Source organism: Xiphophorus maculatus, chromosome 20, assembly GCF_002775205.1.
Source record: "Xiphophorus maculatus strain JP 163 A chromosome 20, X_maculatus-5.0-male, whole genome shotgun sequence".
Taxonomy (NCBI): Eukaryota; Metazoa; Chordata; class Actinopteri; order Cyprinodontiformes; family Poeciliidae; genus Xiphophorus; species Xiphophorus maculatus.
In genome coordinates this window covers 29,913,592-30,046,583 of record NC_036462.1, presented here as the reverse complement: position 1 = coordinate 30,046,583, position 132,992 = coordinate 29,913,592, and the positions used below count along the sequence as shown (strand labels likewise).

The 132,992-nt window shown below is 40.5% G+C and overlaps 6 protein-coding genes across 16 annotated transcripts; 3 read left to right on the top strand and 3 right to left on the bottom strand.

The window, feature by feature from the left end:
- Positions 1 to 9,998: 9,998 nt before the first annotated feature.
- On the top strand, positions 9,999 to 17,858 carry LOC102234037 (tripartite motif-containing protein 35-like). Of its 2 annotated transcripts, none has more exons than XM_023324649.1 (2): positions 9,999 to 11,443; positions 17,659 to 17,858. In XM_023324649.1, the coding sequence occupies exons 1-2, from the start codon at positions 10,457 to 10,459 to the stop codon at positions 17,797 to 17,799; spliced, it is 1,128 nt and encodes a 375-aa protein (XP_023180417.1). In that variant the 5' UTR covers positions 9,999 to 10,456; the 3' UTR covers positions 17,800 to 17,858. The 2 variants fall into 2 exon arrangements, with proteins under 2 accessions (XP_023180417.1, XP_023180416.1); XM_023324648.1 differs by lacking the exon at positions 17,659 to 17,858 and having other exon boundaries at positions 9,999 to 10,340; positions 10,440 to 12,551.
- Positions 17,859 to 45,635: 27,777 nt separating this feature from the next.
- LOC102233781 (vasopressin V2 receptor-like) lies at positions 45,636 to 49,560 on the bottom strand. Of its 2 annotated transcripts, XM_023325381.1 has the most exons (3): positions 48,954 to 49,560; positions 48,615 to 48,858; positions 45,636 to 46,670 (listed from the first exon to the last, which is right to left on the bottom strand). In XM_023325381.1, exons 1-3 carry the CDS (start codon positions 49,489 to 49,491, stop codon positions 46,322 to 46,324), a joined length of 1,131 nt encoding a protein of 376 aa, XP_023181149.1. In that variant the 5' UTR covers positions 49,492 to 49,560; the 3' UTR covers positions 45,636 to 46,321. The 2 variants fall into 2 exon arrangements, with proteins under 2 accessions (XP_023181149.1, XP_005808542.2); XM_005808485.3 differs by having other exon boundaries at positions 46,388 to 46,670; positions 48,615 to 49,560.
- Positions 49,561 to 49,961: 401 nt separating this feature from the next.
- trnt1 (tRNA nucleotidyl transferase 1) lies at positions 49,962 to 62,031 on the bottom strand. 2 transcript variants are annotated; one of them, XM_005808484.3, is made up of 8 exons: positions 61,945 to 62,031; positions 61,600 to 61,723; positions 59,452 to 59,645; positions 53,301 to 53,439; positions 53,088 to 53,214; positions 52,802 to 52,995; positions 51,893 to 52,146; positions 49,962 to 51,092 (listed from the first exon to the last, which is right to left on the bottom strand). In XM_005808484.3, exons 2-8 carry the CDS (start codon positions 61,721 to 61,723, stop codon positions 50,847 to 50,849), a joined length of 1,278 nt encoding a protein of 425 aa, XP_005808541.2. In that variant the 5' UTR covers positions 61,945 to 62,031; the 3' UTR covers positions 49,962 to 50,846. The 2 variants fall into 2 exon arrangements, with proteins under 2 accessions (XP_005808541.2, XP_023209198.1); XM_023353430.1 differs by lacking the exon at positions 61,945 to 62,031 and adding an exon at positions 61,804 to 61,938.
- A 103-nt stretch (positions 62,032 to 62,134) lies between these two features.
- Positions 62,135 to 66,154, top strand: LOC102233266 (PRA1 family protein 3-like). Its single transcript, XM_005808483.3, has 3 exons — positions 62,135 to 62,296; positions 64,042 to 64,256; positions 64,833 to 66,154. Exons 1-3 carry the CDS (start codon positions 62,148 to 62,150, stop codon positions 64,949 to 64,951), a joined length of 483 nt encoding a protein of 160 aa, XP_005808540.1. The 5' UTR covers positions 62,135 to 62,147; the 3' UTR covers positions 64,952 to 66,154.
- A 1,509-nt stretch (positions 66,155 to 67,663) lies between these two features.
- LOC102228842 (PRA1 family protein 3-like) lies at positions 67,664 to 72,469 on the top strand. Its single transcript, XM_005808467.3, has 3 exons — positions 67,664 to 67,907; positions 69,058 to 69,275; positions 71,551 to 72,469. Exons 1-3 carry the CDS (start codon positions 67,729 to 67,731, stop codon positions 71,724 to 71,726), a joined length of 573 nt encoding a protein of 190 aa, XP_005808524.1. The 5' UTR covers positions 67,664 to 67,728; the 3' UTR covers positions 71,727 to 72,469.
- A 2,690-nt stretch (positions 72,470 to 75,159) lies between these two features.
- LOC102228572 (FERM domain-containing protein 4B-like) lies at positions 75,160 to 129,876 on the bottom strand. Of its 8 annotated transcripts, none has more exons than XM_023324615.1 (24): positions 129,615 to 129,876; positions 106,968 to 107,033; positions 106,737 to 106,831; positions 106,521 to 106,613; positions 105,395 to 105,479; positions 103,579 to 103,635; positions 103,246 to 103,268; positions 95,169 to 95,252; positions 91,546 to 91,611; positions 91,023 to 91,080; positions 90,118 to 90,204; positions 84,611 to 84,687; positions 84,106 to 84,244; positions 82,957 to 83,086; positions 82,740 to 82,873; positions 82,551 to 82,667; positions 81,563 to 81,785; positions 81,418 to 81,474; positions 80,845 to 80,980; positions 80,034 to 80,192; positions 78,353 to 79,122; positions 77,982 to 78,114; positions 77,476 to 77,699; positions 76,106 to 76,206 (listed from the first exon to the last, which is right to left on the bottom strand). In XM_023324615.1, exons 2-24 carry the CDS (start codon positions 107,031 to 107,033, stop codon positions 76,190 to 76,192), a joined length of 3,030 nt encoding a protein of 1,009 aa, XP_023180383.1. In that variant the 5' UTR covers positions 129,615 to 129,876; the 3' UTR covers positions 76,106 to 76,189. The 8 variants fall into 8 exon arrangements, with proteins under 8 accessions (XP_023180381.1, XP_023180380.1, XP_023180383.1 ...); XM_023324608.1 differs by lacking the exon at positions 129,615 to 129,876 and adding an exon at positions 111,467 to 111,793; XM_023324610.1 differs by lacking the exon at positions 129,615 to 129,876 and adding an exon at positions 111,467 to 111,793 and having other exon boundaries at positions 76,117 to 76,206; positions 77,466 to 77,699.
- Positions 129,877 to 132,992: the final 3,116 nt, after the last annotated feature.

The window sequence follows — 132,992 nt, the reverse complement described above, 5'->3', positions numbered from 1 at the left end:
TCAAATTCTCTAAAGTTTTAAATTTAACCTTCATATTTCACATTGGCAATCAGACCTGAACTACTTGCAGTTGAAGATGGCAGTGAAATTCATAGCAGAGTGCTGCAAATACAGTTTGAAGTTGGTTCAAAAGTACTGAATTAAATACTAAAATCATTCTTTGGACACTTTCTAATTATTTTTATTAGTATTTTATTTTTTACTTATATACAGACTTATAATAATATTAATAATTATTTTATTACAAAGATGTGAATCAAATTCACTTTTTTAATTCAAGCAGCACAATTTCACACTAATATATTTGAAAACAAAACAAACTTTCTTTAATGCGAGTATTTTTTCTGATAGGGGGAAATTTACAATTGATTTTAACAAAATAACAGACCGCTTACTGAAAATATAAACGCTGAAAAGAAATCCTGCAATTCTATGTGTTTTCAAGCACGTGGTGCCATTTTACAGCACAATCAAGACACTGTGTTAACTTCAGTTGCTAAAAAAAACGCTACATATATATAAAATATGTCTTAAAAATTTTTACTGTGTAATTTAGCACCTTGAAATTTAACATTATGCAAAAGCAGAAATACTCCCAAAAAGTGAAATAGCCCTTTACCCTCGGACGCCATTGTAGCATTCACCATTCTTTGCATTGATACAACGGGCAACAATCAAGACAAAATCCCTCCTTAAACATGTTTTACTTTATAAAAGAAAAAGCAGAACCACCAACTGCTTCTGTAGTGTTAAAACCAAACACCTCTGTCTCTTTAAGAGCCTCTCTGAGGCGGCGGTCGGTCCACACAGCTGAACGGTTACCATGGAGATGAAAGGATTTCCCAAACATGCATGAAAGAATCAAGGCAACACTCCAAGTTTAGTTTTGATGAGGGAATAACATTAAAACAAGATGTTAAACTCAAAACGTTGATTTTACATAATACTGCCCCTTTAATAGTTTAATATGAATTAATATTCATTGTGAAAACCATGTTGGTGCTACCAAGGAAGCTAACATCCACAGTCTTATTTATCTTCAGGGAACAGCCAATCAATGCCAAGAAAAATTATACGTGAGATAGAAATCTAAATGCCTACCCCAACCAATAGCATGTCAAGTAGCAGTATAATGCGGCATTTCAGCTCCCTCAGCTGCATTTAATATATATGTATATATATATATATAGTATATACACAAATATGAAGAGTTTTCACAAGTAATTTGGAGTCTCAGAAAAACGTACAAATACTAAACAACAAATCGGCAGGCGTTCACTGTCCAAGAAAGTCTGAAATGAAGGTCCCTTAGCGTATACGTATATCATCATGGCACGCTACTTTTTGAAAGGACTTTCAATGTTCTAGTCGATTAAACTGCTATATGTATTTGGGACTTCATTGTTTAAAAATGGCTCTTTAACCAAAAGATTGTTGCGGTAGATGATCGTGGTGCAGGGCACCGGTAGTTTCACAATCCCTTTTGCTCCAAAGATATTTCTGTGCTTTAGCACACTCAAACCTGAAAGCATGTGTAATGTTGAAATACCTTATCCCATGGTTCTACACACACCCTCTTGCACTCTCTCCTCCACGTGGTGACAGGATACTAAGTGGCCATAAGTGCTTTTTTATGGCATCATCTAGTGGGCCTACACCGGTCCTCAGAGATTACATTGTCTCCTTGGAGATTTAAAAGGGACAGGCCCCGTAAATCAAGCTGCTACACATTAGTGATGGCTAATTAGCCCGTAGCTCTGATGGCTGGAGGCTGTCTGCTGCTCATCGTACGCCGTATGTCTCATCAACGGGGCCTAAGGAGAAGCTCCAGCTTTGTGTTTTCATGGATCATTTTACACCTCCCCAGGGTGCATTGGCAATGACACAATTTAAGAACCTTTTTTTTTTTTTTTTGGTGCTAAACAGAAGAAATGGACAGATGTGAATAAGAAGCACAAATGGGACCAGTTAACCTCATGCTGCTTGCCTCGTAAAAACATGTTTGGGGCCTGGAATCGGCGTGCTGTGGGAGGGTTCTGGCGATATATTTCTTTTAATGAAGTCTGGCTATATATCTCTGCTCTCTGTAACAACCTCCTTGGCTGCTCGCCCTGTTGGCAGCCAGCAAAGAACTCTCTATGTAGATGATTAATTTCGAGGGCACTTTCTTGTCAAAAGGAGCTTTACACTTGATAGAAGCAATGTGTTCTGTCAGCCCCTTGAAATTCAAATGATGTCTTCCACTCTGCGTCCCACCGACGGCTTTGAACATCCCCATGAAAGGAGAGCAACCGAGACGGGACCGACGGGAGCCGACGGAGAACAGAGAGGTAAAAATGAAGTCCCTTCCTAATAGATGACAGGACCGAACCCAGAAGACAAAAATAAACTATTAAAAACACGTCAAAGGAGTTGAAATGTATAGAAACGTGGCTATTTTCGTAACGGCACTGCTGCTGCTGCCTCTCACATGTTGGCAGGCGCCTGCCAACTTTACCAGGTGTAAAGATAAAAGTCTGTGGATGTAGAGTCAAACCGAGACGAAACGTTTTTTTTTATTTACCCCCGTAGCTTTTAGAGTATTAGTTTGTGTTCAGCGGTTCGATTGGTATGTCCACACTAATGGCTAAATCAGAGACTATGGCTCTACTGACAAATAGTCAGCAAAAAGGTTTTCTTGTATAACTGCGAATATCATAATGTAATCAGTGAGTCTATGGACTGAACACGCGTTGACTTGAGCTTGGTGAGTACATTGACAGATGAAACAATGACGGTAGAAGCAATCATGCTCTGAAGTGTCTCAGACATTCATTAATTAGACATCTATTCAATGAAGCCACGAAAGCCATCAAGTTACGACAAACTAGATCAAAAACGTTACACAGGCATGCCAAACATATCCTGTATTTTCCAAGGATCAAACCATTTTCAAATAAAATATTTTTCAAATACCACATGGGGATGAAAACAAAGATGTATTGGAACCAAAAGAGGCCTTTTTGACAAAAGTGACGTTGCCCCTGCAATACCGAGGCGTGTGTCGTTAAACGCCTCCTGTCCAGCAATTAACCTGCCTAATTTGACTGGAGTCTTACACTTTGCCAGGAGAGGTCAGTGTTCCTGATGTGTTGAGTGATTTGAGCCATTTCTAGAACATACTGGCTCAGATGGTTCAGTGCTTCAGTTGCCCATCAGGTGGTGTCAGGTTTGCTGGAAAGGTTGCGCTTTTATTTAGAGCTAAGAAAATCTTCATTCCCACCAATTTCATGCTCCCAGATCATAATGAATGCAGCAGGGCTGTTTTGTTTGAAGCAGTTGATTACTGATTGGCTGCAGCTGGTGGGACAATCCTCCAACTCCAAAACACCTGACTCCACTTATGTAATTAGACATGCACACACACACACACACACACGCCCCCCCAACATACACACACACACGCCCACACACACCCCCACACACACGCCCGAGCACCCACACACGCACACACACACACACACACACACACACACACACACACACACACACACAGAAAGAAGACAGCGGATTGCAAAAGGCATGCGATCAATACTGCTTTTCAAATGTTCAATCTCTCCGTTGCGCTTCTTTCCTCAACAGTAATGACCTCTAACTCGGAGCAAGGAGAATAAATGACATTAAATCCTAACTAGTGCACGAGGTCACATTTCAAACACAGAACTATTGTTTATCAGATCACAACATAAACTGCATTGCATTCTATTGGGATTTGATAGACCAACACAAAGGAGAACATAATCATAAATGTTGGGGAGGAAGGGAATGACACACGTTTTACAAAAAAACTGCAAGGTGAGCATTTTTATTCAGTTTTCTTGAGAAAGCCCAAGTTTGACCAGTTGAGAGGAAACTCTTGTTGGACACTTGTATCTTGTTCTTGTGGTCACTGCCCAGAGCTCATGACCATAGATGAGGGTAGGACCACAGACTGACCAGTAAATCGAGAGCTTCGCCTTGAGCCCCAGCTCTCCCTTGATGATGGACTGGTACACTGTCTTCAGGATAGCAGACACCACAGCAGTCCATCTACCAATTTCCCAACCTATTTTTCACTGATTTGTGAAGAGGACTCTGAAATAACACTCGGCTGCGCACCACTCCAGTGGAAGCTGTAGATCGCAGTTTGATGAAGCCAACAGAACCACATCATCTGCAAAAAGCAGAGTCCCAGTCCTGAGGTTGCCAAAATGGATCCCCTCAACTCCTTGGCTGCAGCTAGAAATTCTGTTCATAAGATTATGAGCAGAACCTTGACGGAGTCTGACTCTGAAATTACCATATCAGGAATGATTTAAAGGATTAAAACAAATTCAATTGAACTTCTCATAAAATGTAGCATCACCTTTCTCTGTATTCCCATCTGTAGGTCTTTGGGAGTTGTGTCTACCAACTTTGTACATCTGGAGACTGAAATGTTTCTCCATCACTGAAGCTTAGTCAGATTAAGTGAAGAGTGTCTCTAAACAGAACATTTCAAGTCACCCCACAGATTTTCAATTGCATTTAGGTCTGGACTTTGACTGGGCCATCCAAACACACGAACAAGCTTTAATACAAGGCAGAGTTGTATCTTCAGACTCGTTGTCCTAAAGATGAATCTCCGTCCTCTATTTAGGCAAACTAAAAAATGCAGGTAAGCTAAAATACTACGTTAGGTTTGATCTAAACCAGGGATCCCCAAAGTGGGTCCTCGAGGGCCGGCATCCTGCATGTTTTAGTTCTCTCCCTGGTGGTACCAACAACCTTTTCAGCATGTCAATGCTCTTCTTAGGTCTCTAACAAGCCATCATTTGATCCAGGTGCGTTAAACCAGGGAGAGAACTAAAGCATGCAGGACGCCGGCCCTCGAGGACTCACTTTTGGGGACCCCTGATCCAAACAGAGTACCCTCTGTGTCTTCTACAATGATTGTAACTAATGTCCTAATGTCTCAATCCCCAAGACAATGACCCAGCTACCATTAACATAATCTGACAAGTAGTGGGTATCTACATTTAGCAGGGGCTTTTAATGTTGCGTCTGCTCCTCATATTCTGCCTCGCAGCAGCCCACGTGTTGAATTACCAGCTCACCGAAGAGAATGCAGAGCCGACTAAAAAAGTTATTTCTAATCTTGTTAATGATGAATTGTCACTTTTCAACCCGCTTGTTTCCAGTGAAGTTTTGGTACTCAGCGTATCCGTGCCAAAAGCAAACAAAAAGCAGTTAGCGAACTGGGACACAAAGATGAATATGCACAGTAAATAGAGTTGCTGCACAGATAATAGCTGCGCTCACAAGGATGAGTCGGAATCAGTCCCACCCTCATCTGCTTATAGAGTCATCTAATTTAGACAGGTAGATGGATGGGGAGGCAGGGGGAAGTTGTCACGTTCTCTCTGCTTGGTCCTCCTTGTTTTGACTTTTATTCATAAATGAAGAAATATTGTCAGCCTGTGCTTCAGCGTTGCGGTATACTGTGAGACAAGAGGAGCTTTTCTTTGTAAGCAGAAAAGCAATGAATGTAGTAGAATACCATCTACAAGTGTCTGCTAGTTTTAAAAGCTTTGATGCAGTGAGGCTGCTGGAGTGAGCACAAAGACGCAAAGAGAAAGTCCTATTAGCGCCTCACAATAAGGCAGCAGTAAGTATTGTAAGCAGATTTCTCAAACAGCAACGTTCAATGAGGGTTTTGGAGAGTGCAGGACTAGCCATGAAAATGTGCGAGAATATGTGCTTTGTCCATTTTCAAAGAATAACTATGCAGCACACAACCAGGATGACATACACATGTTTTTATTCCCTAACCTTATAAATTTGATCATGACCTTGTTAGCTCTTAACATATTACAACATGGCCGGCACCCTCTTTTATCTTCACATTGCACAAAGAGAATAAGTCATTAGAAGGTTCTGTGTTTTTGTTATATTAAAAAAAATAGCTAATAGTTTTTAAATTAGCAAATGTCCTATGACAGCATTTGGAAAATAACTGCAGATGTGATGGTCTGAAAGGATTAAAGGAAATGTGTTAAACAAAATAACATGAAGGCATCTAAAGAAGTTGAACAATGGCCAAAAGGTGAAACCAAACAAACTGTGTGACCTGACTCCAATTGCTGCCTTTTTTAATTTCTTTTTTTTTTTTTTGCCAAGTTTCTTTCTGGTTGTTGAATCATGAAAACAAATCTTAACTGAGGCCTGCAGGGTTAAAATTATCTGGGTTCCTTCTTGACCTGAATGAGTTGTGGATTTCCTCTTATTCACATTTTAGTAGGTTAGTTACACCTGAGAAGGAATGTTGTCTGTACTAAAGGATCGTGGCTTAGAATTGGCTATGTAACTCTTTTAAGACTGCTAGATTTCAATGTGTTTGTTTCTCAAGTGTTTTCAAGCTAGGTCATTGCACAATGTGTTGCTTTTTAGATCTTTTGTCATACGTCTTAAAAAGGTCATTTTTAAACAATTACCTGAATGTATGGGTCTGACAAAAAGCCAGACATGTTTGTGCCAAGTAAAACTGAACCAACAAAAAAAAGGCTAACCACAAGCTGAATTGTGTTTTAACAAGATGACCGGGTTGGTTTATGTAGTTTTTTAACATAGAAAATAAATCATTTGAAAACTGCTTTTTGTATTTACTCAGGTTATCTTTAGATGATGTTGAAATCCGACGGCCAGAAACATTTAATTGTGAGTAAAGAATTTAAAGAAATCTGTATTGTATTTATGTTTTCTTAAGGTACTAATCTCCTTTGTGAGGTTTGGAAATGGAAAACATTTTTTTTTTTTAACTGGGGAAGTGGTCACCCAGAATGCAACAGCCCCTTTTTCAATCAAACACTGCACATTTTTACATAATGTGATAATTATTAACAAAGAACTATGCTTCCCCCCCCCCCCCCCCCCCCCCCCCTCTTGGAACCACTGTATATTTTTCCATATTTCTGTGATAAAACATTTTTAAAAAGCCTTTGGATATTTCCTTTCCTCGTCTATAAATGTTGTTCAGGTTTCTAAAAATAAACTCCAGGCACTCAAATGTGCATTGCTGAGCGTACGTTTTCGAGCTTTGATTGCCAATTGCTTCGTGTTTTGCTACTCTAATTTCCCCCCCTCCCAGCAGCGATTACCTCTGGCTCTGTGGGCAGACGTAACACACACGGATGGACTAGCATCTCTGTCCCCAGCGTGCATGCTCCAGTCTCATGACCTTGGGGGGATAAATATAGGAGAAGAGCGCTAAACAACAGCCTAGATCCATTTCCTTGTTTGTTTCCTGAGGGCAAGTATGATAAATAGCTCTTCCCTGTGGTGCCGTGCTCGTATCGTTCTTGTGTGAGGTTGCATATCCAGGGGTTAGGATGTTCTCGGCTAATGAAATTCGAACTGTGATTTTAAATAATGTTTAATGAGAAGAGCATCTTGACTCCAAAAAGGCTTCAGGCACATGAAAGGGGTGTCAAATCTAAAAAAAAAAAAGAAAAGAAAGAAGGGAAAAGAGTTTTGTCGTTCCTCGCTGCATATCAGACTTAAAGGAAAGCATAAATTTATACCCAAGTAGACAGGATGTTAAGTCTGGTGAGCTATTACTCATACATTTCAGGGAGAATTGTAGATAATGTGTAGTTGACTTTTAAATGCTAATTTCGTAACCGTCTAACTACTTTTTATGTCTCCTTTCATATTTTTCCGAATCATGATCAGCTTTATTTTCAAGGTTTTCACATAAACGAAGAATTTGACTTCAGATCTGTTTTGCTCTCATTTGAAATATAAAGATATATTATAAAAGAGAAAAAGAAGGTACATTGGAAATTTTGCCTTGTATGTTGTTCTGTACATTTCAACATTTCCTTTGTTGTTGCTTTTCAACCGATTCATTTTTTAAAATCAGCCCTATATGCATATTTTAGGCTAACTATATTAGCCTTATAGTTGCATAATTTTGTGCCTTATTGCGTACTTTGTCTTGATGATAAAAGTTTTCTGCCTTGTTCATATGTGTACATACAGTAATTTTTGTAAAAGGTAAGAAAGTTGGATTGGTGCGTATCTGCCTTGTGTCCATCTGAGCATTCTGGCTTTAAGTGCACATCAGAAAGACAGTCTGGAGTAGAAACTCTCTCTGTAGCAGCTGTTTCTTTGCAAACAGTGGTCTGTAGCACTTTTATCCTGAAGATAAAAGTCTAATCTGTCCATGTCCAGGATGTGTGGGGTCTGCAGAAATGTTAGCTGCCCTTTTCCTGACCCTGGATCTGTACAAGTCATAGATGGAGGGATGATTAGTCGTAATGATCTTCTCTGCGGGTCTAATAATTTGCTGCAGTTTAGGCCTGCCTCCACAGCAACTGATGTGCTCAGGAGAGGCTGAATAATGTAAAAGTGTAAAACAGAAAAAACGCAAACGATGTTTCTATAGAAAACCTTTGATTCTTCTTTGTTTCCCTGTTTCCTTTTACGAGTCATTCTTTAAATTGTGATTTTTGTTGAAAAGAACCAGATATGCACTGGGATTTTCTTAAAGAAATAAAACATTACATTAGGTAAAGGCCTGCAGTACTTCAAACTAGTAAAGGATCAGTTTATCACAGAGCTGCGGATCAGCAGCGTGGGACATTTTTATGATTCAATTTGCGATTTAAGAAACCTCAAAAGACTTTTTATTCCGTTATCACAAATACAAGAAGGGAAAAGAAATCAGCCATGACCTTGAAGAAGCAGCTGTTGCAGTTTATAAGTGTAGGGAGGATTATGATTTCATGATTCTGGGTTTATTGATTTTTGCTGCTCCTTATCTGTCGTCCTCTCTTAGTAGGCGCTGTTGTCTCTGTGAGGACCGGGCTGCTCAGCTGCTGACTCAGCTCAGTCATTTGATCAAGTGCTCAGCGTTTTATTTGGATTTCTTTTTTAATTTGACCTTTCCAAGTACAGGTAAATCTCACCGAGACACGGAGTCTCGTTTCTCAGAGATGCCTGATTTAAACAAAGACAGAAGTGATGGGAAGTTCAGCTCATCTCAGAGAGGCGGCTGCGGAGCCTCATATTTTTTACCTAACTTTACAAAAAGTTATGTTTTGTATGTTAATAAATTGTTTTTATATCCAGTGTTTTTATGAGAAGCCTTAGAGTTGCCTAATTTTATGTCTTATTCTGTTACTAAAGCAGACATTCTTACTTTTGCGCAATATTTAAAAAAAAAAACTTTTGGAATTTTATTGATCAGAAAAACAAGTAGATAAAACGCTAACCAGGAAACTGCAATTTGTGGACGAGTTTGCAAGTGAATTTTTGAAGGCAAATATTTTGCAGGTGACATTTTAAATGTGGCATTTGATGCATAATTGCACAGGATAAAAAATATGTATATATTCAATGTCTAAAAAAAATTTCTGATTTTAATTTGACTAATTTTTTCATAAGAAAATCACTGACAGTCTCTAATAACTTGGAATCGTTTTGCCCATGAGCTCCGCTGTAAAAAAAAAAAAAAAACAGAACAACAACTGTCAAACGGGTCATAATTAACTGGGTTTTCATCGGGACGATGATCCCAAACGCAGCAGCAAATTTATAACAGAGTAGCTGGAAAAAAAAAGAATCAAGTTGTTTCAATGGTCCTGTCAAAGTCCAGGCTTCTACTTGATGGATTACTGCTGGGGGAAAAAAACTCAATAAACTGAAGAGCAGTTGAAAACAGCAGTGGATGAAGCGATTTGTGAAACTGAAAAACTGCTGTGAGGTTTTTGGCTTTCCTAAGCTGTTGTATTGATACACAGTTATTTTTCACCACAGTTATAGTCTGAATGTGTGGAGGATGGCATGGTGAAAGAGATTTGAATCTTAAATGATTACTAGGTGTGGAAAACAAATGAATTAAATGAATCTCAGTGACACGTGGGCACCAGTATTTAAAATATGAGGTCTAACAGGTTTAAGCCCCGCCCCTTTTCTGACACACCTGGAAAAATCCCGAGGCTGTGAACTCTACGTGCAGAGACTTCATCTGGAATACTTTGGATGCAAGAACTGATTTATTCTCCGGTGGTGGATAAATGCAGGTAAAAATAGAAAGCTTGTTAAATTGTTTATGATAAACGATACCTTTAAGTGTCAGGTTTCAACAGATGAATCAGCAGGACAAACAGGTTTAAGACCCACCCTTTAAATAGCCCAGGTGAAATCAAACAGGAAGCACTTTGTGACCAGAGTGACACACTGTCAGATTCCTCTGAGCGACTCCAAATGCAGGAGAGAGAGAAAACAATGGAAAACTCCAACTTTTCTGCTCCGAGCTGTTCAAACTCCACACACTGACGGTGAGACGGACCCAAACCACAACTCAGTCTCTAGAATGTTAGTGAAGCAGAGAGGAGGAAACCACGACTAACTGGACTCTCTGTCTGCTGTGTTTCTAGCTTCGGTAGATGACTAAATGGCTTACAGGTCAAAGGAGGAGGCTCTGTGCAGTCTGCACTCTGAGAAACTCAAACTCTTCTGTCTGTACCACGAGCAGCCAGTGTGTCACATCTGCAGAGACTCGGCGAGGCACACCAACCACCGGGTCAGGCCCATCGAGGAAGCGGCGCGGAGGAAACGGAGGGAACTGCGGGAAAATCTGGAACCCATAAAGAAGAGGCTGACGCTCGGGAAGAAAGCTAAAGACGAGTTTGATCGGACGGCAGAACATATTAAGTTCCAGGCCAGGCACACGGAGAGGCGGATTAAGGAGCAGTTCAAGAAGCTTCGACGGTTTCTTGCAGAGGAAGAGGAGGACAGGCTGGCAGCACTGAGGGAGGAAGAGGAGCAGAAGAGTGGAATGATGAAAAGGAAGATAGAGACTCTGAGCAGAGAGATAGCTGCACTTTCGGACATGGTCAGACACACAGAAGAGGAGCTGGAAGCAGAAGACATCCTTTTCCTTCGCAACTACAGGGCAGCGGCAGACAGAGTGAAGCGCTGCCCCCTACTGGAGGTTCCACGGCTGCCCTCAGGAGCTCTGATAGACCAGGCCAAACACCGGGGCAACCTGGCCTTCAGCATCTGGAGCAACATGAGGGACATTGTCTCCTACACGCCTCTCGTCCTGGACCCAAACACTGCTGATGTAGACGTCAACCTGTCTAAGGACCTGACCGGCCTGAGATTGGGAGACGAGCAGGATCTTCCTAACAACCCAGAGAGGTTCGACGGCTGGTCATCCGTCCTGAGTTCCAAGGCCTTTGACTCGGGGAGTCACAGCTGGGATGTCGACGTTGGAGACAGCTCGTTCTGGACCCTCGGTGTGTTAGCGGAGTCGGTTCAGAGGAAAGGAGAGACCCGGTCCGGACTTTTCGTGATGGGGTTCTTTGAAGGCGAATACAAAGCACGGTCGCCGCCGGCTCCTCCCACTACGCTCCCAGTACAGAAGACGCTCCGCAGGGTAAGAGTGAATCTGGACTGGGACAAAGGCAGGCTGTCGTTCTCTGATCTGGACACTTCCACACACGTGCACACGCTTACGCACACTTTCACCGAGAGGATGTTTCCGTTCTTTATCTCGACTGAAATGAGAATCCTACCGATGAAGATTTCTGTCATAAAGCAGAAATTAGACACCGTATTACAAAAAAATCCCTAATGAAACAGGCTTGAAGAAAAATGATGCTGCCTGTTACTTAACATATTGTTGCACAACCATTTGAGGCATCTGTCCACAGGTATCTTGGCCCACTCCCACTGCTTCAGTTGCCTCGGATGTTCAGTAGGATTTAGATCAGGACTCATAGAGGGCCAGTTCAGAATAACTCAATGTTTTGAAGTTCTTGAGTGTTTTCAGCTGTGCATTTTGGTCATTATCCTGTTGGCAGACCACATGACCTGAGACTGAGACCAAGCACATTTCTCTCCAGGGTTCTTCCATAGTCTTGAGATTTGCATCGTACCCTGCACAGATTCAATACACTCTGTGCCAGACGCAGCAAAGCAGCTTCAGAACATCATCACAGAAGCTTCCTGGCTTGTCGATACGAATTGGGGCGAATTCCAGTATCGCTTTCTTATAATTAGCTCTGAACAGCGGCGTCCTCCTTGGTCGTCATCCATGAAGTCCACTTTGGATGATAAAATGACAAATTGCTTCTCCTGACACCGATGTACCTTGATCTTCAAGTTTAGCATTAAATTATTTGTTCTGTGCTCTTTGGTTACCATTTGTATTATCCTTCTCTTCTTTGTCATCAATCTTCCTCCTACGGCCAGGCAGGTTGGCGACAGTCCTAAAACGTCTGAATAATACGTGAAACTGTAGCATTAAGCTGCTTGGAAATGGTGTTATAGACTTTTATCTTTAATATGCCTATCTATAATTTTCTTTCTAATCAGTGTGGTAGCCAACATGTCACCACTACTTGTCCTCCTTAAACAAGGCAGACTGACTGACTACAAACTTGAAGATGCTTTCAATTCGAATTAGACGACTCACATTAGTTTAACATGTCCCTATAGTCAAAGGATTTAAAATCTTTTCTCAAGGTACTATACTTTTTCTTTCTGCCTGTTTCATTAGTTTTTTTATTATTAATCTTTTTTTATTATTAATTTGCTGATTATTATTCATTTGAATTCATAATAATTTTGTATTATTAATTTCAAAAGCAACGTCTGATTTTCAGCCGTTAATTTTCTTGAAGTCTTCTATAAATCGTTACTTTTGTGGTTTTCAAATTATTTCAGTGACAATTGAAGATTTGTTTGGTTAACAGGCGTAGCAACAATTTTGTCCATGTGTGCCAAGTTTATCCGAAATCTAGTCGAAGGCCAAAAAACTATTAAAAACTAAAGTTGCAAAAAATTTTATTGTCCTTTTTTTTGTTTTTGCTGGTGAACAAAACGATGAGCTTGCAATATTTTAAATTAAAAAAGTAAACAAGTTTTTTTGAAGCCATTTTTTGGTGTGTAATTAGTAGATCCATAACGTGGAAACGGTTTTAACTCATTAACTGAACGGCAAAATCAGTCAACGGACTTCAGGTAGATACACCTGGAGTCAAACTTATATGGACATAAGACAAACATTTAAAATATAATTACATCTTCCTGGTTTTAATATCAGGCAATTAATACTGCAGATTGCAAATATTCATCTTTGAGCAAATGTTTTGATTCAATTCAGTACAAATGTACTACTTTATCCCAAATGGATGTTATCATAACTCATATCATCCAAATTTGAAAAGGAATTTTAAAAACTGATTCCTAAAAACTAGTTTTCCCCTTGGAATCTATAAAGCAAAGAAAATAAACACTGCAACCTCCTTCTGGGCATATTTATGCCTGTTTGAGTGGGCAGCTGTTAAATGTTCTACCTTTGTGATAAATTTAGAAAAACATGAAAACGATTCAGGAGAGAATTAATATCTTCGAGTATCAATCAGAGGGCGACTTGATTTCTTTTTGTTTGTTCAGTCAAATGTTATTCGAACATCTGAGACCTTTCTGCACAATCTGGAGATCAGAACGATCAGTTCATTGCTACCACACCAAAACAATAAACTAGGTAATACTTCCTGACAGGCTGCAGTCATTTGTCACATTTCTCCAGTTTCACCTGTGAGTGAAGAGGGAAAGCATCACAGCAGCCACATTTCCTCTGAAAGCGCTAAAATTAACTTTCCTGCAATGTGACATGTTCACGTTTGAACTGCAGGCGTCTAAGATGAAAATGGAAAAACTTGCGTTTTAATCAGTCAACAAGCTTTCTGGACGTCACAGGAGATGAAATGTAACTTGTTTTCACAGGACAGAACCAGACTACATACATTTCAATCTGGAGAGACTCACACAGAGAAGAAAATAGCAGTTAAAAAGATTTAATGGTACAATTTCTTTGGCGCTCGGACCCGGCAGAAGACCGTGAGCCGAGGATCGCCGTGAGCAGGCGGTCTGCTCGGCGAGCTCGGGATAGTCTTCCCCCCGGGACCGAAACTGGTGGTGGAGCAGAGCTTGGAGAGGAAGAGCACAAGGGATCCTGGAGGACGACCCTCATGGTGAAGGTGGAGAAGGGGAGGAGGTGGGTCGAAGCACGGCTGACGAGCAGGAAGACCCCAGGGTAGCTCGGACTTTTAAAGGAGTCTTTGGACGACGATTGGCTGGAGTGGCGTGAAGCTCCGGTCCGGATTGGCTGCGGTCGGGCGTAGTGATTAGATGATGTGGTGAAGCTGGTCGAGTCTCCCAGTTTGAATTTTCGCCAAGGCTCCATGTTGGGCTCAACTCATTTGGATTTCAACAACATAGAATGAAATAACTTCTGTCCACCCATCCATTTTACACACTCCTGTTCACAGTCACAGAACTGCTAGCCAGTTAATCATTACATTACATGGCCAATGTAAAGACACGCAGGACAGGCAGCCATACACTCACTAACCCTTATGTCTAAGAACAAATTGAGATTCATTTTGTTGTAAAACTACTAAGAAAATGTTAGCCAATCCCACGGTATGACATCATTTTACCGGTTCTTATTGTGTACCATCAGGCCTTCTAAAACACAGGAACCACTCACTTTTGGCATTCCACATGTCCACCACTCTAGTTTCGGTGGTCCAGGGTCAGTTTGCTATTAGTACCTCAAGGGCTTTTAGAGCTAAACATCATCCTGGTAACCAGTTTTTACCCTCGTAGGTACAGAGGAAACACAAATGTATTCATGGCCCCAGAAAACTACCCTGGTTTTGAAAAACATGCGATAAGTGGCCTCTTCCTGGTAAATATTATCTACTGGAGTCAAACAACCACATGTCCTTATGGGGAAATAGTGTACAAATGACTTGAAATTGTCTCCCGTCAAAGCAGGAATGACATGTCCTTTTGTTTTAATGTGATTTGATGGTGCAAAATATCCTGCGGCAGAAGGTACAAATTCTCACCCAGAAAGATCTTGTATCAAACTATCAGAATTATAAACGGCGAAGGATCAAAACGTCTATTTTGTGGAATGCAGGCATGTGAAACAAGCCAGAGGATTGTTGAGCGTTTTGGTACCATCATGATTGGCTGTTGTTGCGTTGCTTTGGTGTGGAGTGCTTCAGATGGTATCCTTAGCTGCCCATTTTCTTATCAGGCAATTCCTCCCCAATAAATAAATACACTAATGTGTCCTTTTCTGGATGAAGGAGGGAGTAACCTTTTACTCCTTTACTAATCAGTATCCACACATTTTATACTTTGTCATAAATGTTTTGTCAATGTTGAAATGTGGAATACATCATTTGTTGGGAGTTAAAAGCTGTTAGTTTGCACAACACAGTCACCTCAGAGTCTGTTGTTTTACCTCAAACAGACACACCTGCTGAAAAGAGCCCCAAGCAAACTATGAAAAGTCCTGAATATGGTCATATTTTGATCATATCTCACATCAGGACAGCATTTTAAGACCAGCACTGCTTTGTAAATTATGGTCTAAGCATAAAAACGTGCTAACAAAAAAAAGTCTAGAAATTTTTTGTTCTTTTTTCAAACATTTCACTAGTGACAAACAGTATTTCGCAGGCTTCTGAGCATCTCTCTACCTGAACCATAAAGATGCGATTGTGTGTCCTCTAGGTTCGCCTGAGGCCTCTTAATCTTCCTGCATCAGTTTGGAGATATAAATATCTCTGCGGTGTTTCATACCTTTCAACTAAATAAACAACTTCTTCCTCAGAGCAAAATCCCAGCTGAGTAACAGAATACCATGTGACCCGAGTCACAAAGGGGTCATCTAGCTCATTACTTTCCAAACCGCTTGTGGCAACAGTAACTGTGTTAGCGGGATTCATGAGAACAGGCGTAACATGTGCCGTCCCGGCTTCCCCTTCGGCTGCGGTCTTTATCAGATGCTGTCGCCTTTTCGCTGGGCTGCTGGCCTCCGGCTCCGGCGACAACAACAAACCAATTTGATCACTTCCTGCAATCCAATCACTTCAGCAATGTGTCTGTGTCACTGCCAGAGTCAGAGGAGTGAGTTCGCCAATGTTCCTTGAAATACAACGGATTGTCATGGGGGGGAGAGAAACTATAAATGGCAAAGCTGCTTCTTCACGACATGTTCAGATCCAATAATCAGCTCCCTTTCCTTTTGAAACCACATCGGTGATCATTCCAAACACATATTTAGCAAACGGGGAAATATATTGCTGTTTTTATAAACCTCTACAGTGGAAAGAGAGCATATCGATTGCTATGACAGCTGCCCGAGTAGTCCTCTGTCGTAATGACAGCTTGAAGGCATGCCCCGGCCTGCCCCGGCTCAAACACTCAATGCCGTTCTGAGATGAGCGGGTCACTGGGCAGGAAACGCATAAATAATTCACTGTGATCTCCGTGTGGCCCGCCTGCGATGTGGCTTGGATTCCCGAAGGTTTCACCGACAGACAGAAAGCGCTCCGTTCAACTCGTATGACGAGGTCTTCAATTACAGCAGCAAACTGTTGTGGCCCAAAACCCGGCGTGAGCTGAAAGCCAGGTGAAAATCATCGCTTTCCATGCAACACAGAACAGAGACGGAGCGCAGACAGAAAAACAAAAAGATCAAACGACAGATAAACTTTCCTCAAACTGATGCGGTACAAACTTTTTACACGTGAAATCGCAGAGACTTAACTCTCATGCTGATTCTCAGAAGTCAAACTCAGCTCTTCAAATGTCATCACGTCATGATGCCTGTAGATTGGGTTCTTGGTCGCCTCCCAGATCACTCAGCCGGCTCTGGGACGAGTCCTGATGGTTCCGAACTTCTTCCCTTACCTGTCAAGTCTCCCGGTTCGGCTGAGAATCTACCGTAATTTACTCGTTTTCCGCCGTGCTCTTGTATTAGTATTTTCCCCGTTTCCTGCTTTAGATAGTTTTAATAACACACAAGCTGGTGAGGTTTGTAAGATTAGTTATCCTAATCTTATGACATTTTTCATTTATGTTGCACTCTTTTTCTATATAAAAAAGTTTTGTTTTTCTTCCACATCACAGATGTTTTTGTGAGACTTTTAGCTGCTGAAGAAAGATTCACGAGAAAGTTCAGAAATTCTCAATGTGCTAATTAAACTTGCGACCTGAGGGGAAAAAAAGAAAAAGATTTGACGAGTGCAGAGTAAAACATGATATGCAGTGGAGGTGGAATCGTGTTAAATAATAAAAATGAACATTTTAATCTATCAAAAAGAAAAACCATCCGTTGAATATTTGCATAAATTTGTTCTATTTGAATTCTCTCTCGCTTCTTTCTTGCTTTTCGCAAGTTCATGCAAAGGATTAGTTGTTCACAATTTTTTCCTAATTTCCTCCAGTTCATGTAGGACGATGGATATTTTCTGCACTGATGAGCACAGCTAGCACCAAACTGCCAAAAGAAACTCCCTGTGAAGGGATGCCAGACCCAACAGACTCGGTCAGTGTAAACTGATCCGGGTCCGTTTTATCACCTTGATGAAGCGTTTAAACTGAAAACACTTTGAATTGTAAAACACTATCCATAGCGAGTACTCGTATGAGTTTAATTATTGTTATAACAAACTCATTCACTACAGAAGAAAAACATGTACATGTATGATGATGATTATTATTATTTAGATTTTGATAGACAAAACCCAGGGCTGATCAATCAGGCCTGTTTTTACACAGGGCAGGTTCCCGTTCCAGATCCCAATCCAGATTCTGGATTCTGAGCGTCTGTTGCCAAGTGGACCAGACTGGCCAGCTAAATCACACAGCCAATCAAGAAGAAACGTCACATCCTGTCAACTCCTCCCCATCTGGAGCTGAACTGGTTCGATTCCTTGGATAAAGGGGGAAAACACATCTTGGATTTCATGAACTATTTTGAACAACTTGTCTGTATATACAGTAAATATCAATACATTTCTCTAGTTTTGCACCATTCTGTTGTCGGTGTGTTTTTTTACAAATTACCACTCCCTCCAGCAGTCGAACCCAAGAAGTTTTCTGATTTCATTAACTCGCTCATTAGTCACTTTAATATTCATATAAATAATATATGTTACAGCTGGTTTTGCTACAATCTGATGTTTAGAAATCTTAACGCTTGATGCATCTCAAAATAAAATAAAAAAAAATCTTACTGACTCCAGTCAGGAGCAGATCAGGAAACATCTAATTAATTGGGTTTCGACGCTAATTCAAATTAAATGATTTCAAATAAATTGTTATGCATAATTGGACATAGTTGTTCCTAAAGTCAGCTTTTGGCAATTGATTGGACAAATCAATTTAAGTATAATAAATTTAAATTTAATTTATACCCACTTTAAGTATAAGGCCCTTTATTTAAATAGATGTCAATTTGAGATATGGCTTCTGCTGATATGGCAAAAGTAGTTTTTATATTATTTCTTTATAGAGTCAACTGTTTTTGGTCTTTTTGCTCACTGGTCTGTCTTAGTTCCAGGAATGTTATCAGCTATTATCGTTCATTGGCCTTTGGAATGAGAAAACTATCAGTTATCAGTTTCCAAAACAGAAAATGATGGTGCGTCCCTCATTATTTGTTTAGGTACAAAACACTGGAAAATATTGGAAAAAAAATTCAGGAGTAGACCAGGTGAGGATCTCACATTTAAGAACCCTGATTTACTGTGCATGGTGGTGGTAGCGTTAGCCAACCAGGACGCCCACAAGTGTCCCACATTTAAAAAGATGTTGGAAAATGGTCTGCAGATCATAACAGGCGTCAACAAGCTAAAACTGAACAAAGTTGGAACATCAGGGATTCAGCTGTGAATATGGTAATTTCATAATTTAGAGCAATGACACGGCTAGAGTTGGTCTAACAAATATTTGAGCGCATACTGTAGTTTAGAAAAAAAAAATCTGTTATGAAAAAATAAGTCTAATCTGAGCTGCTCCACACGTTGTTACGCAACAGCTCTGAAAGTCCTCCTTCACAGCAGAGAGAGCGGCTGGACGTGTTCACTGGAGGAAAGCGAGCTCAGGCGGCGTTTTCATCTGATCAGCTTTGTTGTGGTAAAAATCTGCTGTAATTGACGGCGGAGACATGTTCTCTCTAGCGGATTGGGTTAAAATGAGATGACTGATAGAGACGAGGGGTTGCTGGGGAAAAAAAGAAAAGCGCGCTCATCGGTCTCTCCACCCCGCCGCTGTGACTGGGGGATGAAGCTGTCATTTTTGTTCATTTTGCCACTTGCTCTTTTTTTTTTCCTCTTTCGCAATTCAATTCACACCGGCCTGCAAGCTTAATACCAACACTGCAGTTCAGCACTGAAGTCTCGCTCATGTCAGCTGATGCATTTCGAAGCTAAAATGACCGAGGAGAGGAAGTTTCTTACAGTTCTGGACGCAGGGCATCTGCAGGTTACATCAAGTCAAATTTAAGACTTTTAAAGACCTTTCTAATGTCAACCTAAATTAAATTTAAGACAAAAAAGGGGATGAGAGGGTGGGATCCTGCTAGCTTGCATGGCCAGGCAACAGAAGTGAACCAGTTGCTATGACTGTCATAATAAATTTTGCTGGATGATAAATTGTCTTCGAAGTTATTGCGATAAACAATAATGTTGTTTTGAGACCATTTTCAATTATTATTATCTTAATGGCATAATAATGCAAGAACACATTCTCAAAGATCAATAAACTTTAGATTCTAATTAACGTTTAACATTGGAACTAAAAAGCATTTTAAATATCCAAAAATAAATCAACTAAATAACAGAATAACAAATACATTTAATTATGAAATCTCTGTAAACAAATCTGGTGTTAAAAATTGGTTTAGTAGAACCAAAGCGCCAGACTGAAGACTTTTGTCATCCAGTTTTTGGTAGAAAGAGAAAATAGAAAAACGATAAATCATGCTCATTTCAATTTATCATGTGATTAATTTATTAATTGATTTATTGCTTATTGCAACAGGTAGCACTTGCAAAAGTATATGTCATCCAAATGATACATTTACACATACACCACAATATATGATTTTTTTTTTTTAAAGCTAGTTGGCAGGAGTATAGTAGTTACAGACTAAATTTAAGACCTAGCGTATTTAAGGCCCTTTTTAATGGATTTAAGACATTTTAAGGCCTTAACTTTAAATACATGAATTTAAGACTTCCTAAGTTTAAATATTCTCATGACCTTGGAAGCTGTAAGAACAATTCCAGCACATACTGAGAACACATGTTTTAACTTGAGTGAAATCACTGCTAATTAAAATAAACTCAAATGTGTACATAAAACCCCACTAATATCCCACAGCAACCTGCACCCCCACCACATGTTTGCTGCAGCCGTCCACGAGCGTCCGCTATCATCTTGACAGAATGTTTGATCACCGTTATCAGCAAATAATAACGTTCATCCAAACTGACTGGTTTCCAGCAATGGACCTCGACTTAAAGCTACAAGTCTGGAAAAGTCATTTTGGAGCGCGGCCGTTTCAGGACCTTCATGGTAATCTGCTTTTTTCATTTTACAGTCAGGGATGCTTCATTTAGTCAAACCGTTTTGCATTAGTCATATTAAAATACTTCACTATGCCACATTACACCTGCCAGTCAACGGGACTATTACAACTCAAAATGACTCAGATGAATTTTGTTTAAGTTCACGCTGGTGGGGCTCGTTGTATATGGCTCAATCTAGAAAACTCAGCAAGGACAGACTCCTCTCTCAGTTCCTGTTGCTGATGTTACATTTTTATCCCCGATGGCAGCTGTCTGACTTTTGAGGCTACGCTTTCTTCAACAAAACGGAATAAAAAGTGCTGTGCGTACATCAACTCAGCAGGAGCAGCACACGGCGGGTGCGGGTTTTCCTGCCTAAGACCTCCAAAGCCAACAGTCACACGGTGTCGGCACAAATCCTTTTTTGCATGTTCTGCCTTCTGGCAGTCACATTTAGATAAGATTTGTTATATAAGCGAAGAGATTCTGTCTTATTTACCTCAGGACTACTTCCTGTCTTTTTGTGGTTATGATTTTAAATACTCAAAAGATCAAATGTGAGTTTCCTTAAGGCATCAATCTCAACACCACTTTTATTCATTAGCTACAAGATCCTATTACTTTAGATCAGTGGTTCTCAAACGTTTTTCAGTGATGTACCCCCTTAAAAATATAATTTTAGTCAAGTACCCCCTGACACGGGCAAAACATTTTTGGAATAAAAAAGAGGTACAGTGCTGTAAATACCCTGTAAATACTGAATATAAAATTCAGTGTATGAACACACATTTATATTTTATCGAACTTTTTACAAAATAATTTTTCCCAAGACTTATTATGAGGAGCCTACTGATTTTTTAAAGATATTTTGAAAAGCTTCACGTACCCCCTGCAGTACCTCCACGTACCCCCAGGGGTACGCGTACCCCCATTTGAGAACCACTGCTTTAGATTATAGAGTATGGCAACATTTTACCAAACACATGCAGAGAACACAGAACTTTACAACAATTGACATGACAATAATTCCTTACCGTCACCAAGTGTCTGCAATGCTGATGAGTGGATGAGCCAGGTTTCCGTTCATGTTGACCTTAAGAAAAAAACAGGAAATAATTATTTTTGGTCTCCCAAAATATGTTCTAATAATTCTAAACTTAAACAGCATGACAGAAACCTATTTTGTCTTTATGAAATAAGACCAAAACATAACAGCACATAATGTCCATTTCTAAGGATGGCGTCCTTAGAAATAGATAGAATCTTGTCAGTATCTTAAAATTACAAAGGTGAAATGCTTTACTGCAGAGGTGCCCAAAGTGGGTCCTCGAGGGCCGGCATCCTGCACGTTTTAGTTCTCTCCCTGGTGGTAGTAACAACCTTTTCAGCATGTCAATGTTCTTCTGAGGCCTTCTAACGAGCCGTCATTGGATCCAGGTGCGTTAAACCAGGGAGAGAACTAAAACATGCAGGATGCCGGCCCTCGAGGACTCACTTTGGGCATCCCTGGTTTAGTGCCTCCAAATCCAAGGCCATGGTCTTGAGCCGGAAAAGGGTAGAGTGCCTTCTCCGGGTCAGGGAAGGTTGTCCTGCCCCAAGTGGAGGACTTCAAGTATCTTGGGATCTTGTTCACGAATGAGGGAAGAAAGAAGCGGGAGATCGACAGGCGGATTGGTGCAGCATCTGCCGTCAAGAGGGCGCTGTACCGGCCTGTCATGGTGAAGAGAGAGCTGAGCCAAAAAGCGAAGCTCTCGATTTACCGGTCGATCTACATTCCCACCCTCATCTATGGTCATGAGCTTTGGGTCATGACTGAAAGAAATAGATCGCGGATACAAGCAGCCGAAATGGGTTTTCTCCGTAGGGTGGCTGGGCTCTCCCTTAGAGATAGGGTGAGAAGCTCAGTCATCCGGGAGGGACTCAGAGTAGAGCCACTGCTCCTTCACGTCGAGAGGAGCCAGTTGAGGTGGCTCGGGCATCTGGTCAGGATGGACGCCTCGCTGGGCACGTCCCACCGGGAGGAGGCCCCGGGGAAGACCCAGGACACGCTGGAGGGACTATGTCTCCCGGCTGGCCTGGGAACACCTTAGGATTCCCCCGGAAGAGTTGGAACAAGTGGCTGGGGAGAGGGAAGTCTGGGCCTCCTTTCCGAAGCTGCTACCCCCGCAACCCGACCCCGGATAAGCGGAAGAAGATGGATGGACGGATGGATGAAATGCTTTATGTTAAAATAAGACAAAAAACTGTTGCATGCTTTTAGTTTTTGCAGGTTAGATTATTGAGCACAATACTGAATTGAAATAATGTTGAGAATTTGAAAATATTTCAGTTTATCTGTAAGGTAAGGTAATTTTATCTATATAGCTCATTTTCAGCAACAAGCCAATTCAAAATGCTCTACATGAATTAAAAGCTTAAAGATGGAGATTTCTGAAACTCAAAACTCTGCCAAAGAAGCCAAGATTCTGGCACCACAAATATATTTGTCCTTGTAATATTATGAATTAATTCGTGTATTTAAAAAGTACAAAATACTGTTAGTTGGCCCTAGTATTCCTTCATATTTGCTTTACTAACCTCTGCCGCCGTCTTTCTTTTTTCTGTCACAAACCTCCCCATCTCTTCCATTTGGAGGTCAACAGGTTTCTGGTATCCTCCACCATCAGCTCTGAGTGTTTGTGGAGGTTGATATGTGTCTTCTTCTACCTGCTTGCGCCACCATGTTGATTAATTTAAACACTGCTGCCACCTAGTGACCGGAGGTTTCCGTGAGGCAAAAAACACATAGCTCTCCTGATTCTCGGTTAAAACAAACTGAATTAGATAGATTTATGCAAAACATATATATGAGGGGAAATAAAAGAAATAACATCGTAAGATAAACTGTGTTGTACAAACAGCTAAACTTGGTCTTTCCGGGGGTTAATTTCTAACACAATGCGAGCCTCCAGGGCGGCTGGTTGAGGTGGTTCCACTGTGAAAGCTGGTTGGACAATGCAAGATCAGAATGTTACCAGCATCTTCAGAACAGTAAATAAGCATTTTTAATCAACATTTCAAAACTTGTTGTTTTATATTTTTGTTTTATTTTAAGTGTCAAATTTCAGACCACATTAAATCCTTCTCTACTAGCGATAACAAAAGCTTTTTATTTTGGTGGCTTTTTACCTCCTGCCAGACTAGAGGCACTCAATAAACGGCATTGACTTTCTCTGCAGTTCTCAGAGCAATATAAACTTGTCTTCATCATTCTTTTTGTTACGGAGCTCACACTGCTGTTCTCTCCTCACTTTATTTCATTTACTTCCCGCGTTTCTCAGAGTTTCTTTGCTGAGGAAGGTTCCTGAAAACATAACGTGCTGATATTGGGAGATTTAACTTGATAAAAATGTACTGTAATACTGTTTGGTTCTGATTTGGTTCAGATGATTTTTTTTTATTATTATTTTATTTTTGAAATTAGAAAGGAATCTAGATGAAGAATGGTGTGTATACTCACCATTGTTTTCATGTGAGTGAGAATTTTATGAGCTTTAACAAAAACATAGCTCATCAATAAAAGCCAGTTGTTGCATGATGTGTCACTTAAGAGGAAGAGAAACATCTTAGAGGGATGTAATCTTGTAAAATCCAAGTTTCTCTTAAGGATAACCCATCACCCGGGTCGTGTGTGGTTGCAGAAGGTTCCAGAGGATGAAAACAAAAGCAGCTCCATCATACTCTGGTCTTTAATATGACACAGATGAACGGCTACAGGGACACAAATGTTTTGTTTCGCAACTTTTGTTTCCTCGTTGTTCGTTGGAAACTTTTATATTGCTGTAAAACGGCAATCCAGAATGAGCTATGCAAATGCAAACTTAGAGAAATCCTACACAAGATCAACTTTTTTTGTAGAGAAGCTGTACAAATTGAGCCTTAAAGGTGCTATTTTTATATTTTTTGAGCAAATTGCAACAGTTCTGTGTGAATTTATTTCATTATGAAATTTTTGGGCCTAAAACTGTTTTGGTGCTGCCCTCTTTGGGTTGAAGGGTGGCTACTACAGTTGAATTTTCCTTGTTGGTAACAATGGTACAACTTGGTTGATTTTTACATCACAGCCCCACTTTGGAGTATGAAACCATCTCACTCAGGACAGTTGCTGCAGAGCGATTGGTGCTTCCACATGTTGAAATAAAAATTTGTGACAAAATTTAAAAAGAAAAGAAAATCGCTAGATTTGTCACAAGTCGGTCTCCTGGAAAAAAAAAACTCGCTAGATGAGTCTGAAAAGTCACTAAATGTAACGTAAAGTCATTCAATTGGCAGCACCACAGTGTTGTCAGTGTCTCTTGGTTCCGCCCACGTCTGTGGAAATTTTCAAAGTTTGTCTGGGTGCTGGGTTATGCTTTCCCAGGGGGTTTGGTTACACTAAGTGTATTATATCAGGGTTTTATGTGACGTGCCGACAGATTCTGAGATGAATTCAGATCTCGACTTTGACTTTGACTTTGGCTTAATCTAAACTATCCCATTGTCTGGTTTCTGTGCAAAATAGCTGGGAGGTAAATCTCTGCCTCAGTCTTTTACAGCCTTTAAAAAGTTTTCATTCCAGGATCGCTCTCTCCATTTGTATTCTTATGCTAACCAGATTCCTTGACCCTGCCACAGAATGATGCTGCCACCGCCATGTTTATTGTCTCCCCTACATGACTTGTTGTATAATAAGGGTTTGCGTGAACACTTGCTTTCTCTTTTATCATACATGGAGAGTTAATCTGTAGTGTACACGGCTAACTTTATACCTGACCTTCCTGGTTTGTTCCTCCGTGTTAATGATGCTACTAATTACCAAATGTTCTCTAAAACCTCTTAGGCCTTCACCAGTTTTCCTCCATAACGTCTTAAAAGCAGCACCGAATAATCCAGAAGAAATAAAAATACAGTAAGTGCACCGCCTGCTGGTCAGAGATTCATCTATAGTTTGTTACTTATGAACTTCCCTTTTTTTTTTGTCTGTCTCCCTAAGTGGACAGCTGCAGTTAGATAAATCTGCTGTACGCCTGAAAGAGACGTCTGGACGTTAACGCCTGCTGACCGATGTTAGCGCCTGCTGACAAAGTGCTAAATCATGTCTTGTTCTGGGAGGCTGGACTCTGACCTTGGGAGGCGTCTCGCATCAGCTGATTGATGGCAGATAGACAACGAGGCACGTCGAAGACAAAGTGATCGATTGGGTTTGGACTCACTCAGCTCTTTCTGATCCCCGGCCTGGACCCGGTTCAACTAATCCGACACAGTATATGTCTTATTACTGTTTTGCTGTGCTGAGTCATGCTGTTAGGTTGTATCCTCACTGCATGATTTGGTATTTAAGTTTTTGTTCACTCAAGGAAAATTCTTGTTTACTTGTCAATTACTGCAGCTAAGCCTTTAAACATATCAGAAGTATTTCTATTTCACAGTGTGATTTAAACTGTGTAAAAATAAATGTTTTGGCCCACAATCTGCCATGAATGAAATATTGACATCAAGTTGAACAAAACGTTGTTCCAACATTTGCTGAAGTTCCAAATTTGACGGTTCAAGAAATCAACATTTTTATTAAATATGAAAATATCTATTTCCACAGAGTGACCACAACCGTCGTCATTTAAAAATACAAAACAATAAAAACAAAAACCAACAACAACAAAGAACTTTCCAACAGCATGCTGCATAAATTTGTGTTTTCTTAAGGAGAGTGCTGACATCTCCTGGACATAGAGAAAACTGCATGACTTTGGTTTAGAAATTTAAAAATCAAAGATCTTTCTATAAGACATGCTATGTTAGTCCTTAATAGGTCCACATATTAATAGGCATTTAAACGGTTTTTTTGAAGTTATAACATTAAAGGAGACATTGGAATTTTTATTATTATTATTATTATTTTTATTATTATTATTGCACAATTCTTGCAATTGTCGTACATTTCCTGAAGAGGGCACTCTTCTTCTTAAAACCCAGCACTTCTCCATAGCGTATCACATATGCTGTGATGCTGGAAAAGACACTTTAGTTGATGACTCTGTGTAGGGAAAACTAGATTTAGTTACATTTTTAAAGGTTTTTATACATGTTTCACAGTAATGAATCTAATACAGAATAGATTTTTAAGCTATTCTTCAGTTAATTTGTTTTTTTACAGCTGTGTCAGATAGAAGTCAGATAGATCTTATAATTTGACTACAATCCAGACTAAGCAGCGTTTCTAGAGCAGATTTGTTACTTCCCTGGTTTTGCAGGATGTGGTTTATGCAGTTTAACAGCTTTGCTCACAATTTAATATAATTGAGAAAACAAATGTTGAAAGAAGTGTGCTGCTGTGGACCCGTCAACACAAGACGCAGCTTTTTCTATCATGTTTTAATTTGCTCTTTGTTCCACTTAATGACGTAATATTTCCAGGTTAATGACGCCACAGTTACTGCAGGAGCTCGTTTTGAATCACTTAGCAACCGTAAGGGGCATCCGGTTTAAGTCTATGACGTATTTTACAGACTAGCATCTTCTTTTGGTTTAGTTGCCCAGCAGTGGATGTAAGTATGATTGTCAAAAACTGACATTTAACCGTATAGTTTAATACACATCTATAGTTTTAGAGAGTCCATGTTCTTTTATCTGCTGCAGACAAATTTCATTCATCTGATTCGGTTTCTGTGCTATGAGTTGGATAATAAATCCAAGCAATCAGAACGTGAAACCAATGCCACAGATGAACGCATATGGAATAACAAAAAATATAAATATTCCCATATTTTTTTAGAGGATGTTTTCTAGAAATGATCTTTGTTGCGGTTATTACAGACATAGAAAAGAACCCAGATCGCTCTCTGAATCCTTCTGTTTGGAAATGAACCCCCCCAAAAAAACAACAATATTGATCAATGGCTCACTTTTTAGTATACAGTGTACTCTTTCAGAGGCTTCAGTGATACAAAAACATTTACCAGACTTGAATTTCTTCCAATCAGCATCAGACAAAGACTGAAATGTGATTTTCCCAGTCAGATGCAAGCAGCTTTATTCACTGTGGTCTAAAAGCTCCAGAACAAAAACTTTTGTCCTGAAGAAGCAGCATGAAAAGAAAAATCACGTCAGTCTGGGTCATACATTTTACCTGCAGTATTTATTTACATGAAGTCCTTCTTTTAGCCACTAAAGGGCTATTCTACGCCTCTACCTCCTGTCTGTGTGGGGGTCCCGAAGGTTTCTGCAGCTATAAAAAGAGCAGGAAACTCAGAGAGGAAGCCTGACAAAGGTTGCATTTAATGAAGCACATAGTTACAACAAAAGAGTTTCCAATCATCTCTTTATGATTCTCAGTTTTCAGACTGTTTACTGTGAATATAACAATTGTTTGATTAACACACTCGCCGGGAAAGAAACAGCAGCTTACTTCAGTAATCATCTACCTCCAGTCTTATTTTCAAAGCAGAATGACAAGAACGAGCAAAGCTAAAGTTCCTGCTAACTGGTCTGGAAGGTCAGATGTGGTCACTGCAGGGACTTGATCAACCTCTGACCTTTAGATGATGATGTGAACATGTTCAAACCAAAAAAAGAAATTAAGCAGACTATAATAAATATTTGAGCTTTTCCCCCAGAATTTCCAGGATTAAAATTTGTGATTCTCTATAGAATCGATTCTTTTTTTTCCCTGCACCTCTACAGTAACTAAAACATGAAGCACATTCTGGGTCTTTTCTATTTCACCATCTTTAGTGATGCTTATCTGCTTAGTTATGAAACATAAGTCATCAAAAGAAAGTGATAATAAAGGATTAAACTGATTTACACTTGAAGTAATAATCAGTAAACCCGTATCTTATTACATATTAGTTTTTTAAAGTCTCTTTTTTTATCAAATTGTTTCATTGTTGCTTTATTGTGAAACAAGCAGCAAAAAACGGCAGCATTTTTTTCCAGAATCTTCAAGATTTGTCTTTTTTTGTTGTTGTGACAAATCAGGTCCAGAAGTCCTGCAGTGACAGAAAATAACTCAGTTTGCACAGCCGACATTGATGCAAGTCTAGTTCAGGGAAACGCTGCCAGACAGACGGTCTGAATTTTGCAAAATTCTCATTTTGTCATTGAAGGCTGATGGAAGAACGAGAGACCTGACCGATAAAGCAAAATGTAAATTCTTCACCACATTCCACCCTAAAGAACAGAACCGTGCTGATATGATTAGGTATGAATCTGGGCTCAAGCACCTAAACGCTTATATGCATGAGGAGGATCGCCGTGGCTTTAAAGCATATAATTCCCCAGACACTGGCATCCAGCACGGCTCGGTTCTTTCCCAGCGCCATCGTCGAAAGGCTGTTAGGAACAATCTGTGGCAACTTTCTTCAGACCAGACCAATTTTCCTGTGCCCCCGTCATTATACTTTCCTTGGGCTTTTAGTGATTTGACATAATCCCTGGTGCTTTACGACATCAGCAACACGGTGGAGATGTTTTGATCGCCATCGACGAGACATGCTTTAACTGCGACTTTCATCGACTTCTACGCTTCCGAGACGACTCAGCGGCAAAGAATTACGGGCCTGAAAGCAAAGTGCCGCCTTCACACGCTTTTCATCGATCTACCGAGTTCATCTCGGCTTGTTTCTGTGCCTCCTCGTGTGCGTCTGCAGACGGCAGATGCAGGACATAATGACGGCTTCATTAGTCAAGATGAGTCTTTTCTTAATTCTTCTGTGGCTATACATAACCCCCATTTAAATTATTCATGTGTGCCGTGAATGACTGTACAAGCTCGGAGGTCAGAAATTAGCAAATGGCAATAATGTGCTAATGAGTCTGGAGGGGAATAAAAGGCAACACAATAAATGCTGAGCGAGTTTGATGGACTGGTTTCCCTTTTTTCCCTGGAAGACGATAGTGTGTTATTGAAAGAAACAAACCGCAGGTGGGATCTGTGGAGTCAATAAGCGCGGGCAAAAAGGCCGAAACATCAGAAACATAAATGCTGTATCGTGTGTCGTGCGTCAGTAGGCTTTGTTTGGCTTTGAATAACTATTAATAAATGGTAGAGGCTTTTATTAACAAAAAATCGTCACTTAGAACAAAATGACCAGACCGGGGCGCCGCCTGATGATCAGGAAATCATTTTCAGTCTTATGAATGCAGTATTAAATACCAACTTATAAATAAGTTAAGCACTGATGTTGTTGAACAGTGAAGCTCTACAGACATATGGAATAAACAACTTCTCTCCAAAATATAGGACAAAAATGATTCAATCATCCAGCTAAAATACTTTAATCGACAAAGTATTATCTTCGCCTGACTTTACACTTTATTTATTAAGTGAAAAAGTCCAAAGAGACAATATGTAAAACGCTACACTATACATTCACCCCAATAATATCTGGTTGTATTAATCTATCATGTAATATCTTCTATTAAGTTATTTTTTTTACATTATTATTGTTGTTAAGTTAATTAGGCCTTTTTAGCAGAGCATTCGGAACGCGCCTGTTACTTATTTTGTTTTTCAGCGGTGTTACCATTTAAACATTGACTAACATAAAAAGTAGTGGTGCACATCAGGTGCCCTGCGGAACTCCACACTTAACTAGGATTTGAGGAAAATGTATTTTTGGCTGTTGTTTCCCTTCCCATTAATGCAACACGACACACAATCGTTATGCGATTGCTCCTTTAAAACAAATATGTCCAGGTCTCAGTGATAGAATACTGTTGTTAGTTATATCAAACGGAGATCCGTCGTCTGAGACTGGAAGAGTATTCCTAATTCATTTCTGCTCTGATTGGTTCTGAATTCAGAAGTTAGATTGTTATTTTGCAAATAGTCTCCCTCTGATAAGGTCCAACTTTCAGGCGTTGAGTCAGTATCGTTAGATAGGTTTTGAAAAATCATTCTGAGTTTAATTGTGTGTTAAAGAGTTGGATCAAACTATGTTTACAGTCGGTTGTTTGGCCACCTGTCATCCACCATCCAAGCAGCTTGACTCCACTTGGACATGGAATCCATTAAGCTCTGGGCTCTTTGCCTGGAGGGAACACGCAGCTTTGGACAGAAAGTCCCTCGTGTTGTTAGTGTTTACGTGGGAGGCAGGTGGAGACTCATCCAGGCCAAATGTCAAATATCTCCCATAGATTTTCAGTCAGGATAAGGAAATCTAACACAATCATACTTTTAGTTTCCCTGAAATGGGTTGCAACCTCCAAAGACCCAAAAAACGTTTGCCCTTTCATAGATTTCCATTCTGTTTCAGCTTAAATGTTTCAGATTATTGAAGAACAAAAGTATGAAGACATTCCATCATTAGGAACTTTGTAGTAATGTGTAGGAAAACAAGATATATTTCACAAATCTCCCTACTTGAGAAATCCTGTTTTTTGCCACCCACCCCCTCCCACCCCCCTTATCCAATTATTTACATGTATTTAAGTATTCAGTGTCAGTCCAGGAATGAATCTCAAACATATTGACAACTCAAGTCTGCTGAAGTATCGAAACTTTACCGTCATGTTTGCATGAATATTTTACAAAATTGAAAAAGAGACATAATTTAGGATATAAAATCAGAACCTTGTCACTCGGACCACCATTAAATATATGAAATCTTGTCCGTTTGTCACTCAGCTGTCACTAGATTATTGATACGCCGCCCTCACGTCCTCGTTTATGCACTGCTCTGATTGAGACATCTGGCATTTTTAGAGCATGTCCAGGTCCTGCCGCTGTACTCCACTGGTTCTTTCCCCCCTGCACATCCGTTTTCAGCATCTCGTGTCTCTCTCCAGGGGGCCTCTGTTAGATCACGCTCTGCAACTGTTATGTCAAGTGTTGAAACGTCGCTGGTCTGTCAGCGTCCACAGTGCAATATGTGTTTTTTCCCGGGTTGCTGTTGTTATATTTCAGGTCAGGTGGTGAACTTTTACTCCTTCTGTCACATAGATGGGTGTAAATATTGTATGAGTGACACCCTGACGTCATGTTCCGGCTGTCACTGGTCACATGAGTGATGGTGTTTATTCGGTTTGTGAGAGTAAAGCCCAGAACTTTAGCACTATAAACTATAAACTACTAATCCACCTTGAACTTTTTAATGCAGCGTCAAATTATTTTTATGCAACAAACCAAGACAAATTATCGTAACATTGAGGTGTTTAAGTAAAATTACACAACAGATGGTTTTCACTAGGTCACGTGTCAAACTCAAGGTCCGTGGGCCAAATCCGGCCCGCCATGACTTTTTATGTGGCCCTCTAGAATCTAGACTAAAAATTAAGTGTGCTTAACTATTGTGCTATCAATCAAATCAACGCAGTTTTTATCTGTTTACTGCCAAATTATATCAATAAGTCCCTCCAGTTTCTCAAGAATTATCGTGGAAATTCACGCAAAATCAACAAATCATCGCACTTTTTTGCGCTAATAATTAGCTGTGTATTTCAGATTTTTCTCAAAAATTTTCAAAAATTTTCTTACTTGTACCGAACAGCTGCCTCAGCCTTAGTTAATGTCAGATTACAGTCCATGATCTACACAGCGAGTAATAAAAAGTTGCATTTAACATCAGAAATTTGCGCAAATATCACAAATATTTCCAAATTAGTACCACAAACACTTTGATGTTGTTCAAAAAAATCACAAAAAGAATCACAAAATCCTGGAGGAACTGAAAATATGTTCAACAATATTATTTAATTTTAAGGACTCATTGATATTTTAACAGTTGGTGAACGGGTTTCATCAAAACATTCTGTCCCAGCCTTTTTTCAAAAAGAACAACAAACAAACAAACTATATCTGCTTTCTATATTTTCTATCAAAGTTTGAGCAGAGAAGCAAATATAAAGCAGGAACTGATTCAATTAAATCATTTTTCTTTTTACATAAGTAATTTTAAGTTACACAAATTAAGCTTTGGGTGTCATTTAGGGAATACCCCACAATCCTTTGCTTGGCTTATTTTTCTTTCCATCACATGATGTTATTTTCCACTATATGACTGGGGGCTCCCTCATGCTGTTTCATTCTGCCTGGCAACAGAATGCATGTTTCACACTGAAATGGTCTGGTTGTGCTGGTACAGATGTAAAAAGTGTTTTTTAAAAATGTCTTTGTAAGGAAAATTATATGTATGGTGTAAGTTGATATGTGTATGAGCAAACATAACTCTTTTTTTTGCACATTTTTCTTTCTCTGTTTTCTTCCTTTGTCTAAACCTCCTTGCAGCGTTACCGGATCAGAGGGTGCTTTTTTCAAGTTAAAAAAAAAGCAGACTCGAAAAATGTTTCTGTCTTATCACGATCGCCTTATTATCAGTAATCTACAGCCAAATACTTTGAATCTGCATTTATTGTTTTAAGGAGTGAATGAAATCACTGGTACAAATATAAAAATAAAAACACAAACGGCAGCAGAATGTATTGACGTAACACTTTCTAACTTTACAGAATCGATCATGTCTGACAATCAGGAAACTAGAAACTTTCGACTAAAGCTGCGAAAGTCGATCAATAAAAACCTGATGGATTTCATTGCAACAATATTGCAATTAAAAAGGAGTTTCAACTGCAGGAATAGAGTGACAAAAAAAAAAGTGTTTGTTTTTTTAATTCTAACTCTTCCTGCTTTTTCTTCAGTTTTGGTAAAAAAAAAAAAAAAAATCAGTTCAGAGAAGACATCCAAGGATTATCCACACAGCCAGAAAAAAAAAAGTCAAATGCAGTTCATAGATGAATATCAGAGTGATTTAGAGATCGTCACGATGTCTGTCCTGATTGATATGCCGTGGCACAGCTCAGGTTCTTCCTAAATTTATCTCTAACTGGGGTCCATCGTCCCTCTGCTGCTCTTTGACTGATCAGGCATTTTGTTTTACATCCTGCCAACATTATTGCGTCCATCTCAAACCAGACCGGGACAAACTGGGCTCCTGAAAAGCTTGTTAAATTATTACTGAGCATCAAAAACATGAAATGGATGTGTTATGAAGTCTGTCCTTTGATTTTATGAAGAAATATTTTCTTAAATTCTCTTTTAACATAAAAGTGGTATGCACTGTCTTGTTTATTTTATGCTTTTTAAATGAATTATTATTTAGTTTATGGAATGAATTCCAAAATGGGTAACAAGTCTGACGAGGATAAAACGTCACTGACACTACACTTTGGGTTTAGCCTAAATTCAATTTAGTTAGCTTTAGTGCTAATTTGAAGCTTCTCATCACTACGGCAACAATCACACATTCAATCAACTCTGTCTCTCTGCCTCCCATCTCGAGTCAAAGTCAAGCCAAATAAAATTTATTGAAATAGCTCTTTGCAAACAGTAAGACTATGAAATTGGGCCTCTGTCTCTTTAAAAACTCCTGCTCTTTCTGAAACTCCGCCTTCAGGAAGTCATCACAACATGGCTCCTCTGTTAACCCTTAAACAAAGTTTTACCAGTGTTTCACCGAGAAGTAGCTCATCAAATGAGCTCAGCAGAGGCTCAGTTCAAACAGGTGTTTGCTAATTGCTGCTGGCTAGTCTGAAGGAGCTGAGTGAAACTGGAAACATCAGCTCTGAGGAGCACCTTTGTCTTCGAAGGCGGGGCTAGGTCCACCCAGGCGTTTTGCTCAGCTGAATGGTTGCCATGGGAGATTAAAGGATTTCTCAAACATGCATGAAGAATCAAAGCAACACTCCAAGTATGTTTTTGATGAGGTAATAACATTATAACATGACGTAAAGCTCAAAAACGTCGATTTCACGGAATACTGCCCCTTTAAGACATCACCCAGGAAGCTGGACCTTGGGCACACATTTGTATCCAAATGAGCAATGATCCGTGGCATGATGCTAAATCAGCAACAGGCTGACTTCAGGACAAAATATTGAATGTTTTGGAGTGACTCTCACAAAGCCTCGATCTCAGAGTCATAGGAAGACGTGTCTAGAACTGAAGAACTGTGTGCCACGAAGAGCATAAACCTGATCTGTCAGGAGGGATTTTGACTCAGCTACATTAAGAATAATACTCAGCGTATTTCTGCTTTGTTCCATGGCAACCACTGCAAGCACAACTGCATCTGACCCCCCCGGAAGCTCAGATTTTCGTAGAATTCCTGAATGCGCCACTTAAGATTTTGTATTAATAGACAGAAAACGGCGCCAAGTCACAGAATAGCAATGAGGAAGAGATGATAAAGTTAAATGTACCTTCATCAAAGAGTAAGTCATGTGGTCATAATGTTCATGTCTATTGTCACAATCTTTATTTCATTTCAGTGCTGATCTCACTGGATCTTTGACTTTTTCTAAGTGGATAAAGAAGGCTTCTGAAATCGTCCTTCCAAAGATCTGACCTGACCTCCGCTGAAGATTTCTACACCTCAAGCAGCATACCAAATCAGATAGTACCATTTTTATTCTTTTTTTTTTTTTTTTTTTTTGGTGCAGAGAAAATGTTTTCTCATTTAAGCCTTCTGAACTTTCTGTTGTGAGTTTGGTTTCTCCATTTTAATCAAGTGTCTCTCTCTCTCTCTGCCACCTCTTTGATACTTTAATATTTCAGGAGTGAAGGTGTCACGCTCGTCCGTATTGAACCACGTTGCCACTGGAGATCTCTCATCTTTACTGCGAGTGCAACTTTTTTGTTGAGAAATATCTAGTGCTCTCGAGTTCCTTTTAGTTGTAATAACGCAGCGCAGAGATGTGACACTGTTCACCTGCGGTACGTTGTGTTTTGCAACAAAATAACTTAGATTCTTCTACATAATAGGACTAAAACCATGAAGAGACTGATTAGCGTTTCCTGCCAGCTGCTGAAAATCCAAATGCAGAATCGTCACTTAAAGAGCAAATTGAAGCTTTGAAGCTTCGATTCATAAGCTTTGTATATTTTCTATGTACATGGTGTTGTTTTATAGCACAGTCAAGTAGCTTTGTGTTGATTTTACTGTTGCTGATTTGCTAGGGACGGATCAAGGCAACCTAATGCCTGCATCACATTGTTTCTAGCCGTGGCTAATTCGCAACACGCATCCCTCGAAGGACCGTTTACAGTTTCAATGAGAAGTTAAGATCAAAAGTAAATACAATAAAATGGTCAAAAATGGATATAAAAATTAAGTATTCAACATTACTGAATCAAAACAATTACAGCACTTTAAAATTAGTGCTGTTCTGGCTCATCTTTAGCCAATTCTTATGCTTCCAAGTTGGTATTTTATGGTCTGTTAAGGAGAAAAGTTATCATGTTAGCTTAAATTTTGGAAAAGCATGGCTCTCCTTTTCCTCCTGTTAACCGGGTCGAGCGGGGTTCTCCGCGAGCGTCCTGCAACCGCGTGCTGCAAAAACGAAACAACAACAAAACGTGTTGACGTCACAGATCACGGAGTTTTAATCTCAAACAAAGCAATCGACAACAAAGTTGCAGAGATACAGAGATATGCATTTTCTCATGAAAATAAAAACACACAAGGGGAAGACAGACAAACACAAAACACATAAGACAGACAAAGGCGCCCAACGTGGAGTAAAAAGATGGAAAAAACTCTAACTCCGTTTTCTGGCCTGGAGTTTTTAAACAGAAGAGGAGTTTCCCTATTTAATATATGCAAAAAAGGCGCTCCGTTCTTCGTCCAATTAGAACTCCCTCAGGCCCCCTGATTTATAGCAAAGGTGCCTGTTTTTTATCTAAGCAGAGGGCGGACTACCCCGTGGTCATCTCTGCCTGATACGGAAGATCCCTGGAGCCAAACGTCCTAAGATGAGATTTCACAGACACCTGCGTAGCCCCCACTCCCATTGGAATGCAAATTTATTGCTCTGTTGTGTCAATGGGGAAGAAAAGGCCCTGTTTTGTTTGAATGTCTGCTGTTGTGAGCTCCCCCATGCTCCACAGAAAACTGTTCCAAATAAAGTGTTGGCTATCCCTTTACACATGTTGTAAGATTAAGTGTATTTTTAGCATTAAATAATCATTTTCCTTAGCAGGTCTTAAAATCAGGTGGTGATGATTTCAAAACTTACACCTTCTAATAGGGGAGATCATGATTTGTGGAGCTTCTATAGGTTCTATTGCTATTCCGTTTCTCAACAGATGATTGAATCATTTATGAAACAGTTTGAGAAAACAAACCTGCAGTTGTTATTAAAATGCTGAATATATCCAACATAACTTAAAAGGAATGTGATTTTGCGGTTTGATGCCCTGAAATTGGCCTCCGTCTCTTTAAGATGCTCCTACTCTTTCCAACACTCTGCCTTCAGCATGGAGGAGCTTTGTGGAAATGGGCGGAGCTTTGTGAGAGGAAACCCTGAACGGTTGCCACGGGAGATTCAAGGATTCCTCAAGCACGCATGAAAGAATCAAGGCGACACTCCGGGCATATTTTTGATGAGCGAAAATAATCACTCATCACTCATTTTTAGCATAATATAAAGCTTATAAAAAAAAGTCGATTTGACATATTTTACGATTACGATTAGGACTCCAACCTCCCTACGATGACTATCTGCATACCACCATACAACAGTCCTGTATCCATTCCCTGTCTTGCTCAGGGAAACACTTCCTGCCACGCATTCCTATTTGCAGAGATTTTGCCCCAACTACCTCCCCCTATTGCCAACACCTGCATCAACCCCAGTGTGGAATGCAGCCATGAACAACGACGTTCAACGAAAGATAAAGCTGTGTCTTTGAAGTGATACCCAAATATTGTTCCAATATTTCCTCGGCTTTGAGAGACGGCGGGGCCTGTACAAGCTTTGAGCATCTGAGCCCTGAATAATCAGAGACCAGATGGTTTTTCCATAAAAGGTCAAGAAAAGTCTTAAAGATTTTAGAGTCCAAATTGGCTGGTGGATAATCTGGCTATGTTTCTTTCATTATTTTAGCCAAAGGCCTTTATTTTCTTACCAGTCGAAGTACATTGTGTGATTTTTAAAAAAATTAATCTGTCTTGACTTTGATTCAAGCAGTTGTATTTTTTCTAAGTTTTGGGAAGTTTCTACGTTGGCAGATCTTAATGATATGCCTTGATGTAAAAAAAAAAAGATAAATATAATTTAGATGACAAGAGAATTTTATTAAATAAATCACATGCTTGGTTTAACAAATAACCATTTTACTACACCTATCTTGGGGGTGTATAGCAATCAATAAAAACATATTTCTTGCTATTTAAATATACAGCATATGTTCTACAACACGGGTAAGAAATGAATCAGAATCAACTTTATTTAGCTGGTTTGTAAACTCCAGGTCTCCAGGTCGCCCCAAACTGATTCTCTGCTGAATTTAGGAATTTTAATAGCTGTACTTTGTGTCACAAACCGATTATGCTAATTTTATGTTTCATAAAGGTCCCTAAAAGTTTGATAAAGAAAGCTTTTATTGAAATGGTAAAATTTCTATTTATTTTTTTTTACATCTAATTTAAATTGGCTGCCTGAAAAGAATGTGTAATTTACTTCCAAATGCCAGTTGTTGCAATTGTCAGTAGTCCATTAAGAGTCAAGAAAAACAATAATAATACTGATCTTGGAAAAAAAAAAAAAGAACATTTGAATAACACAAACACCAGGTTGCAACACAACCACTCTCACATTTTAGACAGAGATCATTATTTGGGACTTTTATACAGCGGTAGACGTTGTTGATTATTGCTGCCGATGTGCGAGTCAAACCAGGGGAGAGAGACGAAACAAACCCAGAGACAAGAAGACATCGATCCAGAGTGACCAGAGAGAGACTCTGAGACGAAATCAAGAACAGCCCTGACCGAGTGGAACAGGAACAGAATTATAATTAAGCTGTAGATGAAACCTACAGCCACTTCCAAAACGATTCATATCTACTGAATATTTGGTCAGGGTAGAAACTTTGGTGCAAGTACTCAAACTTCAATATGATGTAAACATTTGTGGGGGGGGTTGAGACAGAGCAGCAGAAAATGATACATAAAAAATATATTTTTCAGATAGCTTGATAGCTAGCTAGACAGATGGAGCGATATTATTTGTGTTTTTCTCACCTGACTTTCCTGTCTGGATAGCAAAGTGTCAGAGCCGCCCCTCATCAAGGCCTAATGGCTCATCTGATGAATGGAAGCATTCCTTAATATCACGGCAGGCGGCTATTTTTAGGATCACCAGTTGTCACGAACTGAAAGCCGGGCTTCGTTTTAATGAGGCTGGGGAGCTGCACAGAAATAAACCTGCTTTTAATTTTTTGCCTTCGCACTTTTCGTGTTAATCTTTTGGCTTTCTGTGTAAAGTTCTTATGTAAAATCGACTTTTTTGAGATCTGCATCATGTTGTAATGTTATTCTCTCATCCTACCTAGAGTGTTGCCTTGGTTCCTTTATGCACTTTTGAGAAATCCTTCGATATCAAGTTGCCACCATTCAGCTGTGCAAAACGCCTGGGTGGACCTAGCTCCGCCTCCGAGGGTTAGCTCCTCCTCTGAAATGCCGTTTTCAAGCTTCAAAGCTTCAGACTCACACAGAATTTCCGCCCCCACTCTTCTCCTTCAGACTAGCCTGAAGCAATTAGCAGACACCTGGTGGAACTGCGCATCAGCTAAGCTAAATGCTGGTAAAAAAAAAAAAAAAAAAGTTGTTAAAGGGTTAATGGCGAAGCAACGTTGTGGTGACTTCCTGAAGGTGAAGTGTCCGAAAGAGCAGGAGATTCTCACAACAATTTAACAACCTGGTACTATTTTCATACAGGGCTAGGTTGTTGTGGATTGCTTGGTTTTTTTTGTTTTTTTTTGTAGAAGTCTTGTTTGATAATCTAACACATTTAGTTGTGACAAACAGCAGAAACAGATGAAATCGGTAAGAAGGCAAACACTTTTTCACGCCTTCATCTGGAACAGCTTCATGTTACTGAACATTCTGAACTAAAACTACTAATTTCACTAGAGGCTTCTGGTCAGAGTCCATCCAGACGGATTCTTACAGACATCATTTGTATGATTAAAATAAAACCGACCTGAGATATCAGCACACCATTAGCGCATGGTGAGGCGGGAACAAAACCGACGTGAAGAGTGAAACGACACGGGGAATAAGGCGGAGAATCTGCCAACGAACGAAGAAGAAACCCCCAGCAATATTAGACTGGAGTTGGAAAATAACAGACGCAATCCGGGTGGGTAAATTGGCAATTTATTTATAAAAGCTGGTGGCGAGCGGTCAGAAATGAGAAGGGCTGATGAAAAAAACAACAACAAAGAAACAAAACAAAACAAGAAACGAGGCTAAAGACGAAAACATGGTGAGACCAAATTATGCACCTTTTAGTTTTCAGCCAGAGATCTAAAAAAAGCCTGTTGAAAAATCTGGGAAAGTCCTGATCCTGGTGTGTGTGTGTGTGTGTGTGTGTGTGTGTGTGTGTGTGTGTGTGTGTGTGTGTGTGTGTGTGCGTGTGCGTGTGTATGTGTTGGTGTGTTTTTGCGGGTGTGAGTCTTTGACTTCTTGCAAGTCTAACTTTACCATCAACGTCCAGATGCAGCAGAAACCCGGTCTCAGAAAATGCTTCCGTTATTGAACTTAATCATGTAAATATTGTAAGAAAAGCCAGTTTGCGTTTCTACTTTCTGCGTCCTTTGAATGAGTCAGCATATGGGTCAACAACATTCTTTTACTCCTAATCTTCCAGTCACTTCAGTTAAATTAAATTACTTAAATCTGCTACAGGTATGAATAATAACAATTCTGCATGAGTTGTGCAACTAGGAGTCAGAATATTCTATAGTACTTTATCCCCCTCTACTGATTTCTTTTGGTTTGCGTTTTGGTCTTGATTTAGCATTTCAGACAATCAAACATTATCAGACAAAAATTGACCAGAGAGAAACACAAAATGCATTTTTCGAATGATTCTGTTAAAGAAAAACACTTTCCAAGTCAAAATGACCCTCTGTGAAAGACGTACTTTACAACTGAACGTAATAACTGCTTGTGCCACCCTTGACTTTAACGAGTGCCATCAAGTGTTTGGGACTAGATCCGCCGCTCTCAGACTTCTTTGCAAAATTGCTTTCACATTTCCACAATGGACGCTCTTTGAGAGTGAACGGTTTGTATTGTTAACCTTCGAGCCATTCCAAGGAAGGTGAGCGTTTGGTCTTTAAATTTGCTAACATTCTGCTTTTCAATTTTTTAGATGGGTAACATAATTTGGCTGCACATTGGCGCAGTTGGTAGCAATGTTGCCTTGCAGCAAGAATGTCCTGGGTTCGATTCCCGGCCCGCGGTCTTTCTGCATGGAGTTTGCATGTTCTCCCTGTTCATGCGTGGGTTCTCTCCTGGTACTCCAGCTTCCTCCCACAGCCCAAAAACATGACTGTTAGGTAAATTGGTCTCTCTAAATTCTAGGTGTGTGTGTGTGTGTGTGTGTGTGTGTGTGTGTGTGTGTGTGTGTGTGTGTGTGTGTGTGTGTGTGTGTGTGTGTGTGGGTGTGTGTGTGTGTGTGTGTGTGTGCGCGCGCGTGCGCGTGTGCGTGTGTGTGTGTGTGTGCATGGTTGTTTGCACTGTCTGTCTCTGTGTTGCCCTGCGAATTTTTTTCTCTAAAGGAACTGAATAAAACTTTCCGCAGGCAAAATTGAATAGAGCTGAGGTCAAGAGTGTGCTGGTAGCTCAGCCTGACACTGCAGCTGTGTGCAAGTGAGGGATCACGGCTGCCTCCGAGTAGCTGAGATTTGAAAATACTTGAGATGGGCTCTAAAAATGCTTATAGTTCAAACACGACATATACCTTAACATGCAGGATGGAAACTTTCTTAACGCTACCGCAGAAACTATGAACTGTAGACTCTCTGGGGTGACAGCCAATCAGCATCAAGAAAAATAAACGGCGGCCCTGGATTAGCAGCTTCGCAAACGCCAGCCAATAGGATGTCAAGTAGCTGTGTCAGCTTGAAGTTGCTACAAAACATTTCAGATATGCTCTCCAGAGAAATCTGTGAACAGGTGGATTTTCCATCCCGTCTAAGACGATCATCAGAGAATCCGCACATCACTTCATGAAGCTGTTAGAAAGGCCGCTGCAAAGATTACGGATTTTATACTTCTGCAATTATGCAAGATGTTTTTATCGATTTTTCACCGCTCGATCTTTTTTTTTTTTTTAGAACCGTTGTCTGATTTTGTCAAAAGCTATCACTTACACAGTGGCAAGAAAATCATTTCATCTGATTCACTTTCAGTCACAAAAGCTGCCCGTTGTTTGGGTTCCACAGCAGCAGCAGCAGCAGCAGCAGCTTCGTTCTCTCCCGGCTGTGCGTGTTCTGCACACAAACCAGAAGGAGGAACAAGTGGCAGAGAGCTCAGCAGTTAGAAAATTGGTGTTATTGATTTGGAGCTCTGTTGTGTCTCAGAAGAGTTTTTTTTTTCTTTTAACTTGTCAAGGTAAGGAGGTGGAGACCAAAGTTATCTCCCCCTGCAGCTGCTGGTTGCAGCCGCTTCGTCGTTAAATTGAGGGTTGGTTTTTTTTATGAAACATGGTACAGCATTTATGGAAGCAAGTTATTCCAAGTAACGTCGCGTAAAATGAACTCGGTTGCCCGGCTGAGATGCGGTTTGTTGTAAAAAGTGTTCATTTGCTGTAAAAAAAAAAAAAAAAAATCAGGATTCAACATGTTTTTACGGAGCCCCTAAGGGGACATGGAGAGAAAAAAAAAGGAAAGAAATCCCGACTTATTATCTCGAGATCCCGACTTATTATCTCGAGATCCCGACATCAGTACATAACGACCTAATCACAGTGATGGAGGACACCCACCCATGTGGGTGTCCTCCATCACTGTGGGGGTAGATATATAGATTTTTATTTCGAGCTTGGGCTTGAGTATAAACACATTAAATCAGCGCTTGACAGCAGACATGGATTTAGTATTAGTGAGAGACATCTGAAGAGAGTTTTCAGAGCGCGGGGACTCATTCGGCGCAAGTCCTTTTCCGACTTGGCAGTTTTGGTAGAATTCATTAATAACCAGCTACAGTCCTCTGGACAGCTTCACGGTTACCGATGGATGTACGCTAAATTGCATGTGCATGATATCCTCCTCTGGGACATCTCTGGACCGCAGAAAATGATATAAGTCGTCCTCCATAATCAATGTAGACACACTCCCCCACGTTTACCGCATAAAAACATGCCTATCCCCCCCAAAAAAGTAACTCGCGATTTTTCAGAAATGTCGCGGGATCTCGAGATAATAAGTCGGGATAATAAGTCGGGATAATAAGTCGGGATCTCGAGATAATAAGTCGGGATCTCGAGATAATAAGTCGGGATTTCTTTCCTTTTTTTTCTCTCCATGTCCCCTTAGGGGCTCCGTATGTTTTCGGTGCTTTAATCAAGAAAAAAAAAATGAAGAAAATAAACATAAGAATTTTTTGTTAATTTTTCCTTTGGTCAGCATTTGACTTTCTAAAATTAATGACATTTTATTATATTGTAAAACTTAAAACCGTAGAAAGTACAGAACTGATTAATGATGGGTATTTTCAGTGAATAGCCAGCATCGCTAATGTCTGGGTCAATAGAATAAACTACAATATAACCAATTCAAAATATTAAGGGGTGATACAAAGAATTTTTTATAACACCGTATCCATATTGGAAAATGAAACATTTTGAGTTGTTTTTGATATTTCAGTAACTTTGTGTCCCAGGTGCACCTGAACGCAGCAGCAGTCTCATCAACAGAGATTCCTCCAATTGGATTTAGCATGACGCATGAAGTTTGGGCTGACTAGACTTTTCTCCATTTCCTGTAAGGTTTACATGCATCTCAATGTGAGTAATTCAGCTTCTATTGCACCACAAACCTGGAACAAACTTCAAAACAGCCAAATCATCGAGTTCCTATGAATCAAACCCATCTGTTTAGCACTGCCTTAGATCGGTAGTAACTGGAACATTTATCAATGTAATTGATGTTGATAAATGTACTGATTATTTTTGATGGTTCCTCCTCCTCCTCCTCCTCCTCCGTCCCCAGTGAATGTCAAGCACCTTGGACAGTCTGCCGGTCAGCGGCTGGCTGCCGGTCAGCGGCTGAAAAGGCGAAGATTCTTTCCGGGGCAATTTCTCTGAAGGAACGGAGGCGGTTTTTCAAGCTGATGTCCATAATGATGATGCTGCAGAGCAATTTCCCAGAAATACTGCGCTCTTCCTCCAGACAGAAAATCATCTGCAAGTTTTTTTTTTTTTTTTTCCTTTTTTATTTTATTTTTTTTGTCCAATCCAAAGCGTGCAGCCTTTCGTGTCTGGGCGTACCGCGCTTTTTTTCTAATATTTCCGAGCTGCGCTTACAGAATCTTTAAATTACACGTTGCATTATTCCATCCAGGAAAAGGGGGGTGAAAAATAAATATCGCAATTTTGCACCTATAGCAGCACCACAGTCATGTTTATTTCACGAGAAAATTAAAAAAGCCTCCAAAACCAATTTTTTACAAGAAGTTCATAGGCAAGACGGCGGCGGCTCAGAACAGCAGCAGTTACACAATAACACAAACCACAGTCATTAAATATAGAGGACGTAAGGAAATGATGGCCTTTCTGCCATTTTCTACAGAGAGGAAAATATTTTAACTAGGATTTTTTAAAATTATTATCATTATTTCTATTCAAGACGCTGCTGCTTGTAAGAAATTGCAGACACTCGGAGCTGAATCATTTGGCGACGCGCTAAAGAGCATCATCTCAAACAACTGGAAGCATCAATAATCATCCACCGCCTCAGAGCATGTCAAATGTCTAAGATGAAAAATATTGACAGTTCTGCTATATACATATGTACATGCAAAATACACTAAATGAAAGACAATGACTTGGCAACTAGAGAACATAAGCAAATATGAATAAAATACAAATCTGTAAAGATGTAGAAAACTAAGCAAAACTGTGAGGGGCGAAATACTTCTTAACACTGGACTGGAACTCTTTTTACACTCCCCCCAAAAATTATCTTTAATAAATATAAAGTACAGACCAAAAGTTTGGACACACCTTCTAATTCAATGGGTTTTCTTTATTTTCATGACTATTTATAAGGCAATAAATCCCACTTATTAGCCTGACAGGGCAGGTTGACCTATGAAGTGAAAACCATTTCAGGTGACGACCTCTTGAAGCTCATCAAGAAAATGCAGAGTGTGTGCAAAGCAGTAATCACAGCTAAAGGTTGCTACTTTGAGGAAACTAGAATATAAGGGGCATTTTCAGTTGTTTTACACTTTCTTGTTTAGTGCATATTTCCACATGTGTTATTCATAGTTTTGATGCCTTCAGTGTGAATCTACAATGTCAATAGTCATGAAAATAAAGGAAACCCATTGAATTAGAAGGTGTGTCCAAACTTTTGGTCTGTACTGTATATATATACATACAGTATATATAAATATGAATAAATAAATAAGTTGAAGGTTCAGGCTTTATTATAAATATGCAATAAAATATTCATAAAGCTTTGATTAGTAGAGTACATATCAAGGCGTGAAAGTGATTTTCTTCTGTATATCTTCGTTTATTGCACACGTTAATCATTCCCTCTTCAATTTTTTCTTTCTTTTTTTTCTTTTTGGTGTCTAAAAATGACTCCAGGCAAAAAAAAGAGTCAAATATGAAGTCAAAGTTATATTTTGTAGTTATTTGAAAACCCACTGCCTGTTGAAAGTTTTGCTTTTGCCCCAGCAGAGTTTCTAATTTGTTTTTCTTTTGTCTAATAAAAAAAAAGCTAAAGATTTCATTCATCTCTTAAGTCAGATATGGTTTTGTGTTAAAAATACAAATTCTTTGTGTTCATGCTACTGGGAAAACTTTGTGGCTCAGTGCCGAGATTCCCATCTTCAAACAGCTCTGAAAACAGTTGATCAGACAACAGCATGAAAGGGGATGGATAAAAAACTGCAACATTTTGTTAGCATTTAAAGTTATTCTCTTTACTCTCTGCTCAGATCTACATAGAAAAGCTACCACTGAGTATTAGGGCCAATGTAAATGAAGAAGTGTATTTCCACCAAAAAACTCTGAAATTTTGAAATTAATCTAAGATGTTTGTTTATTTTTTTTTGGGGGGGGGGGGGGGGGGGGGGGGGGGGGGGTTTAGAAAAAGATTAAATTTTCTGAGATTTAAAAGTAAAACATTTTCAACTTCCAAATCAGAAATTTCAAGACAATTTCCAAGATTAGTCTCAAAATTCCTGAGAATTTTCTCACAATGTTTTGACTTTTGGAGCACAGAAACTTCTAGAATTTTTCTGAGATTCATTTCAAAACCTCTGAGTTTTTTTTTTGGCAGAAATTGACTATCTACGACGGCCCAGATGACAGACTGACCGGGAATGTTGAGATTTCTCAACAATTTTTGCTTCAAAGAAATCTTTTCCACAGATTCGCTTGATTCACAGATTCGTGAAAACACGAGTCGGACGTCTTCGACGTGTTTACATTTCCAATGAAACACAAAGCACAACTGAAACACACAAAAAGTGAAAACTCAACGCAACATTTTCCACCAATAAATGCATTACGCTTATTTTTATCTTTTAAAATACACGTCAAGAACGCCCACGTAACCGTGCAAACATAAACTCGAGTGGCAAAGGAATTTAACTGTCAATAACAGATTTTTGTTTTTCCTTTTTCTTGTGGCAGCCGATGCATAAATGCATCAATCTCATTCTTATTTGTGCAACGCACTTCAGTTGTCACGTCTACAAAGTTGAGTTTGAAACTTTTTCTGTTTTCCTGTCTGACGCCGACTCACTCAGTTTGAGCGTTTCAGTCTAAGGCTGTGCTGCTCCAAACATTGGCCGTTCTCTTCCCCGACTCACGCTGAACATCGATCATTTGTAGAGGAAGAGAGACGTCTGCTGAAATATCCTCACGATTATCAGGAGATTTCCCCTGGTTCCCGCTCCTCGACGTGCAAAAGCCAACCATAAAGTGAACAAAAAACAAAAACAGGGGATTGTCACTCTGCCTTCTACCTGCAGTCTGAAAGGCCTTTGAGGCTGATGTACAGGGAGCTGACCATGGTGGCCTCCTCCTGCATGGACTCCTTCAGGTCGGCCTCGTCCACACACATGAGGGCGACCAGCCTCTCGGGCAGCTTCCCGCTGAACACCAGGTAGATGCAGGGGTTCACGCAGCTGTTCAGGCTGGCCAGCAGCATCAGGATGGTGAAGGTGGCCGCTGGGGACAGAGAGAGAGATAGGAAATACTGAATAAATGGCTTTCTCTTCATAACTACAACTCGTTATTATTTTTAAATCGGAAGTCGTGTAGAAACAAGTGATAAAATGTGAAGGCTTAAAAGATTCAAAAGGGGTGAATTTTGCTAAATTCAAATTTTTGCACTTTTTTTGTACTTCCATTCGGCTCTTTGATGCGTCTAAAAAAAACAAACAAAAAAACAACTCAAGCACTTGAAAAGAAAAAAAAAACACACACACACACAGACGGTTTTTGGCAAAAGTTTATGTTTTTTGGTGTTTGAAAAACCTCCAGAATGGAACATCACAAGTCAGCAGGCACTGCCCCTCCCTCGCCGGGCAATCCCAGCAAGTCCAGCCTGTTACCTAGCAACCCAAGTGACGCTCAAGCACGTTTGATGAGCTGGCTTTACTGCTGTATGCAATGTATAATGGCTGCTGGAAAAGACAAGTGTTTTGTTGTTGACTTATTATCCAGAAACCACTTGCTGCGTTCTTGTTGGTTGTGCAGGAGGCCCCACTTCTGCTTTTCAAAGCTGCACGGTTGTATAATTGCACATCCGTTTGCATGCCATCTTCTTGAGCGAGGGTAAATGTTGAGTTGGGGGCGGGGTTGGAGGCAGGGCGTGGCCAGAAGCAGGTTATTTGGGTCTAAAGTGACAGGATGCCTTAAACAGCTCCTTCTGAAAGGAGCTCAAAACATGCAGAACTGAGCAGACTAAAATCTCATTATCTAATAATGATTATGTACAAAAAATGTTTAGGATCTATATCCTAACATATTCAAGGAAGGATAATAGGCCACCTATAAAAGTTTCATCAAATCAAACTGAAAGCGTTTGGGTTGAAATTAAGTGTGTGTTACTTTTAATGGATTAGTTGGAGTCACGTCTCCGACCAATCCGATGGAGATTAGGCTATCTTGCAAATAAGAACGGGACAATCATAGAATCTGTTTATCAAAGCTGACAAACCTCATAAGTCTATCAGATGTACAAATACAAATAAAGCTGCTTCTTACAGCTGTATTTGAAGCACAAGATGATTACACAAAGAAAGATCTGGGACAGTTGAATACAAATGCATGCCACACTTTTAAGATTTTTTTATTTTTATTTTATTTAAAAAAAAACTAGTTTCCTTCTCATCCTACTTGAGGGGTGTCTAAACCATTTGCCATATGGGTCAACCTCATTAAGTCAAAAGGACTTGCAGGCCAAAATATTCTTATTTTTTCCCTTCTCAACAATAAACTGACCTGCAGTGCTTTAATTAAACAAATAATATAGTCAAACTTTTTGTTGGAAAGGGATGTGTACATTTTTGTAGATCCAAATTGTTAAAAGTGTTTTGCCTCATTAAAAGAAAGGCATCCAGTTTTTAACTCTATTTAGTTCTTGACTGACAAATTAAAAAAAAATACAAATAAAAATAAAACAGAAAAAGAATTGGGTCAAATCAGAGCAATAGGTCACCATCTTTGGAAATGCTTCCTGTATTTAGCCAAGTTTAGTAAATTAGTTAAAAGTGGATTTGGGTGCAGCACAATTTGCTTTTGAGAAGATAAAGGTCCTTGCAGGAAAAAGTTAAAAAGAAAAAAAAAAAAGGTTTAAAGGATGAGTCCTTTTTGTTGTAGCCAGTATTTTCTTTAATGCAACATTTTTAATCTGTCTGTGAATTTGTTTTGCCCTAATAAAAAAAAAGACCTAATTTAAATCCACCGTCTGTGCTGGTTGAACAAACTTGCGTTGTTTTCCAACCGTAGTCTGGGGCTGGAAGTGCCATTTGGACACCCCAGTTTTACTTTACGCAATACTTTCTGTAGGTTTATTCTATTAAACAATACATGTAGGTTTGGGAATATGAAGTGAGGAAATGTGAGAGAGTTCATTAGACCTTATTGTGGGCTCAGTAAATCTCTTACACTGGGTGGGCGCCTCGGCGTCCCAGACGGACCAGAGCTGCACGGTGAAGAACGGCGTCCAGCAGACGACGTAGGCCAGCACGATCACCACGGTCATCTTCACCGTCTTGACCCGCGCCTTCGACAGCCCCACCACGCAGCTCGCCCGGGAGGACAGCGGCCTGCTCGCCGCCTCCCCCGCAGCCCCGGCGTGGTGGCGCGCCTTCAGGTGGATGTTGGCGTGCACGGCGCGGCAGATGCGCACCTGGCACACGATCACGATGAGAATCGGCAGGACGAATATCACCAGAGTGGTCCAGGTCACGTAGGCCCTCAGCCCCCACGGCGCGACGAACTGACCCCAGCAGTCGTAGACCCCCGGAGCGACCTCGACCCGGGAGAAGATGAAGACCTGCGGGAGGCTGCCGACGAAGGAGACGCACCAGGCGGCGCACACGGGGCCGTTCCAGCGCGCCCTCCTCCGCTGGAAAGTCACCATAGGGTTGCAGATGGCTTGGTAGCGGTCGATGGTCATCACCACGATCATGTAGGTGGAGGCGAACATCCCGACCACCTGCAGGTACTTCACCAGGCGACACAGGATGTCCGGGCCGACGAATCTGTCCGTGATGTCCCACATGAGCTGCGGGCACACTTGGAAGAACGCGACCACCAGGTCGGCGACGCACAGGTGCAAGACGAAGACGCGCATCCTGGAAAGCTGCTTCCGCCGCTTCCACAGCGCCAGCAGGAGCCCGAAGTTCAGGAGCCCCGCGGCGACGAAGATGATGGACAGCAGGGCTATCTCCAGGCGAGCCAGCCGCTCGTCGCGGGGCTCGTCCCCGGCCGGGACGGCCTCCGAACTGGCGTTGCTGGTGTTCGCGCTGGACCAAGCCATGCCGGTCACTCCGACGAACGCCGGCCAGAGGGGCCCCGCACCATTACGCAGCCGACGCAGGTGGAGAGACGTTTGAATATTACAAACACAAAGCAGGCGGAATGAAACTCACCAAGCTTATTAAAAAGTCAAAAGATGGCTGGAGGAGATTGCAGACCATTGCTTCAATAACTAGGAAGCTGGTTCAAGTGAACTGGGGAGCGGAGAGGGGAGAGCAGATGGTTTTATATCTCATCTGGGCAGGAGGGAGGAGCGACCTCACAGAACGCAGGAGTTGTTTCCAACCAAAGAAGGTGGAGAGAAAATTGAAAGGCATGACAGAAAACATTTAAAAGTATCACTTTTTGGAAATAGACAAACGATCAAATCAAATGCTCAAGACGCATCTTCAGTCCTCTTTTTAAAAATGAATCCAATTTATTTTCAGGTCTTGTGTTAAATTTTAGATTTTTGAGAATGGACAGACACCCTGTCCATAAATTCACCCTGTTGTGAATAAATCTCAAATTACAATCATCACCCCATCCATATTTCAGTATTAAGTATTTGAGAAGGATTTATTGATTTTAAGCGACAATACATTTTTTTTTTTTTTTGCCTGTTAGATTGACTTTCAACAGGCCTCGATTCACACCATTTACATTATTGGCCAAAATGATAAATCACACAAGTGGTGGTGGAAACATACTGGCAAACAAAACTAAAAATCAGAAACCTTTGGGTTATTCTTATAATAACATCCTTATTTTAATAATCAGCAAGAGTACAGCATTTACATGTTGATTTCTAGTTAAATCATTTTGAAAACTAGAAGCAGCAGAGTGGAGTTTCCTTCCACTCTAAAACAATCCAACATTATTTTGTCCACCTATAACATGAAATCATATACAGATCAACTGGAGTTTGTGGTTCCAACATGACAAAATATAAAAAATTTCAAGGGGTGTGAATACTTGTACAAGGCACTGGATGAAGCATTTTATTCCACCGGCAAAAACCCGTGCAGCTACTTTTGTCTTCGCACACAGGTGGTAAAACAAGGGTTTAAGCATCAGCCTTTTTTTTTTTAAGAAAAACTTCAAAGCAGACAGCTGCAAAGCCAAATATACCTGTCCAAAGTGCTGCCTCTGCAGATTTGAATCGAAATGAAAATGAAAAGTGCACACACACGTCTTCCTTTTGTAGTGTCCTTATTCACAACATGCTGCAGCTACTCTAACCATATCTGGCTGCAGTGCAGTTAAACACAAAAACCCTTTGAGTTTTTTTCCCCTTTGTCTAAAATAAAGAGAACTCCTTAAACAACACTTGGGTGCGGCTATTCAAACCACCATGGAGACCAGTTGCTGTTTTATTCAAAGCTTCACATGACTCAGCAGTTCGTCTTTATCCATCTGGTATCGACTTTTCTTCCAGATGTCACGGAGCTCCTGCAGGTTGGTGCCAATTTCCTTCCCCGATGTGACGCCCATCTTCCTCAGATCGTGGCCGCTGACGGGGAAGCGAGGCACTGACCACCTCTGGAGCTCCGCCAGCAGCTTCTCCTCACCTTGATACTTCAGCAGCTCACACACTTTGCTCTGAGAGTCCGGCTCCCGGCTCTGGGTAGTGCGAGATATTACAGATAGGACTTATTTACGATGAATATATAAAAAACAGATTCAAATGGTTCAAACTTGTTAAAGCAGATCTGACCGTTCACCTGGCAATTAACAATTTACCAATCCCAATACAACTTTTTCCATTTCTGATGAGATATCGCAGCTTTGAGAATTAATCAACTAAAAAATGCGTCTGTGTGTGGCGCTGCTGGATCGGACTAAATTCTGGAGCGGAATGGTTCTATTGATGTGCTTTTATCGGGGATTTTAGACGCGAGTCGCTATAATCCGATATTCATATTTTGGTTGATATCGAATCGTCTTTAATTTGACAAATATGTTCTGACAGATTTAAAGTCACAGCTGTCACAAATTTTCTACAAACTTTGATCAACTTAAAAAATAAAAAGAAGAGTTTAAAAAACTAAGCTGCTTCACTTCCCTTTATTTTAAAAGGTAATGATAGGAGTGCCAATATTTGTGCCAGGGAGTTTTGAATCTTATAATGAGAAAGTTTCTCGTACGGACGAGGAACTGCTTCTGAATTTATTTTCTAGCGCTGGCAGTTAAACCCTGCCACTCAGCAGAAGAAAAGATTGGACTAAATGTACTTTAAATATGCTTTACAAGCTAGCGTTTTTAGAGCCTGATTCACAGAATCAACCTTCGAAGGCACTAAAAGGCTGCAATCATCCACACATGAAAATTGGTCGAAAATTTACAAGAAAATGGGGATGCAACCTTAAAATTGGTTTGGTACGCAGGCACAAATAATCATCAGCTTGTTCCTGCAGACTTACATCAATAATAAAGTCAGTGAAAGGTCTGAGGTCATCTGGCTCTTCGTCGCTCTTGCGGAGCGTCCGCCTGTGCTTGACCAGGAACAGAGCCAGCGTCTTCTCCTCCCTGGACACCTTCAGCCGCAGGTCCGTCCTGTCCACGTCGTCAGGGCCGTGGAACAGGGCCGCCAGGACCGTCATGGGTTTGGGAGAGTGGGCGCTGGCGTTCCCCCATACGCGCTTCACCTCGTCAACGCCGCCATCTGGAGGCAAACCTTGGGGCGTAGCGGGGAGACGAGCAGAACTGGAATGAACAGAAACTCGAGGAGGAGAATTCAACGCATTTCTGTGAAGGTTTTAAAGCAGTGGTGCCCAAAGTGGGTCCTCGAGGGCCCCGGCGTCCTGCAGGGTTTAGTTCTCTCCCTGGTTTAACGCACCTGGATCCAATGATGGCTCGTTAGAAGGCCTAAGAAGAACATTGACATGCTGAAAAGGTTGTTACTACCACCAGGGAGAGAACTAAAATGTGCAGGATGCCGGCCCTCGAGGACCCACTTTGGGTCCCTGCTTTAAAGTGAAGTCATAAATAATAAAAAAATTAATTAATAAAATAAAAAAAATAAAAAAAGAGACCTAAAAATCCAAAAGTTTAATTTAAAATGAAACTCATTTACTCCCTGGCTCCATTTTTTAGGCATGTATCAGCTGAACAGCTTCAGCCTACATCTTTTCGATTTGTGCAACATTTATGAATTGTTTCTTTTTCGCTTCAGTTTGAATCTCATTGATCGCACTCGGAGTGTTGATTGTAACAACTATTGTTATTTGTGTTCATGTGCTTTAGATTGAATAAACTATTTTAGCTCAGATTTCATATATTTTAAAAATCTGCTCTTATGTTAGTATTTTCTAAAGTCCAACGTATCTCACCGATGTACTGAGCTAAGTCCAGGTTGTAGAGGAGCTCCAGCAGATGAGCTGCATGGTTCCCCACCACCATCTTCTTTAACTCCACCCAGATTCTTTCTCCTGATATGGCTGCCAGCCCTCGGCCGTTTTCCCTGATGGCAGTCAGAGTCTCGGGCTCGTGCTCGTCGGCCTTTAAAGCCACCCTGCCGTAAAACCTGGGGCAAAACAACAACACCGTGACCAACTGAACCACTTGTTTAGAAATAACCGCACACCACTTCCGGTTTCCACAAGTGAGGCTACCTACCTGAAATACCTCAGTATTCTCAGGTAATCTTCTTTTATCCTCTGCTCAGCGCTGCCGACAAACCGGACTTTGTGGTTCTGGAGGTCTTCGTAGCCTTTGAAATAGTCGTATAACGTTCCGTCGAGCCCTGCCAGATGCATAGTGGACCGCTTGGGATTAAAACGTGATCACTGTTCATCAATGAAGTTCCTTTTCGTTCGGCAGTGGAGTTACCCAGAAACATAGAGTTGATGGTGAGGTCTCTGCGCTCGGCATCTTTCTGCCAGTCGGTGGTGAACTCCACCTCCGCATGCCGGCCATCCGTCTCAACGTCCACTCGCAGTGTGGTCACCTCAAAGTTCTCATTGTGCAACTGAGGAGGACAAAGGTTAAAAACTTTATTTATTTCAATAATTAAATGAAAAAAAAATACGTTAAGTATTGAGATAATACTTAATTATGCTCTTATTATAGCATAAGCATTTCAAAAGCTTATGCTCTCATGGCATCGCAGAGTTCATAAAAAGTTGTGCGTCATTGGAACGTCTTAAAACCCAAACATAGACTCCAATTTCCCCAAAACGCCTCATATGTAACCGCTCCCAAGTATAAGGAGCTTGTTGCTCCAACGGCGGAATAAGACGTCAGCATCTCCTCTCTTGGCCGACAGATGAAGAGCACTAGTGGCTGAATTATAAATATATCTCAAGTAGCTGTTTACATCGGTCGCTGCCAAGATTTTTAATGATTTACAGCATGAACAAGCGTTTATTCACGTGTATTTTAAATTGAATTTCTTCCTCTATGAAAACACAGCAATTGCAAAATTGTGATTTTTCAACATAAGCAGAATATTGCCAGCATCACATCCCCAACTAGCAGAAGATTTGCACACAGTTTTAATAAAAACGCAGCCAGTGAAGCGCCTCACATCACAACTCTTGGGTCCTAACAGCCTTCTCTTCAGAAGCTGCGGTCAGTGCACCCCAAAAGGCCGTCGCTGTTAGAAGCCCTTTCTTTTTTCACTATCCATCCCAACACCAGGCCGCAGCAAACAAAACTCATTTTCAAATCTCATCATATCCGGATTTTATTTTATGTTGCAACAAACTTTTCAGTGGGCTAAAAGCTGGACTATAAAGTAAGCATTAGTTCACTTCGTTCGCTAGACCCTGATTGCATTCACTTCAGCTGTCCCATAACCTGAAACTGATGCTCCATGTGATTCGTTAATCTGACGTTTGGATTGGACAAGGAGAAGAATCAACTTTCATAAGGAATGCGAGGCAGCACACACACTCTGTTATAGGCTTCAGTGCTGCCGCTCAATATCTCTGAGAGCCTCCGCTCAGCCACGACGCTGCCTGCAGCTGAAAGGTGAGATGAAACCAACCGTCATAAACGGCAGTGGAAGAAATGAAGCTGCATCAGCAATGATCCAACTGCTGATTACTCCCAGGTTTTACTCCACCAGTACATCTTCTCATTTCTCCCCTTGACTTTATCTGGAGTCAGCTTTTTAAAAAAAAAGAAAAGAGAGAGAAAGAGAGTAGAGTTGCTTCACAGGATGTTTAACATCTTTAATAGGACGTTCATTAAACCAGGCCTTTATTGTTATTGGCCTGATATAGTTTGGGCTGAATAAACAATAAAATGACAGAGAAGAACTTAGTTTAAAAAATAATAATTAGTTATTTGTACTTGATTTGACTTTTGTAACCTTCTAAAGTTGCAGCTTAAAGATGTTAACAGGTTTATCAGTATGAATCCAGAACAGTTGATCGGGCAGGCTGGCGCTAACAGTTAGCTTAGGAGGGACCAAGACCAAAGTGGATGTTGATCTCATTTAAACAACTTCAATCTCAAATATGTTTAATTCAAACATCCCCTTAATGAACCTTCACTGCATCTCAAGTTTATATTAGACGGTTATTCATACAGAAGTACAGGACTATTTACACAGGAGATGGAGGTAGAAGATGGTGACCCATGATTTTCCTCCTGTGGAAACTGTGCAGAGTACAGAACATGAAGCGTCTCTGGGTTGTGTAACAGTTTGAACAAATGCAAAGTCTCAGGCTATCCGTTAGCTTCAACGTCCAGGACAAGCTTTAGTTTTGCCCCAGATGATTCATACCACTGGGAGATTTAAGTTTCCAGTGGTGGAAACACTTCTGCTAGTGCGCTAACAGCAAAGCTAACTTTTAGTTTAGCGCTTTAGCTAATATTAGCAAAGCTCTAATATTTAGTGCTTTGCACTAACTTGGCTGTTTTTTATGCTTTCAGTTCATGTCTGAAGTTTTAGTCACCAAATGTTATTAATTCTTGAAGTAGTTTGACGTTTATGTTCTTGCTCTTATTTTGAACTGGGTGAACAAATAACTTCAAATAAGAAGCATACAGGAACAAAATAAAATACAGACTTTGAATAACAATATTTAAACATAAATATCTAAGATCATACAACTGGTAAATTATTATAATTATTATTAAAGTTGGTGCTTTAGCAAAAGCTTCTAAACTAATGTCTATGAGTATTGCTTTAGTGATAGCACAACCAGTGGCGCAAAAAGTGGGTATGCAGGGTATGCAACGCATAGGGGCGCTGCACTAGAGGGGGCGCCAAAACCCTGTCTCGAAAAATGTTTTTTCTTGTTGGCATTTTCTATAATTAACAGAATGAAATGATCAATAACAGGGGAACAGCACTGATTAGGCGCCCCTCTGCTCCTTCACCTCCCCTCCTGTCGCTCTCCCTTCCCATACAGGTGGCTGTGCACGCGCCCCTAAGAGTACGCAGGCGCGTTTTTTTTTTTTTTTTTAATTTTAGACTACCACTCGTAGTGCACTTGACAAAATGGAGCGGCAGAAAAAAAAGCTGTCCGGGCGCAAAACAGAAAAAGGAAAAGGGAGAAGGATAAAGATGTTGGCGGGATGAAAAAAAGCCTTTCAATGTGGTTGAAAGATAGTAGGTAAGTACCGTCAGAGTATTAGCAGGACAGGAGGGTTGTAAATAATAAAGTTAGCTAAAGCTAGCAGCTAGCCTAATACGGAATCGTCCCATATTTGGCTGTTAAAAGTTGCCTCCCCTATTAAACCATTAAGGGACGCGATTTGTTTTGTATTTCTATTAATATCTGATACATAAACCTGTCACAGACACATAACCGCGCACTAAGTAAGAATGACCGAAATAAAACTCAGGAAATATTAACACAGGAAAGCTAAAGCTGCTGTGGCGGCAGTGCCCAGCTATGGTCCAACACTTAGCCCTCCTGGGTGCATTTTTTCACTCATATGTATTATGGATTCTTTAATTAAAGATGAGTTGTTCAAGTTCATGTGTGTATCAGACAAATTAGTCATCAGAGTCACTAAAGCCCTTAAACTCAAAAAGGTTGGTGACCTATTTTACCAACCTTTTTGGCAGGGGGACACTTGAGTTTAAATGTCTTATTCAATACCACTACAGTGGTGTTGTGATGTATCTGATAAGTCAGATCAGATATAATGTCCAATCAGTAACTGTTATCCAACAAGGAGATGATTTAAATTAAAGTTTAATTTCTATTGTGGTTTGACTGCTGTGTTTTTTAAGCCTATTTAACACAAAATTTATGTCATTCAGCTGTGATGGTGGAGAGAAAGAAGAGAAGATGATGAAAGAGGAAGAATCAGGACAGACAGGGGAAGGCAACAGGTTGGTCTAATGCAGGTGGAAGTGAGGGAGCAACTAGTCCATCTCAAGCACAAATTTTTAAACATTATTTTTAAAAACGGTAAGATCTGTAATTTTTACAACTAATAATGCTTTTTTGACCACATGACTTAGTGGAGAACACCACAGACAAGGGATGAAGGAGACAGACATGAGGTCAGTGATAGAGGAGACAAGTGATGAGATCAGGTAGGCATTAGGAAAGCAACAAAAACCTATATACCATGATGGTTTGAGTTTCTGATGACTATCTTTGATTGTGTTCTTTTTTGGGGGAAATTAGTGCAGGCAGTCATGGTGAGTCAACCACGAGAAAGGAGAATGAGAAACAGAAAGGTGCAGATGAGGGAGAGGAAGAGCAGAGAGGACTAGATGATGAAGAGAGAGAGAAGCACAGAGCTGCGGAGGAGAGAGCCGAGACAAGGCTTTATTCAGAAGAACCATCTGAATGGCCTTTACCACACAAAATGGGGGACACATTTAGGCAGTACATGGTTGTAAATGGCCCACAGAAAGTTTCTGATGGTCCATATCCAAGATCAGAGAAGAATAAGAGGTGTTTTTCCAAAGCATACTGTTTTCGTTTACTGTCTAATGGAGAGAAAGTTGAACGAGATTGGTTACTGTATTCTAAAAATACTAACAGAGTCTATTGTTTTGCATGTAAGCTTTTTGGTGAAGCTAAAGTTCTTGACACATGCCTTGTGGAGGGGTATAATAACTGGCGATGTCTTTCAAAAACACGGAAGCACCATGAAACCAGTAGTTCTCACATAAATGCTTATCTGACGTGGAAAGAAATGGCATCTCGCTTACGCCTAGGTAAAACTATTGATAGTGAACTGCAGAAAACCATGGAAGCTGAAAAAGCACACTGGAGAAGTGTGTTGACTAGAGTTATCGACTGCATACTTTTCCTTGTAGAGAGAAACTTGCCACTAAGGGGGAAAAATTCTCAGTTAGGAAATCCTAAAAATGGAAATTTTCTGGGAATCCTTGAGCTCATAGCACGATATGATGTAACACTGGCAGAGCATCTTAGAAAGGCTGCCTCCAAACAAACCACTGGATATCTGACATGGTGCACTCAGAATGAATTTTTAGATTCAATATCAGAGTGTGTTTTGAGTAAAATATCTGCCAAGATCAAGTCCTCTAAGTACTTTGCAGTGGAACTGGACTGCACACCTGATATTTCAAAGCAAGAGCAGGCCTCAGTCATCATTCGATATATGGGGGGGCGCCGAAGATATGTTCGCATCCACCTCAAAAATATGGAGTTGCGCCCCTGAGCACAACTAACTTTTTAGCTAGCAGTGCCCACCACTTAAGGTTATAAACAAAAGAAGGAAAACATTTCATTTCCTTTCAGAATCAAACTTGTTGGTTGCCATGGGACAGTAATACGAATAATTTGGGGCATAACTGTAATCTGGGGAGAACTAAATTAATTCTAACAGAACCACTGTAATAAATATCCCTTTAAACTACTACTACTAAGTATTTTTTGACTGATCAGACAGGTTGTGAGGCTGGGCCAACAGCTCACATGGTTACAATTTCGATTCATCAAACTGGTTATTTAATCATTCATGGCCACGTGTTCGTAAAACAATTCATTAAGTGCATTTTTCTTCACCCTACTTTTGGCTTTCCTTAAAACTAAAGCTTGAGGCAAAGTGCACAAGCTAACAACTACAACTCTTATTTTCATAGCCATGTAATGAAGCTGAAAAGAGTTTTATTCCTCAAAAACACTCATCTTCAACAACATACACAGAACCACGGATTATGGATGCTTGGGGGGTTATGTAGCGCTAAATGATAAAATAGATTGTGCATTCATTTTTAAAGAAACAGGAGACAAGAAGTCAATGTCCAATAAGTTGAAGAAAACTGTTTCACAGCCTGATATCTTTGGTCCAACGACATCTGGCAGTGCAACATTCCTGCTGATCCTCTCATCTGCAGACACTTCCAGCTTTTTTGATCTCCTGCCCAAACAAACAGTAATTATTCAGCCGTCTACCTCTGGAGACAGAAGCGAAACTGATGCACGCAGCTCCGGTAGCAGAGGGATTTCATTAGAATCCAGCTCTGGTAACAAGTTCTCTTTTATGCCAGATGACGGTTTAGTTACGGAAGTATTGCTTTAACAAACTTTCATCTATTTACCTTTAAGTATCAAGAATATGATACTTAAAGGTACTATGATACAGGGCTGCGCAGAGGCGCAATTGGTAGAACTGTTGCCTTGCAGCAAGAAAGTCCTGGGTTCGATTCTTTCTGCATAGAGTCAGTCCAAAATCATGACTGTCAGGTTAACTGGTCTCTCTAAATTCTCCCTAGGTGTGAGTGTGTGTGTGTGTGTGCATGGTTGTTTGTCCCGTCTGTCTCTGTGTTGCCCTGTAACAGACTGGCGACCTGTCAAAGTGACGCCACCTCTTTCCCAGAGTGTTAGCTGGAGATAGGAACCAGCACCTCCCGACCCCACTAGGGACAAGAGTGTTAGAAAATGGATAGCATGGATGAAATGGATGGACGATGATACTTAATCTAACACTTTAGGTTAAAGAAAAAGAGCTGATATGAAGACAGCTTTTCAAATAATCACTAAAAAGCATATTTTTTTGTATTTGTTGCCATTAAAACGATTCAGCGTCTTACCCGTGCGGTAATGGTGCCGTGCTTCTCTCCTTTATTGTTGATCAACCTGATTCCAGCATCTTGAAACATGCGCTTCATCTCCTCCGGAGTGGCTGTGGTGGCAAAGTCCACGTCTTCAGGCCGTTTCCCGGACAGCAGATCCCGCACAGCGCCGCCGGCGATCCGCAGCTCGTACTGGTGCTTCTCAAACAGCTCTGGAGAAACGAGATTCTGAGTTATTTACAAGCCAGATTCTCAAATAGTAGCGATGCACCGATTCCGATTTTTTTGTTTATTATTTTGTATAATCAACATTGTCAGATCTTATAAAGGTCACAAAACAACTTCAATATTCAAATCTAATTTTGTTGAAAAACACTGAACAATATGCAGACTTGCTTAGCTGCACAATAGTTGGCACTCTTGAATATAAATGAAAAGTTTAGAGCATTCCTTTCCAAATTACAGTAAACTATAAAAATCTGCTCCATGTCTTTCTTTCTTTTTTTTCTCCACATTTTAAAAACAAACTACTTGCACAACAGGTTAGACTACAGACCTGTTTTGAACCTATTACGAAATATAAAGCGCACAGCAGCATTTTTGTTTTTACCAAATCACAAAGCTTGAGGTCAGTGGACGACAAAGTAAAAAAATTTCTTACAACCCTCGATAAAGTGTCCTGAGTTTTAGGTTTCTTTAGGTAAAAAGGAAATGCACAGATGCAGCAAAGCTTTATTTATATTATTTATTTTACATAAGTAGACTAAACAGCTGACTAGTGGTTACAAATTATTTTTGAGACAGAAAAAAGGGTGAATGTTTACATCAGAAGGTGAACTTGCATTATTAATATACTTTTAGAAAAATGTTTCAAAATGACAATATTATTATTTATCGCAATAATTTCTGGAACAATTTATTGTCCAGCAACATTTATTATCATGATAGGCCTTCAGGTGATCTATTTTTATTCATTTTGAAAAAAATGCTTATTTAAATCTAAATGCCTGATTCCAGAATCAGGGGCGCCACCAGAACTCTTGGGCCCCCTCCCCCTGACAAAAAAATTTAAATGCCCCCCGCAGCTGCTGTTACAATTTCTTGAGTCAATTTAACCCATAAAAAGCGTCACAATTTTAAAGGCTTGCAACTGCCTTGCTTTCTTTGGTTCAATACTGATACTAGCACAATATTTACTGCTCATGAATTTAACATCCAACAATCCACATACAGTATGCAAGTAGGTTGCTTAAATTTTTCCTATCAGTTTTAGATTACTGAAATGTCTCTCCCCACGAGCAACAGTCATAGGCAACGTGCAAAATACACATGAAGCAATCCTGACTTCTCAAAAAATGCTATGTGGTTAAATTTTATTCAAGCTGCAGTATAGAACTTTAATAAAAAATGTTTTCTCCATATTTGTTAAAGCTGTCATCATGTCAGATAATCTGTGAAAACAATCAATCTCCTCCACCTCCTCCTGCTATTGCTAGCTAAAGTAGTGCAACACTCTGGCCAAAACAACCAATCAGAACCAGGAGGAGGGTCTTAGTGCTGTCAATCAACCTCATTCACTCGCTGCTAAATGTGCTAATGGTGGAGATTTTATATTTTTTCTTAGTATCGTAACAGCCACAGTCGTTCTTGTCTTCCACTGACTGCTGCTGAACCTCGTCACCGTCAAGTGCGCCAAGAAGGAACGAACCATTTCATGCAGATCCAGGGGGATTCAGGGCAAATATGGATGTGTTTTTTTTGTTCTGGGAGTGGGAACATTACATTTTTACTGCTACAAACAATCTTTGAAAACACAATATGATTAATTTTGTAACTGACAGGGCCCCAATTTTTTTATTTTATTTCTATGAACAAAAAAATAAATACATAAATTTTGGAGGGCCCCCTGTTGGTCAGGGGCCCTTAGAATGATCATAACTTCCCCCCCTATACGGCGCCCCTGACCAGAATTAACATAAAGTAGTCAAAATATTAAACAGAAGTTTAATATTTTTTGAACAAAAATATTAAACTTCTGTAAATTGATAAATATGTAAATGATGGTGTTATTTGATGAGCACATAATATCGCATCAAATCATTGCCAGACTTGTGAATTGAACTGAATCCACTCTGAGTTTTTCCCCATCAAATCGTGTGAATTCACCTGCTATTCCATTCAGCCCATCAGTGAAGAGAGACTTGAACTCGCTAGTCTTCAGCCGCATGGTGAACAGACTCCTCCATACACTATGACTGATCACAGCAGGTCTGAAAAATCTGCTCCACATCTACACAGAGAGAGAGAGAGAACAAGTCAGGTCGCTCAGTTTGGGTTCGCTTGCAGTAAATGAGGAGCTAGCTGGCTAACATGTGATTGGAGGACAGGTCACTGCGGTATAAATAACGGTCTCGAAGCACCGGGTACACTGTCAGAACATGTCAGCATCAGCCGCTTACGGAAAACAGGAAAAAACCGGCACACTTTATAAACCAACAACACAGTTTTCACCGAAAATTATCTTTCTGTCATCTCTGGTCTCCTCACGAAGCGATGCCGGAAGAGTTTTAGAAAACGTGCGCTCGCCGACCAATGGCGTGAGAGTTTTTCGGTCACGGAAGGCGGGGTTTATAACGTCTCTCGCGAGATTTGTCATCTTTTAAAGTTTCCAGCGCTGCTTGTCTGTGCTATCTGTCAGAGAAATAAGCTCCAGGATGCCGCCGTTCAGGCAATGGCGAGACTTCTTCCCCGGCTGGAAAACACCGACTGACAGCACCGACTTTCACGACAGACTAATCAGCAACCTACTTTATTACCAGACTAATTATCTGCTACTCAGTACTGCTGTTTACATCATTGCAGGGTAAGAAATGTCGTACACTGCATCGTTTTATTGTTTGTAATTATATATATATATATATATATATATATATATATATATATATATATATATATATATATATATATATATATATATATATATATTGAACCTACTTTTTCTATTAAATAAATAATTAAATAAATAATACTGGGATGTTTTTTCACAGCTAGTTTTGATGGACAAAGTAAAACGAGGAAACAAATTGAACCAGAAAGAGAGGTCATTACTCAGTTCCAATGAAGTCCTTAAGCTTGAAGAACTGGTCTGTGGTCTAGTAACAATAAACAAAATTGTATTCACACCGCTGGAAAGCTTTTGCATTTTGTCACTTTTGTCCTTTTGGGTCCTTATTCCAACACAAAGAACCAGGTAGCTGTGGTCCATGAAAATGTTTACATAGAAAAATATGAAAAGAGTTAAGTACATTCAATGGGCCTATAAAGTATTGATGCTACTGTTAAAATTCTTTTTTTCTTTTTTAGATTTGAAGACTTAATAAATAATTTCTAAACTTTCTAAAGGTTTTAAGAACACATGGCCATGACCTTCTAAAAAGTAAAAAAAAAAAAGACTGTCAGTAGAGTAACATTCTAAATAAAGTTTCCAAAGTCTTACGCTATAATATGAAAGTGCATGCCTGTACAATCAGAAAGACTACTAAAAATAAACGCAAAGTAAATTCTGCTAAAATATTTTTTTCCTTTTTTAAATATTTTTATATTAAGTGAAGCTCGGGAAACATAATGCTCCACTTGTGAAAGTAAAACTGTGCAGCTCCTTTTTGGCACTCAGACACAGTTCTGCTTGTTACACTGCTTGGACAGGACATGGGGGAAGAAAAAGAAAAACAAAACTGTTTACAATTCAACTCGGTTCATTTATCCGCTGTCAGCCCACTACAAATGTCTTAGTGCGGCCTAAAAAATAATCCAAGTTGTAAAACAATGCAGTCAAGTTCGGTTTATAATTTAATTGGTAAAAAAATATAATAATTATATCGAAGGAGACCAAGTTGATGGCATTCAATCACTGACTTAGCAGGAACCACTTTAAACAAAGCGTATCAGTTGCAACTTTCATGGTGTGGTACTTTTACATTTGTGCTCTACATAAAGGCGAGACTGAAAAGATTAGACACAGATATGTGAACTTTGTTTCTTAAATAGACTGAATATTTGATGAGTTTTCGTAATTTTCTCATGACTTCGGAAAAACAGCGCGTCTTGCTGTGAGGATGCTTTTTCCTCAGCAGGGGACAGAAATACGGATGTGACTAGAAGATGGCTGGAGATTGTTGTGTTTGTGATGGTTATGTGACAAAATGTGAAAATGTTCGAGCGATACTGTTTCCCAGGCGCACCATAGGAGACATGTTGCTGTAGATCAGGGGTCTCAAACTCCAGTCCTCAAGGGCCGCTGTCCTGCAGTTTTTAGATGTGCCACAGGTACAAAACGCTGGAATGAAATGACTTAATTACCTCCTCCTTGTGTAGATCAGTTCTCCAGAGCCTTAATGACCTAATTATTCTATTCAGGTGGTGCAGCAGAGGCACATCTAAAGGTTGCAGGACTGCGGCCCTTGAGGACTGGAGTTTGACACCTGTGCTGTAGATAAATCATCTAACCACTAGGTGGAGCAAGTGCTTACATAGGAACAAAACACTGAGGCTTCATGAACGCCGCGGCATTTTTAAACTTCGCTCACGTGCCTCCGTGTTGTCCCGCAGGTTCAAGGACCCGGTGGGAGTGGGCACCGGCACCGCCGTAATGTTGGCCGTTTTTCTGCTCTCAGCTTATGTCGGAGAACTGCCACCTATTGTCGACTTGAAGAGAAGGAGTCCCTTCACGTTTCTGATAATCAACATTATAGTCGTTCACTTTGTGGCGAAAGCGTTTGTGGGTGTCGGGACATTTTTGTCAGCAACCGCTATATCCCTGGCCGGTAAGTTCACTGTGTTGTCCTTGTCTCACTAAATAAATAAATAACATAAAAAGCAAAATGTAAGGATTTATGCTTTGTAAAATGTTTTAAATTTACACTTAAAGCTGAAGTATGTAACTTTTATAAAGAAGGTTGTTTTTTTTTTTTTTTTACGTTTGTTAAAACTGTCACCATGTGGTAACAGTATATGATGAGACAGATAATCTGAAAACAATCACCTCCAAAAACAACCAGTCAGAGCCAGGAGGCGTGACTTAGTGCTGTCTATCAACCTCATGTACTCACTGCTAAATGTGCTAATGGCTAATGGATGAGCAGCATGGCAAAAAAAATTGCGATATGCCTCCTGGCTCTGATTGGTTGTTTTTAGTTAGCACTGGGAGAAGGTAGACGAACTAAATTTTTTCTTAGATTATCTGTTTCAACAAATATGTTAAAAAAAATAAATAAATAAATCACAAAAGTTACATGGAGTATCTTGATTTAGACCAGGTTTAAATTGATTATAAGTGATCACTGAATTATATTTTTGCTAAATTGCAAGCATTAGCATTTGCCTTTCCTTCTGCACTGCAGTGACTGTTTCACATGCTTCCCTTTGCAACCGCAAAGTGAACGAGGTGGCGTGCATTAAAGAAGCTCGGGAGCTGAAGGGGACACCGATGGGCTTTTTATTAAGGGCTCGCGGGAAATAAATGGAAACTAACAACTAAAGGAGACGGAATGATTGAAAAACGCACTTTTTTCCCCCACACGAAACAAAAATGCTTTCTCTGTGCTTATTAACCTTTGTAAAGTTTCTCTCTTGATATTAAGGAGCCGACTGTAACTGACAAACTGCATCTTTGCTAATGAATGTTTTCCACGGCTGTGAGGAGGAGCGTCTCTCTGTCCTGCACTAAATCTGTTGTGTGCACCAGAGCTACAGGCTTCTTGGTTAAGAAATTTACATTAATCTATACATGTCTGTGCTTCACGTGAGTAATTTAATGAATAAAAGAAATACAAGGAAGGCTAGCCAGTCTTGATGTGTTGCAATTCTTTTGAAACACTTGGAAAATACCAAATTAAAATTTATTCATGAAGTAAAGGCTTGATATGATGTCTTACACATATTCTTTTTAAATTCTATTAATAGCAACAGAATCAACAGAGAACACTAAAATGCCTCACTTTATGCAGATGATATTTTGGTTTACCTCTTTGATCCCTCTGCCTTTTTCAAAGACTTTCTTGTTTAAATGTGAAGATTTGTTGGCAAATTGGCTGAATTCCATTCATACGTTCCAAAATGATCAAGTTTTGATATTGAGTTTCAAGTCTTTGCGAGGTGAAGTGCCAGTAGAAGAAATAATGACACGTGATCTTGAAAGGTTTAACGGAAGAATAGCTCACCACACTTCCTAAATCAACCTAAAATCTTTTAAGGTGTGTCTCTGTCAGCTTTAGATATATAGAGATGAAAGGTTTTGCACACAATTTTCCAAATATCTTAAATTCAACCAGATTGGATGGAGACTTCCAGATTATCAGTTGGCTTTAGGTTTGGACTTTGTGCCAGCATAATATTCCCATAACCATATTTCATCATGGCGCATTCAGAGTTACTGTTTTGATTGTCTATAACACATATTCTCTTGTATGCTGGCCGAAATGTTTACTTTTGGTCCCATCTGACCAAAGCACCTTCTTGTTTGCATCAAGAGCATTTGACCAGACCTCGACTTTTCCTGCTGTGTTCTTTGGTTTTGATGCTGTTTGTAACTAATGTTACTAATAGAAAACTCAACAGTGTCCTTTAATATGCTGTAAAGGTGATAGGGATGGAGCTATTTCTAAGAAAATGAACAAGATCCTTTCTTGTTATTCTCTCTCCAAGATCTGCTTTAACATGTTCCTGTGGCCGTAAATAAAGAACATAAAAATACAAATCTGCATTCAGTTCGTCTCATTGAGTCGTTGGTTCCACCGGTTTGCACTTAAAGTTCCTTTCAATAGAGATTGAAGTTTACACAACATACTTTATTGCTAGTGTCTGCCATCTGGAAAAGTGGAAAAGGAAAGCCATGATGTCTATCAGGAGTTCTCCTGACTCTCCTGTGTTTTATCTGAGCCGTGTCTCCTGGGTGATGGATGGTGTAAATGTACTTCCCCTTCCACTCGTTCAAAATTTTAATCAGTGACCTTGCAGTAGATTATAGAGCTGTGTGGAGGTTCTTTTGACAGAGTGGGTTAATCTGCAGTCAATAAAACTCTAAACTTGGACTATATACTTGTTCTGATGGGGTTTTTTTCTATTCCATTCCATTTGAAACTGCAGATAACAAGAATCCGCTCGGAGAATAATGGTGGGAAAAAAGTGTAGTCCAAAGAATAAGTGATAATTCATAGCATTTATCTTCTTTTTTAGAAGTCTAACTAGCTTGGTCCACATTTGCAAACACAGAACAGACCATTCTTTGTTTCTCTTACACTTTAGGTTCCAGGAGTCATCCATTCACTATTGCATTATTAGGAGCCATCTTAAATGTCTTTGCTGTTTCATAGTGGCGTATAATGAGACTTAAATATAGAATTTTATTTTATCACCATCAAAGATCTGAAAAGGTCCAGATAACGATGTCATGAGTTTTAAGCTGCTTAATTAACATCTTTTAAAACATTTTTGGGAATAATTTTAAAGGTATTTTTTCAGGAGGAATGGACCATAATTCCAGTAAGCTGTTATGAAAAGACTGTGGAAGGATAACCAAAATGTTTCACCCAATATATACAGTTTAAATGTTACTAACAAAAGCATTACCAAATACTAAGGAAATGTATGTCTACTTCTGACTATGAAGGAACAAAAAAAACCCCCAGATTTTTCTGGTATTTAGTACTTATTTAAAAGTTTATTCTTAAATACATGCTAGAAAATTATTAAATAAAGGGATTATTTCTCCAATCATGGAATGACCTATACAGTTTAATTTTCAGATCTCTCTGTGGGTTGATGGTAAATTTCAAGTCGTTCATATTAGTACGTCTTACTTTAATTTGCAGACATTCATATTCAAACGGTAATTGAAGCTTATTTAAACATATACTTTAGTTTCTTTTCCACAGAAAACCCCGTTTCTAATACTTTCCAACGATAACTTGACACTCACAATATGGCGGACGCGCTGACGTGGGAAGTCGAAACTAATACTGCGCTTGCTCCTGTGTTTTTAACAAAAATAAAAAAATCCGACAGAAATAACAACTTAGAACCGGACGCCACAAACACTTTGGAAACATAATTAGTGGGTTTACTTCAGAGCTCACGCGCCTCTTGTTTAGTTTATGGCAAAAACGTGAGGTTTTCAAAGCCACGTCATGAGCTGGCAAACTCGCTCTCGCGAGATTGATCTTGACGTTTCAGCTGTTTGTTTTTCGTCTTGGTGCCGCTGAGCTGAGCTGTCAGAGGAAAAGAACCCACAGGACTCTAATGGCCAAAGTAGAGCTAGCACCGCTGAGGTCGTGGGATGACTTCTTCCCCGGCTCGGAAAGGTTCGCTAAGCCGGATTTTGGAGACATGGCAAGATGGAACAACCGAGTTGTCAGCAACCTGCTTTATTATCAGTCTAATTACCTGGTGCTCGCCATTGCTGTTTTCTTCATTGTCGGGTAAGAAATGCCATACAGTAAAAAGTTTTTTAGTCTGTGTTTTTTTTTTGTATTCACCCAGTCTGCTCGCCTTGTTGGCATAAAGAAGGATTTAACCTACTTCTAGAAAGATCAGCAGAAGCAAAGGTAGGAAATCAACTCTGCTGCTGTCATTTGAGAACAAAATGAATTAAAAAAATACTGCAGGTTAAAAGTTGATCAATTTGGGAACTGGTCATATGCTTGACATTTACAGATAATTGACACAGAGGCTTTGGCGTAGCGTGAAATCCAGGAACAGACTAAACCAGTCTGGGCATGCCCAGATGTCTGTAGCTAGTTGAGGAATTGACCTAACAATCTTATCTGATGGCGTCAAACATCCCGTGTGTGTGTCATTGGTTGTTAATTTGTCCGAGTTAAAGCTTGTTGTACTATCTACCCAATATAACAAGTTTGCAAACCTGGGTTTTTGTCGTGGGTCACGTGTTTTGCTTCTTCAGCCAATGAAAATGCCATGCTGATGACAAACCAGCTGGATTTGCTTGTTTGATTAGAGTCCAAATCCAGGTTTGGAAAATTGCTTCAGTGACTTCAGCTTGACTCATAGTTTCCATGTCAGCAAATCTGAACTTTGACACTTTTTTTTATTTTTATTTTGTTGGTTACTAGTTTGAGTAAACCATGTGATGTCATGCTTATGCTGCCAGAAAACGTTTATAATCAAAGCTGTTGATTATTTTTAATCAGTACTATAGTACGAAAAGTACTATTTACATTCGAGCGAGGTTTTCACATACTTTTATTTTTATTTTCTTTATTTTGTCTGCGTGTTAGCTTATTGTCTGAGGATAAATGTGGATCAGTTTCATCGTTTACGTTTAAACAATAACATATTAAAATCATGAAAAACATCGGGTTTGATGCTTCTTGGTCTAAATAACACAGAATGTAATCAGATTTGAGTGTATTTAGGTGAGTTTTGACGCGTTGTAGTTTGATATTGTCCACAGAAAAAGTCATAACGTGCGGGGATAATGTTGTTTTTGTAATACAAACATCTAACCACTAGAGGGAGACAGTGGATACACCATAACTTGCTCCGTGACTCTCCGGAGGGCATCACCGCCGCCTTTAACCTGCCTTGTGTCGCCCTGCTGTGGTCCTGCAGGTTCCTCAACCCTATGGGGATGCTCACGGCCATGGTCGTGGTGTCGGCCGTCTTCCTCGGCTCCGTCTGGGCCGGAGAGAACCGAGCCGTGATCAAGAACTTCAAGAGGCAGAACCCCACGGCGTTCGTGATCGTCGTCATGGTGGCCAGCTACGTTCTGATTTCTCTGCTCGGCAGCGTCATGACGTTTATGACAGCAATCACTTTACCTCTCACTTGTAAGTTGATGGATAATCTTTATGCAACACTGGATTGTGAATTGTTATATCATTTAAAAGTGGTCTGGATTACACAAAGTCGAAACTTTTTATTTATTTTATTTTTTAAAGGTTTGTTTCTAGTGGCCTTTATTTGACAGTGGTCAGGTTGTCAGAGGCGGCAAAAGTCAACGGGGCGGGACTTGAACCCTTGTCGAGGATGTATGGGTCTCACGCTCTATCCCTGCGCCACCGCTGTGCCTAGACTTGCGTTTCTCAACAGGGGCGGTAGCGCCCCCCGGAGGGCGTTCAGAGGACGGCAGGGGGCGCTGGTGGAATTTTTTTACAAAAGGGGGGGCGCTGGGATTACTTTGGGGGGCTTTTGCTCGGAGGTAAACTTTACTTCTTAAATGCACAACAACACCAGTTTAGACTTTGTCGAACCTGCTAAAACTGTATTGTGTAACATTAAAACATGCATGGCTGCAACTGTATGGATGGCAGCTCTCCTTCTCTTCAGTGTTTCTGTTAGGTGTAAATTTTTATATATGTCAACTTGTGCGTCAAATATGGTGCCACACATTTTTTGTGCGCACCCACGCCTTATGCACGAGGCCCCAGGTGAAAAGCATGATGAGTGAAGATTACTGGTGGTGAACGTCAATAAGCGATAAAATAAAACTAGCAACAGGAAAGAAACTAAAGAGGACGTAACAATAAACCAAGAGAGGATAATACTAATCAAAGAAAACTAAATGGAAATGAATGAAGAACAAAATGCAAGAATAAACTAAGAAACTAAATTAAATACAGTGGAATAAGCCTGTATGGCAAGACCTTTTGAGCGATAGTTAATACAGAGGACTGTATGGCAAGAACAAACAGATACTGTTTCAGATAAAAGGTAAAATAATATTGTTGAAGTATGTTGGGACATCTAGTGTTAAGTAGAAATATATTTTACAGACGACAACAATAAGGAATTTATCACTTATTTATGTTTTTGATTAGATGCGATATATATATTTCTTCAATATTATTTTTGTGACAGTGTTAATGTAATGAGGCTGATGACTCCATGACACTTTCAATTTGACTCATTAGGATTTTACTAAGAACCAGCTTTGTTTGTTGTAATTTCTGTCCAGTAAAACTATTAATCTATAAATCAATATTCAGGTCTATATAAAGATATAATCCATGTTTCTGTCTCATATTTGTTTGGCATTGAAAGGATCTGGAACTTTTGCTTTTCCACTGAAAGCTCTGGTTTGCACAGTAAATGCCAAGTGGGTGAAATTTTATGGATGATACTCTGACGTCCTATTCTCTTGAAGGCAGCACAGAGCTACCACCAGAAACTGACAGAAACACTGAAGAGAAGAAGAGTTATGATTGATATAGTTGCAGTTCTATCCATGTTTTAATGTTGCAGAGCTCTGTCTTTTTGCAAATAGATCAAAGTTTAAACTGGTATTGTTGTGCATCTTTTATCTGGTCATTTTGTGCAGGATTTAGCAACTAACATCAGAAAATTGCACAGAAACAAGAATATTTTTTCCACTTTTTAACTTGAACGTCCATTCGTTGCGTTTTTGCCTGTAAAGGTAATTTCTATTCACGTCGCTGTTTTGTTCTCTGGGAGATTATTTTTGATAATAAATACAGAAACAACCATAAAAATCAAAACATCAGCAATAGTGATAGGAATATTAACACTAAAATAATATTCAGTGCAAAGTAGCCTACAATTTCTTTGATGGGGGGCCGGTAAGGGACCTGGATAATGGAAAGGGGGGTCGCTGGCCCAAGAAAGGTTGAGAAACACTGGCCTGGAGTAAAACTTTTTTTGCAACACTCGGGCGCACATGCGCAGAACGGGCAGCTGCGGGGTTTATTCTTCGCATGTCCGGGCAGATAACAACTAAATCAATGGCGGATAGTGTCGTGCTTTGTTGTGTTTCCAACCTTTTCAGTTTAACCCAACTTACACTAGCGCTTTATTCATGGGAGTCTGAGGTCAAAGTGAAGGGTTGTTTCGACACGCTAAAATCATAGCGATGTTTAGTGACGTGGCATGGCAACTGCAGCTGACTGTAGGCGTCTCGCCTGGTAAATGTGCAACTTTTCCCTGCTCAACATCTGACAAATACCAGCAGTTTACAGGCAGCAGTCTCGTGTAAACATAGCCTCAGTTCTCCCTGAATCAGATCATACTCTGGGTTTATTTACGAGTTTGTTTTTGCCAAATGTCAAATTTTAAAATGTGATTTATTTACTCCTGTCTGCTCTGCAGTGGTAGTCGCACACGCTTCGTTTCGCCTGCGCAACGTGAAGAACAAGGTGGAGAACAAGATGGAAGGCGCGGGGCTGAAGAGGACTCCGATGGGCCTTTTGCTCCAGGCTCTGGGACAGCAGGAGGAAAACCTCCAGAAGATTCAGACTTTTCTGGAGGGAAAAATGAAGGAGTAGCTGCCACAACTTTTAGGTTTCTTTATTGTCTGGCATGTTGCCGATAAACGAAAGACTGCAGACCAACAAACGCCGTCTCCTCCTCAGGGTATCTCGTGACACTCCGGTCAGAACTTGTCAGGGGTGCTTCTCCCGCTCCCCGTCCCTCCCCACCCCTCGCGCCGGCTATGCAAATTGTGTCCCGTTGCAAGCTGCGAAGCCTCTTGTTTACGAAATCTGTGTTTAATCAGTCTCCGTTTGCACTCGAGCGAAATTGTGAAAGCAGCTTCAACCGAGGCTGAAAAGTGCTCGCTCAACACGCGTCGCTGCCAAGACGACGTGAGCGCTTCGAGTTGACGGAGGCGGAAAGCTCTTCACATTTTCGAGTGGAGCTGGTTTACGTCGGACTGGAACCAGCAGGCTGCGAAACCAAGAGAATCATGCAAAAAGAGCGAGCCCTGCTTTGTCTTCAGTCTGATCACTTTGTCAATATTTGAAAGGGAAAACTTGAAAGGAATTCTCCTGACCTCTTTAATCTTGACGGTGCCCCGTGGGTGATGGATGAGCTAACGCTGCATTTATCTGACATGCTAATCAATGACCGTGGAGCAGATTATAGATTATATTCTGACGGAGTGGATTCATCTGCTGTCAATAAGGCCCTGAACTCAGACCAGATACTTTGACGCTGCTCCGTCCAGATAACAAGAATACACTTGTGGAAAAAAATAATAATAATAAAGAAATAAACCTGTGAAAACATGGCCTTTTGATGGCAATTTTTTTTTTCTCACGGCTAATTTAAAAAATAAATAAAAAATCTTTTAAAAGTTTGTTTTTCAAAGATCATTCTGGGTTTTCTTTTTAACACCTTTGTGTGTAAAATAAATAAAAAAACACACACACACACAGGCTTGTTTCTATATCTCCAGTGTTTCTGTTGAGTTTAATGGCCGCTCCCTCCCCGATCGCTCCCTCTGGGCTACAGCTGTGATTTACGTCCCCTGCTGCCTCATCCCATCATCCATATTGGGGAAACTTGGAGTAAACACAAGCACCGCTGGCAACAGAATCAAGTAAAGTCATGTCTCAGAGGGCACAGTGGAGGCCCTTTCTTTTCCCGGAGCAGCAGTCAAACGTGTGTGTGTGTTTTCCGCCCGCTGCTCAGTCAACAGGTGTGTGTCATTGTCGACTCAGCAGAGAGAAAGAAGCCCCCCACCCTCCCCTGCAAAATCTGTATTCTGATATTCATACTGTTCCCTACAGTAGGGTACTCTTGCAAAAGTATTCAACTTGTTCACATTTTGATCAGCTTCAATGTGTTTTAAAGCAGAGTGTTATTTTTTTTTTGCAAAATAGTTCTTTGAGCACAGTTATTTTTAAGTGTTAGTCAAGATTCTCCATTTGATTGAGGTCAGGACTTTGTCTAGACTCTAGACCATTCTAACAAGAATTTGCTTTGATCTAAAAGTCATTGGATTCTACTGGAAAGTGAATCTCTGCCGCAAGCTCGAGTTTTGTTTTTCCATAGTTTTTAAGCAGATTTTTGTCCAGTTTTTAGCTCCGTGTATTTTCTCATCGACTCCGACAGTCTTTCCTGCAGAAATAAGAACACTCCCACAGGCTGATGCTGCCACTGCCATGTTTAGCAACGAGGATTTCACTTTTAACTTGTGGTTTGAAGATATATATATTTTTTGTCGTTTCTAGTGAGTCTACATGTGACATTTCAAGAAAGCTAACGTAGCTCATCGGACTAACTTGAGTGAAATATCCGCCCCCTTTTCGTGTTTATGAGCAAATATCTGCTGAAGAGCATTTTAATAACAAACCGTCGGTTATAAGGTTGACTCAAACATTTAACCATAAGGTTAGAAAATTAGGGCCTAAATTGCTTCCTAAAGGTAACGGAGCAGCAAAGTTTGGTCGTTTTCTTCGCGGTCCTTAAACCTGATGAACAACAGACGCAGAGAACACCGTCAGACTTATGATGCCAGCTCTTCGCTTCATTCGTCGTGTGGTGGAGACATGTCTGTCTGAACCTACATTACTGCGGCTCACACCGAGCCTGACTCCACATTAGCGGAGTTTTCTTCTGGCCTGATAATGAAGGGTAAGGACAGCAGCGGGGCTTTGTTTCAGCAGTGAAACGTCAGCGGTAGCGTCTGGCTGCAGCTGCTGCGTACAGACAGCTGGACGAGAGGGCGCGAGACCTCCTCTGAGCTGGCTCACGAGCTTGTTACCGAGAGTTGGCTGGCAGGAAAATGTGAGGAAGGGAGGGAAGGAAGGAAAGAAGGAGAAGGCTTGTAGCAGCACATTGTTGTTCATGGGGATTAAATGGACGACATGTGTGGGGCAGCAGGCTCCTCTTACAGGGAGGGTTTTGAAGCTGTAAACTCCGCCGTTTGTCATTCGCAGGGATGACAGGAGAGGTTATAGACCGAAGAGGGTGTGACGGCTTTTAAATACGGGTTTGGTTGGTTTACAGCTTAGGGACGGACAAAACCAGCTTGACAACGAAGCACAACAGTGAGAAAACAGCTGAGCAGCAGATCTCAGGGTGTTTAAAAACCAACTCGTTCCGCCATACTTGCATTGCTTTGCAAACGTATTGCACTTTTTTTTTTCTCTCTCCAGATTTAGCCACGTTGAAATCAAACTTTAATGTCTTTATGTGATGGACTAACACTATTCAAAGCTCACTGCACAAACAGGAAGTCTTACCAAGCATCTTGAGTCCAGTTTTTAGAGCAAACATCTTAAGACACTTGAAATGAAACAGGAAGTTCCATTTAAAATTTACAAGACGTATAGGGGGTAGATAATTACAAAAAGCAACGCTGTGCATCACCCTGAACACACCATCTCCATGGTGAAACACGGTGACTGCGGCATCATGCTGTGTGGAGGAGTTTCTTCTACGTCTGGTTAGGAAACCTGTGGAAAACGTGTAAAAAGGCTGCAGAGGTTCGAGGACAGCAGTCCTAAACATACAGCCTGAGTTTAAATGAACAGATAATCATTAGTTACAATGGCCTAGTCGAATTCCAATTGAAAATTACGATCAAGTCTTGAAAATCATCCATTTTGCAAAGAATGGGCACAAAAGCTGGTAGAGACATGGTCATAAATGCAGAGAAAGGTGGAACTGTGCCACGCTTTTTAGATTGTTAGATGTAAAAAGTCTTAAATTATTTCCCTTCGATTTCACGATTATGTACTACTTGGCTTTCCGTAAAATTCCAAGAAAATGCAGTGAATTTTGAGGTTGGACTTTGAATTTTGTAATGTGAAAAAAAAAAGACAGATTAGTTGCTTTCATACACATATTACTATTAATAAATACAATTGGTGATCGTCTTTGAAAACACTTCAGTTTGAAGTCTTGGATTATCATCCAGATTACCTTCTGGAACTAAAAGTCCCCCCAAAGTGACAAAAGCACTGGCTCAAGTACTTTTTTTTTTTTTTATTGCAAACAAACGCACAATTATACAAATAACTAAGAACCAGCTTAACAATTATCGTTCACTATATATTACATGTGCTTTCCCCCCCAAATATATAAAAAAATGCATTTAAAAAAAAAAAGGAGAGAACCAGTGTATTTACAATAACAACACTTACATACAGGTCCATTCTCTAGAGAGAACGGATGAGCACCGGCCCATGATTTCCAGCATGGATCAAATAAACCAAGTAACAAACACAAAACAGGAAGTGGCAGTAATCTCAAACTGGTGACCTGTAATACTCACATGGTGCTACAAATAAAGATTTGGCTCACATATTTTTTTTTTCAGTGATCAATTGAAAGACTAAAGGAAGTGGGCTGGTTGTTTGAATCATTGGGGTTATAAACTGTGTAAAATATTGTTTTTTTATAACTCATTTTAATGAGTTCAATCCTTCATGTTGATGTTTGGCTCCTCCTTCATGGTTCCAGTGTTCAATAACAAAACAAAACAGGTCAGTTGTTGAAGTTGTTCGTCTTCGCTCAGGTTCCTTTACTTTTTTTTTTAGCAGAGACGGTGTGAGTGTGTGTGAAGGTGGCATCTCTGAAGGCAAACACTGTCAAAGTTTAGTCTGGAATCACCCTCTGCCTGAAGCGTTCAGTCTGCAGCAGGTTCGGTTTCAGTGCACAGGCGATAACCATCGCTAACACCCTGACGTTCCAGTTGGCTCCAGTGGAGAGAGAACCCTTTCATCGCTTTGCAAAAAGCATTCAGCAGAAAACTGAAACTCAGCACTTCATTCGCCTAGTTCCATTAAGTTCCTTCATTCTTCAAGTCCATTTTAGACAAAAAAAAACAAAACAAAACCAAAACTAGTAAGTGCAGTCTAAGGCACAATGATGGCTCGTCAACACGAAGGAATCCTGCAGAACTAGACTATAGTTCCTGGTTTGGAGCCTTCGTGCCAGAAAATCTGCTCTTCTGGCTCCGTGCCGTGTGTCTGGTTGTTCATTTGGGAGTCCATGTGACTCACATCCACGGTGGATCTGGAAGAAACACGCACACAAAAAAACATTCGGACACGTTTGGTGAGATCACAAATAAAAATCAATACAGGTTGCATATTTTTGGATAGAGATGCACAGAAAAATCGGCCGATGACTGGAATCGGTTGATTTTATTTTTACCCTCGACTGACCCTGATTGGCTGATTTGTGAAGACACCAGGCCTAAAGGCTAGCAGGTGTTAGTGAAAAAAAAAAAAAAAGACATTCCGGCGAGGAAGTTGTGGAAGAAGAACGAACACTCAGCTATTTCAGTATCAGGGAGGTGACTGAGAGTAAAGTTAAAGAAGAACAATAGATTAATAGATTAACCTGGAGGACATTACTGTGGAATTGTTTTTATATAAAACAGTAAATGCAAACTTTAATTTATTCAGAAAAAAGAAAAACATATTTTACTTCTTATACACCTTAAACATAAACTGGGATTGGTTATCAGCCAGTCAGAGTCGTTAAAGTTAAAATCAGTCACAGGAAGTATCTCTGATCGGTGCATCCCTCATTCTGGGTTTGTTAATCCCAAAGTCTGTTTTAAATTAGTCAAGTATCACAACACATTACATTAAAAGATGCACAGACAAACATGCACAGATTTAAATGCCACAAGGTTCAGAGGTCACCCTCTGCCACACAGGTGCTCTCCCGCCACCACAAAAACACCCGGCTTGAACCAATCAGAAGAAGTCTTTGGAAGTGATTTGGAGCGCTCCTTTAGTCCCTGCTGCACGACTGAAACCACACATCACCGCCACCGTAATTCTTTTTCTTTCTCACCCTTTCTCATCTGCTGAGACTGAAAATTATTGGGGTAAATTTTCCCATTCAGTGGCACTGGCAAACCTCTCTAAAGGCCCCGCAGGGGCCGGCATCCTAGTTTCTGGGAGGCATCTGTGCGTGAGAGGGAGGGGGTTGGGGGGAAAGGAGGGCAAAGGTCACGGTTGAATGACAGAACGTTGGCAGGGAGCGTTTGTGTGTGCAGGACAGCAAGATGCAGACGAGAGCAAACAGAAAAAAACAAAAAAAAAACGGCTGAAGATTGGCCACCGCTGGATGAAAATATGCCATCTGGTATGACAGGCATATTTTTAATAAGCCATGCAGGAACCTTATTATACATGACAAACATGGAGTAAACATCTGAAAAATGCAAAGTTTGCTCAAGAACATCAACAGGCAAAAATGAAATGAAATATAAACCGTGGGGACACAGCAACAGAGGAGACTCAGGCCAGATTACTTACTATGAGCTACCTTCTGCAAAAGGCACCTTACTGAGCCTGTGGCCCCTGGAGAGCTGCTGCTGCACGGGGCCAGGGACCACCTGTCTGACCCGACAGCCGGGGGAGTATGGAGAAGAGGGGAAGGAGGGATCGGAAGGGGGGCTGGTGGAGGAGGAGGAAGGACGAGAGGGGAAAAAACGCCTCTGGCCATCAGGACTGAACCAAGAGCCTCTAAAAAGCTGGGAGGTGGCAGATCTATGAGAGAGCATGGTAATCCTGTAATCCCACTGAAACGCTCTGTCACAGAGCAAACAGCCACACACTTCACGGACAACAGTCATCACTTACAGGAGAATCAAAAGAGAATATTTACATATTGTTGCTTTGTGGGTAAAATACAACAGCACCTTTCAAATTCGTTAGCCAATTAACCAGGAACACTTAGCCTCAGGGATGAGGAGGATCAGGGAGTGGCTTATTGGATAAGCAGGAAAGCTGAAGCTAAGTTTTTTTTTTTTTCTCTCTCCTTCTCCTTACCTGCTGTGGGTCGGGTGGCCGTAGGGAGCTGTGCTGTATGAGCAGGAGAACGACTCATGCATGGGCATGTCGTAATCTGACATTCCACGATTACTCATGTGCCAGTTTCCGCTGGAGGAGGAGGCTGACGACACTGGAGAGAAATGGTACAGATTAACGGGTGAACAGGCAAAACGTGAAGCTGAGAGACAACGCGGTGCTGTGGTAGAGGATAAGGGCAACTGATAAAAAATAAAAATAATTCTGACTTTTTCTCCAAATTCTGACATTTATCTTCTGAGGAAAAAAGTCAGAATTTTGAGATTAAAATCTGAATTCTCTTTTTTTGTTCAGTGGCCATAACTCTCCTGCGTGCAGCGCCGCACACCAACCTGAGGAGTAGTACATGTTCCTGTGGTTGTGAGGATACGGCGCCGGCATGGTCTGGTAACTCAGGCTGTGCTGTGAGCCTCTGTTGTAGTCGCAGTGATGCGTTCCCTGTTTCTGCGGCGCGTTGCGTTGGTACCAGCCCTTCAGGTGCTCCACCACCAGGGCCTTCGGGATGCTCCTGCTGACTTGCTCGGTGCCACGGGGCGCCTGCCGGTTCCTGGGCGGCCGTATCGTGGCGTAGACGTTGTGCGAAAGGCAGTCCGTAACGTCCGAGCCGTACTGCGGGTGGACGTCGTGGCCGTAGTAACCCTGCTGCGCGTGGTGGTAGTGGTGGTAGGAGGGGTTGACGTTGTAGTGACCCTCCAGCTCGTCCTCGTACATGTAAACTCTGTTGGTGTAAGGCTCCGGCTCCAGGTGGTTGGGGTAGCCGGTGACGTAATACGCCGTGGTGTTGGGTCGCCCTTGAGGCTGGTAGGTGTAGAAACGGGTGTCCGACTGCGCAAGGTTGGGCATGCTGCCGGTGTTGGCGTACAGGTCGTTTCTGTGGCGACCGCGCGTCCGCCGCCGTTGGGTGTGGTTGCCGGGCGCGCTGTACTCCACGCTGGATTGGCTGGTGTGCGACGAGCCGTCGTCGATGACCTCGGTGCTGTTGCAGCGGCGAGCGGCGGAGACGGTGATGCACGGTACGGGCGGTTTGGTCTCCATCATGAGCTGAGACAGAGACTCCAAACTCCCACTTCTCTGGTGGAAATGCTGAGCGGCATCCTCCGATCTGCAAAGTCAATCAAAACTGATTTAATGTTCTAGAGAAAGATGAAACAAAACAAAAGAAAACCTCAAATCATGTACAGATGATGAAGATTTTTTTTTTTAAGAACTATGACACATGACAGAAAAAAATGTATAAATAAGGCATCTTCGACAGTGGAAGTAGTTTTGAATCCAACAGAAAATCAACATTGCTTCAAAACTTTAGCTTGTAATTTATTTGAACTGAAAACTTGTTGTGGTTGCCTGGTGTGTTTAGAGATCAAACATTACAGCAGGTTTTAAGTTTTAGATTAATTGAATGAGTATGGAAGAAAAATAAAAAAGAATTCAGATTTTTTCTTTACCAAACCCCCCCCCCCAATTCCAAATTTTTAAAACATTATTCTTTTTAGATTTCTTGATTTATTTTTTAACCAATTTTCTAAATTTAAACATATATATCCATCATAAATTTACTGAAAAAAAAAAAAAAGTGAGATGATGTTAAGGTGAAATACAGCGCTGCACTGATTACAGTTTTTTGGCCGATCGCCGATCTTTAACCTGCCAATTTCTATTTTTTGTCAGAAAAGTTGCTACGTTGGTAATAGTGGGGTCACTATTGTTAATTGTGCAAATTAATTAATCGTGCGTGTCTCCCAACTTAAAGGAGATCGGATCCTAGTAAAATCCACAAAAATACGTTGACTAATAATTCAGTCGTTGATTGCACATGGAGAACTGAAACACATATCAGAGAACATCCTTAATGTGAATTTGGCTATTTTTCAGCATTTTGTTAAATTCTAATCTAAAAAAAACCGACAATGAAACAATAAAAAGGATGGAAACAGTGAAAACATTTTATCGCTATGCCTTGTGAATCATCAACAAAGCGGCGTCCTTTTCCGGTCAGTGAAGCCCGGGCCGTACCTGAGCTGTGTGCTGCTGTAGGCGTTGCGGGTGAGGAGGGGTGTAGGAGGCATGCTGCGGGCATCACATGGCCGCCTGAGTGGACTGTTGCTGCTTGATACACCATCAATGTGGCTGTAATGGAGCGATTCCTGGACTGGGTCATAATTTAACCTAGAACTGAGATAAGAACTTTGTTTTTAGGTCATTCAACTCATTGGGACAAAGTCCTTTTCTTTCTTTTTTTTTAACTGAATACAGGTAACTTCTGTTTGACACGGTACTAAAGTCATTCTTCACACATGAGTGAGTTCCAATTAAGAGTGAAGCGATAATTCCTTTCTTTTTTTCTAACTGGCATGTTTTGCCAACAGTTATGTGATGCAAGTATCAAGCTCCACTTTTTCTTGTTTTCCTCTCTCTTTCTGGAACTGTTGTCTTCATGCACAATGTGTTTTTTTCTATCTATTTTTAAAGCCGGTGCTTTTTGGCTGATAAGAGGCAGGCAGTCGGAGAAGCAGGAGGAGGAGGAGGAGACGGGCAGGAATTTAGCTCTTGATATGCTCGGCAGGTCTCGACTAGCTCTCTGCTTTGGTTTATCAAAGCTGCAACGGTAACCATGTACACACACACGCACCGCTTATCGGGTGTGTTTTCCCAATCCGTCTGACAAGCTCTCTATTTTGACCGATTCTGTTGTCAACATGATGTTTGCAACATATTTGAGTCGTAAACATAGTTCATCAAAGCAAGTGAGGGTTAAGACTTATTTTTTTAATAGTCCAGAGCCTTGCAAAGGACATTTTAGGTGTGGTGAGATGCTGATGTTTACCTTCCTGCTGGGAGCGGAACGTTAGCGGAGGGTCGTCTGTCTTTGTTGTGAAAGATGTCCAGAGTCACGGCGTGATGCGGCCTTGGGGAATACTGGACCGATCGAGACCGCTCCCTCTGAGAACCCAGTTCATCGTCTAGGAGACGAAAAGTAAAGACTGATCAGCATTAGGTGAAGGAATGGAGGAAACGGATGTGCACTCGTTCGGCTTGGAGTTATGGACATAAATTTTTATCACGATATATTGCGACAATGATAAAATAAGAACTAGCTGCTACTTCATTTTTACCTAACTGTACACGAATCTACAAACATTCCCAATTATAATGCAATTCTTCAGGACGCCAGTCACATAAAAAAGTGTGATATGTATCGCTAAACTGTGCACGCTAACTGCAATTATTCATAATTTCAGATTTATTGACACTCTCACTGAACAAACAAACAAAAACAAACGATAACGAGAGTTGGGATTTTTTCAAGCAAAATTATTTAGAATTTATCGTGACAATGATAAAGCAAAGTTAATGTGATAAATGATAAACGATGCGATAAATGCTGCGTCAAACTCACCATCATCCAGAGTGAGGCTGCCAGAAAGAGAGCTGAGCTCTGAACATTGAGCGTCATCTGAGAAAAAACAAACAGACAAATTTTCATCAAATGATTAAAAACAGGCCGTGTGGAACCTGCTTCAGCGAACAGCCAGCTCCTGTACCTGCTGAGATTAACGAGCCTCTCGGAGCAAGCCTGGCTCCTATCTTGTAGTTATTAATCTCTCTCTCGATGTCCTCCAGCTTCCTCTTGGAGTCCAGGTGGTTGTTTCTTCTTTTCCTCTTCACTGTTTTGTCCAGGCCGTCCTCTTTGAGCAGCCTCTCGGCCGCTTCTACGATCTTCTGCTGCAGGGCGCGCTTGCTCTCCAGGTTTCTGAGATGAGGGTCCTGCAGGAAAAACACACAATGCCCACTCAGTTAGAGGGGAGACTCCAAAGGAAACACGGAGATCTTCTCAAAGAGTTATTGTGTCAGCCTAAAATAGTCACGTTTCGATTTGGTTTCATGTTATTTGCTGTTCTGGAAGAGGAGACCGGTTCAAACCTGAATTTGAAATGCTTTACTCAAAGGATTATGTTCGTTTAAGGCACAAAACATCCTCTTAATCCCAGTTCCAACACCTCGTCACCATAACAAACACACACAGCATCGGCCGTATAAGTGCACACTTTGACATTTCAAAAATACATTTGCTTAAAGGAAACATGGTGAATTAAAAAAAAAAAACCTTCAATTTTTAATAAAAAGTTTTGGTGCTTGGATGAGGTGGTTTCTGGTTTTTTTTTCGCAAATTATTTTTGCAATTTTCGCATCAATCGAGTCACATGATCAGCAACCAGATGTTGCCACTGATGCAAACCACAAAGAAGAGGAAGGAGAATGAAAAGACAGAAAGAAGTAGGAGGATCATGGCGCGGCATGTTTTTTGATTACTTATTGTGTAAACAAACATTTTCACCTGTGATTTTATTTGTGTTTCTTAATTAATGGAAACACAGTGATGGTGAAATTGTGTTTCTTTGACATGGGAAGAATATTGACATAGTGTGGCGCACATTTGTAGTGGAAACGCAGCTAATGTGGCACAATAACTGAGAGTTAACCAAAACCGACTAGCTTCATAACAAACAGCAGAGCAACAGAGTTACAAACCTTGTCGTAAAGGTTCAGGTCGTCCAGCTTGAAAGTCGTCCCGACGCGCCGACGCACTGGAGGGGCTTTCTCTCCTGTTGCCAAGGGATACTCTTTAGGCAGCTTCCCTGTGATCTCCTGCAAATGAAAACCGGAAGTCAGTCTGGATCCTCCTGATTTGAATCTAAACCAAAACCCTGAGATACTCACAGCTTCCCTCATGCAGATCTTTTTTAGTTCTTCAAGCTTCTGTGTCAGTTTGTCTTGAAGGTCCTTTTCTTTCTTTTTTAACTCGGCAATCTTCTCCTTCTTCTGCTCCTCGCTGACTTCAGAGTCCGCAGAACCTGGAGGAAGCGCATGCTCAGTTAACTACAACGCGTCGCCATCGAATCGTAAACCTGCCGTGAAGCCGATGAGCTGTGCGCACCGGTGGAGATGAGGCTGCCGTTGCTGGCCATGATGAGCGGGTCGTTGGAGAGTTTGCTGATCCGCGGGATATTGAGCTCGGTGAGGTCCACGGCGATGTCGCTCGAGCTTCTGGTTGTGGTCATGTTGGACTGGGAGGAGAAGAGACAGAGGGATGGAACGAGCCGGAGCAGAAACCATGCTGAACTGGGACCGGGAGCGTTTTAAGGAAGCTGTTTCAAAGGAAACTGGATCATCCAGGTGGCCTGAGGGTTGCTCTTCAACTGATCTTTGACACAACATGTTCAATTTGTTTTGAAATGATAGCATAATCCGGTTCGACTACGGCTGTTCTCGACAATGTTCTCCACCTGTGACATAAATAACTAATCTCTGTTATAAGCAGGATGGAACAGAAAGGCTGTTCCTTTTTTGTGTCGTTATAATGTTATTAAGCAAAATTAGACTAAACCTCAGAGGCGGAACCAGTTACAGCTTATTATAAATCTAATATAAATGCAGCTTTACTCTTAACTTCTAATAAGAAACAACTATATAAATTCTATACAAAGAGAAAATAATGTTGTTTTTTTTTCCTTTTTCTGAGCAATACTGAACACAAACATGCCTTCCACATTAAGTAGAAAAGACCATTTCTTTAATTTTGTCTCCTTGCTGCTTAGAAGACAAATTACTTCCGGTAGGAATAACTAGATAAACCTTTGGCTGGGCGATACATTATCCCAGAAATTATTGCGATAAACGATAATGATGTTTTGAAACCATTTCATTTTCAGACTGGATATTATCCAACTCATTTTGATTTATCATGTGACTATAGATTAATTTGTACACTAACATTTTTACCTGTTCCTACATATTTTATTTTATTTATGTTATATTTATGTCATATTTAAATTACTTACAATAAAAATCACCTATTGACCAAATCAGTTAAAATGAACTTCCTTGTAGAATCACACCTCTTGACAAACCAAAAACTAAACAGTTGCATCGTGCACAAACACACACCTGGGCTTTCAGGAAAATCCTTATTAGGTCATTCAGTGTCTTCTTCCTGGACAACTACACTCAAAGCTTATCACTTCATGACTTTAAGCCAAACCAACACAAGTAGACACAGCTCAAGCTGGAAACCATAGAAACTCACTTTGGTTTGCTTCATGTCCAGGTAGAACTGGTGCTGACTGATGGCCATCGCCCAGATGGTTTTGATCAGAGAGTGGCTGGCATACCAGGAGTGGATAACCAGGCCGGCTTGTCCGAAAGTCCGTTTGGTCACTGTTCTTCTGCACAGGAAGAAAGAAATGTTTATCCTGCTCTTCAAAAATGTTTTCTGACTAAAATTAGAGCCAACAGAGGAAATAATAAATTTTACTACAAGTAACAAGAACTGTTTGAGTAGCTGAGAACCTCTAACTAAAACCTGATAGAAGCAACATGAGAATAATAAAATCACTACTGAAAAGCAGCAAAAAACAACAACTAAGTAAAACATATAAGCCATCAAGAGTGGGTTATAAAGCCGGCTGCAGACGCCCTTCACAATGACGAGAGATCTGAAACGAGGGCAGCGACTAAAACAGGAGCACGGAACAAGAAGGACGAGCCACTGCGGATCAGAAAAGAACAAGCGAAGCGGCCCGTCTGCTGACCTGTGCGGGTCGTTCACTTCCACTGCGAATTTCTTCTCCCGGAAGTACAAATTCTCCAACTGCTTCCACTGAAACAACTGCGAAGAAACAGACGGAGAGAGAAAGAAAGAGAGAGAGGGAGCGGCATTACGTACGGCTGAGCACACAAGCCGGGAGCACTGACTGAAAAGTGGGCTTGCAGAATGTAAACATTCAAAGTCATCTGATGCACATGAGGATGTTAAACAAATATACTCTGCAGAGCTTCAAGTCCCGTCACATGAGAGGGAAGAAGTTCCTAAACAAACACCAGAGGAAAAAGCAAATATCAAAGCAACTTGGGCTGTTTTGCAACAGCGGAGCAGATAGTCAGGTGTCAGTGCAAACTTCCATCCACACAATTTCTATGAGAGTGAAAAGCTGTGTCAAACCAATAAGGTTTGATTGTGACTGTTTTTTATTTTACGAGTTTTGTCCACAGATTCAACTGAAACTCCTTGGAGAATGTCAAGACGGCAAATTCCTTCCTGGACCATAAATTGTCCCAGAAGTTACTGTGATTAACGATAATATTGTTGTCTTGAGACCATTTAATGTGTTGGAATAGCACAAGTTTGCCTTCTCAAAAACTGATAGTCTTTCATTTTGTAAAGCACAGGAACAGGAATTCTAAATATGAAAATAAAACGACCAAAAACAATAAATTAAACGGAAATAAAAACCATTTGCCACTGAAATCATACATAAGATGGGTTTGCCAAAGCAAACCAAACTGACCATGAAAACATATCAATCATTAGATGGAAAATTACTGACCTCATTTTAATCTATCATAATTCCTTAATTGCTTATGGTGACAGATTTAGTCGACACTTTGAGTTATTTAAGCAATGCTTATTTCTTTATCAGTTCTGCCTTTTTTTTCATTTAGTTTTTTCAGGATTGTGTGTTTTTTAAATTTTCGACTTGTGTATGGGAAGGTGAAAAATGACTGAAATAAAAGAAACAATCTGTAACTAAGGAGGGTCAGAGTCCCGGTTGGGCTGGCCAGGTGAACATCTCCTGCTCCAGGGAGCCGATCCTAGCCAGGCAGGGAGCCAGCTTCTCGATTTATTTCGCTCTCCTCTCTTTGTCCCCAAACCAGCTGTGCATGCTGAAGCAGGTCAGGAAACGCTTGGCAGGAAAATATCTTGTAGGCCCAAAACCCTAAAATTGACTTCATACCAAGCGAGGAGGGCTAAACTTTCAAGACTTCTTTGGAGAGAAATCTCTCAAAGGCTATATTTAAACCACCAGCGACTCCGAACTTATCTCAGCACTACAGAGATAAACACCATCCATATCAGAGCTCTCTAAAGTCACTAAGATAGGATTCAAAAAGAAAACTCCAACAAGTTTCAAAGTCTTACCGCGGCGGGTGTTTTGTGTCGGATCCTGCTGGAATTCTCTTTGGTTTTATATTCAATCCTCTGACTGTGACTTTCCCACAGGGCTAGAGCTTCCTCGAACAATACTCTCTCTTGTCTGTTCTCAGGGATCCAGATAGGTGTTGCAAGTTTCAGCTGAGGTAACCACTCCCCCCCTCCTGAACTTCAGCCCCCTCCCATTGTGACATCACCAACACCTTAGGCTGCCTCTGGCTTTCCAGTGGGCTGGAGCGCAGATCTGCTCCTCCTCTTCCTTGTTCTCAGTCAGACCTGATGAGCAGGTTGTGTGCAGGTATTTACTAGAACGGGACACTTCCTCGTTTGGAGGCATTTAAACTCATCTCTGCTTCTGGTCACCTAGGTTTTAAATACTTTAAAGGAACGGTGGGCAACATGGACTTAGATTGTTATTATGATATTCTGTGTTACTACTGTGAAAACGATAGATATGATGATAAAAACCATTTATTACTTCGGTTTTAGATAACTGTGTGGCTGTGACTGTATTCACCTCAACACAAACATAAATGTTGTTCTTGAAGAAAGTTCGGATTTGAAATACCATGTGCTTCTTCAAGATGCCACTTCAAGAAGGGCATTTAATCATATCTTCAAATTTACTGATATTTATTTATTGTGGAACAGTTAAGAAAAGAGATAAAATAACATTTTAGACCCTGATAATACCTTCAGGTTTGCTGCTTGTCTTTTTTTTTTGTACCATCGTTACTTTAAATTTATCAAGACGATATTAAAAAAATCCTTATCAAAACTAATTTTTCACAATGAATAAATGCCCACCCCTACTTTACATGTTTAAAAATGACTAACATCGGCCGATGCCGATATTTTGGGTTTGCTTACTAACTCCAGAGCAATTCTGTGAGCCCATGCAAAGGAGTTGGGACTGAGACGGAGGTTCACTAAACACACGGCCGGAGCTACAGCGGACCGGCCCGGTTCAAGGTCTATTCCTGTGTTAAAATGGTTACATGTCACATAGAAGTTCAATAAAATCAACTAGTTTGCGGTTACAATGTGACAAAATGTGAACAAGTCAAATGGTTTGAATACTTTATGAAGGCATTTGTTACTGTAGTCTAGTCCAGGGGCCATTTGTCACCCTTAAAATAATTTTTAAGGGATTTTTAGACCATTATGACTGAAAGTCTAGAATAGTTAAACTTTGGCAAACAAAGCAGAAAACAGCTGATGACCTCAAAAATTTGGAAATGTTTTTTTTCTTTTAATAAGAAGACAGTCTGGAGCCCTTTGTAGGTTTTGGATCTGTAATGATATGCCAATTTAATTAAAAAATAGTTTTTTTCTTGAGCAGGTAAAACTAAAGAAAAAAAAGAAAACAAATTTTTTTTTTGCACTTTTAATTGAATGAATTTTGTGGTTGGCCACAGTAGTTTAAATTTGCCAATTTTGGTTTCCAGTGCAAAAAGATTGGGCACCATTGAGCTAATCATTCAACTACTGTTGAAATAATAATAATAATAATAATAATAATAATAATAATAATAATAATAATAATAATAATAATAATAATAATGCTAAAAATAAAAACAGTCTAACTTAATGAATCACAGGAACCAGGCAGCAGGATGCACCTCATTGTGAGGGATTCTCACACCAATTCAGACATCCCGCTTACTACCCCTCTGAATCATTTACATAATACCAACAGATAATAGAACAATAAACACTTGAGTGGATCAGAATATCATTAGAGAAACTCCACTCCTGTGAAACTAATGAGCTCTGGCGGCTGTGAAGAGAAAAGCTGGTGTTGCGACGTGTCAGCGGTGAGACACACCTCAAACTCTTGAGTCACAAGACTTAATGTTGGACAGTTGGAAACAGTCCAACAGATCACTCCGTGACTCAACGTCACTTCTACATAAATAACTTTCATAAACCCAAAAGCACAAGACAACAGCAAACAAAATGCATCTTCCTGCTCTGATTACGTTTCTCTTGTAATTGCTAAACGTCTAATTAAAGAAGCGTGGCCGTTTGCCAGAAATGCCTGTGGTTTTAGATGGGATCAGCCTGTTCAATCCAGCTCACACCCAACAACCCAAGGACCCCCCAGGGGCAACTAGTCTACCAAAGAAAAATCAGATATAGATGTTTGATTTAAGACACTGATCAAAAATGCAAAATGTGTCAAAGGTCGTTTTGGAACTTGCTTGTGCAGAGTAGGACCGACCCCACCCGTCGCATAGCACGTCACATACCAGCTCCTGCTCAATGGCAACACTGTACATTTCCAGAGAATGACACACGACGAAGAGTTGTGAAATCCTGACGGCAAGAGGGAAACCATCAGATAAATTAGCCAAACATTAGAGAACATGGTCCCTTCATTATTCACACTTTTGTTAAGAGTCAGACTCTCTACAACTCTTTACTTTCTCACAAAATCACAAGCTCCCTTCTAACTCTGTCTAGTTTTCTGTTTTAGACGCGCAGGCTTTGTAAACGGGATGTTCATATCAGTAAAGGTGTAGCTTTAAGAAAACCCAGACTTCCTCTGATGAAGTCTGATGATCAGGCTTCATCAAACTTCTGATCATTCTTACAGAACAGGAAGCGACTCCCTGCTGGTGAACATGGCGTTAGATAGCAACATAAAACTATGATTATAGAAAATGTATTTCAATCATCAGCTCCCAAAGCAGGTGCAAAAGTCCTCAAGGCGGAGACGAAAAAGACCAACATTGGAAAAGCAAAATAATGATCCCCCATTCTAAATGATGAATTAGAATCAAGATTCAATGCACACAATCTGATAACACCAGATGTGGATTTTTTTTAAGCATTCTCACTTGATTTTGATGTAAATTGTAGCACAATGCTACTTTCTATGCATCTAAAAACAGGACAAAACAGGACAATGCGACCTTACACCAGTAATAACGGGACAATGTCAGCATCCCCGGCCACCGCAAATAACAGCTCTGTATTGTTTGATCAATTGTGTTCTCTCAGAGTCCCAAACAGACAGATTACAACAATGAATGCAGCCTGCTGAGAGGGGCTGGCCAGAGGGCAAGAGGGAACGACTCGGGTCAAACAGAAGGCTCTATCTGTGCTGCCCAGGAAACTCTAATTTAACCGATACCGCACTGAGCTGAGGAGACAGAAACGGAACAGTCTGTTTCTCCGAACCATTCCAGCACCCCAAGACTTTCACCGCTGTCCCACAGCTCTTACCTACTCCCTGCCCTCCTTCCTCTACAGCTGGCAAAGGGCCAAACCTGTCCCAGTGCTCTACAGCTTCCCATGGAGCGCCATAATTACACATCCAGGAGGAGAACGGAGGAGCAGCATGCTGTGCCTCTGCCCATTAATGACTCAGATTTCAGCATAACAGCACACCCTGCTACGTCAACAGGTTCCTGCCATGCAGCAGCAGCGCTCAGTCTAATGAAACCGGCTCAGGAGAAATTAACACAAAATTGTGGCAGAAGGGAAGGAATAACTTCACCACACATTTCTGGTGTATTTCATCAAATACTTCTGATAAGATTCTAATCCCAGTTTAAAACGTGAAATGATAGTAAACTCTGTGTTATTCATTTGGACTTTCCTCCTGCATTGCTTTTCTAAACTCGGCCAGCTGAGTTATTTCCCAATCATTGTGCTGCTGTTGACGCTCTCAGTGTTTGCTCTGACACTTTACAGCCTTGCACCGAGGACACGGTGACTCACTAAACTATTTTTCTCCGTCTGCTTTCCTCTTCCTCCAAACCTGGGAACCAGAGACACAAATTACGCCTGTTTAGCCGTATTGATAAATCATTAACCTTCTTACACAAAAAGTGTGATAATTCCAGCGGTTCCTGCAGGAAATGTGGAGTTTTAGAGATGCTAAATATTTTTCCTTAATCTGCTGTAATCTGTTGTGTCCAGAGCTGAATGTGGTTTGTTAGAAAACAGCAATAAGTTTGTCTTTAAAGTAATCAAAGAATAACTGTAACACCGAATCTCAAATTGGTTTGGGAAAAATAAATAAATAAAAGTGCTTAAGCAATGAGGTATGAAAGTTGGGAAACATGAGAAAAATACAGCAGCTGTGAACGATTCTACCTTTCTTGGTTTCAACTTATCCTGCAAATCGTACTGGCCGATGCCTTTATAGCTGACTCCCAGCCACCATGGTATTCCTTGCTTATCCTGTATGAAAAACAAAAAACACACACACACAAAGCATAGAAATCATTAGAACGAGCTTTATTGGTGTAGTCTGAAAAAGGAGGCCTATTACCAAAGCTATTATCTCATTAAGATCAGAGAAATGGTAACACCAGAAGAGATCAAATACGTGAGAGGTACAAAAAACCCCCCCAAAAAACCTCTGCTAAGCTGACAGAGACATTTTAACGTGGCTGTTTGATCTTTTCAAAACACCTTAAGTTAATAAGGCCTGGTCGGGGAAAGGCAGATCACTTCGTTCCCTAAAACTCACTAAACCACGCTCGTACAGATGTTTCAGGATTGCAAATTCAGCTGCAGAGACCAGATGAGTCGTTCACTCTACAAATCTGGTCTTTATGAAGGACTGGCAGAAGAAACAAGCCATAGTATTTTTTCATTTAAAGGTTTGCTGCCAAATATATATATAAAAAAAACATGTAGAAGAAGATGAAAAAAGTCTTAAACCTTTTGGGGTTCATGCGAAATGAAGTTTGATAAAACTGCAATTCATTTGGCACCATCCCCACATTAAAACATGGTGGTGGTAGCTTCAGGCTGTGGGGATGCTTTCCATTAGCAGGGTCAGAAAGATGATGGGCACCACTTCTTTTAATTGCAAAGTTATGTGGAGAAAAAAAAAGACATTGTCACCAATACCTGATCTAGAATTTTCTTCACTACCTGGACCGATGCAGATATTAATATCAGATTGGTGCAAAGCTAATATGAATACTTTTGCAAGGTAATGTATGACTGTTCAAAGTTTGGACCGCTGTATGTTAGGGCAGTGCTGTTACCTTCACGGGGTAATAATGAACTCCATATGTGGGCAGAGATTCCACCAGGGCCAGATATCTACAGCGAGAGAGGAATAGGTTAACAGAAATTCAGCTACTTACACTTCATCACTGTCACCTGATATCTGTACCGCAACTGACAGACGGGGATTTAAGATCCAGCCGTTGAGAGACCGCAGTCATTTACAATGACAAGCTGATCGATTTGCTTTGGGGGCTGTGACAGAGGGAGGGGAGAGTCCATTGATCAGTTCAAGGACAGAAATCATTTGGTCCCAGGGAAAGCACGATGGAGGACTTCCATGCTTCCCAAGGCTTGGCAGGCTGCCTACTATAGAAGCAGCCTTCTAATTAATGACAGTCTGGCACGCTGACAGCCACCTCTTCTAACTGCAGCCACCACAGTGCAGACATGAGGTTAAAGAGGTGCAAGCACATGCAGACTCTAAGGAGAGAAAGACAGAGGCAACACTGTCCGTCTTCACCACACATACAGTCTTTTCTGTTTGTTTCCCAAACTTACTTTACGATGGCTTGTCCTCTGGTCACTCCCTTGAGTTTCTTGTAATGTTCAATCACTCTCTCCTCACTGCGAATGAGAGGATAAAACATTTAATGAATAATCCGTCAAGTGTAACAGATTGTGGCCACAGAGGGACTGTTATGCGAGGGCTCTGTCTTTGAAGCACATTCAGTCCGCTCATGCAGAAAATGCAGCCTAGCCCGTTGATAACGTTCATCTACTAACCATGCTAATGCCTCCCATTTACTTCTCACTGTAATCAGCTTTTATTAGTGCAGAGCAGCTTCTCAGACAGAAAGATAAAAGTAGATGTATGGTGATGTCTCCGCTCATTCCCAATGAGGAAGTTGCTCTGACGTATCTGCTTGATTTCAGTGAGAGGGCTTGCAAATCAACGGTGGCGGTGTGGATTGGAGAGTCGGAGGAGTGCCTCAGACAACCAGCACCTCTCAGCACCTCCCAGTCTAATGAATAAATGTAATTAAAGTTCAGAGTGTAGTCAGCTGTTTTACAACAAAAACATCCTCCTAGTAACAGGTTTGTAAACACAGAGACCTGCTTCTTTGTGGATTTTATAACTAGTCCCTGACCTACAAGCTTCTATTTAAACGGATGAGATCATAATAATTTCACCTTTAAGTTATTGGCTTATTTCTTATGTCTAAATCAATTGAGTTGTAGTCATTAAACGTGATCAAAACAGCACTTTAGGGATTTTTTTTTATGTTTCTGACCGATTGCAGTGTCATGGTTGATCATCCATCTTCAAAAACCCTGAACAGCCGATTCTGATTTTGGCCGATATTGTCAATATTTTTTGACAATATTGTCAAAAAATAATAACACAATATAATTTTTGAATACCTAGAAAAACAATATCACAGACAATATTCAGCATTTTCAGCGCTTTTTAAAAATTTTTTAATTGGGTTTGGCCAAACAGATATGTCACTTCAACTAATTTCAGTTAGTGTTTTCACCATTCAACATGACATTCACAGTTTAAAAAACACGATGTATTGGCTGCTATGGCTCCTTGTCTGTGCACATACATTTTACAGCATTCAAAGCAGACATGCTTGAAGTATCAAACCTAAACTCAGCATTAGTAGATGACTGTTCTTAAATGTATCAGGCACAAAGCATAACTGTAAGTTTTACAAAACAACAAAACACTATTTTGGCTTTATTTATCACGGTGTGTGGACCATGTATAAACCCGAAGCGCTGTGCCTTACATGATGTAAGCATTAAAAATATCTGGTAGATACCAACAATAAAGTGGAAATGCTTTATTGTGAGCATGTTGGAGAAAACATGCTCACATCTTTAGCACATGTGTGTGTCTGCATGTGTTCATAGCGGAGCGGGTGAGCAGAACTGATAACAGCTTGATGAAATAAAGGCTTCAGATAGACCCAGTGAGTAGCAATCCTCGATCCTATTTCCAGCAATTCATTAACGTTCAAACGGTCCTGATTGGAAGCTGATGTGACCTTCTAAGTGTTACGTAACGACATGCCGTGGCACCGCTTGAACTCAGAGTTGACAGGGCTGCTCTGAAACAAATCAGTTGTTACTCACCCTGTCACATTTTGGGGTTGCCAATTCAACTTTCTGTCATGACTAACCCATAAGGTTCTCTGTAGATGACAGTGCAACTCAATTTTAATAGAAAAAATACATGATTCAATTTTCATATCTGAAGCAAATAAAAAATTGCTGGAAGGATTTTATAGTTAATTATCATTTATTTGCTTTACCTTTATTTTATAATATCATCCATTTTATTTATCTTTGTATTTACATTTTAATGATGTGCTTTGAGTGTTTTGAAGTGTTTGCAGAAACTCTGGAAGCGGCCTGCTGAGGAGTGAAAAAGGAGGATACCATGAACGAGACATTCCGGCGTTGATTGCCTAGAGGAACTGCAAACCTATAGTCTTATCTTATGAAATATGCTTTTGAAGATTGTATGAATGAGTTGTGTTCATGTGAGTGTGCAGCTGTTTTCTGCTCCCCCTCCCTTCAGGGCTGCACACTGTCATGTAACTAGGGTGTTCCTAATTCTAATAAAAGCAGGGTAAGACTCAGTTGAAGCTTCAGAGCAGAGGCAGAAATCTGTAACTGGGTTTCAACTGAGCTCTCCCTGCAGGTAAAACTAAATTCTGACTCTTGTCTCTTCTTTGTGTCTGTGTTTAGGTAATTTAGACCTAACAAAAATGTATTAAATAAACTTGCACTACAATTTATCTCTATTAAAGCTAATGATCGGCCTATGACGTACAAGCAGTGGAGTGTTTGGATAAAGATGATTATCAGCAGGGGCTAGGGTTGCTTTTTGCCTGTCGTATCAAACATAAAGGCAGGCAATATGGCAGCAATATGTTATGACACTTTTACAGTAAAATTATAATTTTCTTACAAGATAAAGCCCTAAAAATACACATCAAAAAGCATTTCTAAACAGATTTTACTCAGTTTGTCCAAATCAGCTAACTTGTCAACACTCCAAACTCCAAATAATCTACTTTAAGATATTTTATTACAGTTCCTCCTCATGAGTGGAGAGATAAAGTTTCAGCTGTGAGCGACGTACAATGTCTGACACATATTCATAGTAAATACTAGTGATGAGGGAAGTGCTGTACTTCTGTTGAGTTATGTAATTTCAGGCTCATGTATTGTTTTTAGTTGTGCACTAAATCAGATCGTTTCAAATATAACCAAGGTGACTGGCTCAAAAAGTGGAAGCTGCTGATAGTGGTGCAGTTCAGGTCATCATGTTGAAGAGACAACTGTTGTTGTCTGCTGTTTTGGTCGCAGGCTTGGAAGCTCTCTGATCAGCCCTGCCCGGTGACTGCCGGGCTATAACTCAGAAATGTGACCTTTTTCCAATCAACATGGCTGAACACTTCAAAGCTGAATGAACCCTGACAACAACACACTTCGGCTTGAATGTTGCAGGCTAGTTAACCAAACTCTAAGCTAGTTAGTTTGAGTTTCTGTGTGACTGTTAAGGTGCAAGAAGCTAAGAGGGAAACGGTATTATTAACTATGAAAACAGCTCGTCTGTACTTTTAGGCTGACACAGCAGCCTTTTGGAGCTTTAACAGAGAGGGTGAATATTTGAATTGTTTCAGGAAAACACATGGAGCCCATTACTAAGACCATAATCCTCAACAGGACATGCTCTCTCACAGTTTCAGCCCACTGCAGGGCTGAAATGATTAATCGGATTAATCGTGATGAATTGATTATGAAAACAATCAGCAACTAATTTGGTAATCAAATAATCAGACTCTAAAACATGCCAACGTGCTAAAAGAACGACCTCAGAGCAGAAATTAAGCCAAAACTGTACAAAAAATATATACATTTTGCATTTAAGATGAAAAACATGTACTTTAAATATTGTACCAAATAGGTTTAAGCAGTCAAATGAACAATCTGCAAAAATGTTCCAGTTTTTTTGTCCGATTACTCAATAAATCGTCAGAATAATCGATTACTAAAATAATTGTTTACTGCAGCTCTAAACCACTCATTCAGGAAGGCTAAAAATGGATTCTGAATGCTGCTTACTGTAGCTGTTAAAGAGAAATCGTGATCAGGTATCTTACCAGTAGTTAAGCGATGGATGCTCCCTCAGTACTCTGGTGGGGAGAACTGGTAGCTGCTTTAGGTCCGATGCTGTAGTCTCAGCACTGCGGAAAAATACACAGAAACCATTCCTGTATGTTATACCAAATGTTGTTTTTTTTTCAAATTTTTTTCACATTATATTATTCTATATCTTCACTTGCAGGAAAAATCCCATTAACACAACTATGAAAACCGCCGCTCGACTGATCTAGGCCTGCCAACAAGCGTTAAGTCTTTACAGGAGGTTTTCCTTTACTGTCAAAGGCACTTCACATCCTTTTATGATCCTAAAATAAGAGCCTGACATGCACATGTGGACCGCAAAAGGTAAACCTTTACACAAAAGAGCTCAAACCAAGTCCAAACACTAGACCTTTTCTCCACATGTTCCACTTTCCGAGGGTTTTGATTTGCTATCTTAAGGCACGGCAGCAATAACTCTTACTTGTGAACCTTTGTGGGCAGGTGGATCGACAGGATTTTGTTTTTTATCTTTTTATTATGGTTTTATAAAGAGAAGCACTGGCTGCCAAGGCAAAACTTGACTCTTACTCATGTCATGCCAGACTTCATTTACAAAGGCGCATGCAAAGGCTTTAACTCATCAGGAGCCTTTCAAAGGACATGGAAAAAATTGGTCTTTTAAGCCTGCAGGCTCTCCACAGTAATATTCTTATTGTTGATCTTATGTGCAGTGAAATAGTATTTAAGAGATAATAAAAATTTAATGACTAGAATATATTAATTCACCTTCTGCTCTGCCAGAGAGTCATTACTAATGATGACTACAATCTGAAAATCCTCAAAATCCTCAAAGTCCTGGAAATCTTTGTCCTGGAAATCCTCAAAGTTCTGGTTTTTGCTTATAAGCTAATCATCAAGGGTGTGGTACAACCTAAATGGTAAATGGTCTGAATTTATCTTTTCTAATCAAATTGACCACTCAAAGCGCTTTAAACTAGAGCTGCATTTATCCAGCTGCACCCATAGACAAGTATTTATTAGTGAGAAACCTAAAAGGCTTAAAACATCACAAAAAAAATCAAACACAAAATTATACTAGAGTGTTTTTTACTCCTCTACTATAAGCTAAGCATACCAAAAATGCAATTAGTCAGGTTGAATAAATTAACAAAAATTTGGTTGTTTCAACTACCAGTGCTGGTGGGCCATACAAAATTAGTTCCCTGGGACCAAATTGGCCCCTGACTGCAGTTTGGACATCCCTGATCTAAAACAAGAACAAAACACCAACACTTCTACAGGAAGAAAGTAACCTGATTTGTATTCCTTGTGTCATAATAAATATTATGAACTATATTTTGTTTCTTCTTAAACAAAATTAAAATTACACCCCCCAAAAAAGAGAAAAAAAAAATCAGTTGTTTATAGTATTTCAGTGAAATACACTTAAGATGTATGGGCTGTTGAGCATTGCAAAGGAACAAAACCACTATTATGATGAGAATTAGTTCCTGTTACAATAAAAGGGAAACTAGTTGTATGACTGAGATTCATATTTTTGTCATTTAACTATTTTCACACTGTTTATTCAGCATCAATGAATGCTGTGTTTACATTTCAAAATATGATGGAGTGCAATTATTGTGTGTTGCTCATGAGCACCACAGCTGTGACGTAACCAATGCAGTCAGCTGTGTTTTTAGTAACAGGTTTTATTTTTGGAGAGACTCTGTCTAAACCTCTGAATGTAAACAATGATGGATTTAAATCCCGTAGACTAGGGCTGGGTATTGTTACCAACCTCACAATTCAAGTCAATTTCAATTCTTTGGGTCACAATTAGATTTGATTCTGTATTCCTTTAAATTCTTCACAACTTTGTATCCAGGTGTTTCATATGTGACAGAGATGGTATAGTGAGATTCACAGGTTCACCCAAATTGATATTGAATTGGAAAAACAAAAATTTTCATTGCAACGCATTGATGAATTGATATTTTCACTAGGAATGCACCGATCCACTTTTTTTCACATCCGATACCGATACAGATATCTGAGGTTCAGTATAGGCCAATATCGATCCAACACAGAAAAACTGCACTGAATTGACTTAAAATGTTTTTATTTTTTATAAACAGACAAATGTACTGAATTTAAAATGTTTTGAAAACTATGTACCAGTACAGCATGCTTACATATACCAATAACCTCAAAAGCTTGGACAAAAATGTACAAACAACTCAACCTTAATTGGTTCAGTCAATGCAATTAGGAGTATAACAGCCAATGTTAAATAAACCATTGTACATGTTGGTCAAACATGTAAAAATCATCTACAACAAATGTTTTTTCAAATGGTTCAGAAAGTAAAGTTAGGAATTCTATTTATGTAAAATATATTTAGATTTCTGTTGCTCAGAGCACAAACAATAGAATATTGTATTTTCAATTTACAGATATCATTAAGGGATCGGTGCATCTCTAATTTTTACCCACCCCTAGAGGTGACCGTCTTAAATTTAGTTTACATTTTATTGTTGTTTTTATCATAAATGGCACAAAATGTGCATCATAATGTGATAAAATTGTACATTCATAACCCCACTAAGAGGAAACCGTGAAGTGGCATAACTTCCAACCGAGTCAAGCTCATTCCCACCCACACTAACCGCATGCTGCCTCCTCAGACCACCATGAGAAACAAGCCAGAGTGCTTTTTTGTAAAAGGTGAATGACCTGAAGCTTACTTTATGAGCCTCAATTGATCTCTCATTGATGTAATTTAGCATCGCCTCCAACATGGTCGACCAGAGATATAATGATCCAGTTATGTGAACCAGCTTACTGAACAAAAAGCCGTCTTGAGGCCACTTTCCCCTGTGGCTCCCTCTCCTTGGTTGGCTGAGTTTTGCTGCCACGGCATTTGGCTGCCTCTTTGATGGCGTGCGTTTTTTACGGGGCACTCTGGTCCCGGCGTTGTTGGGGTGATCTACTACTCGGCAGAGTTTGCCGTGTCAGCAGTCTGGAATTCATTACTACGTCTGTTATCTTCCAGCAGCATGGGGGCAATTGCTACGCCCGGTGCGGCGGGGCAGAGCCCGGCCCAGCGCAGTCTGCCCAGGGTGGGAGAGATAATGCTCATGTGTCAGCTCTTTCACAGGGCTGAGACTTGGTGGGGGGAAGCAGGGGGACTCCAGAGGGAGCACAATGAGAGAGCTGGTTGATGTGAATGAGCCACTAATTACAGGCCACACCTGCAAATAGAACTGTGGACAAGAACTGGGTGGAATGCCAGTCCATGTGTGGGAAATTTTGAATTACTGAAGATAATTTTATATATACATACACACACACACACACCTAGATACATACATACAGTACATATATACCGTATACATAAGTGTGTGTGTGTAGGGACAAACGAACTTCTGAAGCCTATATTTGAGAGTGAGTACAATTATACATGAATAAGAAAAAAAAAATTCCCTGGTTGCTCTTAAGGCGTGATTAAAGGCATCAATCAGTCCTGTGTTTTCCTACAATTTCCCCAATCCCTTAAAGCAACCCCCACGGAAGAGATACAGCATGTTGCACTCAGCTGTGGACTACAGCGGTAGGTGGTGAAACCAATAGCAGTAAAGCGTAAATAAGTAAAGCACCGGAAGACAATGCAGATAAAGAACAACGAGCAACCTGGCGGTGCATTAATTCAGCCCCACAGCAGGGAGGAGGGTGTGGAGCGGGGGATGTTGGGCCGCAACACAACAATAACACGACTACAGTCGGGCCCCTCGACGCCAACTTGTCTGCAATTGGACAGTGGGTCTGGCTCATCCCTCTTAAGCCAAAGGAGACCTCCCCGACTCCTCCACAGCTAATCTCCTGCTGTAGGAGCCGCCGTGGATACGGGGTAGGGGAGTCGTATTTAGACTGGATGATTCACGGGGAATTCACTGGGTCTGCTTTCACAAGAAGTCGGGATAAAAGAGGATAGTTGACGAGAGTGAAAAACACTTCCACAGGACAGTGTTGTTTCCTGAAGTAAGGGGATCCAAGAAAAAAAAATTTTTTCTTGTATTTTGACCTAGTCAAAGTTTTTTTAAAAGGCAAATATGAGATTACATGGTAGAAACTATTACCGTATGGCTGAAAAACATATCAGAATGTAAGCGTTTCATATCAGTTGATATCGATAATTATTGGTTATTACTATTTTGTTTTAAATATCTGATGTTTTTATATTTAAGCAGTTATGATGCACTGTGGCAAAACCTGAAACTTCAGCTTTGCAAATTACTCAACAGGTTGTTGCTAGGTAACCAAAGAGTGAGTGAGTTAGTTGATGACACCCACATTGCTTAGCTGGCTGTGAGAAGTTGAGTGCCTAAAGCCTTTCTTCAGCCTACATCCCCCAGAAATCTGTGTGGTTCTGGATAGGAGTTCAGTGAAATTATTGAATATTCAAACAAATTTTCTATTGATATTATATTGATTGGTATACTGCTGATTTACTGTCCAGCAATGTATGCAAGTATATTACAATACAATTCATCCATTCATCTTCTATCTGCTAACTCATTGCATAAAAACCTGAGGCCAGGATTCTAACCTAGGACTTTCGTGCAACAAAGTATTGCAACAATCCTGATGTAGCTCAGTCAGGATTTTATTGGGCCTTTATCTAACAGGCCACACCAAAGTAGCATGTAATTGTGAATTGCAAGAAAATGAAAATGATGGCTTTAAAAGCTTTTACAAATAAAAGTCTGAAAATTGTGGAGTTTGACTGTATTCAGCACTACCGAGTCAACACTATGAAGATCAGCCTTTCACTTTAAGTGCCGCTGCAAGTCTAACATGAATAGGTTTTGAGCTACAATCTGTGACTCTTTGGACCTTCCACAACAGCTCTTTAAAAACTTATAACTAATATTTTGAAATAAATCAATATCAACAAATGTACGTTTACTTTTTCCAGTTTTTTCATGGAATGTTTGCACCGAACCTCCACGACAGATAGACCCTTCGGGTGTTTTCAAACCAGATAGTCCAGTACACTTGGTTTGATTGGGAACCAAAACTACAACATTTGCTACATTTTCAGCTGCTGCTATATCAAACAATCCAAACTAATTGAAAAAGTTGTTCCCTCCTCAGCCTGTGGTGGCGCTGCACCAAGAACTACTGAAGGAAACGACACAAAAATCTCAGAAGAAGACATGAGAACTTTCCGTCTTTAACTAGATCTACGCTTTTGTTACAACTAAATCAACTTTCCCATAGAAACAAATGTATCCACACTCTATTTCGAAAGGTTTTAAATTTTTAGAACCTAAAACTAGAAATAAAAATTACACCAAATTTTCTATTGATCAGAAATGAAGGTTGAGTTTTTTTCAAAACATTAACATTGGCAGCTGTTTTATTTGGCTGGACTGAGGGCAGAAAAGGCTCTTTGTGTAGTTAAAGTTGCAGACTTCACAGAGATTAAAGGGGACAGAACACTATTGAAAACCATATTTACTTTTCCATATCTTTCAGAGGAATGTGGTGATTTGTGTTAGTCTAAAACTTAAATAATTTCATGCAAAGAACATTAAAAAGCCGACAACGACAGCTTTGGTCTGGATGGAACCCCGCCCTAATGAATTTTACCAGAACACTTGGCGTCTCATCGTTTATTGTCTTTTCAGAGTCGGGGAAAAAGTGCAGCCCATCCCGACTCCCACATGAAGTGAAAGTTCAGCCGTTACAGGGTGAACCTTTGGAGCTGAGGAGTTTACTTAAAAAAATAAAAAACGCTGAGTGAACACACTACAGGGATGCGTACTAACTACTCACCAGCTCAGTTGTGCTTGTTTAATGAGCACAAGCAGATGCTGCCAAGTTTTTTCCTCTTTGCAGGAGAACAAAAGGCAATGGTGTAACAAGAGGACAAACTGCATTTTCACTTTTGCACATTTCGTCACTCGCAGCTACATGCACAACATTCCTTACCATGGACAAATGCTTGTGTTTGCATAATGAATACAGAAGCCTTCTGAGGCAGAGAGACAACACCGGTTCGGCTGATCAGCCAGAACACTGTTTACTAATGCCAGATAATGCCCTTCATTTCTATGATTGGCAAAAGAAAAAAAACCCCAACAACAACCACCACCAAACATTATCAGCAGGTCAACTGTGAAAACATCATCACTAATGAACAGGCAGTAGAGGTTTCATACGGACTCTAACACCAGTGGCATCGACCAAATCATGCACACGTCGTCCTTTTTGTCCAGACACGTGTCTCCTAAACTGTATGTGGCATTTAGTAAGAGGCTGTGCAACCACAACGTGTTGAAATCAATTGAGTGGACTCCACATGTTGAAGGTGGGATGTCCTTTTATAACTCATGTGATCCCTGAGGAAACACATTGTAGAAGCAAGTTTTGGTTTAACAGCTGCAGATTTTTTTATTTATTTATTTATTTTCAGAACATCTAGAAATTTACATTTTTGTTCTTTCTTTGTAACCATCAACACCCTTTCACATTTTGTCATTTTAAACAACAAATTTCAAAAGTTTGACCAAGGCAAAGTAGTGCTCAATAAATGTGACATGAAAGGAAAATGACTTTTCTTAAATACAAATTTGACCACGACAACTAGGCCAGTCGTGATAACAAATTTTATTAGACAATAAATTGTCCTTGAAATTATTACAATAATCATTAATATTGCTTTTAATATTACCATTTTCAAGTGAAACAACAACAATCACATTATACTGCAAATTCAGCATCTCATAGATCAATTAAGTTTAATTTTGTAACCTGGAATTGGAAGATATTTTAAATATACAAAAACTAAAAAAGGATAAAAAAATAATAATAAAAAAACACCAAATATAAACCACACACAACCGAAATCATGAATGAAATTGACCATCAAAATATATTAATCACCAGGATAGAAAAGATCAAGCTCCTTTTAATTTATCATGCAATTAATTGGTTTATTGCTTAGCGACTACTTCAGTCTTGAATACTTTTGCAGCCTTTAACCCAGTGGTGCATAAAGGGGGTCCTGAAGGGCCGGCATCCTGCATGTTTTTGTTCTCTCCCTGGTTTAACACACCTGGATCCAATGATGGCTCATTAGAGAAATAAGAAGAACATTGACATGCTGAGAACTTAAGGTTGCTACTACCAACAGGGAGAGAACTAAAACACGCAGGACCGACTTTGGGCACCTCTGATCTAACTGGGTTTTTTCCAAAATGGCCCTTTATCAAGCTCTAACAAGATTCCCATGAACCCCGACCAGACGTCCTGTCAGTGCAAAAGAAAAGAATCCCCACAGCATGATGCTGCCACTAAATGTTTCACCCTGGAGATGATTGCATTTCTACAAATATATATGCAGGTTACACTCAGTCCGTCACCAAACGATGCTTTTAAGAAGGCCCTGTTAAAATTATACATTTGATCCAATTTTCTTCCAGTTTATAACAATGCAACTACATTGCATTGACTGATCCCATAAAAATCACATTAAAATACACTGGTTTGGGGTTGTAAATGCTGTGCATTTTTACAATGAACAGACACTTCAAGGAGAGTGAATACTTTCATAAGCCACTGTGAACATAGTGTGTAGACCACAAATAGATGGCAGAGAGCCAACAAGGGATAAGGCTCAATGTCACAAGTCAAAATTAAGGCAATTATTAACTGAGCGCAAGTTCTACAATGAAATCTGAGCCAGTAAGGTTGTACATTAACAGACAGCTATTACTGATATTACAGAGCGCAGACCAAACACTGCTTCCTCATACACTACATGTACAAACGCATTGAAAATTGTGCAGGGCTTTTGTTTCCACTCTGTAATCCTATTGACTAACAGCATATGTCAATACTTTTGTTTGCACATAGTCTTAAAAAAACCAAACTAAAACAACACTGCACAGGAAACCTTTTGCCTAATTAAAGGTAATATGCTTATTTAAACAGGAAAATCGTATTTATACTTTAATACAAATGAAACATGGCTGTAAAAAGCAATGCATTTAAAGTTATGAGAGAAAAATAAGAATTTCTTACCTGGAATAATCTCCTTTGGCCTCCTTTAAAAAAAATGGGAATAATTCAGTGAGTGAAGACAGGATTAAACAGCACTTTACCAGTAAAAAGCTCGAGCAGAAATATTCACAGATGGCTGGATATCTAAATGTACATTACACAAGTTGTGTTTTCCTATTCTTTCTTTTCTAAAGGCTTTGCTCCAACTCCTGTGAGAGGAGTTAACCGACTACAGACCCCAACAGACAAACGTTTTCAAATGTTACGTCCGTCCTCTTTCACGTTGTAGGGGGTGAGGGACATGACAACCAAGAGAGGCTGCGACAAAAAAAACAACAAAAAACTCTTTCTTACCTGCAATGCGAAAGCGGCTAACTTGAAAACATGTTCGCTCTCCACTTCAATGGTTTCCTGTCGGGAAAGGAGGCGAAAACAGCAAGCTTTTTAAAACCACACACACACACACACACACACACACACACACAGCGCTGACTGTCTCAAACACTTGACTCGTGAGAAAACCCTCCCGTCCCATACTTCGAGACCGTACCTCGGTCCCACCGTTACCGACTGAACCACCGCGGCAGGAACCTTTCGGTGTTTCATGCGGCTATGAAGAGGTTTTAACTGTCTATTCTCTTCTTCTGAGTTACCTTGGAATTACAAATAAAAAAGAAAATTCACAATGCGGGACTGACGGACTAGTTTAAGGTTCTGCTCAGAGTTAAAGCCCCCTCGGTAAAGTGGTACGGTCCCTAAGCAGGTTCAACAGTCTCCGTCTCCCATGGCGACCAGTCAGCTCTCCCCGCGAAACAAACTGCACACCCTGCAACGTTTGATCTCATGCTGCCTTCACGTGCGTCTCGTAAAAATTTTATTTCCACTCACTAAGGATTAATTATCGACAACCCAAACCAGAAACGTTTACTTGCGTTTCCTCATAACTTTCTAAAGTTTAATGTTGTTGCACGTTTCGGACTTTAGAGCGTAATCTTTACCTTCTACTTTACTAAAAAGAAAAGCAAACTGCTATAAAATCTCTCGAACCTTAAATGCAACACCCAATTGCAACAAGAAAGCATGTAGTATTTAGTAATTTTGAGAAACTTTGGAAACACTTTTTAAAGAGCGATTTCTGAGACAAATGCTTAATTATTTAACAATGAAGGTCCATCTTAGAATATTGTATGAGTTTATTTGGTAGGAGTTCATAAGTTTCTTACTTCGTCCTACTCCTTTTCGAGCATGTTAAGATAATTGAGGTACAAAAATACGTATCTTTTGCATCCCTAGTTCATGTGTGTGATTTTATACTTCTATCATGTTCGAAATAAATTTGTAACTTCACTTTCCAAAGGTCTATAGATGATTTGGAAGTGAAATCCGTCCATTGGAATTTTATGCCTGAAGAATGGCTTTAAAAAACTATAACCAGGAATAATAAAACAAGCAATATTTGGGTTGAAATAAATGCTTTTTATTTGATTCTCAAGTGAAATAACCATATTGGGGGGAAAGATAACCAACATATTATATCTAATAAGACTTTTGTTGACAGACAATGTCAAAGAATCCAAAGTCTTACTGAATGTAACTAATGCTAACTTGTGCTAACTTGGCCAAATTTAGGTTTAGGAAGTAAAAGTTTAATGTAGCGCTAATTGGACAAACTCAACATCATTAACACAACCCACTTACTATTGGACAGCATTATTTTACCATCTCACCATATTATGTCATCTTGTGGAAGGGACTCAGTCAAATCTCATGAAGTTGTTGATTAGTTCAAAATGGCGGTTTGTAAAGAATGATGAGGCTCCTATTTATCTCTTGGCTAGTCCAACAAGCATGGTCATAAATTTTACCAATAGTTTGATAAAAAACTACTCAACTTCTGCCCCGAGAGCACAAATTCATCAGTTGGGTTGAAGTTTGTGGGGTAAATTTTTCTTGTGTTTGTGTTGTGCAACGTTTTTTCTATAGATTTTTTTTGCTTAATGCCACTGCTAGTTATTAATAAACCCATAGGCATTCTTATGAATAACAAATGTTCAATAATTTCACAGGGCACCCACCCAAAAAGATTATTAGCACAATGACATTTAATTAAAAAACATTCCACATTAAACAAACATAACAGATACATATCACATTGCTTTAAATCACTTACATTAAACACTAAAGATTTAGCGTTTAAGTAGAAAAGCTCCACGGTCGTATTCTCTTTCAACAGGGTGATCTTCACAACATAAAACCTGCAAAGATATATATATTTTTTTTAATCAGCAAAACAACAACAAAAATTAATAAATAAAAGCTCAGTTTTTATCTATGTGCAAGTGTTGATCCACAGATGATCTTGTTTAAATCTGGCCGTATTGTTTGGAAATCTAACAGGATGACATTCATTGTGCTACATCACCGCCACCTGCTGGTTGATTGATGTTACTAATCTCCAAGGAGCACTACCTTCTTCCAAGGCTCTTCTACTACAAATGAGAAAAGGGTCAGTTTGGGGTGTTGATCTATGAAGGGATTCATATATTTTTGATGATTTTAAAAAAAAGTATGAAACACTTTCATAAATTAAAAAAATTATATAGTTATTTACTCATATGACCATCCATATATGTATTTTGTGGTCGTCATATTGTGCCATTTTTAGTGTAAATCACATATCTGTCACCCCAGTGTTCTTTATTGGGATTACACAATAAAAAAAGTAAACCAGTAAGCTTTGTTTCAAGTAGACAAATGAAGTTTACCCGAGTAAACACACAATTTATTAAGTTGTTGTTAAACAAACAAGAATAAATGATCTTTGTCAAACTTAATTTGATTACATTAACTACATTTTCTTAAGCTGTTACTCCATTCTCTTTTTTCTCAGTTCAAGTCAAAGTGTTGCCACCGCCCGTTTCCAAAATAGGAATGCCGTGTTCAGGGTGGTGCGCAGTTTTTTGTTGCTGTTGTTTTTTTTGTTACTCTTGTAGCAGATTTTTGGGGAGAACAAACTTGTCCTGCTGATTCTTCCACCACACTTTTCAAACTTCTATATGTAAAAAAAAAAAATGTTGAAAACCATAGTTTGAGTTGGGCTATCGTAAAGTTCAAAGAACAGAAGTAAGTCTGCAGCCCACCATGTGGCTCACGTCTCCGCAATCTACTCTGAAGGTGAACCTGATTTCATCACGCAGTCTCTACGCTACTGTGCTCAAAGGTTTTTGACGAACAGCTTTTTGCCTAAGCATCCAATTGGTTCACATTTGGCAAGCTCTGAGAGTGATAATACTCACCTCACAAGAAACTTGATTTCCAGTGGCCCCGATGTCTTGGAGAAGGCATGATCAAGCACTTTACGATCCAGCTGGAGCCAGTTATTCTGGCCACTGAGCAGCAATAAAATAATAGATCACATCTCACGCTATGCTGCTACCTCAGCCTCCTTCCTCCTTCCCGTTTCTGATTAAAGAAAATTCAAACACCCTACAAATGAGATGAAACGGACTCACATGTCGTCTATGAAGCACAAGCCGAAGTATTCCTTCTCCTTCAGGGTGAAGTGAGACGCCACCAGATCCAGCAGCTCCCGAGACAACAGCTTTGGCTGCGGGGGTCCGGGGCAAAATAAAAGGGAAGCAGAAAACAAAGGAAGGAAAACAGATCGGCATGTGTGAGAGAGTTAAACTCCCGGTCAACCAAACCATTTCCCCTGAAAAAGAACCGAAAGTGTGAAGCTGTACCTGAACCAGCAGCTCCAGCTTCCTGCCGTCGAGGAGGTGAATCTGACACACACGACCTTCGGTCATCTATAAAGGAAGTGCAAAAAATTTAAAAATCCACTGAGATTGTTTCTATAAAGTAATCTCTAGTTTCTATTCAAAGGGGAGGCACTTTGACCATAAATGAGATTTGGTTTTAAACCTTTTAAACCTCAAAAATGTGATATTAGTCCTCCGGATCGCGAGTCGATTTCACACATTTTCATCGTCATCCTCTTGCTAGGAGACAAAACGGAAACACAACGCCATCCTGCTCCAGTGATTCACCGGATTTCCATTGTACTGTTGGCAATTAGAAGTTTTAGGTTACACTCTGCTACAATTAGAAGAAACAACCAAGTATTGTCAAGAGGAGCCAGTTGAGGTGGTTTGGGCATCTGGTCAGGATGCCTCCTGGACGCCTCCCTGGTGAGGTGTTCCGGGCACGTCCCACCGGGAGGAGGCCCCGGGGAAGAACCAGGACACGCTGGAGGGTCTATGTCTCCCGGCTGGCCTGGGAACACCTCGGGATTCCCCCAGAGGAGCTGAACAATTGGCTGAGGAGAGGGAAGTCTGGGCCTCCTTTCTGAAGCTGCTACCCCCGCGACCCGACCCCGGATAAAGCGGAAGAATATGGATGGACGGACGGACGGACCGATGGATGAACCAAGTATTCCTTTACTGGGATCCAGGTCGATTCATATACACATTTGGTATCCACATATTTCCATTTTGTGCCTTTCTACCTTACATTTATCCCTGTAAACAAAACGTTATACATCTGTTTACAAAAACACTGCATATCAGTTCCGTGGGCAGTTACAGATTTTTGATGAAATAGGAAGCAAAATAGTCATTAAAATGCTGAAATCTTTTATAAAAATGCAATTAATTGCATAATTCTTTCTGGAGGTTTTGCATTCAAACTCATTTTCTTTTAGATCTGATGCCCATATAGGACAGTCAAACTTAATAAAATATGACAAATTATGACCTCTGATCAAAGTAAAACAGGTCAGACCGACCAGCAGATGTCATTAAATCAAGTCATATGACTACAGTTTTCTATCCATCCATCCATCCATCCATCCATCCATCCATCCATCCATCCATCCATCCATCCATCCATCCATCCATCCATCCATCCATCCATCCATCTATCCATCCATCCACACAGGACCGGATTTAACAGGATGTGGGCCTCGGGACAGGAGCCAGTTACAGTGCCCTATCCACTAAAAAAAAAAATTTTAATAAGGCAAATTATAGTACATTATTAGGTAGTCCTATACATAATCAAGTATGAACTGATGCTTTGTAGGTTTAATAACTTCATGTTGTATCCAAAGAAATCGACAATAGCTTCATAATTGAATGTGGTTCTGTTCTTTCTTAGTGATTCCAGTTTATTTCTTGTGTCTTGTCCTCTTAGTTACTCTAGGTTTAATACTGTATGTTTCTTATGTTTAGTCGTTTGTTAATGTTAGATGTCTTCTGTTGCTCTCCTGTTACTTCCTCTCTTTCTCTCTCTTCTCAATCTGCTTCCTGCTCATCAGCCCAGGTCTTTTGTTTCAGCATTCACCCTCACAGTATTTAAACCCTCCTTCTGCTGACGCTCCTTGCTGGTTCCTCCTGTTTAATCCAGTTCCAGTTATGTTTGTGTTCATCTGGCTGTCTGTAACTTTTGGCTTTCATCATTACTTTCATTAAACCTCCAACATGCCACTCCACGTCTCTGCCTCTCTGCCTATGGGTTTACTTCAACCACCATCAAAGATCTCTGACCTGCTATTTATACATATTTTCTTAGGCAAATTTTATTTCCGTTTGGTACCAGTAGAGCTGTCTGCCGTCTCTGAATGTGTGCGCTGTGTCTGTTAATTCTCTGACGTCAGTGAAAAACACAGTGTTAAGCTAATTGGTTTTTAGTGCTGGAAAGTCATGGTTACTTTGAAATCCAGCTAATTCGACCACAAGGCCAGAGGACGCCCTGTTAATTGTTATTTTTTTAAACTTAATCTTCCCAGAGTGTGTTTTTAAGCGCCATAGCAGAGCTGTCATTTCACTTTTAACAGCAGTACAAGCTGCTTTCCCACTTTGTTGTTGTTTTTACTGCCCTGGACCGCAACGAGAGACGTCTCTGCAAGGAGCGTTCGACAACACTACAGAGGTCATGCCAAGATAGCATGATGCTAACTGTTAGCTCGGACAGCTGCACAGGCTGAGAGCTCCTAGGCTTCAACTCTGTGTTTCACAGGAGGCAAGACAAAGTGTCTCTAATAAAATTAGCAAGAACAAAAAAACTAAATGGAAACTAATAGCATCTACTCTTAGAGGATGTGTAGATGCTCCCTCAAGAGCATCTACTCTTGAAGGACAAACTCATGGCCTTTGTCCCAGTGATTCTCTCTTTTCTTAGGTCTGTTGGTGAAGAAGAATATAAGCCTGACATTTAAGCTACACAATGCCCTTCCTGTTATTTTTCTTTGAAATTGTCCTTTCAGTGGAGGGGAATAACTTCGTACAGTAAATGGTGTAGAGAAACTCAAGTAGACAACGTGTCCCTCCGCTCTCCATCACTTTGATGTAAATAAACCACACAGCGAGTTTCACCTGAGCAACACACCTAAAGCCGCAGGTACAGCCGGACCTCTTGTCTGTGTTCTCTGATCAAAAGGCGGTAACAAACTCAACAGTTTCTGTCAGAGACCTGCTGTGTACCTTTGCTAGTGGAAGTTACAGCTAGAACAGCTCCAACAGGTAATATTTGGAGGCTGATAAGCGTTAACGCACTCGTTGCAAAGGCACAAAGCAGCGAACAGGATCTGTAGCTGGAGGTAAGCGAGAGGAAAAGAATGAAATGTTGACACTGCTGTGGAACCTCGACTGTGAAAGGAGGCTTCGGCCCGTGGCATTTGGAACTTAAACCTAGACATGTCACAGAAGCCTAAATTACCAAAAACTAGGACTGCGGTGTGTATGGAAAGCCACAAGTGCCAAAATTCAATCATTTAAAAAGTCCCGAAATGTATATTTAAGCTTGCGAATGTTTGGATAAACATGAATACAAATTAATAAATATATTTTAATTTTAATTAAACACAAACTAAATGTATTTTTTGTTACTTAAATCTTTACTAATTATAAATATATTTTTTAGTTTTTTGCCTTCTTGTCATGTACTGCAGAACATCATGAATTTATGTGATTTCGCCAGATTGCTGTAGACTCACTCAGCAGGCTTAAACATACTGTAAAAAGGTGATTGTTCTGTAGCTGGGGTTCTGTGCAGATTAACCAATCAGCCATTTGGGTTTTTCCTTTATGAGATGCAGAAGCAGTTTAGATTATTTTATTACATACTTAACCATGGGAGGCAAAAACTAATGTAAAAAAATGACATTGAGATGAATAATCAATATTTTAATTACACTTACAAAGTTAATTAACATACAAATGACTAGTTAATTTACATAATAAACAAATGTAGGCCTAGGAGAGAGCCACGGGGAACCTCACTGATTATTGGTGATGCTTAGGGTCTAAATTGTTTACTGAACATACTGAATACATTCTTACGAACCATTTCCAGTGAGTAAGGCACCAGTCGGTGCTGTTTTGTATGCTATTTTGTCCGTTTCTGTTGTAAAAGTGGCCCATACAACCAACCTTTTTCACGCCCCATTCCGTTGTTTGTCCATAGGACGATGGAACTGTATGGTTAGGATGGAGCTACTGGTGTCACAACACAGTCTATTGATTGGGGAACAATAAAACGTTGATGCTTGCCACAAGAACGAGACATACCAGTGCGTCAGTGATAATTCAACGCTCTCCGGAATATGGCGGACCAATAAATAGCTTACCGACCCAACAAACCCGTGCCGTACTGCTCAGGGAAAATGAGTTTCCAGGGGTCCAAATTAAGCAGACACGTCAAGAGCCAATGATTCCCGACCTCTATATAAAAATATTCTAAGAGATTTCTTAAATTTCCTTTTCTGTCCTAAAACAAACACCTTCATAATATGCAGTTTCAGGTGGTGCTTTTAGCAGGCAGCTTACTGGGAAAGTTCTCAGACTATGTGATGATGGTTTCGTCACACGATTAAGAACAAAACAGAGGGAGCTCTTGACACCCGGGTCAGGTGTTTCAGCATCGATGCGTTTAAAAGTTCCCCTCTTCAGCAATGCAGACAGTGAGATCAAACAACATTTCGTGCTGCTTTTCAAATGACTGCCATATGTGCAAGGCAGAGGGATTCTTGTTAAAAAAAAAAAAAATCTGGTTTTGTGACTCAACCAGAGGAAGCCTGATCCTCATAAGAATAAACACGGCACACAATTATGAGGCTTGACAGAAAAAAAGAAGAAAAAAACAGCAGCTGATTTGAGGAAAGTTAAGCAATAAGAACGTAATTTGTGACAAAACTAAAAAAGATGCTTGTCACAATTTTCTTGTCCTAGGATTTGAATGTTACCTGGTAGCATTTTCCCATCTTGAACCAGGATTCCAAGAGGCGCCTGCATGGGATCAGCCCACGACTGTACCACGTCCTCAATGTCTCGTGCGCCAGGCTCCAGACGAGCTGGCTCCCCGACGCCACCAGGTCTTCCAGTCCACGTATGATGCGCACGGCCATGCCTGCCCCCCGTAGTCTCCTCTCTTGGCCGGACTGCGTCTACCCTCTAGCAACGGGACCTCATGTCTTCAGGAACAAGTCAATCGGCCGATCCACGGACCGCTTTGTTTTGCTTTGAAGCAACAAGCTGCAAGGAGCATCCACACACTGGCCTACTATGTCTCCCTAGCTGATGTAATGTCAGTGTGAGTCGGCGCTCTGGAGAGGCTGGAGCGGAGTAGTGCGCCTTAGGCTCGGTCCTGGGCCCCGGTCCAAAACACTGCCTCAGAGTGCAGGGGAGGGCAGGACAGAACCAAGAGGCCCACTGCCGCAAAATCTCTGTCTGCCCCTCCACGTTTAAAAAAGAAAAAACGAAGAAAACTCAAACACTGACCGCACAGAAACAAACCTCCAGACTTCTACACCCAACACACCCTTGAATTGCAGAGGATGTTTGTACGTTACGTCTCCATAAATGACAACATTTCTCCACCTTTTTTTCCCCCCCATTTTATTTCAGTGTTTAAATGTCATTGTCTGCATAGGGCGTGGGGCCAATTTCCTGAGCAGAGGAGACCAGACGTTCCCACCCGTTGCGTTGTGAGGCAGCACTAAAAATAATTGCTTTTGTCTGAGCCAGCAGATAGAACTGACACGGCAAAAAACCCCAACAAAAAACAACAAAGTGAAACTATGAGGGAAGAAAACACACATACACACACGCACATGCACAGGGGAACGTCTTCCTCTGCAAAGCTGCGGATCACACACCACCTGATTCAGCTAAAACAAGTTACAGGAACGCCAGTGGGATGGAGCGGCTCATCTGGAAACTATATCTGCCGGTTTGTTTACATGACCCTCAGACTCAAAGAGTCTAAACAATGTTTAATGGAACGATGGAATGATGTGTTGGAAATATTCACTCTTCCAGTTCACATGGATGGATGGATGGATGGATGGATGGATGGAGGGATGGATGGATGGATGGATGGATGGATGGATGGATGGACGGATGGATGGATGGATGCTAGGCCTGACTTAAGAGGGGGCATCAAAATGACAGTAACCCCAGGGCCTCAATTTTGTCAAAAGGGCACGGTAAAGATTTTTCTTTTTGTTTTTCAAACATTACACTTTATATTGCATTCACAGGCCCAGATTGTGTGAGTTTTACTGTGAATCACTTTTATGAGTTTAAATAATTTTAATTGTTTGAAAATGATGACGTTGTAGTCAATTTTATTGGGAACAATATGGTGTTATTGGCAAGAAAACATTCTAAACCTGCAAGGCATCAGCTCGTACTTGCTGATGTTTAGGGCTACCTAAGAATTTACTGCAATTTGCATTAGAAAAATATTTTTTCTAAGTGGATAGGGGACCAAAACTGGTTCCAGCCCAGGGGCCCACATCCTAGTAAATCCAGCCCTGAATGGATGGATAGACGGTTCGGAAAGGAAAACAGGAATCGGTAGAATCGGTAACAGTAGGTCAAAGCCTATGGAAGTAAATACAATATGTGCCATCAGAATTTGAATTAAAAATGCCTCTGAAATTTGAATGTTGTATATTTGTACTTACTTTTTCAGTGTTAAAATATATTCAGAATATATTTTTAAGCTAAAATAATTTTCATTGTCATTATTTCTATATAGAAAAAAATTCAGTATCATTATTTGTACATGGTTGCAATTATCATTTGTTTAAAAAAATGCACATGTTTACTTCCATAAAAGCCTGAAACCACAGACTGAAAATTAGCTTCAAAAGTTGATACATCCATACTTAGCCCGTCAAAATAAAGTATTCATCCAAATCCCTAACACATTCAACCAAACAGTTCTATGCTGAGGTTGGAAACTACGTACTCCGCCTAGAATAGATGTAGAGAGGCCACATAAATGTAGACATCTTGGTTTTTTATTGTAAACATAAAAAATATCTTTTCTGTAGCAAAGAGGCCTTATAAACCTTTAAATAAAAAAGTGTTGGCAAGAAGAAACAAAAACATACAGCAACTTTGTAGCTTACCAAAAAACATCAGGCGTGCTGGAAAATTAATTAATTTTGCCAGTGGAGACAGCCTTCGTGAGGCTGAGCTAGTTTACAAAGAGAAAAGAAGGTAAAACTTTCCGTCTCAAGATGTGCAAAGCTCTTAGAGACAGCCGGAAAAAACTTGCATTTGTAGTTGCAGAGCGATTCTACGAGTTATTGACTCAGAGGCCTAAGCGCAAATTTTCACTTCACTCTGCAGATTTTTACTTAACAAAATGCAATTATTTAGTCTTTTTCAACTTACTTTACAATTATGCACAACTTTGCATTGTTGTTCCATTACAAAAAGTCTCAATAATATGAAGTGAAGTTTAACATAACGAGAGAAAAATGCAAAAAAAGCCAAAGGAAGACGAAAAATTTTACAAGTTAATACACTTATATTCTATTACAAACCATCTGAGTATCTTCTGACACCACCCATTGCCTTCGCGTATGATTATACAGGCTGTTTCTCAGCCTCTTGTTGTCTCGAGCCTGGCACAGAAGCAGTCAGCACTATGACTTCACGCTGTAGTCATCCTGACTTTTGTGACTAGTGTCAACACATAAGCCACTCACTTAAAGGGACAATTTTATGTAAAATCCACATTTTTCAGCTTTACATCAAGTTCTAATGTTATTCCCTCATCAAAAAACACACCTCCAGTGCTGCTTTGTTTCTTCCCTGCAAGTTTGACAAATGTTTAATCTCCATGGCAACCATTCAGCTGCGCAAAAAAGCCTGGGTGGAGCTATCTCCGCCTTCGAGGCGCATCTCCTCCCCAGAGCTGCAGTTTCCGAACTTCTGTCCTTCTGCGTCAGAGAACAGCCGTCCCCCGTAACTCCCCGCATCGGCTCCTTCAGACTAGCCAGCAGCAATTAGCAAACACCTGGTGAAACTGCGCATCAGCAGAGCTCATTATGCTAGCTAATTCTCAGTGCAACGCTGGTAAAAATAAATAAATAAATACAAATTTAAAAAAACGTTGTTAAAGGTTTAATAGAAGTCATGTTGTGATGACTTCCTGAAGGAAAAGTTTCAGAAAGAGCAGGAGTTTGTTAAAGAGACAGCAATTTCAAGGTGTTGAATTACAAAGTTGAATTTCTACATATATATATTTGATACATGTAGCATTTTTACAACTGAAGGTAACATAGATACTTGATAGAGATATAAAATGTCACTATTAAAATACATGATACCCTCCCTTTAAAGGTTCATTCATCTACAAATGTCCTTAAACTGTTTTCACAAGTACTTTATGATTTGAAGGATGATGTAGAGTTGTTTAGATTTTGATTCTGTAATTCTGCAGTACCCTCGTTCTGCCAGTAGGTGGGGAAATTGAGTATCAGAACATATTCCCTCTTTGTCCCTTAGGGACAAAGAGGGAATATGTTGAGTGAAAATTGAACAATTGTGTCTAGAGTGTTTCCCCATGTTCCCTGTTTCAACTATTAATAGGGCTTTGCGTCACTTGTGACTCAAACTGAAGGCTTAACTCAGAAAATGACCTCCAGGTTCTGCTCTGTTCTGTCCCAGAGGTTCAGAGTTAATAGGTCTGACTCTGCTGGGAATGCAAGGCGGGAGGAGGACACCAGCGGAAGCAACCGTGTTGCAAATATCATCAGTTTATCAGCCCGGGGCCATTTTTCAACATCGAATGCCAATTACCCTGCATAATTGCTGTCTGATTAATCGTCTAAGTAGGGAGGGGAAAGGCCTCCTGGTGAATGCAAGCAAGATCGAAGAGCTAGAAAAAAAATCCCGTGGAGGGCTGTAGAGGGGTGGGTGAGGGTGTTGGCGGAGACAGCTGTCATCCACACGGGTCTTGCAGCTGACGAGCTATATGCCGCATACTGAGACTGCAGCTGACCCGCTGAATGGAAGACATTCTGCGACTGTATGCCTGACGCAAACACGCCTGCAGAGCAAGTCATAAGCACGGCAACGCACACGCATGCCTGTCGTGCCTCCTGCGGGTGGACACAGCTGTTAGAGATTATGATACCCCCCCTCCTGTCCCCCAAAGGAGGATGATTTGTACTCATACATCTTGGATGAACTGTTAGATTAAGCTCATAAAACATGAATCAAGCCTATCATCGGTTTTTTTCATGGACTTTGCTGAAAATGCTGCGTTGCCTTTGTAGTATCCTGAAAAAGTATGAATTTTCTTTCTGGTATTATTAGTAAGGCTGCCGCTAACGATTATGTTAGTTATCAATTAATCTATTGATTATTTTTCACGATTAACCGATTAATCGGCTAAGAAAATGGGGACATTCTGTAGATATTTCATTTAAGCCTTTTTGTTTTTGCAATACTTGAAATACATAAAAATGCAAATAATTAAATTTCTGTTTCAAATAAGAAAATATACATTTTATTGCCTAACATGCAATAACAAAAACATATTCATATATGCCTTGCGAGAGACTGGCAACCTGTGCAGGGTGACCCCGCCTCTCGCCCAGAACGTTAGCTGGAGAGGCACCAGCACCTCCCGACCCCAATAAGGACAAGGGTGTTAGAAAATGGATGGATGGGACGGATATTCACATATTTTAATTTTAATCTTAAATGCAAAACATACATATTCGTTGCACACTTTTGGATTAATTACTGCTCTGAATGTGCGGTTCTTTCAACCATGTTTATTAGAACAACACAAATCAAGAGGAACTAGTGGATCTGTGTCTTGCCCAAAGCCATAAGAAAGCCTGTTAGCACCAGTTAGCTGTCGAACAAGCAGACAAAAATCTTTCCCCACATCTGCTGTGGAAACGGGAAAGTGTTTTAATCGCAGCCAATTAACGCCGTGTGATTAAGCTCCTTTTGAGGAGGGAATGGAGGCACTGAGGAGCTCATTGTGTGCGCCGCGGAGGTACAGTCAAGCTCGGCTTTGTGTGGCTAGGCAGGGGGTGGGAAAAAGAAATTAAAGGCAGGAAAAGTGGCTGCCACCATCCACCTATTGGCCCGTCCTGGGTGTCTGGGGTTTTTTATCTCCTCTTGTTGGGTTCTCTTGTGGCACACGAAGGCTCTCAGGGGCAGCCTGGAGGCCAGAGGCCGTGACTAACCATGTGTGTGCATAACCCAGATGCTATGAAGAGTAGGAGGCCAAAGAGGGGGAGGATTCTGGGTTGGGGGGGTTACAAAGGCTGCGGTGTCAGCCAACAGCTCTGGACTTGTCTGACGTTACAAACCGCCGGTCCCTAGGTTAGTAGTATCTAATCTAGGGATTAGAAGTGTCGGAACATTTGTAATATCATATCTGAGTCACTGGAAACATGGGTTGTCTGTAAAATTAAGATACTGTAATCCTAAAGACAAGTTCCTAGAGAATCAGACTGGAGACAATCAACTGAAAATGGGCTTGAGTTCTGGACAAAAAACTTTTTTAGAGATGCACAGAGAAGTGGGTCACTTCACAGATGAAGCTAAATTTCACTTTGACTGACCTGTCAGAAATACAAAAATCCAATCTTTTCCCAATGCTATGAGCGCTCTACCTAAGTACTACCAGGCCACGCAGGCAATCAGTGTTGATGTTATTACTGGGGAAAAGACTCACAAGCCCCTTTCAGATCATAATTCTGTGATCTACACATGTGCTTCACACATCGCACTAAAAAGTCTTGACATAGACTGGAGGGGTGGGTTGAAGTCAACCCTCCTATGTCACTTATAACTGTAAAGAGAACTCCTTTTGAATCTTCTCATCACCTAACTTGTGTCAAATGATGCCTTAGACTACGTTCGCACAGCAGGTCTTGATGCTCAATTCCGATTTTTTTTTTTTCTGAAATCACATCTCTTTTGCATGTTCGTAGACATGATTGAATGACGTGACCACAATCAGACTTCTATGTGAGCACTTTATGACCCCAAAGCCACCAGCATCCACAGAAGAAGAACGTAGCTCTCTGTTTACAGAAGTAACAATGTATTTATGGATACATTTTAAAATTAGTCAGAGCTAACTGCGTTGTCACAAGCTCATAGCAGCACAAAGGAAGCCAATAAAAAGAAAGTACAACTAATACCGATGATCTTTTGTGGCGCATTCGCTGTAGAGAAGTCAGTTTGGATGCGTAATCAGAGCCAAGAGAGGTGGGATTGTGATGTGATGCACTTCAGTGACGCAAGCCTCTGTCATCATTTCAAAACTATCATTGTCAGACACTGTTTGCTTCCGTATTTACCATGTCTGACTTCTTCTGGTGTCAAATTATGATGCATGTCAGTAACAAAGTGCTCAGGGGATTCCCCAGGTATCTCTGGCCTTTGATTTCACCGTCTCAAATGTTCTGAAAGCACACAGCCCATGTGTGATCACACCAAAGTCAACTTGTATGACATTCAAGGACATTAGGAGACATTGGGAGGTGCAGTGTTGGGATTTTATGGCGTAATCATGATTGAAAGGAAAAAGTTGTTTTTTTTTTTTTTCAGTTTCCGAAAAGTGTTCAGAAGTAGAAAGAAAAAGAGAAAATGCTGTTCATTCAGGCTAAATTCAATACTTTTTGCAGTTTGAATTGTTTTGCACCTAATGTTTGGCGGGTATGAAAAGAAGCCATCTGTCACAAGACCCTTGGGAGACGTGTCATTGAATTGGTGAAGGGGCATTTTGACCTGGAATCAACATCGTTGGATAGTAGAGAGACTGGATGCACCAAGCTAAAATTGCTCTGTTTTATTATTTGAGCCTTCAGACTTTGTTGGAAATTACAGCGTTACGGCATCTATCTTCTCCTTGAATGCACATAGAGGCTGTTGTTTACAGCCACTAATGTTAACCATGCTAAATAACGCTAAGGGTAGCTTAAAAACATCAATGTAAATCAAATCACCATGTATCAAATAGCCATGCAAAAAATAAAATTACTGGTGCATAAGCCTGTCGCACTAAGCAGCAAGTCAGTTAGTCGCATGATAAATTATAAGGAGCTTGATCATTTCCATTGGGATGATTAATAGTTTTTGAAGTGCTAATTTGTTTACAGAGGCATCAAAATCCATTGTATTCATACTTTTTGGATGGACTACCACTGGAAAGACTACTACTCTCTACTCTAATTAATACGAGTAATTTCCCTGAAGATTCATGTATGTTTACAGATGTTAAAGGTCCATTTCATATTTCTATCTAACTGGAAACCCTAAATCAATTCTGCAGTCATCGTCCCTGACTAGCGGAGTCAAAGCAGTTGATCATATCTGCGCTTCTAAAAGCCTCTGGCTTATCACTCTCAATCCAATTTACTGAACATATAATCACATCACTTACATGGCCTTATCTGACCACACATACGCTCATACGCTCAGACACCGCAACAGATGTCGGGAGTTTTCAGGCTCTGCGCTCCAAAGGCACAACTACAGAACTACTGTGACTCCCATAGGAATCACTTTAAAACTGGGATTTGCGGTCCTTTAGGGATGCACATCCCCACCAAACACTTTCCCATCAGTGTTAGGCCACCGCTGTGCTCGATAACCTCTGTTTACATCCTGGTGAGTGAACACAATAGCTTTCACCAAGCCACCGTCACATTGAGAGCAGCTGAGGTTCGCAAATGTAGGTAGAAAGCTTGAAAACAGAGCATCTGTTCCTGCTTTCCTGTCACTGCGATGTTTTATTCAGTCAAATTGCTGCTTACATTTTCACTCATTCTGAAACATCTGCTGCACCGCCGATGGGCAACATTCCTTATGGCTTTGCAATGTTGCGTCGGTTGCAAAGTAAGCCACATTTATTGTTGCAATCAGTTTAAATAATGAAAAGCTAATACTGTAAAGATCAAGAGAGACACAAAAGCTGTTTTTATGAACATGCCCTCCAGCAGACGTTTTCGCAGATATTTTACTCCAGCAGTAATAACTCAATTGCACAATGAAGATGAGCAATTTATCTAGAAAGCTTCTTCAAACTCAACCTATCTCTAGAAGGTGAATAAACAATAAAAGATTAACATTGCCACACTTTAAAAACATTCCGATGACAAAAACCCATGTGGTGTAGTGAAAAAGTATTTTTCATCTTACAGATTTATTTGGTTCTTGCTGCATAGATGTTAGCTTGGCTGTTCCCTTCCTATGACATTTCACTCAATTCCAACCTCCCTTCAATATTCCTTCTGGGATTTCTCCCACTGAACTCGATTTCTCCTGTTGAATTTCAACCGGAATTTGAACAGAAGGAGGAGTTTTGACTAATGATGTCAATTTTTTGCCGTCTTACAATTGTGGTCTACCTATATAGGGTGGTAGTTTGGCAATGACAGAGGAAGACATGAACCAAGCTACTCAGTCTTTGTTCACCACGCTTCCAAATATTGAGCAAGAGAAAATTTTAAGACATTTTATTGGCATGGTTGTTTCCAGTAAGCTTCATAGTGTAGCTTCCTTCACGATCGAGCTGGGTCATTACATACGTCACAACCAAATGATAGTGATTGGGTAAAATCAGACCCAACCGTTTCAAACGTTAACAGAGTCCACGCATCCAGCAAGCAAACGTTGCTCAATACTTTACAGTCCAGACCTTCTGTACGAAGCAAAGCGTAGAACAAGAGGCTGATTTTTACCAGACTATGTAGATGTTAGTACCAGATTAAAATTACAAGCACAGGTTCAACACTAAGGTAGGCCACACAAAAAGATGCTTTTAAATAAAGCTTTCATTTCTCAGGTGAAAGTGTTTCCTAAAGCAACATGGCTCTATGTGAAAACATTATTGTCATTATTGCTCAACATCGGACCAACAGCGTACCATGGCTTTGTGATGGTCTGAACTTCAACATACTCCAGTGCGATTGAATTAAAACAGCCACAATAAAAAAAAGAAAAGAAGAAAAGATTCTCATTATTGACAGTTCTCATTAGTACAACAAACACGACCCTAGTTTGAGGACACTCGGTATCATCTTTCTTCCATGTGTGCTGGACACCTGCTCTAATTCGCCCTGCCCACCATCTACATATCAGCTTTCTATTCCAGTCTCCACACATTATCCAGACATTATGACTGATGATGCTTCACCATGATGATGTTAAAGAGAGTCACATTCCTGGCTTTGCTGCGGTAATGTAACCCCGGCGGTTGCTTAGAATGCTTCTGTAAATGAGACCGACTTGTACAGTTGGACAGTCCCGTACGCATATAGGTTGGCTACTAGCTCCAAGGCATATGGTTTAAATTCCACTACTTAAAACTCCCTTCATTTATATAAGGGAGATAATGCAGGATTGTATCTGGTTCAGAGAACATCGGTTAACCCCTCACTTGCCAACCTTCCTACTTCAAAATGAGTATCTAAGCAAATTCGTACAAAGTTTTGAACTAAAAAAATTTATTTGAACACGTTTCTGGAATTAAAATATCACAGATAGTCATGGTTGGACTATTAGAAGAGGACGCGATATTAGTCGTTTTGAAGTAACGCTGTTCTGTCAACAAGCTGCTTGACTTAGCATGTTTGTCAGTAAAAATAAAGAATCAACAATTCTGCAGCTAACCAAAGTGATTAATTAAAACTAACAAAGCAGTTTATGCCAGCTGTCAGCCACACTCCTTCTGGCTTACGCTAGTCCCAAAATGGCGACAAGAGTTGGGAGAAACCACCAAAGTCGGTTTGGTTGTTCAACAATAATTGATTCCATTTTTTGAAAATTATATCTTCTGTTCAGTATTCATTACACAATAGATGTATACATAACCACAATACAATGACCTTTTGAATTCTGCACGTAAAAACTAAGCAAAGTATGAAAAATTACTATTGGAACTAATAAAACCTAAACTGAAACAAAACAATATTTAACTAATAACAGCTAGCAAACACACTCTAAAATAAACTGAATTAGATAAACCAAAAGTAACAATGAAATAAAACTAAACTGTGATGGAAAACCCAGAACTGTTACAACCCTGTAGCTAACCAAGCTAAATAACTAAAAAACATTTCCTAGCTTTCCAAAATTATTCCAGTCTCACTTGTTTGTATTGCCCATGTGTTTCTATGACGACCTGTGATAGTGTGGTGACATCAATGCCTGATTACCACTGATGTCAAAAAGAATATGGCAAATTTGTAATGTCACATAACTTACATAGAGGCCTACCTACTAAAAGTGAGTGGCAGAGAGTCAGCAATCATGCTTCACAATCTCATTTGGCACCATGCAAACTCTCAGTCTGCGCCCATGAAGTTTCACTTACGTGACCTGCCAAATCTTTCCCCTTTCATTTTGTTTTGACTGCTACCAACATGGCTTTTACACATGTTAATTACTTTCTGCTAAGGCCGTTGTGATCAAATCACCATTGTCCTTATTCTAAGTAGATCTTGATTCACTTGGCAGTACATTTGGTTTAGATTAAAAAAAGGAGCACAGCATGCACCTCCGCCTTCACACACCTGTGAACGCCAGAGATGCGCAGCAGCGATACCAAATAAAACACAAAATTAACGGAAATATCAAGACGGTTGTATCACAGCAGACTGAAATGCACTGTTGGCACCATACCAAGTAGTACCACCATGCCGTAGTTTCAACTGTTTCACCGTATTACTTTATATGTAATGAAAACACACCATGAACGACATATCCCATATGTCACCGGACTTAACGTTTCACAAATGAGTTTGATTTCTTTACGTTTGCACTGATGTGAAAAGATATTCCAGCATATTCCATGCATGACAAAATGAGAAACAGTGTGACAGCAACTTTTTATTTACAGTAAAGAGGATGTGTTCTTGCTCACAGTGACTTTGAAATTTCATCTCAGCACTTGAAACTGAATTACAGGGTTTCAGCATGAGCTGTAAAAATATCCATAGCTGGCCATGATTTTAACCACAGCGGCTGATGACATGTTCATTCTTAATTTTACATTGGGAATCTCATTTAAATCAAAATAACAATAAATTATATATAAACCATACATTTTTAAGATAACATTGTCGTATTTTAGCCACAGCAGTTATTACTCTTTTTCTGCTTTCAGATAAACGCAATTAGATCAAATTATGGATGTTTTTTAAAGCCACTCAGTATATCAAGTTGCCGCCGTCATGACAATATCAACCTATAAACTTCCTCAGTCACAAGAACTCTTTGGTGCCATATTTGGTAGACTGTTATATTTCAGGTGCCTTGCTTTGAAGCTATTTTCAATGATAAATTTGATCACTTCCTTTTGTCTACAGCTGTCTTAGGGACCAAGATCAAAAAACACAAGAAAATTAGTGGGGACACCATGATGAGGAAAAATGAGGAGAGTAGAGTAAAAAAAAACAAAAAGTGGGTTAATCATAATTAATGTCGTGCAGTCCTAGAGGTGGTTATTTTACTTCTTGAGATTTTTGGTGTCTTTGTAGTTGTAGTTGCATTGGACCTAACTACCACAGGAAGTTCCATTCTGACTATCTGTCAATTTAAACCTGCAGCAGTGACGTGTTGACCCACTTTGACAACCAAAGACCTAAAGTAATTTTATGTGATCTACTTATAGTCTGTATAGTCTGTAGTTATGTGGCTGCAATAACTAATATCTATCAACAGGGCCACACTTCCAGGTACTTTGGTCTAATCAGGGGAGAAAGTAATACTTTGTAAAAGTCACTTGACCCAAACAGGGATTCAAATAGCAATGAATAACGATACAGTCAAATACAAAGTCTTTAAAAATGATTTTGGAGTGTATAGAAATATGTATGATAATTTAGCTCTTTATGGCTATTTATCTGAGAAACTCTTAATTTTTTATGGTGGGGTATGTCTGCCATAAAAAATGTCATTTTTAAATCACATATGACTTAAAATTATTTTTACTTCTTGATTTAATGCCTTGAAATTGGGCCTCTGTCTCTTTAAAAACTTCTGCTCTTTCTGAAGCTCCGCCTCCAGGAAGTCATCACAACATGGCTCCTCAATTTAACAAAGTTTCTACCAGTGTTGCATTGAGAAGTAGCTCATATGATTAGCTCAGCAGATGTGCAGTTCCACACTGCAGTTAGGTGTTTGCTAATTGCTGCTGACTAGTCTGAAGGAGCCTGAAGGAGCTGACCAAGGGAGTTTATGAGGAGGGGCTGCTCTGTGAGTCAGAGGCGTGGAAACTGCAGCTCTGAGGAGGAGCTGCGTCTTTAAGACGGCGCTAGGTCCAACCAGGCTTTTTCCACACCTGAATGGTTGCCATGGAGATTAAAGGATTTCTCAAACATACATGAAAAAATCAAGGCAGCACTCCAGGTGTGTTTTTGATGAGGGAATAACATTATAACATGACGTAAAGCTAAAACAAAAAAAGGAAAAAAAGTGGCTTTTACATAATACTTAATAATGCCCCTTTAATCCTCAAACTCATTCACCTTCCCTTAAATTCCTGATAACGTTCACACCTCTGTCCTTGTCAAAGAGCAAAGGTTTGCGGCCGGTCAGAGTGGCTCAGCGGGGGAGCTGGGTTTTGCTCCACAGAGCAGGTGGTAATGACTTTCCACACTTCCCTGCTCCTCCACAAGCCAATCTCCAACGTGACGGCGGCCGGGCGGGTGATTTCTGGCCTTCTAAAACTGCAGACGATGGGAAAGCCGCCGGGGCCGACGCCATACGCCGATGACGGGGCGAATAGCCACAGGAGCTGAACAATCAGAGCCATAGGTACGACAAATCTATTTAAAACATCTTGGAATATAAAAAAGGAATCAAAACATAATTTTAAAAAAAGGCTTTCATGTGGGGCATATTCACTGTTTCTGTTTTCATCCCCTCTGGCAGTGGACGCATGAAGCATTCACATGGGGTTTTACGAGCTGTGCACTATTGATCACAGCGGACATGAGGCTGCGGGGTATGTCTGCTCTGGAAGCACGGCTGTTGTTGTTGTTTCCAGACTCCACATCATGGACCTCTTTTTTTTTTCTTTGTTTTTTTTTTTTTGAGCCTGACAGGGTAATAATAGCAGCTCCGGCCTCGTGCTCCCATCCCCTCCATCCACTTGTTTGCTGTGCAGGGAGCCTCTTTCTGATCAGCGCAATCAGGCTTTTAAGCGCAGCCTCTGTCCGCCGCCCGGTGCTAAAGTGTGTGTTCAAAATGGAGAGCGTTCACAATGGATAACACTCTCACAATGTCAGAAATGACCACTCCCCACACATCTCCTTAAAACCTCAGCAGCAGCAGCCGCAGCACAAACGGAGGTGGTGGAGGTTCCCCCGTTGTTATTGTTGTTTTTATTTTTTTTATTTATTTTATCAGCCTCACGGCGTCTACTTCCCAGGCGCAGAGCCATGTGAAGATGTGGAGGAGGAGAAGGAGCCAAGCAGGGGTATCCTGGAGTGGAACATCGAGTACAGCTTTATCAAGTTCAAGCCGCCATCCTCTACCTGGGGCATTAAGTGAACGTACAAGAAGAGAGGTCGCTCCAGCTGGTGTGTGTTTTTTTTTTCTGTTTTTCTTTGCTTTCATACGTTCCACCTGCGCTGTAGGGAATTTCATGTGCAGTGACAGTGAAACAAAGAATGAACGGAAACGCTAAAATAAAAAGCCAAAAGTGAACAGATCTCACATACTGGTGTTTCTGACCATCAAGCAAATGATCGATAAAGATAGTGACAACCTGAGTCAATGATGCAAATGATGGTGGGGTTTATTAAGAGAAAAAAAACATACAAGTCAGCCTGACCCTTAGTAAAAAAGTTATTAAATCACAGTTTAACTGACACTTTTGGTGCAGTTTCACCAGACACACCCAGACCTGCTTGCTGCCACACCAATAAATCACTGACATTCTGTTTTATTTTTAATTGGTTGGTTTTGGATTTTTTTGTTTTGTTCCGCTTCTTTTTCTTTAAATGTATTGGTTCTGGGGTTTTTTTTTATTATTTATTAATTCTTTCATTTTTATTGGTTCTGGGTTTGTTTGTTTTTTTTACCCTGATTCTGTTTGTATTTTTTCTTTACATAAAGAACAATGTGTAAAATAAGACACTTATGGAAGAAAGGGAGGAGAGTCAAATAAGTTCATTCTTTTGTCTGTCTCTTTATCAAACACATGTCTACAAATATATCATGTTTTCAATGTGAATATGTTTGAAATAACATAAAAAACTAGACTAAACTAAACAGAACCCGGCTTAACAGCACAACCCAAAAAAATAAAAAATCTTTCAAAGAGCTAAAGAAACTGGAGAGTGAATGAGAAACACAATGCTGTAATTGACACCTCTCAGTCTGGAAAGACATTTCAAATGCTTTGGAACAATAGCACACCACAGTGAGAGCCATTATCAGCTAATTGAAAAATAAAAATAAAAACACATGGAGCAGCAGTGAATCTTCCCAGGAGTCACAAATGAACCCCAAACCCTCCATGGGAGACGAGTTTTGGATTTTGGGGAAACACATTCCATGGTCTGATGAGAACAGAGAGAAACTTTCCGAAAGGTTTGCGTCCTGTTACATCTGGTGTTAAACTAACTGCGTTTTAGCAAAAGAACATCATAGAAATCAGAAAACTAGATTTTCTTACGGCGGAAAATCCTGAAGGAGATTGTCAAACACTGCATTAGCCTGAGTCTGTTTTTAAGCAAATGTAGTAAAATGTTATTTTTCATTAATTTATCTAAACTTGATTCTATAAAAACAGAGAGCTAACAAACCACCGAAGTGGTAGCTTCTCCTAGCGTACACCGCTTCCTGGATTGGAAACGCAAGTTCAAGTTGTGATTTATATCTTCGTGACAGACTCCTGGCTAGCTCAAGTTCAAAGGTCAATAGTCACTAAAGCACATGGATAACCTATGAACCCATCCTTGTGTCCGTTTTTTAAAAAGCACATCATGAGGAGGGGCCGGCCGATCGCTGCGATTTGAGGAATATTTGTCTGGAAACTGTCAAGCAGATGTCCTTAAACAGATCTGACTTAATGTCGCCTCTTTGATATTGAAAAAAAACAAAATCCCAGAGGAATTCTCAGTCAGCTGAGAGCCTCCTTTATTCTGAAGGGACATAAAAACACAAAGCGAGTCAGAGCATGGCCTCAGAGCCGCACACTCAATTACAGAATCCCTCAGAAATCAAAGAAAAAGTACGATCCCTTTCATTTGTCGGATGAAAGTCGTTTGATGGTTTTTCTTTGTTTTGTTTTTGTTTTTTTTGCTCTGCCGTTACAGAATCATAAATTTGAAAACACAAAATGAAATGGGAAAATAAAGAAAAAAGAAAGAATTCCTCGTGGTTCGCGTTGAGGGAAAATAAGATCCAGACTCTTTGTCTTCATCGAGACGTCCTGTCGGAGGACGCAGGCCAGACACGAAACGAGGAAGAGAAAAGAAAAGCGACAGCTGACAGACAACGAGGAACCGACTCCTGGTGGCAGAACTTCACCTTTGTGTCGATAACGCTACAGAAAAGTACCAGACAAACAGCTAGGACTCTTTTATGTGGATTATTTTTATTGTGGACTCTCACAACCTCTTGGCTCAGCTGCCAGCACATTCTGACTTGATTTCCACTCCTAAACATATAGATTACTGGTGACCCACTCCCCACTGCCTGACCCTGAATTAGGGTTCAGCCAGGAAGCCGAACAGGGCTAATCTCTGACATTAAGCTTCCGGCAGCAAAATGCTGAGCTTTAAGTTTCATTCCTCTACTTAAAAACCGAGTTCCTCGTTGAACTAACAGGGACTTTACCTCACACCGTCACCTGACACAGGGCACAATCAAGGGCATGATCTTTCTGGGCGGAGGACCTGCTACACACATAACCAGTCTGACCAGAACTACACCAAGTGCTGAATTGTACCAGCATAAACACCGTATCACATAGCCTCTCATCCAAATCTGAACAAAAGACGCTGATAATGACAACGTGTGGGAAAGCAGGTAAAAATGCTGACGAACGACTTCTCGCTCCATACGTGGGGGGCTTTGAGGAAAGGTTGGGAACAAGTCGTCGGCTCGGGTCGCACCGCTCAGGTTGAATGTTTACGTTTCTGAAAAACACACCTTTGCCTTGGCTCACACGTGCCAAACTGAGCGGCGGCGTTTGGAGTAGCCTGCGACGGTTGACGGCTTTATTGAATCAGAAGTGCTGACCTCATTGAAAAAGCAGGAAAACATCCCAGACAGAGAGTCGACACAAAAAGCAGCGCTGCCTGTGCAGTTTGTCCCTCTGACAGACAGAGTAACGGAGAGAGCGAGAAAGAAAGAAAAGCAGCACATGTTGCTCCTACAAAGAACAAATTCAATACAGTCACCTACACAAAGGAGGTCGGCCCGGGCCTTTTGTTCTGTATCGTTCGCTCACATCTTCCTGTCACCGGCCTTTTCCTCATACCAGACCTGTAGATATCACAACTCAGTGAAAGGAAGACAACCCCTCTCACCGTGTCGGACTAAATCACCTGCTTTGAGAGACTTGCAAAAGTCTTATTCAGAATCTGGATCTTTTATTCTAATTTGTTTTGATGGATGAACACAAAGTAGTGCAAAACCTAGATTTCGGTTGTACCCAAATGAATCCCCTCGGTTGTTTTTACAGCTAAAATACTAATGTCTCTGCCACCTTTCCACTTCCGCAGAACAAAGTAGCCCAGGCTCAGTCAGGATGGACAGAAAGCATCTATAAACGTCAATTCTTCAGATTCTCCGTTAGATTTAGGTCATTCAAGCTCATAAATATTCCTTGAATTAGATACTGTTGCATCTCTATAACATCTGTTTAGGGTTGTTATCCTGGTCTTGAGTTAACCATTTCAATCTCAAGTCTATTAAGTCCTTCAACAAGTTTGATTCCCTAAGTTACTTGCATTTGGTTCCAGGATATCCATATCACCATGGAGATGGTGTGCAGCGTTGGGTTTCTGTCACACCTTTTGGACGCAAACCAAGATGTTGGAGCCGCACAGTATTATTCAAATTGCAATCACCCCTGTAATATCAATGTGTGTAACATGGAATCACAATTTTTGGATGCAACATTTGGTTGGATATTGTGTTTCAACTGCCATGCGTTCACATTCTGGACGCCAAGACTAAATCTGGCCAATTGGATGAGCTCCAGATGCCCTTGGTACCCAGACCTGATGTAGATTTTTGGCAAACAAGATGCGAATGCTCATGATGAGGGTTATTGGCATTATGATAATTGGAAATAAAAGAGGAAATCATCAACGTCGCAAGTTTGTTTCTTGAACTTGTGCAGCTCTACTCCCATCTGACACAAACACAGGATCTTATTTAGAGGTATTGCAATAAAAAGGGGGCAGAATGCTGAAATTTGGTAACAAAATCCTTAATTTTGTTTTAGGGAAATGAACACTTTCGCAAGCTAGAGCGTGTTGTTGGTGTTTTCATGAGCCAGGGGTGACAAAAGACCCATACAGGATGTCACATGCCTGCCTATCCCATTGTGTGATTTGGCCAGGAAACAGGATATTCACTCAGAGAAGAGTAGAGTAGAGCAGAGCAGACACAGCTGACCGTAGTGAGCTTTTCCTCACGAAGGGGTCAGGACAGATGGCCTGTTGCAACTTTTGTTTTGGAGTTGGAGATGCTCTTCCTTAAATTTTCCAAAATAAACACGACCAAAACCAACGGTCTGCACGGCTCCTCCGGCGTTGACATGTCAACACTTGATCCAGCTGACATTCAGCCAGCAGGAGTCAGCTGACCTGTAACCCATTTGCACAGTCTCTGTGTCTCCGGGTTCATATGAAAACTGAGTCAGGAAACTAAATGCACATTGCATTCAGTAGGAAAGTGAACATGAATGAATATGCATTACTCGGAAGTAGCTCATCCATTGTGAGCAAAGTGTGCAGAAACGCGACAAGCATGACAAAAACAATAATAACAATAATGGAACAAAAACGTTTTCCCTCCGTGTTAACAAGTGATCACATCCCTGCGCGTTGTGGTGGGACTGGCTAGTGAACAATCGGAATTGTTTCTTACCTTGTGTCTTTTGTTGTGATCTGATCGCTCACACTTTTATTGTCTGGCCGTGGAGCGCCGGTCAGCCACTCAGAACCCTGCTCTCTCTCTCACACACACACAAACACACACACAAAATCCCACAGAAAGCGTTTTTTTTTTTTTTAACGAGGAGTCACTTAATCGGCGTTAAACTCGTCCACAAAGTCAAAGAGAGGAATCTGTTGCCTGTTCGGCATAATAAGCTCCGCGGAGAGCCATCCACTCTCCGCTCCTCTCCTCTCCTCCTGCCCCGCCTCCGCGCTGCCTTCCTCGGATGGGACAGTTGAATGTCCCTCTGCCGCTGCGTCGACGCGGCGGCGTTGGCCAATAGGAAAGCGCTCTCTGCTGCCCAAACCCTCCACTGGTTGATTGGAGGGGAAAAAAATAAATAAAAAACCAAGAACAAAGCACGGCGGAATAAATCAACCAGCTCTGATAACAGAAAGCTTTGACTATATTAGACTACAGTATTAAGAAAAATGAAAAAAAAAAAATGAGAATAATGTCATAATGGTACGAGAAAAAAAAGTCATAATATTACCAGAATAAAGTTTTAATATTACGACAATAAAGTCGTAATGATACGAGAATAAATCATAATATTGGGAGAATTAAGTAGTGATTTTATAACTCCTACACGAAATATAATTTAAAAGAATTAAATGAGGAATTGAGCATCTTGTGAAGTAGCATCCACTAACAGGAGTGCAACGGTAACAGAAGGGCTGTAGATTTCATGGTATTAATAGTAATGTTTTTATTTTTAGTGCACTAAGAGTGCTTAGTGGGAGACGCAAATGACAATTTCCCTGAGGGAAAAATTACACAGGGATTCAAGAAGTATCTGTCTGTCTGTCTAACAAATAAGGCATACTTTGGAAGAACGACTCAAAGCAGTCAAGTAATGTTTGCTTCCAAGATTGCGTTCGCATTCATACCCCGGTTGCTGCCACCACTGTGTTGTAGCATTGACATTGTGTGTTCAGAATGATGTACAGCGTTTTCCAAAAAGGGCCAAAGTGTTAAATCTTACCAGACAAAAATGCCTTGTTGATATCAGAGATGAGAGCAGAACCAAGGAGGAAGACTGGCTGTAGATAGGCGACGTTATCTTCAGTAACCACTCGCTACAACCCAGGTTTGATGAATACCATCTCTGCATATACAACATGTGTAATCTCATAACAGATGAGCTACAGCAGCAGTGGAACTGCTTGGGTACCACTCTTGATGAGTCTTGGTGTTAACTGCCTCACATTTTGCAGTTAACATCGTAAAAGCATGGATTCATCCTGGTAGTGGTCATAGTGTAACTTGGTCTGGTTATCGCCTTCCTACATAATTCTACTGAAACCTCATCTTCCTTCGGCTCTCCGTCTTGGAACAGAAGGAGGAGTTGAGAAGGTTAACGTTGCGTTTTGAATTGTCATCTGCGTATGTGTAAGGTTGTAGTTTGGCAACGGCAGTGGAGGAAGTGAACGAAGCCACTCAGTCCGTGTTGGCCACGCTACCAAAGGCTGAGCAATTGGATTGCAAGAAGATTGTTTGAGACATTTTATTGGGATGGCGTTCATTTTTACAGAGCACAAATTTCAACATAAGCTTCCTTCATGATCAAGTTGATGTTAGTAACTGGGGAAAAAAAATCAGACTAGCAAGCAATCATTTCTCAACAGCCAAGGGACCGGATCCTATGGACGAAGCAAAGCATAGAACCCAGGGCTGGTTGTCTTTGCTAGGCTAGGTGTCACTGCGAGAGGAATCATTTCTTGGCTCATATTGAACCTTAAATACAAATTAAACTCCACCATCAATCTGACCATGATCATACCTTTTTTGACCACAGATCTATAGCTATAAAGCAAGAGCTTCATCTTTCAGCTAAGCTCCTAATCACCACAGCGTACTAGAGCTGTAATTGTTGTAGAGGGAGTCCAGATTGGTCCATCTTTCTCACTCGCTGTCAAGGCACCAAGACACCTAAACTCCTCTGCCTCTGATGAAGACTCCTAATCCAGAACCCCAGGAACTATTGCTAAATACAGACTACAAATGTACAACCCATTGTTGATATTTTTGTCTCGTTGTCAGATGTATGACAAAAAACAGTGAAGAGAAATCCTGAAATCAGACACAGTTAAAAGTTTTACAAGCTCATATTAAAAAACATTACTTAGCGCTTTAAACAGACGGCGGACTTTCCAGCGACTGTGGTATAAAGGAAAGGAGTGTCGTGCGGCTGTGGCCTCGTAGTAGACGGAACAATGGAAAAACCCTGTAATCCACGCAAACTGGTGGAGGAAGGAAATGGGAAGGCTGAAACTGTCCAGAAGTTCAACGAAGATTGATGGCAACAACAACAACAACAACAACATGATGATGCCCACTGGAGGAAGAGAGGTCATATATAGGGAACAGAAGATGAGTCCTAACGTCTGAGCAAAGGCCCATTCTGACGCTCGCACCTAAATGAGTCACTCTGGGGACCGCCCCTTCCCCCTTAGCCCTTTGTGAAGGTTTCTGTGAGCCTGTGATTAGGCTCACCCCAGTGCCATGTGTGCACCATGTAGCCCACCACAACTCCCCCCTCCCGGCTCCCTAAAACATGCACAGCAAATCTGTGCTGGGCCTCAACTCCTGCTGAGACTAGCCCTGGAGCTATTGTCCTGATGACACTTCATGTAAGCGGTCGATTCAGATTTTTATAGAAGGTCTCCTTTGCAGCTCTATAATAGATTTTCACTGCAAGTAAAATCGATTTCTATGTTAAATGACACTGAAAAGGTAAGAGGTTTTAATGAGAGGACTTGCTTGTTAAGGAGGGGGGGGGGGTAATAAATTAATTTTCAGTACAAGGGGATTATGTGGTGCATGTGGAACAGATGTTAACACAGAGAGGTCTTCCCTCCTGAGAGTAGCCTCTGACTGACACAGTCTCACTGGCTTGTTGCCAATGTGTATCCCATCCTTTACTTGCCCCCACCTCTCCAACGACAGACTAACACAGCCCACCCCCAGCCCATCAACGTTTAGCCTTGACCTTGATGGGCTGGTACTGTCTTCTTCCTTTGTGCTCACACAGACACTATCTTGGCCAACTTTCCTGCCTTTTCTTTTTTTCCTTACGAAACTCAATTCATGAACAGCTTGATGAACCAAGGCTGAGGCTCAAACAATAAGTGGGCACTGACCCCTTCCGTCCCATCTCATCCTTTCAGACCTTTAAGCAGGTCAGCTGTTGTGTTGCAGGAGTGCATGATTGTGAGGAAGAAGGAAAGTGATGGGTGGTAGTCAATATTTAAAAATGGAATAAGTATGATAATGGAATAAGTAACTTTTCATTTACTCCAATGCCTC

Bases quoted from the DNA above. Each gene is read 5' to 3' on its own strand.
- LOC102234037 (XM_023324648.1), top strand. From the start codon at position 10,457: ATGGCTTACAGGTCAAAGGAGGAGGCTCTGTGCAGTCTGCACTCTGAG.
- LOC102233781 (XM_023325381.1), bottom strand. From the start codon at position 49,491: ATGGCTTGGTCCAGCGCGAACACCAGCAACGCCAGTTCGGAGGCCGTC. The intron at 48,859-48,953 runs GTCAGTTCGTCG...ATCGTGTGCCAG, and splicing joins GGGGGTCTACGACTGCTGGG to GTGCGCATCTGCCGCGCCGT. The intron at 46,671-48,614 runs GTAAGAGATTTA...CTCTGTCCCCAG, and splicing joins CGCCGAGGCGCCCACCCAGT to CGGCCACCTTCACCATCCTG.
- trnt1 (XM_005808484.3), bottom strand. From the start codon at position 61,723: ATGTGGAGCAGATTTTTCAGACCTGCTGTGATCAGTCATAGTGTATGG. The intron at 53,440-59,451 runs GTAAGACGCTGA...TGTCCTCCTCAG, and splicing joins ACGGCACCATTACCGCACGG to TTGCACAATGAGAACTTTGA. The intron at 52,147-52,801 runs GTGAGATACGTT...CTACGCCCCAAG, and splicing joins GGACTTAGCTCAGTACATCG to GTTTGCCTCCAGATGGCGGC.
- LOC102233266 (XM_005808483.3), top strand. From the start codon at position 62,148: ATGCCGCCGTTCAGGCAATGGCGAGACTTCTTCCCCGGCTGGAAAACA. The intron at 62,297-64,041 runs GTAAGAAATGTC...GTTGTCCCGCAG, and splicing joins GCTGTTTACATCATTGCAGG to GTTCAAGGACCCGGTGGGAG. The intron at 64,257-64,832 runs GTAAGTTCACTG...TCTGCACTGCAG, and splicing joins AACCGCTATATCCCTGGCCG to TGACTGTTTCACATGCTTCC.
- LOC102228842 (XM_005808467.3), top strand. From the start codon at position 67,729: ATGGCCAAAGTAGAGCTAGCACCGCTGAGGTCGTGGGATGACTTCTTC. The intron at 67,908-69,057 runs GTAAGAAATGCC...GTGGTCCTGCAG, and splicing joins GCTGTTTTCTTCATTGTCGG to GTTCCTCAACCCTATGGGGA. The intron at 69,276-71,550 runs GTAAGTTGATGG...TCTGCTCTGCAG, and splicing joins AATCACTTTACCTCTCACTT to TGGTAGTCGCACACGCTTCG.
- LOC102228572 (XM_023324608.1), bottom strand. From the start codon at position 111,628: ATGGCCGTGCGCATCATACGTGGACTGGAAGACCTGGTGGCGTCGGGG. The intron at 107,034-111,466 runs GTAACATTCAAA...CTTCCTTTATAG, and splicing joins AGATGGGAAAATGCTACCAG to ATGACCGAAGGTCGTGTGTG. The intron at 106,832-106,967 runs GTACAGCTTCAC...GGACCCCCGCAG, and splicing joins AGCTGGAGCTGCTGGTTCAG to CCAAAGCTGTTGTCTCGGGA.